This window comes from Sphaerodactylus townsendi, linkage group LG07 (assembly GCF_021028975.2).
Source record: "Sphaerodactylus townsendi isolate TG3544 linkage group LG07, MPM_Stown_v2.3, whole genome shotgun sequence".
NCBI lineage: Eukaryota > Metazoa > Chordata > Lepidosauria > Squamata > Sphaerodactylidae > Sphaerodactylus > Sphaerodactylus townsendi.
In genome coordinates, this window is record NC_059431.1 from 23,662,508 (window position 1) to 23,806,686 (window position 144,179).

The 144,179-nt window shown below is 44.1% G+C and overlaps 6 protein-coding genes and 1 non-coding gene across 7 annotated transcripts in view; 2 read left to right on the forward strand and 5 right to left on the reverse strand.

Annotated features, from left to right (window-relative positions):
* Window positions 1-3,997, forward strand: part of PTGER4 (prostaglandin E receptor 4) — a 16,819-nt gene extending 12,822 nt beyond the window's left edge. Inside the window, exon 2 of the mRNA XM_048504295.1 lies at window positions 783-3,997. Within this exon, the coding sequence (XP_048360252.1) occupies window positions 783-1,379 (597 nt within the window). The 3' untranslated portion in view covers window positions 1,380-3,997. The remainder of the gene's footprint in view (window positions 1-782) is intronic.
* Window positions 3,998-7,798: 3,801 nt separating this feature from the next.
* Window positions 7,799-38,247, reverse strand: TTC33 (tetratricopeptide repeat domain 33). The gene is given in 6 exon segments (XM_048503868.1): window positions 7,799-10,076; window positions 10,078-10,395; window positions 17,179-17,310; window positions 21,720-21,801; window positions 34,620-34,846; window positions 38,109-38,247. Coding segments are annotated over 5 exon segments (789 nt in total). The 5' UTR covers window positions 34,838-34,846; window positions 38,109-38,247; the 3' UTR covers window positions 7,799-10,037.
* A 1,718-nt stretch (window positions 38,248-39,965) lies between these two features.
* On the reverse strand, window positions 39,966-72,221 carry PRKAA1 (protein kinase AMP-activated catalytic subunit alpha 1). The gene is made up of 9 exons (XM_048503573.1): window positions 72,092-72,221; window positions 58,454-58,595; window positions 53,116-53,209; window positions 52,145-52,289; window positions 49,304-49,391; window positions 47,119-47,343; window positions 45,472-45,955; window positions 45,187-45,313; window positions 39,966-44,175 (listed from the first exon to the last, which is right to left on the reverse strand). Exons 1-9 carry the CDS (start codon window positions 72,219-72,221, stop codon window positions 43,931-43,933), a joined length of 1,680 nt encoding a protein of 559 aa, XP_048359530.1. The 3' UTR covers window positions 39,966-43,930.
* A 6,144-nt stretch (window positions 72,222-78,365) lies between these two features.
* On the reverse strand, window positions 78,366-83,329 carry RPL37 (ribosomal protein L37). Its single transcript, XM_048504250.1, has 4 exons — window positions 83,176-83,329; window positions 80,814-80,949; window positions 80,514-80,598; window positions 78,366-78,485 (listed from the first exon to the last, which is right to left on the reverse strand). The coding sequence occupies exons 1-4, from the start codon at window positions 83,176-83,178 to the stop codon at window positions 78,416-78,418; spliced, it is 294 nt and encodes a 97-aa protein (XP_048360207.1). The 5' UTR covers window positions 83,179-83,329; the 3' UTR covers window positions 78,366-78,415.
* Window positions 78,564-78,643, reverse strand: LOC125437355. The gene has a single exon (XR_007245194.1). It is a non-coding gene; the product is annotated as a small nucleolar RNA SNORD72 (small nucleolar RNA).
* Window positions 83,330-92,572: 9,243 nt separating the features above from the next.
* C7 (complement C7) lies at window positions 92,573-130,727 on the forward strand. Its single transcript, XM_048504555.1, has 18 exons — window positions 92,573-92,801; window positions 93,150-93,205; window positions 99,758-99,830; window positions 102,811-102,952; window positions 104,315-104,456; window positions 107,869-108,007; window positions 109,358-109,492; window positions 111,124-111,367; window positions 112,409-112,522; window positions 113,267-113,433; window positions 115,685-115,913; window positions 117,867-118,038; window positions 119,737-119,824; window positions 120,337-120,469; window positions 121,305-121,496; window positions 125,855-125,951; window positions 127,388-127,572; window positions 128,498-130,727. Exons 1-18 carry the CDS (start codon window positions 92,796-92,798, stop codon window positions 128,734-128,736), a joined length of 2,553 nt encoding a protein of 850 aa, XP_048360512.1. The 5' UTR covers window positions 92,573-92,795; the 3' UTR covers window positions 128,737-130,727.
* The window catches only part of LOC125437156 (complement component C6-like), a 39,054-nt gene continuing 25,585 nt past the window's right edge, over window positions 130,711-144,179 (reverse strand). The window contains exons 11-17 of the mRNA XM_048504554.1: window positions 140,220-140,391; window positions 139,349-139,460; window positions 137,872-138,004; window positions 137,155-137,346; window positions 135,973-136,063; window positions 134,098-134,339; window positions 130,711-130,949 (exon numbers count right to left, since the gene is read on the reverse strand). Of these exons, the coding sequence (XP_048360511.1) occupies window positions 130,768-130,949; window positions 134,098-134,339; window positions 135,973-136,063; window positions 137,155-137,346; window positions 137,872-138,004; window positions 139,349-139,460; window positions 140,220-140,391 (1,124 nt within the window). The 3' untranslated portion in view covers window positions 130,711-130,767. The remainder of the gene's footprint in view (window positions 130,950-134,097; window positions 134,340-135,972; window positions 136,064-137,154; window positions 137,347-137,871; window positions 138,005-139,348; window positions 139,461-140,219; window positions 140,392-144,179) is intronic.

Sequence of the window (144,179 nt, forward strand, 5' to 3'; positions counted from 1 at the left end):
CAAGCCAAATTCACATGGAAAGAAGTCAGCGCCTCGTTCTGTGCCATCCGTCTTCCTAAATGATGTGTTATTATCATTACTGTCTTTAAAAAAAGGTTTATTCCAGGAATTCTGTCTTTAAACAAAAGAAGTATTAACAAGCCACAGCAGGTGAAATTTGGAGGGTGTTAAAAATGTTTCCTTGCACATTCAAGTCTTGGAAGATACCAGCAAAAATTAGTTCTAACCTCAAAAAAGCGCACAGTTCCAGGCTTGTTCCGAAAAGAGAGTTTTCCTGTGAGGTGGAAACTGGGGCCCAGTTTTGTTTTGGAACATGTTTACGAGAGGCTGGATGGATGAAAGGATTCCGTGATTGGCTAGATCTTGCAGAATGACTCAAGGCCACATTCTGTACCTATTACACACCCAGAACAGTTAATAGCAGATTTGGTGTATGAGGAGGAGCAAAAGGGGTTGGCTTCTAGAAAACAAAAAAGAATCTGCTTAACTGAAGGCTTTGAAATAATGAACAAGGGCCAAATGCTTGATCCTAGAAAGAGCAAACCTATCTGAAAAAAATCCACCAAAGATTTATTGGCCATAGTTTTAGATAAAAGGGGGGAAAGGCCTTTATCTCTGCCCAAGATCAACTTGTGGGAAATGTTCTCCATTCCAAAAATATCTCCACAACAACATGATGCTAAGCCATTCTCTGTCCGCTGCCCTTCCTGTTGTAACATGCATATGGCTAGCCATTTGGTCGACTTTTATATGGATCTTTATCTGCCTTCTGTTCTCTACAGGTGCGTGTCTTCGTGAACCAGCTCTACCAGCCGCCTGTAGTGATGGCTATCCAGCAAAACCCAGACCTGCAGGCCATCCGCATTGCTTCAGTCAACCCCATCCTTGACCCCTGGGTGTACATTCTGCTTCGTAAGACAGTGCTGAGCAAAGCTATTGAGAAGGTCAAGTGTCTCTTCTGCCGCATCGGAGGGGCCCACCGGCAGCACTCGGGAAGCAACTGCAACTGTACTGAGGGCCGCAGGGTTTCTGCAGCCACGGCCAATCATTCGCCATCCTTCATCTCTCGAGAACTGAGGGAGGTCAGCAGCACCTCGCAGACTCTTCTATATCCCCTCGAGCCAAGTGAAGGCAATGCTGGGGGGCGTATGCTCTTGCCGGGAGCCAGCAGCAGCCTGGCCCAAACAGACACTACATCCATAAGGACATTGAGGAGCTCGGAGACATCAGACTCTTCACAGGGGCAGGAATCTGAGAACATGTTTTTGGTGAACAAACGCCGGCCTGAGAATGAGGTTGGCACCTCTGCCTCCAAAGGCAGCTCTCTGCAAGTAACCTTCCCCTGTGAGACACTGAACTTGTCTGAGAAGTGCATATGAGCAGAGGAATGGTATGAGGGACACATCAGCTGTCAAGCCATCTGTGACCCGCTGTCCTTAGGCACAGCCAGTGCCTGTGAGCCTTTTCACTTTCTCAGTCTGGTGGGGATTGAGTAGCCATTCAGAGCAAGGGGAACTCGGAAGGGGCACTCAAAAGAGACAAAATGGCTGCCACCGGAGGTAGACTCAAGCACCCTAACTGCTTGGCCTGCTATATCTTGACACTCTAGTAGTGCCGTTTACTCCCTAAAGAGAGAAAAGTAAAGATGCAGCTGTGCATAAAGAAGCGTTTTTCCAACTGTGCAGTTGGCACAGCTCTTGCCGGTAACGAAAGATTGCCCAATGGTTTTCAAGCCTTGCCAATATAAAGCCAATGAATGTAGTGGAGTCGGAAGCACAAACTTCTGCTCATTGCCTCGTCTTGCCCTGGGACAAAGGTGTTGTTCCAAAAACCCGGGGTTGGAAAGTTGCCGTTTTCCTTTCCATCCAAATATAGTTGAAGCATACTTATCCCCTATTCCTCTCCCTCTCCTCGTCACATGCTAAGGTTCAGAGTACTAAAACCTAACACAGTTTGCTGGCGGTTATGTAGAACCACTACAGCTGCCCTAGCTAATACAAAATTGGGGAGGAAATACCAGCCCTCCTCTCTGGTGTGAAAAAATGTGAATGTCTCTGGCTGTATATTATATTGTGACTGAATGTATTTTTTTAAAAAAATCTATTCTTCTCTGTGAGAAGGTTATTAATACGAGATATAGAGAAAAATAATATTGTCAACTCCTCTTCACACCTGCTGTTAGATTATTTTTCCCCCCATTCAAGTCTTGTTTTCTAGACCCACAAATTCAAAAGAGCAAAGCAGAGCTAATTCTTAAAATAGGAATTTGGAATTCAATGGGAATATTTTATGATATTGCTGAGTGAAATAAAGGAATTTTTTTTGTGAAAATGTTCATATTGTGGATGCATACCTGTTTATGTTCTGTGAATGTGTTCAGAATAGAGCCACAACCCATGGGACCAGTTCGGTTCTCTATGAGCCCTCCGGGGATAGGGCGGTATAGCAAGTTTAATAAATAATAATAATAATAATAATAATAATATGAACAAGGTGTTTGCCTGTAGCCGGTATTCTTTGAGTGGTGATCCATGTAGTTGCATAATTGGAAAGATTCCAGCCGAGGCTTTATGCATGGTAAGGGCAGCAAACTCTAATCTGGAGAACCAGGTTTGATTCCCTACTTCTCCAGATGAGTGGCAGACTCTAATCTGGTGAACTGGATGTTTCCCCGCTCCTACACATGCAGCCTGCTGGGTGACCTTGGGCTAGTCACAAGTTCTCTCAGAACACTCTCGGCCCCACTTATCTCACAAGGTACCTGTTGTGGGGAGGGGAAGGGAAGGCAATTGTACATCCCTTTGAGACCTCTTAAAGATATAGAAAAACAGGATATAAAAAAATTGATATCATTGGTGGGACTACTGTGCAAATTGCACGGAAAACCAGCAGCCGAAATCCTGGAACAGCACTTGTTTAGTGCTCACTTATGTGAAGTTTCAAGGTGGAACATAGGGGTTGGCCTCTCTTCAGGATAAATATGTCCAAAGTTACAAGGATGTGATCTCCTGTTTGTTATTCTGATATGTTTTCTTTGTCGATCTTCGAAAGCTCTGCCGCTGTGGTGATATTTCTTTCATGTTAGAGGCTTATCTTCCCAGTTCGGTTTTATGCTGTGCCCTTGCTCTGCTAGACAAATGTACTTGCACTAATGCATCTGGATAAGAGGAGTGTGCTGTTCTTTGAAAACATGATTGAGTTTGGGCTGCAGCAAAACAAAACAGCTGCAGCCTCACACAGGTCAAGGGAGGCGTGGCTCAACGCAAGAGTACGTTGCTTTGCATGCGGAAAGAGCCAGGTTCAATGTTGGCATCTTCAGTTACAGTATATCAGGTAGTAGGGCCAAAAGAGCTACTGTCAATTCAGACAAACAGTACAGAGCTGCTACAGGCCCAATGGGGTGTGCGGGTGTGTGTGTATATATGGCACCTTCATATGTTTAGAGACAACTGAAGTTGTATCTTCATTACCAGTAATAATTGATAACATAATATGCAGTTGAATCCAGCCAACTTTTCTGTTGGTAAAAAAGGGAATGGACCTTTTTGCCCACCCAATATGCTTATGTTGGAATTATGGGACCTGCGTGAACAAAAGTAATTTGGGGAAAGCACTGTGGAAAGCAGAAATCAAGGGAGATTGAATGAAAAGTTGTCTGGATCCAACAACCATCAGCCTTAACTTTTCACCTCAGAAATAACAGTAACTGAAAGCCGGAGGGCCTTTGTACTTGTGTTCCATGTTCAAAGGCTTAGAGCTTCGTCCAAGTATTGTTATCTTATAAAGATATTTGGAAAACCTGGCTTTGGTCAAGGAAAATATTAAGCATGAAATGCTGCTTCCTGTGTCTTCATGTGAATTGCTTTCTGCTGGAATTAGAATTCTGAGCCTCAAAGTTGATAATGTTAAAAAAAAAAACCTGTTTGTACTGGCACAAATCACTTTTTTTTGGAAATCAGAATTAAATGCAGACATGCCGCTAGAGTTCAAACGTTAATGCGTGTATGCATCTTGTATTCATTCTGAGACACGACTGTACTAATACCTCATGCAAATAACACTAATGCCACATCGAAGAACATAACTGCATACATTTGAGCACTCCTTTTCTGACAAAATTTTGTAGGAGATATTTTGCTGCATCTAGTCAGTGTCCTCTGAAGAGGAGGAGGAGGAGTAGTTTGGATTTATATCCCCCTTTCTCTCCTGCAGGAGACTCAAGGGGGCTGACAATCTCCTTGCCCTTTCCCCCTCACAACAAACACCCTGTGAGGTAGGTGGGGCTGAGAGAGCTCCGAGAAGCTGTGACTAGCCCAAGGTCACCCAGCTGGCGTGTGTGGGAGCGTACAGGCTAATCTGAATTCCCCAGATAAACCTCCACAGCTCAGGCGGCAGAGCAGGGAATCAAACCCGGTTCCTCCAGATTAGATGCACGAGCTCTTGACCTCCTATGCCACTGCTGCTGAAGAAGAGCTGGTTTTTATACCTCTCCTTTCTCACCTGTAAGGCAGCCTACAATCACCTTCCCTTCCCCTCGTTACTACAGGCACCTTGTAAGGTTGGTGGGGCTGAGAGAGTTCTGAGAGAACTGGGCCTAGCCTAAGGTCACTCAGCAGGCTTCTTGTGGAGCTGCAGGGGAAACAAACCCAATCCACCAGATAAAGTCCACAGCTCAAGTGGAAGAGTGGGAAATCAAACCAGGTTTACCAGAGGCCACCGCTCTTAACCAGTTCACCTCACTGGCTCTGAGCAGCCATCTACCTGATAATCCCCACTGCTTTTTCACCAAAACCAACTGCCGGGTCCAAACAGCAGGGTAAATCAACTGTTTCGAATTATGGGCAGTGCACTTTATTCTAGTAGAGTCTATGCACAGAGTGCTTCTGTTTATCCTTCCCCCTGACAGGAAATTTTGAGCCCTAAGTTGGCCCTCTACTCTAGTTAAGGTGATAACATTTTACATTGTACTTCCGCATCCTGACTCCTTTATCTGCAGCACCCCTCCCACCGTCAACCTGGGTTATATGGACTCAGGGATCTCCATTCCTATCGTATCCGATGAAAGGATCTTTGACTCTCAAAATAGCCTGAAACTCTTGTGGTTTCTGAGGTTCTGCTGGACTCTAAACTAGATAAGCAAGTTCGACAGTCTATAGAGCTGCCTCTGCAGTACAAAGTGGTCTGAGGATTTTTTTTTTTAAAAAAGTAGGTTTAAATCCAGTGCAGAACATATACCTTTTCTCTTGGGTCAACATGAGAATAAAAAACATGATTGTAAAAGGTACTAAAAATATCAGGATGGTGGGCTTTAAATCTCCAAATTATTATAACAAAAACCCTGATTACTACCGTGTTCCCCTGAAAATAAGCCCTATCGTGATTTTTCAGGATTTTTGGAGGATGGTTAAAATATAAGCCCTCCTCCAAAAATAAGTCCTACCAGTAGTTACAGATCACAATTGCGGACAATGCCCTGTGCTCCCTGCCAATGAGGATGCAGCTTGTGTCACACATGATGGGGGTTGCTGAGAGCCCTCCTTAATGAATTGTGACGGTACCGTATTTCCCCAAATATAAGCCCTACCCCGAAAATAAGCCCTAATGCATCTTTTGGTGCAAAAATTAATATAAGACTTATTTTTGGGGAAACATGGTATGTTAGTCTCAAAATGAGAGATCTGTATATCACATTCAAAATGGGTGAAGCATTGTGGTATAGTATGAGTAACCCTAAATAATTACACTTCTCTCAGAAAGTTAAATGTTGGTACAAGTGCCTCAGGTTAACAGTGGAATGTATTTACAGGCTAAATAAAGGATCTGTCATTAGCTTTATAGAAGGCCAGAAGTCAAGCAAAACCACCCACAAAACCCATGATTCCTGAACAGATTTGGTACTCTTCACCTGCTTCAAACAGCTCTTGGAATATTTCCAAGTAGCCCCAAAACTATGCATCTATGGAGAACATAAGCTAGTACGTGAATGTTTATATATGCCAGATGTGTGATCTAATATTTTTAAAACTGTAAATCACTCCTTCCCCTGCCATGCTAGTAATTTTAACTAGGATTATCTCTTAAAGAAATCGTACTCGAATTGGTTAAATCTGCCTGAATCTGCCAGGTTTTTCCTGCAGGGGAGAGAAGCAAACCCCTTTGGCTTCTAAGTGTTGAACACAATGGGCATTGCCTAATGACATGCCCTACTGAAATGGGAAGGCTTCTTTGTAGGACAGATACATGCTTTCCCATTTTCTGTAAGTAACTGCATTAAGCATACAATTTCACCTTTCTGGATTATTAAAGAGGGTTTCAACTGATTTATCAACTGAGCAGAACAGTCCTGTTTGTTTCCCTATTTATTAAAATATTTACATTCCACTTTTCCTCTACGGCTCAATGCAACCTTAGCCCCAAATGAATCATGCACACCGCTGCAACGGTAGAGAGAAAATTGTAAATGATGTGTCACTACAATTACAGCGATTACAGCTCCTTTGAAGAGAAGTACTGTATTGCTACAATCCGAGAGATCGCTATCAGCTGCATCTACCTGCAGCACAACTCACACAAATGTTTCTCCAAGCGCGTGCTGTGACTCACATAGCTGAAGACCTGTGCAAGGAAACTTGAACTTTCAGTTCAAGGTGCAAGAGAAATCGTCATCTGCGGAAAATGAGACGTGCCTATTGACTAATCTGAGGGACAGAATTAGGGCCTGGAGCCTCCATTAGTTATCAAAGTGACTTTCCCAAAAAAGTAGTCACACAGAGATAGCTGCATTAGTTTGTTGCAGTAAAAAATAAAATAAACAGTAGTGTTGAAGGAATACATAAACCCATTCTTGGAAAGGCTGAGACTCAGGGAAGAGCCTCTGGCCCTTTCCGCATGAGCCAATTAAACCAGGATAACAGCAGTAAAAAACCCGGGGGGGGGGGGGGGGGCGACTTCGCTCAGATCTTGATCCTGACGTGGATCCACTCCATGTCTGTCCGCCCCCCCCCCCAAACCCCGGGTTTTGCAACAATCACACTATGTGCGATTCTTTTGTTTTAACTTGCCTTGCAGCCAGGGCTAGGTGAATGGCAGTGGCTGCGAAATTATACAGCTGCGTTTTTTTTCCTTCCCCTCCCGGCTCCCATCTGCGGAGCCACACAGGCACTAATGGCTTCAGTAGGGCTCTGGGGGAGCCTGTGTACCTGCCTCCCTAGCTGCATTCAGAGGAAGGTAAGTTTCTGAGAAAAGTTACCCCCCAAAAAGCGCCTCCGTGCGAAGGCGCACTCCCCAATCGGAACGCTGGCTGTCCATGGGGCTATGCTGGGTTCTGGGGCTATGCCAGATTCATTAATCCCAGCTGTAACCCGCTCATAATTTGCAGAAAGGGCCTCTGCTTGGCTTGCAGAAGGTCCCAGGTTCAAGCCCCGGCATTTCCAGTTAAAAAAGCCAGGCACTAGGTGATGTGAAAGACCTCCACCGGACACTGCCCATCTGAGTAGACAACCCCGATCTTGATGGATCGATTGGATTCAGTATCAGACAACTTCATGTTGGTCTCGTGATACCTTAAAAAAAAAAAGTAGTTGTTGGCCGGAGTTTTTGTCAAAGGTACACAGGGAAAACGAGAGAAAGCATGCCAATCTGCATAAATGGGTTACAAATAAACCTTCTGTGCAGCGGTATCTGAATTACTGCGATGCAGAATTTTGGGAATCCCATTTTCAGATTATCACTCCCAACATTCAAACAGACGGACAGCTCACCGTTTTAAACCTTACGCTTCGCGCACAAATAGATTCAGTTACACGGGAAGAAAACTTTATTTATGCTGTGAAAACACTTGAAAACCATCTAAGTGTGGCTGATATGAGACAGAAGAACAGCAACGCCACCAGTTATTTGAGTAGAGTAGCAATTTGCTGCTACTTCTCAGGGAGGTACCCCATACAACTCAATACTACAGGAAAGAAAGTGTCAGCAATACCTTATCCTGCCATGAATGCCTGTTTCGCGATGAAGCAGGCAGGAAGGACATTGCACGAATGAGGCAGGAAGGACAGTTAAGCCCTCCAACGCTGAGTCAAATTTAAAGTAATTTCACTAGCGATGCTGCCACTTTGTACTCTCCTTGAGTACGCTCAGAAAAATCTGCCCACCATTTGCTAAGCTTTCTCATAGACTGGGGTCCTTATGCAGTATAATCTTGGCACAGGTAGACCCATCTGATCAAAGTGGGCTGTCCTTGTAGTTAAGTGCGAATAAGATCAGATTAAGTAAAATTGTGGGCTAGATATATTAGAAATCTGGTAGTCTTCCAGGAAAAAAGGGGCAATGATTTGAGTCAGAGGTGATGTCTACGGTAATCAGATATAGCCCTGCTCTTCGAGTAATGCTGTCCTATTAAAATAAAAATCTGCTTTATTAAAGCGTGTTCTGTAAACAGGAACCCTGAGCAAAGATGGCTATGAACTAAGTGTGTGCGACTCCAATAGAGTATACCCAAATTTTTGAGCAGACTTATCAGGAATTTACTGGAAAGTAGCACAAGATATTCACAATAGATGTGAATTATTTATTAAAATTCAATCAACCCTGACAAATGATTTGGACACATGATCCTGTGGATCCGTTCCACTCAAGGAGATGTTTTCCTCTGATGCAAAGAGTCTTTAGACAATGGAAACAGCCCCTTGGATCAGCAGAAGGCTCCTTATACTGAAGGGAAAAAAACGCCATTGCGGATGGAACGTAGCTTCACAGCATTCAACCTGCAGAGTTAATATCAGGGCAAACAAAACTGAAGACTGCACATTCTATCCTGTTGGCTCTAAAGCTTGCTTCCGTCTGGTATTAAAATTGAAATTACAAAAGCAGGGAGGAAAAATAATGGTCACCCAGCCATAAGGAAAGGTGAGTAACTTGCTTCGTGTTCCAAGGAATGGTGGAGGCAGACGATAAACTGAGTATGTTCAACTACTAACTTGCGGCCCTCCAGATGTTGTGGACTACAGTTCCCATCATCCCCTGCCAGCATGGCTAATTGCTTGTGCTGGCAGGGGATGATGGGAACTGTAGTCCATAACATCTGGAGGGCCGCGAGTTTGACACCTGTGAACCTAAGCTGACCGATTTGCACACTCCAAATGGCTGACAGTGACAATTCGGCACTCGCTTTGTGATTGTACAAGTTCTCAGGTTTAGATCTCGGGAACTCTCATTTACCCACTGGTTTTTTCCCCCAAAACAATTTATATATTTATTTTAAAGTACTGCTTCTTTGGAAACTGGGTGGAGGGAAAGGAAGATTATACCACCTGCTCCTTCTGTGCACCCAAATAACTGAAAAACGAGGATGTTTTAATAAGTGGATTTCAAAATCATTTTAGTACAAGGGTCGGACAAAATGACCTGTGATTAATGCAATGGAAAGCCAAGGGATGGGTGGAGTGGAGGCAGCGCCCACAATCAACCACGGACACGGGTTGGAGACTTGGGGAGGGGAAGGAAGCAGGGCCACTGGGAGGAGCAACAGATTGGAAGAAAACCTCCTGGCTTTGATCAGAACAAGCCATGTAAGGCAGTCTAGGTTTAAATACTATTGATGGGACCACTGATGACAGTCTTCCCTCAAAAATGACAAGAGTGTCACACAGCACCTGACCTTCAGTTCCCAGCTGAAAGCCACCCTTTCCAGACCAGGAGCAGAACTTGGCTAGGAAAAGCCATCCTGCTTCCATGGGGGTTCTTTTCATTTGCCCAGCGTTACCTATTTCCCTCACACGTGGAGACATTTCATTTGTGGCCATCTTGTACAGCCTCAAGCCATCTTGAAGCACAACCGCTGGCATCTTCCTCTCCTTCCTGTTGACACAGGAAGGTTCGTCGAGGCAAGTGTCACGAAAACCACTTGGCAGGGGAAGCCTTTCCAAAGGACCGGTTCCAATTCTTGATGATCCAGGAGGAGACTTGAAGCACGCAGGGGAAGGTGGACAAGGAAGCCCTCAAAAGGAAGGGTCATTTCCAGAAGCATCGGTGCTGTTTTATCGGGCCTTGATAAAAACAGCACCGTCGGGTTTGCCACGCGCATTCCTCTTTTTCAGTTACGGTCTCCACTGTCCCTGAAGCCGACACGATCACTACAGTTTTTGAGGGAGATGTGTTCTTTTCCTTCTCAGCTATGGCAGCACAGACAGCTAGAATCTCGTCACTTTCAAAATCGTAATCCGGGATCGGCTCTTCTGAAGTCTCCCCCTGGACTGCCGTCCCTTGGGTGGCAGTCTCGGTCTCGGTCGCTTTCTTTTGCTGTTTGTGTAGCTGCCTTGCCCAAGAAAGATCCTCATTCCACAGTTCAGGGTTCACTGGGTAGATGTGTAAGGCAATCTGGAAACTTCGGATCGCCTAAGAAAGAGAAGTATGGAAACAGCAAGGTTAGAATACACCAGTGCAAGTGAAAAACAAGGGGGCACTATATTATTTAGCAGAAGCATAGCTGGGCCAAACTGCGCAGTCTATATTTTCCACCCGCCATGCCCCCCGCTGCGCCCCCCCCTTCCACGGCGCCCCTCTTCCCACACTTACCTTAGTTCCTTTCCTTTTCCTAGAACTTTTTTCAGGCTGAAAAAAACAGCCTATTCGCAGTTCAGGCTTAAAAACGGCCTGATAAGAACTATACTTCCCAAAGAGACCTTGTGGGCCCAAGGTCTCCTGGGGCTGTAGTTCCTCAGACCGCTTTTAGCCTGTACTAAGGTAAGTGTGGGAAGGGAAGGAAGAGGAGGGCGAGGCGTTTTTCCGTGCCCCCCAGGCATGGCAGGTGCACAGCACCCCATTCCTTAGCTCGGGCCACTGTTATTTAGAGTGTTTATGAGAATAATGTAGAGAGAGCAAAATAAAATCAAGATGCACACACAATTGGTCCAATGCTGAGATGTCTTCCATATGCAGCCCTTTGCATTGAAACTGGCCAGAGTAGGTTGGAAACTACAGCGTGGCCTGGAACATTTAAATATCGGCTACAAATTCACTACAATCTAGATTCCCTCTAGCCTCATTTATCAGGTGCTTTCTGACTCCAACCTTTTAAACTGGTTAGCCTCGATTGAAAGAAAAAATAGCTCCATTGGTTCACTCATGGATTCATTATATGAGCATTCTGCTGCTGAGGCCTTTTAAGCAATCAAATTTAGATTCTTGGAACCAGAAGCACGAAATCTTGATACTGTGGCTTTTAAAACCTGTTGAGCGTGGGGATCCCAATTAAACTTGGTCAAATGGCTGATTATCTTTACTTTCTTCAATATCCAAATCGCTACAGGGCCTTTTCCCTGGCCAAATTCAACGCCTTGTCATCTGCTCTCTTCTTTGGAAGATTCCAAAATGTTGCCAACGTAGGAAGACTCTGCCCCTGGAAGCTGAGCTTCCAGCTGTTTGCATCAAGAGGTTGTTTAGACTGTGAGTAAATATAAAACTATCATTGCAAAACAACACACAAGACATCCTTTCTCCCCGTCCCCAAAAAGAAAAAGGTCCTTGGGGTATAGATTTGTCACTAAGTAACACTGTCCGTAAAAGTCTGCTTGCTTTAACGAGGCTGTGAAATTGGATGACTAAGCATCTTTTGTTATAACAGCATCTCTAGATTAATGCCTGCCACTGGACACAAAGACAGTCAGAGAGGAGTCATTCGGGGAAAGAATCAAACAACTATTTGGGTCACTTAAGCTCTGAGACAAGCCAGAATTCCCCTCATAAAACCTAGTTTGGGGAATCCGGTATAACACTGGAATAATAACTTGGACGCAGGCTGATTTGGATGCATTGGATCGAAAAACTAGAAAGTTTATGACACTACACTATGCTTTACACCCACATAGATTATACCTGTCCCGGAGATCTGCTGGCAGAGGGTTACTGCAAGTAAAGCAAACAGTGGAGAAGAGAAACATGCACTGGCTGATAATGTGGATGAAAGTCAAGGACAGGCATTGAAGTGAAGAACAGACACTTACTGAAAAGCACAGCGAACCAAACAGGAATACAGAAAAACCCATTTCCCTAAAACCGTACCCCCATATTAGCAAACCCATTATGTAATTTTTTCACATACCCCCTCCCTCCCCAACATTCTGCCATGCATCCCAGGCTGAGAGTCACTGCTCTAAGGGATGGATAAAAAAAATATGTTCAGTAGAAAAAGTAGAAAATAAACTCAGGGACTTTCATAGAAATAATGTAGAAATAATTGAGACTTTTCAGACAATTATTTTTTAAAGTTTCCATTATAGGAATAAAATGAACAGGAAAGGAAAGACCGACCCTCAGGCAAGAAGTCATTGATTTTGTAATGGATGTTCTGACCTACAGCACAGCTTTCCCGGAATCACAGATCAAGATGTTCACAAAGTTCAGTTACTGGTACTCCCTCTGCCCATTTACCTTCCGTTATGGCCTTTTCACTAGTTTGCACAAGAAAATACAATACAATTGGGGGAAAGTCTCAGTTAACCTCATGGCTTTTGATTTAGGAAACGTATTCCAGGAAAGTAGTCTTAATTCAAACCTAGCACATAAGAGATTCAGGTTTTTAAATTCTGACCCGCATCCCCAGCTGATAGCTTTATAGGTGAGTCAGAGTGGTATTCAAGTAGTGTTCCAGGAAATCATTGTGTTCCTTATAGTTTTTCAACAACGACTTCAATAAGAAGTTGAGTTGTTTGATCCTACAAGTTTCCCTGAGACACTTCTGATCTGTAACTACCTAATCTTTCCCTCATCAAGCAGGGAAGAGTATGGAATATTTTTTTAGGGTCCACCCTTGGTTTTGATTTTATTAATTTCCAGCGGTAGTGCATGAGGAGGTTTAAAGAGTCAAGCATCGTGGTATCTAATCTGGAGGAACTGGGTTTGATTCCCAGCTCTGCTGCCTGAGCTGTGGAGGCTTATCTGGGGAATTCAGATTAGCCTGTACACTCCCACACATGCCAGCTGGGTGACCTTGGGCTAGTCACAGCTTCTCGGAGTTCTCTCAGCCCCACCCACCTCACAGGGTGTTTGTTGTGAGGGGGGAGGGGAAAGGAGATTGTAAGCCCCTTTGAGTCTCCTGCAGGAGAGAAAGAGGGGATATAAATCCAAACTCTTCTTCTTCTTCTTCTTCTGCCCAAAGGGCAGCTTAGAAAAAAATCACTGTTAAACAAACTGATGCAAAGCACAGCATAAAAAATAAACAATAGATGGTTTGGGGTCCACCAAGTTTGTGTGAATGTGACAGGTCAATGTGATGGGAGTCAGTGTGGTGGGTGTGTTGCTTAGCTGGGATCTGGAAAGTAGGATCTGGAAAACGTGGACTGAAGTCTCCACTCTACCACGAAGTTCATTGGGTGACTTGGAGCTAATCGTGTGATTCTCAGCTAAACTTACTGTGATGGATGGTTTCAAGACCTGCCTTCAAAGATTCTCACTAATCACGTTCAATGGTGGACTGGAATGCTGGGAGAGAGAAAAGGAACCGTTGGGCTGTTTAACTGCTGGCCAACTGACAAGAGTTGAACATTTTTGGATTTTCATTTTATTCTTGTCTTTCTGTTCCACATTAAAGAGCTATTATGCTTTATCAACCCCAGATCTCTAGTCCCTTGGTTACCATAATATTGAGAAGGCTGCAGAAAAGAAAGACAAAGAAACAACCAAGTCACGCACACCACTGAAATAAACCTGTTCATCAAGCCTACTGTGTGGTTCTTTCAAACCACTAATCTCTTTGTATTGTCGAAGGCTTTCACGGCCGGAATCACTGGGACACGGCCATACAGCCCGGAAACCACACAGCACCCCACTAATCTCTTGATAACAGGCCAAGTGGACACCAGATGGAATCCTGAGTCCAGGCATTGCCCGCGGGGAGAATTAAAAGACTAAGCCTCAATTATAAAAACAAAAGTACTTAAAAAAAGAAGAAGCTTGCAGGGTTTGAAATTTCCCTAGATCTGAAGACAGGGCATCAATGATCCAACTTTGCAGGATAATTCTGACAATGTAGAGGCAATGCTGGTCTGTAAATCTCATATCTTTTTGCTTCCCACGTTCAATGGGGTTTCGGCAGATCCTCGCGGATCCAGGCTCAAGATCACATTTGACCCAGCATTATTGCTGAATTCTCCCTACTGGGACCTGGACGATCCGGCATATGTGGATCCATGCCATGGTAACTTTAAGGCTAGACTACTGTAATGCACTCTGAATGGTCTGCCGTTGGAAGACAGCTTAGAAACTCCAGCTGCTGCAGAATGCCTCAGTTTGATTATTAAAAGGCACTACCAAACAACATATTACCTCTTTTCTGCAGATGCTTCATTGGTTAATAATTAGCTTGCGGGTTCTGTTCAAGGGACTGGCTATTACCCACAGAGCATTTAATAGCCCAGGACTCACATATCTACAGCAGCGCCTCTCCAGAGATGCCCTGCCTCAGCAACTTCACTCATCTGAGCAAAGCCTTCTGAAGGTATCACCTGGCAAATGGATAAGATCAGCAGCTGCCCATCCCTGAGCATGCTCTGTGTGGCTCCTGTCTGGCAGAATGGCCTGCCTGATGAGGTCAGGAAAGGTCCCACTTCCCCACCATTCTGCAGAATGTGGAAAAGAGGATTGCCCAGGAGGGTATTTTTATAAAGGGAACAAGAGTTGTAGTTTTAACAGCTGTAGCAGTTTTAGGCAATTGTCATTGCATTCTTTATTGCAGGCACAATGCTGTTTTTATTGCATCGTTTTCTAATTCTGCAATCCAGCTTTATTGCATTGTTTATTGTATGCATTACACTCTTTATTGGACTGTCCTCCGACTCTGTAATCCAATTTTCATGCACTGTTTGTAGGTATTGTGTTTTTCTTGTTTCTATTTAATACTGTGTCTTTTGCAGCTAACTCATGTCCTGACTTTAATCAAGCTCCTCAGAATCTTTTTAATGCACATTTCTGCATTTTCTACAGCTGATTCCATTTTCTTCCTATAACTAAAATTTCTGTCCTTTCTCACCATTACTAGCTCTTTAAAGTTACTTTCAGAATAGCTTTCTCTAGACAAGGCTGCACTATGGAACAGCTGTGTATGTTTGCTACTGGCTATTGCTAGGATTTTAAAACGAATACCATAGGACTAAAAGAAAAATATGCACCAAGACACGGCATTAATCCCCCTCTTGATCAACAGAAAGGCTTCTAAAAATCACAGGTTCTTATTGACATGACTTTATTTTTTTCCAGTACACACTTCAACAAAGCAGAAAGCTTTGAACTGGCTTCCCCTGATGACAACTTACAAACAGCACTATGACATTTCCTCCATTATCTAGCATAAACTGACATTGCTAATTATGAGTTTTGATTTTATAACCTCAGGGGTAGAACAGAAGGCCCCAGGTTCAATCCCTGACATCTCCAGTTGAAAGGATCAAGGAGTAGGAGATAGGAAAGACTTCTGATGGAAACCCTGGGAAGACCCTTCTAAACAAAGTGGATAATACTGAACTTGATGGACCAATGGTGTAACTCAGTAGAAAGCAGCATCATATATTTATCAGAGTACATATATTGAGGGGTTGATATTGCTGGTCTCAAGCAGCTCTGAATCCTATTCCCATGCTCAACCCACAATAGAGAGCTCATTTGGCAAGGCTAGGTAATATTCTGCAAGGCCTATCTCCACTAGGTAACATGTTGCTTTGATCAGCCACTTAAAGAACTGTCCTCCAATTGGCCTGCAGAAGGTATTAAACTTAGAATCATAGAATCATAGAGTTGGACGAGACCCCCAAGGGCCATCCAGTCCAATCCCTTGCAATGCAGGAACACACATTCAAAGCACTACCAACATATGGCCATCCAGCCTCTGTTTAAAACCCTCTAAAGAAGAAGACTCCACCACACTCCTAGGTTGTGCATGCCACTATCGAACAGCCCTTGCTGACAGGAAGTTTTTCCTGACGTTTAGATGGAATCTCTTTTCCTTCACCTTGAACCCATTATGTCTCCTGGCAGCAGAAAACAAACTTGCTCCCTCACCAACATGACATCCCTTCAAATATCTAAACATGACTATCATATCACCTCTTAACCTTCTCTTCACCAAACCGAACATACCCAGCTCCCTGAGTCTCCCCTCGTAGGGCATGGATTCTGACCATTTGGGTTGCCGCCCTCTGGACCCATTTCAGCTTGTCAACATCCTTCTTCGGTTCTGCAGAATAGCTTATTCTGAGTAATTTTAGAAATTGCACAGAATTGCTCTACCGGCCTGCATTTCCTCACTTCTTCCTTCAGACAGGTAATTCCAGTCCACAGCAGGGTCAGTGCAAATGGATGCCAAATTTGTCTTGTTTCTGTTTTAAGTAGTTTACCCATAAACAAAAGCACCCCAAGGGGTGGGTCAGTCATGGGAAATGGAATGAAAATATCAAGATGCTGTGGTGATCTCTACCTAAAATCCAGAAAAAAATCAAGAGAGACCTGATGCATTTTTGAATAAGCATCGCGGCTCAGGGTAATTCTCATTTTGCTGAAGTGCAATGAATTTTCTTCGTGCTGCTGTGTGATATCTGAAGCAGATACATGGCAGGAAAAACCCACAGTCATTTCTATCAGCAATATTCAAGCGAGCCTGAAGCAAAACGCTTCCTCAAAGTGTAAATGGATTTTTTTCCTAAGCTGTCTGAAAGAGAGAGAGAGAGAGAGAGAGAATTGGAAGAGCAACAGGAGACTTTTGCTTCCATTACTCTTCCAAGCTTCAAACTGATTTTAAAAAAGGGGGGGGGGGAATCCCACAGTAACTTAAGCTTGCTTATTTTTTTAAAAAATATTGCCCAGCTCTCTTGGGAGTGTACAGCTGCATTCGGGTATTTAATATGTGGATACAAGGAAGTCCAAAGCAATCTCATGCACTACAAGTCACAAGGGGAAGGCATGTGCTGAGTAAATTGGACAAGTGAATAACTCTGGGCCAATTCTGATACGGGTTGTTAGCTAAACAATGTGTGATGCTGAGGAACAACAGAGATCCTTATCTGTATTGCATTTGCTAAAACAAAATTAAATTGCTTTTGATAGCTAGCTGACACTTATATAGTAATGTTGGTGTACAAAGTTCTGAATGAGACAGCAACATTTGTGTGGGGGGATGAGGTTTGCACTCACCAATGTGATTTCTCCCAATCCAAGCTGAGCACGTCCCAAAGTCTGCCAGGCCTCCCAAGAATGGGGATCTCTCTGGACAGCCATTTCTGCCGCATGCACTGCAGGAAACATTTCATGCAGAGACATCAGGACCTAATTGGGGGTGAAGACAATGAACAGCAAATCTTAAACCCACAAACTGTATTGGGAGGGGGGAGTCAAAGGAAAACAGATTTATTTTTGGGTTGGGTGTTTTGTAACACAGGTAATTGTGATAGGCACTTATATTAGAGTGATCTCCAGCAGAATTAATAAAACGCTGATTTAAAAAATCATCCTCAAATAGCCAGATCCATTCAGTTTTTCTTAACGTTTTTGTGTTTTTTTTTAAAGAAATGCACCAAAAGACTGAGTACATTAATTTGAAAATTTGCTTTATTGACTAGTTCAGAAATATACGTGAATGCAAACCTTACCCTTTTCCAGTTCCAGGAAGGACTCAAATGACCAGCAACTCTACAAGTTTTATGCTTGGACCATACCAAGAATTCTCAGGGATTCTCCTTTCTCTGCAGAAGGAGAGGCAGAAACTTGAAGGGGAGACCGTAAAGAAATGGATGTACTGCAAGGAATTGTAGCAAAATGATCCCCAGTGTAGCATCTGTGAGTACCATGACCTCTGCTGATGGATTTCCCAGTGCCTATCTGTTTCTTCCCTGAAGCAATTCTGGCTTTCCTGCACCTCTTTGGAGCCAGAAGGCCCAGAAACAGTAGATATCACAGTAGGGCGATACTTGGATTGCAACTTCCCAACATTTGTGAATGGCCTAGTTACCCATGGAAGCCATTTTCTGATTGTTCCCTCATTCTATGGCAGCCATTTTGTGGTGGTGCTCATTCCCTGTTGAAAATCAAAAAGCAGCAAAAAGGGGCACATCTAACAAAGCTGAAAAGGAAACCTAAAAGGTTAAGGGTAAAGCTATAAAAAGGAATTAAACAAAATATACCTTTAATCCAGTAGCGCGCTAGAAGTTACATTAAAAAACAAAACAGGCTTCTAGGCCATACAAATCACAAACTGTGCAGTATACTTCACACCTATTATAGTTCCTGTAAGTAACCCAGATCAGTCAAGGGACACAATATATACAGACCAAATGCGTTTCAGCATTTGGAGAAGGTCTTCCTCAGAGTGTTCACAGTCTACTATTACATACACTGGATGAAGGATTAAACTGTGTTCTAAACTGTGGGAACTCATGTGATTGCCTGAAAAGTCTGGCAGTGAACCCCCCACATTTTAATCATTCGCTGTGCAAAAAAGTATCCCTTTTTGTCCATCCTGAATCTACTCCCCGTCAGTTTCAATGGAGGTCATTCAACTGAGTTCTCTTTGTCCAGTCTCTCTGTCACGGGCTGGCCACAAAGGAGGCACGAGGCAAAGTGTATTGAACACTTACAGCTTTACTGTATATAAGATAGGTAAAGAAACACACAGAAGCTCACCGCTTCATTGGTGCAGCTGGGTTCACTCAAACTAAGTCCACAAGCCCCAGTGCAGCAAAGTCCACACAGAGCAAGTCCACAAGTTCAGCAAAGGTCATGCAAGGAAGTCCTCAAGGAACCAGTTCAGCAGGTCCATAAACAGGTTGTAATCCAGAAGTCAGAAGTTCAGAGCAGGGCAGCCATCAACGTGAGCTGTTGTCGTCTGCAAAAGCATGAAGCAGCAACCAGCCCTCTTTATCCATGTGGGACTGATTGCCAAGCCTCAGGGAGCCGAGTCTGTGAGCACTCACATCTTGCTTAGGGAGGCGAGTCTGTGAGCACTCACATCTTGCGAGCAGCCAGTCCAGCTGATCACCAGTGTGCTGCTCTAGCGAGATAGGGGAGCTAGGAGGACTGCAAGCTGGGGGCTGGAGGTGAGCTCTGGGCCTGTTCTGGGGGTGCTGGCTGAGCTGGCCCTAGGTCTGTAAGGCCATCAGAGGCCAGTGTGGCTGCAGCTGGGTCCTCATCCTCCAATGAGGTACTGTGGCTAGGTGTTGCTGAGTTAAAAGACAGCATGACAGACTATCACACTCACTGTCAGACCCAGCGGGGGAACAGACCCTGACACTCTCCATGCCATACATAATTTTGTAAACCTCTTATCATGTCCTGCTTTTCTGAACTGAAAAGTCCCAGACTCTTCAGACTTCCATCATAGGTAACGTGCTAAATGATGACCATTTCAGACCCCCACCCCGCCCCGCGCCCGATGTCAATAAATGAGATGTTGATTGTTACTAAGGGAGGGTTTAACCCCCAATTATTTTTACTTTTCACATTTTTGTGGAATCCCAGATTTCCAGAAAAACATACTCTCTAGGCCTTGTGGATTTTTCGATCCTGACTGGAAGGCCAGCTATTGCTATTAAATATACAGTTACGGACATTGTGCAGTGAGCAAATGGTCAGCCCAGGCACTGGAACTCAGTTATTGGTTCTAGGAAGTACCATCCTCTCTCCCACCAGGGCCACCTAATGAACATGTGTGCGTGTCTTCATTACCCCCCACCCACATTTAATTCACATTAATTACATGGGTTCTTCTCTGTGTTCAGATTATTAATACAGTAAAAGCTTTGTTATCGGGCACCTGATCATCCAGAACACTCACTTAACTGGCACTGGCCAGAGGGCAATCTTCTTCCCACCCCAGCCATTATTCTCCTGTGTCTTCAGCCGTGAGTATTTCCCCCTGGCCTCTTCAAGCTGATGCCCCTGGCTTCTGACAGGTCACACTAACATCCTCGGATGCCACCTTCCTCCTCAGCTGTATGAACAGCTGCCAGGCCCCTGGTTCGCTTGTATGCCTGCTACATAGGGCACCTCCATGGCTCAAAGGGAAGGGTCCCTCCAGGTGTAGGGGCTGTCATCAAACCCAACTAGGTGGGGTCTGGTTGCTGCAAACTCCTCTGAAGAGTAATATGATTGCGTATCCCCCACATTTGATCAAATGCCCTTTCCCTCATGAGTGCCAGATAACAAAACCTTTATTGTATATTCAAATTATGGATATCTACCTATTGAATTAACAAGGTCTTTTATTTTTAATCTCATTCAAAAACCGTATAACCACTAGACCTTGCTTCCTGAAAGTTCTGCTGAACCCAATCTTGTACACATTTACCTGATCAGTGGAGATTAATCCCAGACCGGTAAGCATAAAATGGAAGATCTGGGGAAGCTTCAGATAAAATAGGAGCAGACAGCCTAATACATATTCATTTCCACTATAGGATAATTTTATCTGTTCGTCTTGGATTTTGTGTCGGAAAGATATGCCGGCAAAGGTAATTTTGTGCTTCTCTGAGAAAGCACGTAGAAGAGAGGGCAGTGACTTGGCCGATCCAGAGTTTTTCTTCTGAGTCTCTAATGAGATTTCATTTTTCCCTTGTGACATTTGGGGAAATTGGGGCAATTACAGGATACTCCTGGGTTGTAAAAAATTACAATGGGAAGGTCTGGCTTGTACATCATCTCAATCAGAACAATGGACTCAGAAGTTTCTATTCTAAGCAGCCACGCTGCAACCAAACTTTGAAACCATGAGCGCTGATTGCAACAATAAAAAAACTTTGTTGATCTTTCACCTTTAACTTTCAAGTCAAAGTCTCCAGAAACACTGGCAGAACTGTGAACGAACGGAGGGCAACACGGGGACCAGCCCCCCAGGATGTTTGCTAATGCCAAACAAGGATCAGAAAAGAGCACTTGATATTGCTGCTTGGGAGACAGATGTGTTCAGACTCAGCCTTTTACAAGACTTTGCTAATGGGAAGGAAATTAGTACTGCTCCTTTCGTTAGGTGTGTCAGCAACTGGACCGTTTTCGTGCAGGAAAAGTCTTGCTGTGCTGAAGTGGACGCAGTATTGAAGCCTCCCACATATGATACGATTAGTCATCTATGTTGCACTTTTCAGATTAAAAAAAGAACCTTTCTGTTTTTGATGGTGGAAGGAAGCCATCCAGCCTCACAGTCGTAAGAACTAGCTGCTCTGAACTGCGGCTGTATTATTGGACTGTAAAATGAATAAACTCAAAGCAGCTGTGTAGCAGCCGGTTACTATTTCCCTGGGACACAGAATAACAGAATCATAGAGTTGGAAAATACCACAACGGCCATCAAGTCTACCCCCTGCCATGCAGGAATATACAACCAAAGGACTCCTCACAGTTGGCCATTTAGCCTCTGTTTGAAAATCTCCAAAGGAGTTACTCCACCACACTCTGAGTAAGTGTATTCCTGACAGCCCTCACTGTCAGGAAGTTCTTCCTGATGTTTAGGTGGAATTTCTTTCCTGCACCTTGAATCCATTCCTCCTTGGACAGAGCCATATATTCTTTGAAGGGAAATGGTAGGAATAGATCATAACCTAGTGCTTCTTGATCCCCAGAGACGATCCAGAATGTTCTGTGGCTAGGTTGCACATACACAGACCCCAGCGTAGAGGTCAGCTACTGTTGGTACGAATAAAGATTCCCACATTTTTAAGCTACCCAAATATCTTGATGTGTTTTACCTGTGATTTCATTTCATAGAGGGCAGCATCTTCTGGAGTTAACTGAAGGGCTTCATCCCATTTGTGAAGAGCCTCCCGGTATCTGCAAGTTGTTAAAATAACAGAATGGTCTTACTGGGTTTATGGAGGAGTTAAAATAAATGTCAGTATCTGCACCAGTTCATCAAGGGAAGTCACATACTCTGGTCACTACACTCACCAGAAATGGAACAGACATTAGTATGTGACAACCGCCTTAACTAGGGCCTGACAGGAGCTCACGAGAACCATTTGGTCTGGGCCTCAAAGATCAAAGGGGCTTCAAATTTAGATATTTGTTTCGTTTCCTCCATTTGACAGATTGTGCTACTTGTTTTTATCCATGTTTTTATTGGACAAAATGTGATGCATCCTTCCAGTTCAGATTCTAGTCCAGTAGCAACTTATAAACCAATAAGATTTTCAGAGTCTCTAAGGTGGCCCTGGACTTGAATCTAATTGCTCTACTCCAACCCGGTTTAGCCTGGAAGATAGCCCCCAAACTAGACTCAGATGACCTTAGTACTTGAATCCAGGCCACAGTAACATAGAGACTAGACTACTGTAATGTAATCTGCATAGGTCTGCCCTTGAAGTCAACTCAAGAGACTCCTATTAGTATAAAATGCTGCAGCTATTACCAGAAGCTAGATGGAACTTGTTCACTACCCCATTCTGCAGTCACTCCACTGAATTCCAATCAGTTACCAGGCTCAATTCAAGGTACTGGCTGTCACATACAAAGTCCTTCATGGATATAGACCATAGCACCTGCCATCTGATAACAATATCCTGGTGCGGCCTTTACAGTTCGATAAGACAAGCAATATTAACTTCCTATGAGCCAAATGTACTCACTAATTAATACCAATTGCATCTGTATAGATCCGTGGTAGCGAACCTTTGGCACTCCAGATGTTAAGGACTACAATTCCAATCAGCCCCTGCCAGCATGGCCAATTGCTGGCAGGGGCTGATGGGAATTGTAGTCCATAACATCTGGAGTGCCAAAGATTCGCCACCACTGGTATAGATGCATTTTAGTGGTTCCCACAATACATGCTCAACGCTTCCCAGAAGAAGAGTTGGTTTTTATATCCCACTTTTCGTTTAAGGGTCTTAAAGTGGCTTACAATCACCTTTCCTTCCCCTCCTCATAATAAACACTTTGTGAGGTAGGTGGGGCTCAGAGAGTTCAGAGAGAACTTTGACTAGGCCAAGGTCACCCAGCAGACTTCATGAGCGAGGAATCAAATCTGGTTCTCCAGGTTTGAGTCCAGCCCTCTTAACTTCTATGCTACGACTCTATGCTGAGTCAAACTATGTGTCAGTTCGTCAGGGGCAGCAATTTGACTGGAAGGACCCTCTACTGTCTCTTTCACATAATCTACTACTTAATCCACCTAGAGATGAGGGATTGAATTTGAGATCTTCTGCATGCAAAAAAGATGCTCTACCATCAAGCCATGGCTCTCACCTGACATTGCTAACCCTAACCCTAACAAAATCTTTTAAAAAACCAAAACTTAATTTCTCCTGCAAAATAAAACACCTTTTCTTTAACAACCACTGCTCAGGCAACAAATGGAAGATTAATGTCTGTTCTGGAACCTTAACTCTCTCTTTTTTTGAACACCACCACTAAATGTAATCCTGAGAATTACCTAGCCAAGTTTCCTTCTACAAAAGAGTGGCAAGATCACAGGGAGCCAGACAGCAGCTTTTTACACTAACTGAAGATGCTTATCTGTCTAATTGGGCACAGATTGTATAAAGCTCATGAATGGATGGCACTAAAAGCTGAAATTTTTTAAAAAAGCATACACACATTTGGCACCACCAGGAAGATTTAGGATGAGACAGGAAGAGGCTTTGGGGGGGGATTTAGCTGGCTGCACTTTTCCCATTGAATCGCAATTATTTATTACGCTGGTGACAAACTGCCCTTCTGAGAATTTGGCTGGGTTGCAGGCGTCTCTTGGCTGAGATAATAGGCAGCCAAGCCTTGGCACTCTGTATTCCACTGTGAGTAGTTAAAATTCTCTCCAAAGGTGTGCATTCAAGACCACTTAACAACACTGTCATCACCCTTCAGACCTCACAATCTGGACTATTACATGATAAATTTAATCTTTTAACAAAATCTTGGAAAAATGGGGCTTCTAATGTGTGGACTGAATTATGTTGAAAGCAGCCATTTCATTTTCAATTCGTCCAGAACAAGCATGACTTTATACGATGCTCTCAAAATTGGATATGACATCCTGACTTTCTCGTTTTATTTATAAACTACTGGTGACTGCCAAGCTGTGATTAAGAAAAAAAAGGAAAACACATACACATCAGTAACATGCAACAACTGAATTTACTTCCCTAATCAGACTGTGAAAAAGGATACACAACCCACTGTTGAACATAAGCAGAAGAGTCATTCCATTCAGAGAGAAGTCTCAGCGTTTTAGAAATATGCAATGTGTAGAAGGCAATATGATGCAAGAGTGCTAATCTATATAACAGGACGACTTCTAAAACACACTCTTCAGACATCAGGAAATCGAACTCATGAAGTTCAGCTGAAGATGGTGGGTATGCACAAACCACTCACCCATGTAGCAATCCACACACCCAGTGACTAGTACACTAGGGATGGCCCATCAAAGAAGCTGCCATTTGGGTATCAATGCAAGAATGTGAGGGAAAACCATCAAGGCTACGGATACTGGAGAGAGGGAACTCACTTGTCTCACACACAACATCAAACCGGAAGTGGACTTGAATGCTTAAAGGGCACTGCCTGTTAACCACTGCTGACATCTCCCTACTTCAGTGTTTCCCAACCTTTTCTATGTTGCGGTACCCTTGACCTTGCTCTTCATATCTCAGGGTACCCTTGAGGTTCGTTTGATTTTTTTGCATTTTTAAGGGTTTTTTCCCCGTTTTTGGCCTGTAGGTGGGGGGAGTGGCAAGCAGGGGGGGAGGGGAAGCAGCGTTGACAGCCGCGTTGTTTGATTGCCTAAATTTGGCATGGATTGGGGGAATTTAAAGGGAGTGATGCCTTTAAATCTACCCTCCCAATCCACGCCAAATTTAGGCAAATAAAACAGTGCTGTTTTTCAATGTTGTTTAAAGGGAGCCCATGAGGCTTCCAATCCCCCCCTTCAAAATCCATTTGATTCCAGGGGGGTGGGTGGGCGGTAGCATTGTCATGGTACCCCTGGGACATGCTCATGGGCACCCCAGGGTACCACGGAACCCTGGTTGGGAATCACTGCCCTACTTAATGAGATGAACAAGGACCATGAGTAATAGGGTTTTTTCCAAACTGATGAAAGTTTTGATTCTTTAAAGCTTTTACCCTGGAAATTTTGTTAGTTTTTAACAGCCCCATCAGTGGGGGCGGAGGCTGAATCTACTGCTGGGGGTGGTGCAGAACCATGCCAGCAGTGGAGGGGAGGATCTGCTGGTGGGCGGCGGAATACAGTGCTGAACACTGCGCCAGCATCACTGAGCCCCTTTTGTAGTGGGGACAGCCTGGGGGACACTAGTCAGCTTTCACCCGGCCATTGCCCATTACACTGGCGGCTGGGGCTGTGGAATTTATGTTATGTTATTGTTTTTATGGTATTGTTTTTATGGTATTGAATTTTCTTATAAGTTGCCTTGAGAAGATCTCTGGAGAGGCAGCATATCAAGTCTCTAAATAAATAATAATAATCCCTGTGTTTCTTGCACAGAAGTCATGACACATAAGCCCAGCCATGTCTGACGTGGGAGAAAATACATCATGTGCTCTTTGACACTTATGTCTTTAAAATATATGTTTGCTTCCAATGTAAAAGGCAAGCACCAACTGATCTCATTTTCCATTCTGAAGGCCCTTTTGGAAGTTCTTCAATTTAGAGCAGTGCCTATATTTTCCATGTGGCATGTCCTTCTCACTGGAACGACTGAAAACAGTCAAGCCTTGCTTACAGCTGATTTACAGAATGGAGACAGGCAAAGCTCCCTGAACTAGTCCTTGCTAAATCGATCATTCCTCACGTTTAAACATCTCAGTCAACACAACGTTGTATCGTACCAAGCCTTTCCCGTGTTGAAGAAGGGAAGGGGTTCCTTTTGACCATGGAAAAGGAGTGCCGGGGCAAAGCTGGATGAATATAACACAACATCTCTGGACACCTTATTTAGGAAACTATCTTCCTCAATCACAAAGGAGTAAGTCATTGTTCAAGTTTGTCATCATTCAGCTTTTTAGCCCACCTTTATCATTAATATTCATGACAGATGCAAAATGCAATCAGTAGGATGAGACATCTAATAAGCATTATAACGGGACTAGGATTGTACAAATCTGAAACAAAGCATAGTTATTAAACATGACACGTAATGCAGAAAATGGTATAATGGAAGAACTGATACAATGCACTAAAAGCAAGATAATACATATAGTATATTATCCTGCCCTTCTTGTAAACCTGAAGCTAAAACTGAGGCTGTTGCATAGTTTGGTGACATTGTGATAAGACAAGATTCAATCGAAAAAGACAATAATGCTAGCAAAAATTGAAGGCAGCAGGAAAAGGGGAAGATACAACGTGAGTTGGACTGACTCAGGCCCCTTCCACACATGCGGCTGGATTTTACTGTGCAGAATAGTAAAATCCACTTTCAAACAATTGTGAAAGTTGATTGAAAATGAATTATTCTGCATGTGTGGAAGGGGCCTCAGTCAAGGAAGGCAGGGCCCTCAGTTGGCAATATCCCCCAGTTCATATCTCTCCTGTCACAAACACCAGGCAATAAAAGTTTGTTATAAATACTGGAAGATAATGTACAGAAAGGACACTTAGGACTTGAAAGCACAACCCCTGAACTGTGCACCATTTCACCTTGACCAGGGGTAGGGAACCTTTAACACTCAAAGAGCCATTTGGACCCATTTTCCATGGGAAAAGAAAACACTTGGAGCCACAAATAATTTTTGACATTTAAAATAAAGATAACACTATATATATAGGGGTTTTTTTAACCTTTTACTCCGTTCATTCTGAGAAGTGCATGGATGCGCCTGCCCTGCTGCCTGCAGGGCCGGCAAGGATGAAGCCGGCGGGAAAGCGCCCACCCTGCTCCAACGGGGTGGGCGAGAGGGGAAGCCCGCGGTGCGGTGCGGCCGACCGTGGGCAGTTGGTGCGCCCGCCCTGCTACCTGCAGGGCAGGCAAGGATGGGGCCAGCGGCTCAGCTCATGGAGCCACAGTGCAAGGGCAGAAGAGCCGCATGCGGCTCTCGAGACACAGGTTCCCTACCCCTGACCTTGACTATCACTTTTATTTGCAAAAAGAAAATAAAAAATATTGAGGTTCATTCAGTTTAATTTCATTTCTTTTTCTGGAACACTCTTATTTACAACGTCCACTTTAAAGGATTAACTTAGAAATGAAAAGGAGGTATAAATATTGATAATAAACAAAATTAACTTATTATCGTTAATCAAAATGGATCTGTTAAAATATTGTAGAGGCCTGGCTAATGCAGGTGTAGATTCAAGATGTTGTTTCTAAAAATATAATCACTGTTTTCCTTTTTATGCATACCTAACAAAGTCATTTTCGCTTCACTTTTTCATAATTACCCAACTTAATCTAATTTTGTCTCCAAAACTCAATATTCCGACTGAACACTCGGGCTCATAAAGAAAGCTACTGAACCCACAGAGGCCATTAAATGATTATAATAAAACCCTTTACGAGGTCACTAAATCATAGTAAAATTAGATCCAGTCCATAGCCTGCAGATTCTCTGTTGTTCAAACCTCTATGCTTCTAATCTCTTTCATTATCCCACTTGGCTTTCTTATAGTCTACCTATGTTCTTCATTCTTAGCAGGAAGTAGTCTCTATCTACTGCAATATAACATAAAGTCATCAGACAGAATGACTGAAATCACACATTTTGAGAAACACGAAGTCATCGCCCAACAAGAGGACTTTGACAGAGGAAGTAGGTGCAAAAGTCGCATGCAGTAAAATTTCCCCATACCCCTCCCCTCCCTTGCATGCCACCCCTCCCTCCCACCCTCCCCTCCCTTACTCCCCTTCCCTTGCATGCCCTCTCCCCCTCCCTCCCCTCTCCCTCCCTCCGCTAGGGTGGGTGGGTCATGTCCAGATGCCGGGCCCGCTCCCCTTTTTTGCATGCCACCCCTCCCTCCCCTCACTTGCATGCCACCCCTCACTCCCTCCCCCTACCCTCCGCTAGGGTGGGTGGGTCATGTCCAGATGCCAGGCCCCGTCCCTTGCATGTCACACCTCCCGCCCTCCCCTTCCTTACTCCCCTGCCCCAGAAATTCAAGCCAATTATGTGTACTTGTGGGCTGCACAATGTGACAACATCAGAAAACAGGGAAAGTTGTCACATATCACAGAAGGAAAGTGAGCAGAGCATGACATGGGAATGCCAAACTCAGTGGCAGCCCCAGGTTTCTCGGTAGATGAAGTTCCATCCAGCACACAGAAGCACTTAGCACATTTAGGATCTACACCTTTAATGCAAGACTGAGGTTTTCGTAAGTACACAATCTCCCACCAGCCAAATTTTATTTGTTTTTACAAGTGCCTGCCATATACTTCATTTCCTATCCTGTTGCATAATAACAGCGTGTGCTATAAAACAGCTGCCACATTTCCTCCGAGATTATTTGGCTCATTAAAAAATATCACATTTTCATATTGTATTTATACAAGGCACCAACTTCCTCAACTGATTAAACAATCCCAACAGCCTTGTTCTCTGACCCTTCCTCACCTCAAACGGTGACTGCTGCCCAGGGAAGGACCTGGCTGAACCGCTTCCATACCTCCCAGGAGTTGAGTACCTGATGTACTTTTAAGTCAAGAGATAACGTTACTACTGGTTACCTTTAGCGTTATACATCATGTTTTGATCCCAGCCTATAAGGATGTCATGGCAGCATAGCATACACATGGTTTCCTCTTCCCATTCAACATGGTCTGGTAGCTTCAGTTAGCCCAGAATGCAAGAATAAGACAGCCAACTGGCACAGATGACAGAAAGAACGTTGTACCAGTGCTTGAAGATTTTCACTGGCAGGCCTTTTATTTCCAGCACCAATCCATGGTTTTGACCAGGGGTGAACTGGAATACAACAGCAGATCTGGAAAAGGCACGCGCATACACACACACACGTCCGTATGGGGCTAGAGCCATGGGCTTGCAATGGCAGCTCCTACCCATCTTGCATGGGGCAAGGGCTGCTGCTAATTTGGAGCTGGGGGGGCCCATCAAGTAGGGTACTCCCCCCCCCAGCTTTCCACTCACTAGGATCTTCCCTGTTGGTCAAAATGGCCAATATGCTCTTGGTTTTGTCCAAGCAAGCTCTACACAGCTAAGGTTCAGGGGACTGAAAGGACCAGCTGCTCCCACAATGTCCTGTCCAAGCATTCTGTTTTTCATCTCTGGCCTACTTGGCAGTTTCTTGCATTCAAAGGCAAGTGAGGGGAGCGAGGAAATAGGGCCTTTTCCATGGTAAGGACTCCCCCACCATGTAGACTCCCAAAAAACCTTGTGGAATAAACCAACCTCAGAGAGAGAGAGAGAGAGAGAGAGAGAGAGAGAGAGAGAGAGAGAGAGAGAGTGGCCCAAGGTAACTCAGCACACTTCACAGCTAAGTGGAGAGTAGAATCGGGAGTCTACATAATTCCGTCTCCCACGCAAACCAAGAGTATGGAGTCCCCATCTTGTTCAAGCCTGTGGGCACATTTGGAATTCTAACAGGGTGCGATGGGCACAGCAAAAAAAATGGCTGCTGCAGGAGGCAGAGCCAGCCACAGCTTTACTTCAGTAACACATGGAAGATCTGTGAGTCACGGTGGCAGCTGCGACTTGATGGCGCTTTACACACATATGTCATGGTAATGAATGAAGACATGGTAGCTCTCATGCTTAGCACCACAGAACTGAGAAGATGCTGAATGGAACAAAAGTGCATAAAACCATGACACAGCCATTTTCTTCTTAATAATGTTCCACCCCCTTAAGGCAAAGCAAACGTCATTAAAGAGTATGCTAAGAAAATGTTAAGAATACAAGAAGAAGGGCTGCCCCTCCACACACATGTGGGTGAGACAGCTTAATAGCCACAGCTTAATAGCCATTTCCCAGCATAATTCAAGTAGCAAACTGGACTTTCTTTTAGAAGTTTCCTGTGCTTTGTCACACACGCCACAGAGAATGTCTCCTGGGGAAGTCCTCTGAAAGCCCTAATGAAAGTAATGATTGTGCTCAGAAGCACAGCTGAGTGCTTTTGCATCGCCCGTTCTTTTTAAGAACCCAACCTTCTGCAAGAAACATTCCCAATCAATGCCGCCTCGGTACTAAGTGGCTTCAAAAACAGCTTCTGAAAAAAAATAGTGAATGAAGATACATTTCTACGCATCTTCAGTGTCCAGATCGCTGAACAACACAGGAACGAATATTGGAAAAAAAGGAGGAAAAAACCCTCAATCCCAGATATGTTGATAATTCTATAAGGGCCCAGCTAACTCCAATGCTTGTAATCAAAATAAGTATTTAATTATTAGTACAGAAGAAGATCTTAGACCCATTTCTTAAATCTTTATCCATTTCATAACAGACAGGAAAGCAACTCCTGGTTTGGATTTATACACTAACTGCTGAATGTTTGTTTATCAAAATGTTACGTTACTGATCCCTGAGGAAGGCCACAAGGCCAGAAATGTGCATGGTTTTGGTGGTCATTTTGGTGGTATGTTCATCAACTGCAGGTGTAACATCACCCGAGTTGTATATTGAGGGATTTACGTGCAATATATGTTGGGATCTGTTTTCCAGGACCTTTGCTTTTAATTTGTCACCTCTGTTTTGTGTAATTATTTGCTTTGAATAATAATTAAATACTTGATTGTAAAGCGTTGGAGTTAGCTGGATCCTAACAGATTCATCAGCATAGGAATCGAACCAAGCAAGTGAAGGCCTTAACCCTCACTTTAGACAGTGACCTAAAATCAAGCATGTTATCCTAATAGGACACATCCAGTCACATACTAAGACGAACACAGATCTGAAACGACTCTCAATGACAATTCAACAAAGTACTGAGCATAAGCATGGCCTGTAAGTGAAAAATGAGGTTAAATCTCGCCAATATACATCTGGCCTCCTGTGGGTACGAGTAAGGGGGAGGAGTGAGAGTTTTAAATCCATCTATAATGTTTTCTGGTTCTTATTTATTTATTGATGATTGTTAGCTGTTTTTAAATTTTTATAATTCATGTTGGACACCGCCCTGAGCCCTTTGGGGGAGGGCAGTATACAAATCAAATAAATAAATAAATCTCTGCCTGTATTTTGATGACATGTGAACATATCTGAAAGGAACATTGGATCATATAATCCGATCCCTCTCCCTTTTCCTTTGTGCCACAAACCAAATTCCTTACTTCCTCTTTCTACATTTACTGCTATATCACAACCAGCAAACTATGTTTTGAGATGCCAACTGGGACTAAACCAATATGTGCAGACCTGATTTGCAGGGGGAGCACAAGTAAATCATGATCTTTTCTGTTCAGACATGAAAGGCAAACTGCAATTTGCCAGGCAGGATGGCAAAGGAGAACATAAAGACCCCGCAAGTCTCATTTGTTCATCAGTGCCAAGTGACAGCTTGTTAATTCAGCCCAAATCAAGCCACCCTGTTGCGCTAATGCGGCCTCTGCCTCCATCTAGTGGACAGAGTCAAATATAACAACTCTGTTTTCTTGACCACGGATGACAGCCACTTCACATGGTACACATCTAAGACTGAGGCTCTTAACTATTGTCCCCCATCCCCCCCAATCAAAAATGATATGGCATGTTTGTCTTTTTTTAAAAAAAATCTAATTTGGGTTCCCCATTGAAGAGAAACTAGGTGTAAATATCTAAAGAAAGAAAGACATATAAATCACTGAACTAGGTTGTAAAAACCACTCCAGATAAGACAACTTTATAGTATAGATATATTTATGATATCCCTTGTTGGGAACTTTCTCTGTATTCAATTAGAAAAATCACTGATCTAACATGCTGAAGGTGTATACACAAAGTGTGAATGCAACAAATACATTATAGAGGGACATTCTCCGCAGAGCAACACAAAGGTTGTAGTTCCTCTGCTGAGATGAAGCAGCTAAACCTCTAGCCCTCTTGGGTCTAAGATTAAGAAGTCAACCTTGCAAAGTAGGACACATACAAGGTGAGTTCCAGAAAACAGTTATTCAGGTATCTGTAGCCAACATGGGCTAGAGAACTGGATTTAGATTGAAACCTTAAAATCCCAAAACACGTGATATAACTGATTTATTATTACAAGAATGTACAGAAATATACAATATAAGAGCAGGGAACGGTGAGGATAAAATAATAATGCTGAATGAAAAATGTTTCTTTTATGTCCAACAACCTTCGATGGCATGATTCTACCTTACCAATCAAATGAATGGTCAATGACCAGGTGACCCAACAAATCAGATGAGTTGCTCTAATGAGATCATATCCTCTGCAGTTGCACTACTCCCCCTGGATTCTTTGGGCTTGAAACTTATAGGACTTTGATTACATGTTCCTGCATTGCTGGAAGTTGGACTTGATGGCCCTTGGGGTCTCTTCCAACTCTATGATTCTAATGATCTGCCTCTCATACTCCATTTACTTACTCTCTTAAGCTACTGTCAGCTTGACCTCGAGTTCTCAGAGAAATTTTCATAACTTCTGCTAGGCCTCAGCCTGAACCAATATTTCAGAACTGACAAGAGACTAGTAAGCGAGCTAGTCTCATGACCAGCTTTGATTCTTAAAAACTCATAAAGTGAAAATCTTGTTGGTCTCGAAGATGCTACTGGACTTGAAAGGAACAAAACTACTGAACTTCATGGTACCTTATATAGAAGACGGTCAGCATTATCAGTGCTGGAACCATAACCTTTTTGGGATTATTTAGATTAGTAGAGTGCAGTATGTAGCATTACACATCTGAGTCATCTTGCAGGGGGTCAATAGTTTCATGGGTTACACAGCAAATTAATTGCTCCACAGCAAGGTGTAGTGGTTAATAGCAGGTCTCTGATCTGGAGAACCGAGTTTGATTCCCCATTTCTTCCCCTGAGTGGCGGACTTTTATCTGGTGAATTGGATTTGTTTCTCTGCACCTACACATGAAGCCTGCTGAGTGACCTTGGGCTAGTCACAGTTGTTGGGCTAGTCATTCAGAACTCCCAGCCCCACCTACCTCACAAGGTATCTGTTGTGGGGAAAGGAAGGGGAAAGGAGTTTGTAAGCCCCTTTGAAACTCCATACAGGAGAGAAAGGGGAGTATAAATCCAAACTCTTCTTCTTCACATAGAACAAAAGGCAATGCCAACTTTCACTAACCCTGATATAAACTCAGTTTAAGGCTCGCTGCTGTTGGCAGGGCATCATGCTGTCTAGCAACAAACACTGCAAGGATGCAAGAACTCAGATGGCAGCAAGTCATCCCCATGTCTTGTAAAAATTAACAACTCATTTCTTTAGCTCGTTACAATATTGAGTTTTCTGTCTAGGCCGCTTTAGTGCTCCCCACTCCCCCTGATCCTGTTTCTCAGTCCAATATGTGCACAGGGCTTGAAGAATCAGGGGTTGTTTTCATTGCTGTGGGCTACAGCAAAGATAGGAAAGTGTGCAGGGGGTTCCTGTTTATCTTATGCAAACCTCATGAGAAGTTGGGCTGAGAACCAACCTCTCCCTCATGCTCTGCAACTTTGCCAGAGGGAGGAGGTGGGATTCATTTTCACTTGCACTGCAGTTTTTTGGGGAAGGAAAACATGGCAAGAGCCCACCTTTTCCAAACAGCAGAACACAGGAGAACTCAGGGGACAGAATGTCTGCTTCTCAGCATCCTTCTCATCTGATACCCAGGAGTCCTCAGTTTTAGAAAACAGATTGGCTGAAGCTTGGTGGACACACTTCATGAATGCTGCCCAATTGCCCAACCGAGGTTAGGCTATCTTAAGCATCTCTCCACCGTCTGCTCTCCTCCTTGCTGCTTCTTCCTCCTATCCCAAGCACACTTCCACTTGCCTTGTAGTTCCAGAGCTCACACACTGAGGTGGCACTGCAGAAGTTAGAAGGCTGGACTGGGATGGCACAAGTTCAAATCCTCACTTTACCTTAAATCTCGCTGGATGACCACATGCCAATCTCAGTCTATCCTACCCTAGAGGAGTGTCATGAGAACAAGATGGGAGGTCTATGGAAGCAGCCCTGAGGCCCCTGGAGGAAAAATAAGGAACAAAATAAATCTATCGGACTACAGGATAGATACCTTTGCACTGTCCTTTAACGCTAACCATAGGCTTCAGTTAAATAGTCCCTTTCCATTTGGATCTCTGACTCCCACAACTACTCCTTCCATCCACGGCTGTGGTCTTCTTCTAATAGGAGACTCATTCTCTTAATAGAATTGTGAGTTAAGAACTATCTTCAGATTCAACTCAACCCAAAGTACCATTTGTAAGCTTGCTTCTAAATAAGGTTGCAAATTATGGTTTGGTGCTAACCCTGGTTAGCTTGAAGATCAGCGCAGATATAACTAGAAGGGAGTGGGGAGGATACACACGAGCGGAAAGAGGAGTATGTGAACCTGCAAAAACTCCAAAGTACGGGTAGAAGATCAGGGAATATTTTCTCTACACTAGATCTTTGTGAGTTTTACATTTTCAAAACCAGTGTGAATCATATATTTTCTAGGCAAAGTTACCTAGTCTGAAGCACAACGCACACACCTTAAGCAGTCATCACCAAGATAAATTAAAGAATACAGCGTGTACCTTTCATTTTCTGCCAAAACTGCTCCTTCCTCCTTCAGCTGTTTACTTTTTGCCAAACAGTCTTCAAGGAGAAGTCCTTTTTTCTTTTTTGCCTCCGGTAGCCAGTCAGCCTCATCACTACCGAGGCCCTCTTCATCTGCAGCCTGAGCTTCAAACTTCTGTGATGTTACCTTTGATACTTTCTCCCCAATCTTCCTCTTCCACCCAAAGGAAGCCATTTCTCAGAACTGAAAAGGGATCATGTTATGTTTTTTTACTTGCACCTTAAAACTACAACTGAAGTTACAAGACAATCCACTGAAAAAGGACTTAATTTCTACAATCAAATTCTGGCTTGTGGAGAGATACAGAGTTTCTACACACACATGCAGGAATACAACCATCTACCTCAGGGATCTGCAACCTGTGGATCTCCAGATGTTCATGGACTACAAATCCCATCAGCACCTGCTGGCAGGGGATGATGGGAATTGTAGTCCATGAACATCTAGAGAGTCAAAGGTTGCAGACCCCTGATCTAGCTAGTATTTGGCCTCAGCTTGTGAATCTTTCACTTCCTAAGACTTAACTGTTGGATCTATGGAGAAACACCCATGAGTTGCTTTCCCCATTGAGCAATTTAGACTGCAACCTCCTTGGAACAGTGACATAGTATTGCTTACAGGCAAGGTGCCAGATAAGAAAAGAATTATAAAGGTATTAGTACTTCCTGAGCTCTACAGAAGCTAATAATAATTGAACAACAGATATGATTTGTTCTGTCCTGAATGGTCCAAACTAGACTGATTTGTCAGCTCTAGGAAGCTAAGCAGGGTCGGTCCTGGTCAGTATTTGGATGGGAGGCTACTGAGGAAGTCCCATGTTATTATGCAGAGGCAGGCAATGGCAAACCACCCCAAAATGTCTCTTGCCTTGAAAATCCTATGAGGTCACCATAAGTCAACTGTGACTTGGCAGCACTTTCCACCCCTACCATGCTTTCAAAAACAACTTAGGCCAGTGATCTCCAGTGTAACACTTGCCAATGCATTTCCTGGTGCCCTTTTGTTTATTTGATGAAGCATCTGTCCTCTAAAGCCAAAAACCAGTCCTGGCTCTTATTGATTGGCAATCCCAACTTAGGTTTTGCAGGCAAAAAAAAAACAAAATAGTTGCTTCATGAGGTCACTCTTCCACTGAGATATCATCATCTCATTTCAGACTCAATAAATACAATGGATTCCTATCCTACTGCTGGTGTTAAATAACTTATTATGCGAACAATTACTGTGTTACCACATAATACTGCTATGGTAAATGTCCACTGTTCTTAACATAGACAACTGATAGTTGCAGAAAAATAATACAAACTGAACATTTTGCATTTGTGAACATGAACACCTGAAGCTGTCTCATAAACTAGACTAGAGCGTTGGTCTCTTTGGCTCAATATTATCTATTCTAACTAGTGACATCAGTCCTTCAGTGTCTCCATCAGAGAAAAAATATCCTCCAAATGCTGATACTACATCCTTGAGCTAGAGACTGCCCTTCCACCTTTTTGTTTACTTGTAGACCTACTTTGCATATATTTCTCCTCAGGTTTCTCCGCATTTATCTGATCAGCTAGGTTTGATTAATGCATAAAATGCCCATATGACTGTTAAGTCTTTCCAGTCCCTCAAGATTTAGTTCTGGGGTACCACAATAAACCTGGTTCCAGGTAGTCACGTTAGTCTACAGTAGCAGAAGAAAGCCTAAAAACAGTAAAAAGGTAAAGATGGTCCCTTGAGCAAGCACCAGGTCATTACTGACCCATGGGGTGATGTCACATCATGACACTTACTAGGCAGACTATATTTACAAAGTGGTTTGCCATTGTCTTCCCCAGTCATCTACACTTTACCCCCAGCAAACTTGGCACTCAATTTATTGACCTCAGAAAAATGGAAGGCTGAGTCAACCTTGAGCCATCCATCTGAAACCAACTTCCATTGGGACCCAACTCAAGTCATGGGCAGAGCATGGGCTGCAGTACTGCAGCTTATCACTCTGCATCACAGGGCTCCTCTTAAATATTATATTAAAGTTTTAATATAATATTTAAGGTAAAGGTTACTCTGCAAAGCACCAGGTCATTACTGACCTATGAGGTGACATCACATCACAACGTTTATTAGGCAGACTGTTTACAGGATGGTTGGCCATTACCTTCCCCGTTGTCTACACTTTACCCCCAGTAAGTTAGGTACTTATTTTACTTACCTCAGAAGGATGGAAGGCTAGACCAATGGTATAAACTTTCAAGAGTGAAAGCTCATGGAATCATAGAGTTGGAAGAGACCACAAGGGCCATCAAGTGCAATCCCCTACCATGCAGGAACACACAATCAAAGCACTCCTGACATATGATTATCCAGCTTCTGTTTAAAAACCTCCAAAGAAGGAGACTCCACCACTCTCCGAGGCAGTGAATTCCACTGTCAAACAGCCCTGACAGTCGGAAAGTTTTTTTTTTAATGTTTAGGTGGAATCTCTTTTCCTACACCTTGAATCCATTACTCCGTGTCCTAGTCTCTGAGGCAGCAGAAAACAAGTTTGCTCCCTCTTCGATATGACATCCCTTCATCATGTATGAATGAAGGTCCACCAGCCCTTATTTCCAGGTCAGAAGGATTTGTATCTGACAAAGTAAGCTGTGAAAACGTATACCTTGGGAAATGCTGTCACTGTATAAGCCAGTGGTGGCAAACCTATGACACGGGTGCCAAAGGTGGCACTCAGAGCCCTCTCTGTGGGCACGCGCAAACAAAGTGCCCCCCCCCCACACACATCTAGGCTGGCCTGGGCCGCTGGGCTCGATTATTAGCATTAAACCAAGTTTGGGGGAAGCAGTGTAGGTAACCCTGTTAAGCGCTGTTAAACCCCACTGATTTTCATGCGAAAAACTAAAGCGCAATCCTTTACCTGGGGGTAAGCTCGGTTGCTGGCAATGGGGCTTGCTTCTGAGTAAACCCTCCTAGGGTCATGATTCACCCATTGGAAGAGCTGCACGGTTGCTTCAAAGCAAAGCCACCAACTACCACCCAGCTCGCTCCTGAGTAATGCATGCCTTGGAGCCAACCGTTTTTTTCTAACTTAAAACCTCAGTATTCAGGTTAAATGGCCGTGTTGGCACTTTGCTACAAATAAGTGGGTTTTGGGTTGCAGTTTGGGCACTCGGCCTCAAAAAGGTTCGCCATCACTGGTATAAGCTATTACTGGTCTCCAATTTTGTTCTACAATAAATCTCTTAGGCTTGCACCATCTACAGGGCAGTTCTCGCCATCTTCCCTTCAGAAAAGCGCTTGCCACCTCTTCCCAGCGCTTTCGTGCACAACTAGCCCCATTTCTCCAAACAAAACCCAGAATCATAAAAGTAAAAGAGCCTTTGAAGCCCCCAAAGACTCCTTCCCTTAATCTCACGTTAATGAAAACCAAAGTGGGGGAGAAGAAGGAACGAGGCACTACCTGAAGCCTCCTCTCCAGCACTGCCTTTCCAGCCTGGTCACCTCTGGAATATGCCCCGCCTCCTCGGAAGTAGAGCAGAAGGAAACAGCTGCGTTCTGCGAACTTGGTACAAGAGACCACAGAGACGGAGACATTCTTCTAGACGGTCCTCGTAAGCACTTCCGGTTTACCCGTAATAAGGCTGTTGCAAGGCCCAGTATACAAGGGTTATCGTTGTAGAGGTGCCGTACTTTACACTTTTCGCCCACAAAGAGGGTCGACGGTGGGTTTCAAGTTCAACTTTTACCTGAAGGTCAGGTAGAACGACGCTCTAGTTCGGTTCGCTTTTTGTGGGGTCGATACTACAACTCCCAGCATGCTGCGGAATTCCCGACTAGAGGTTATAATGGGGACGTGCCGAAGAGCATGCTGGGTCATGTAGTATGATCGGCTTTGCCTTTTGCAAATCCTCTGACTATTGCTGTTCTTTGTTTCCTGGGCACATGTTAAAATGTTTTACTTTCTTCTTGGCTTTTGCTCCTTGCTTTGAATGAGTTTTGTATGTTTCAGGGCTACTTTGTTTTCATAGCGATAACTGCTGCTTGTCGCCATTAAGACATACAAAGCCTTTTTCTCAGATCCCACAAGGAATGCCAGAGTTTAATAAAGTTGTGGCCCCATGAAGCATGAGTACAAGCAAAAACCTGGGTCTTCCCACATATTAGCGCTGTTAATTTGTGATTGGGCTTTTCTTGTTTTGAACTGTACATAAGTTACATTTCACCCTAGTACTTTCTGCAGTTTGCGATTCCTTGGTCCTGGTATGTGTATTTCTTTTCCCACATCCTAAATAAAATGTCCACATGGTGAAGATCCATTCAGCGTCTGGAGAAATGGGCTGGAATAAACCTTTTTAAAAAGCATGATACTGTCACAATATTCCTTTTGCTGTAGTAGATAGAACTTCTGTTCTTGTATGCTTTTCCTTTTCAAAAAATTTTGTTACAGGATCACCATAAGTCAGCTGAGACTTGGTGGTATTTTCCCCCATTGTCAAATGTTTTTAATGTTGAAGTGTTTGATGTTGCCACCTTGGGAACTTTGGGTAGACAGGTGGCATAGAAATGTTTTAAATAAATACTAGACACAGTGGCTGAAGTGGTTCTGCACCTGCTATGGCAGGGAACAGCGGGTTAGAAGTCAACACAATAAATAAATCACATCCAAAATAATTTTCGTTTGGGTTTGAATTATAAGCAGGGGATTCCTCATTTCTCCTGAAACCAAACCATTTCCTATACAGTGGATCTACTGTCAGTCAAAGGATACAAGAATTAGGTAGATGGCTCGCTGGTATGACTTGACAGTTAAAAGCATTGTATGTTCAAAGAAGCCTCTATGCATTAACCACACAACACCTGAATATTGATACACTATCTTCACAATACAGTGTCATGTCTTTATTGCTGTGTGAATGCAAACAGTCCCCCATGAACCAGAGAGGACCCTGAAATGTATCCAGTCTATCAGTACTAGTGGATAAGCTGTACTCCACGGTAGAACATATGCTTTGGATACACAAGCTCCACTTAAAGATGTTCTGCTAGAAGTTGGCAGGTCCCCCTCCTTCTGTGCCCCAAACTCTGAAGGTTTGCTGCCAGTCACAGCAGATAATACTGACCAAGATAAACCAATAGTTTATGGTAGTTCCATATGTGCAAGAAGCTGTAAGATTTTTAGAAGAATTCCTGTAAACTTCTGATGAGCTTCATTGTTCTAAATCTGATTGAGTTTAGAAACTTCCCTTGAGATTATCTTATTCTATGTACACACGATAAAAAAACAGGGTAGTTTGCACACAAGACCATTACACAGATGTATTTGCATACAATTTTAATGTTCATTAAAAGTAACAAGTCATACAGCTATCACAAGCAGTTTTTCATTCAGTATTGCCAAAAAAAATCTGCAATAGAAGTAGGCACATCTTGTTTGTAAGAGAAGGTGGTCATCAGTTTCTTAAACTATATAATGGTAAATCAATCGACAAAGCTAAGTCTCTCAAAAGCTTGGACTGAAACACTTAATATGTCAGAACACATCAGAAAGTTGGTCTTGAAAATATTGCACCACAAAGATAGACTTCTACCCTTTTACCAGTGTCAAAATACATTGCACATGGACAGATTTACTGCCCTAGTCGGTTATGAATCGTAATGAAACAAATCATTCAAAGGGATTCTCCTCTGGGACAAACTTGAAATACTACTTTTCAAAAGGTACTTGGCTAGTCAAATAATACTCCCTTTGATTTTTTAAAAAGTTTTTGAAGATGCAATTAAGCAAGCCCTTTTTCTTAACAATTCCTACAAAAACTGGCTATGTGACCGTCTACTGCCATGTTCTAACGTAATAACTAAGAAAATTCAATTTTAAGCCTCCACTGCAAGATTTTTTTAAAAATCATTTCAACCTAATATTTATTGTAAGTGTAGAAAAGTTATGAAAAAGTAATATTTTTTGCTTGAACACCACACGTTGGACAGCCCCTGCTATGAAAAAAAAGTATTTTAAAAACTCAATAAAAAAAGGGGAACATTTGATGGATAACAGCTATTTTTTAAAAAAAATGAAAACTGAGTCCATTTGAGAACAGGCACACAGTACCTTTCTGCCATGTATGTTAATCTCTACATACCAAAGTTAAAGCCTGGGTTGCTTTTAAGAACAAAAGGATCAAGCATATATACATCGATAGATTTGTAAGATTAACATCTGTTGCACCATGACGTTTTCCACAGCAACATCACTGGACACAATCCAATAAGTGCTGCTGGCACCCATCTTTCAGTCTTTCCAAGTGAGGTTCAAGGCAATCCCTCCCAGGTTGTATGCAGTTCTCGGCAAGCAGTGAACTCAAGGGGACTTACTTTACAGTAAAAGCCTATAAAATCCAGCAGCAGGCTGCCTGGAAACAGCAAATGTGCAGCAGCAGCATTTACATCTTGTGCCCGGTCATGTGTGCCAAAGATAGCATGTGTCTTAACACTTTCCTAGACAACTACCCAGGAATTTTTTAAAAAGTGTGCGTTTTGTAACATTTGCCAAGTGCATCATTAACAATTTCAAAATTAAAACACAGCAGAACTTTAAAAACAACAATTATTGAACAAGTGTGGCAGAGCTAGACATACCAATGTTTGTTTGTTTTAAAATTAAAAGATACAAGGATGACACGGTCCCATCCACCCACCCCCATTATCAGAGCAGTACTACATACTCAACATTTTCTTTAAAACACAACTCCCTCCCTTTCTTGTCTGTCTCTCTCTCACACGCACAAATACACACACTTTACACATGAAGCACACATTAAAGACTGCTACTCAATCCACATTTTGAAGACACAGTTGCACTCTAGAAAGTAATAATGTGGTTTGAAAAGATGTGAAAAGTGTTAACACAGAATGCATATGAGCAACCAGTGATTCTAAAAGCAACTACAAGATTTGAGATCTGGGCCTAAGCAGCTGCACACCTCTTTCGGCTCAGTGCATCTTTAAGCTGTAGGTGTCAACACACTCAGCAGATCTAGATCACTGGACTTGGATACAACTATAAGCACAGTTTCAAGAGCTGCACATTGCTAGCAGAACCTTGCCCACCACAGACCCCGCCTCTAATATGAGAGATGTACAACAGAACAAGTTTCCAGAAATTTTTTAGCTCCACGTATAAAAATGTCCAATGATCTAAAGACATACTTCAGATTAAATACCCGAAGGACTTATCAATGCTCTTTTTATGAAGATTTTGAAAGTAAAACACTGCCACTTCCAAACCTGATATTAAAAAGTCTGCGCTGTATGGCATCCAGCCTATGCAGATGTAACACTAAACAATGGTTTGCTGTCCTTAACAATGAGGTTGTTTTGACTGTCTTAAGCTCCCAGCCAAGAGGATTAAAGATGGCTATAAGCTAGAACAGGGGTCTGCAAACTTGGCTCTCCAGATGTTCATGGACTACAATTCCCATCAGCCCCTGTCAGCATGGCCATGCTGGAAGGGGCTGATGGGAATTGTAGTCCATGAACATCTGGAGAGCCTAGTTTGCAGACCCCTGAGCTAGAACATGAAGTCATGGTTTGATAAAGATTTGCATCAGTTAGGCACTATAGCTATGTCAAGCAAACCATGGTTAAGCCAGTTTTTCACATATTTCCACCTACAAGGTAAAAGAAGGACTCTGTGATGCCTGTCTTCTGAGTGCAGGGCTCAGCCTGAAATTATAGTTTCACTGTACATTCAGGGATCAACCAAGGTTAAGACGGCAAACCAAGGTTAGCAACGGTCATGGTTACATGTAATGTAAATGAAAGGCCAGACTGGCAGGAAATATTATGTCTTGTCTTCACATTCTTCTCTAATTGTATTTTTTTTTAAAAAAAGCCTTCCCTGGAGTCAACTTGTCAAATTTAAAAATCTCCCAAGTTAATTCTGTCATTTATTTCTATTCAAAGGGCTGTTGCAAATTTCAAAACTAAAACAAGTCTTAACATTCTGTTACTTTAAAAAAAAACTTCAGTAGCAAAAAGTGGTGTAAAAAAGTGATTATGCTCAGGCAAGACCAAAATCACCCACTACATCTGCCAAAAAGCAGTGAGACGCATGAAAAAAGCGGAGGAGTCACTGATAATTCTCAGCGCCAGATTTTAGAACAGCATGCACCAATCTGCCTGGGCATTGGGTTCAGGCATAGCACAGGATCCGCACCCAATCGTAACATGCATGAAGCTGCTTGTTAGTCTACCAGCATAACAAATGGAAACTACACCGTCATGATCCTTATCCAGAATGTCTTTATCTTTATGCAGCTCTTGGATTAAAGCTGGAAAGCGGTTTTCTTTTCCTGCACACTGCTCTCGCCTGAACCCTCTGCTCAAGCTCAAAGGAAGGTCTTGTGCTACTCTCCAAAGACCCTTTTTACTCTCTCCCTGGAACCAATCATTGCTATGCCACCAAGTCCTTCTGAAATGCTATTTCAGTCTCAGAAGTGCTTTGAAACATGGCGGACGTTTAAGGGAAAGCAAGTCTAGAGCTCCAAGCAGGCCCAGTTTTACATTCCCACCTCGCTGCTAAACCCAATACTTTCCGCAGCTGTATTTTAGTTAGGTTTACACAGCTTTCGCGTCTATACACCTTACATAAAATTCAAATGGTGTCTTTGGATTCTGAATTGACTTTGGACTTTCCAGCCTCCTCATTGGTGCAAAGCAAGGCAAGATCTTGCATTAGACTTTTTCCACTCAAGACGGTTGAACCTGCCAAATACTTAGGATGTGCCAGTGGCCACAAGTGCTGTTTGACAAGGAGAACACTTACGCTGATAGAGCAGGATGCTACTGAAGACTGAGATCAAGAGAGTCACCCATGGCATAGACCAAATTACCAGTGGACCAATCTACCAAGTGACCATTTATACTGTAAGAGGCATATATAATCAGCAACATAAAGTACAAAAAAAAAAGATCTTTCTGGTCAGTTATAACACTTCACAAAGTCCCAAATGTGTACACAATGAAAAGATAAACTCCACTCAATATGTTCGCAAAGTTTCTTGTACCTGTATCACACGCGAAGATCTAATCACAAGTTCCATCATCATATTAAGAGGTCTAGACTGCCTTCTGTGTACTCCAATTTCTGTGCAAACTGCATTGTGGCTAGTCGTCTCAACGCCCACGTTAATTGTATTTGATTATAATTGGAAGCATTTGACTATGATTTCTTTTCTTTAGGCATGCTTATTGCTGTAAAAAAAAATTTAAAACCGATCTTACAAATCATTGTGCAAGTATTTTAATTAGATTTGCACACATCTCAAAAAATTCTATCGTGTGGCTCCCTGATCTCGGGGTTAACTCAGCTGCAGAAGAGTCGAGGGAAGAGGTCACCGATGAGGTAAGAGACATATCAGAGGATTTTCCTTGAGCGTCAGTGTCCGAATCCTTCTGACAGGATCTGTAGTTAGTCACAGAGCCCGACCTTTGTGGAGTGGTGGTCCCAGACTTCACTTCAGTAATTTCATCTAGGGCAAAAAGAGAACAGTTTAACAATACTCCGCCACTCCTGATGCCCTATGTATCATCTGTCTTCATCTTTCACAGTCCCCTCCCAGGGCTTAGGACCGGACGCCATCCATCAAATTGTAAGTGGGTTGTATTGTATTGCTGCTACTGATTTTATTGTAATAATTGATTTTAATGGGGTTATTCGATTTGTTTTTTGTATTTGTATTTTATTATCCTGTCTGACTTGTACACCGCTCTGAGCCCTTCGGGGGTAGAGAGGCTTATCAAACCGAATATATAAATAAATAAATACACCAAACAGGATGATAAAAGGATGATAAAATCATAAACAGTTGGACAGAAGCAGTGGTCACAAGCGTTCTTGGCCTTTGGACGAATATCGAGCATGCATTGGTCACCATGCTAAGAACTGTTGGGTTATTATGAGAACCAGATTGACCTCGTTTAGTATGGTGGATAAAATGTGCACATTTTGACCCCAACTTGTCCCCATCTTAGCTGCCAACTAGGTGGCTTTATCTATTATTATGATCAACAAGAATTTCCTTGCCAGATTAGAAAAGTGCATCTAAAGTCAGCTGGGGAATACACAAACTCAACACAATGTTGTGGACCATTTCCTGTTGGCCTCTGACACCCCGGATGCTGCCACCATACAGTTGCTAAACATGAAGGTGCATTTAGACATCAAGCCTTTATTTTTTTAAAGGTAACAGTCACCAGAACATCTGGGCATGGGGGATTTGATACACTGCATGTAGCATTTCATTTTGCCTGACTTGAAATTATTGCCATCAACTTTGCTCAGTCTTGAGGAACTCACTTGAGGTCGAGTGAAGGTCAATTCAGGTTGCACATCTGACCAAACAGTAATTTAACTCACAGGTTTGAGGGATGAATGAATGCCAGGAACACTGTAAAGCTTTTTTAAATTTGTCTGCAAAATTAAAAGGCTAATCTGCCCATAATGAGTCTAAAATTGATGGCTATATTTGTCCTTCCCATACCATCAATGCTGCGAAAGTCCAACAGATACGTCCTACTGTCCACCTGGTATAACTGCAGGCTCATTTTGGAATAAGTACCAGTCACCGGATTCTTCCGTCGAACACGCAAATAGTATGGATTCACAACCTAGGAAACACAGTTGAAAGTTAACATTTGCACTAATCTTCTTTTCTTATATTAAGAGACCCCCTCCCCAAAAAATGCATTAACTTGCAATAGTCTGAGTCAAATGTTCACAGTTTGCATGTTTAAACAGTCTGTTCAAAAAAGAACATAGATCTCACCTTCCACTCATAATCCAACTGCTTGATTGCTCGACAAACTTCCGCCATGATGTCATTGGGTCGACTCTGACTCCGGATTCCCAAATGCCACTTAGCTCTCCTGACCCCTTGGTGTTTGGACTTCTGTGGGTTTAGCTCATCCAGTGTATGGCGCAGCCTTGGTGCTTCGGCTACTAAAAATGGCACTCTTTCCGGATGGGGACGAGAGAAGTGATCGTCGAGAAAAGAATCTGGTGGGCTCGTCGCCAGGTAGAAGTCTTTAGCTTCATTCATTATTCTTCTGTTATCGATGATCAGGTGGTAGGCGACTGCCAAAGGATCCTGGTGATTCCGATTATATAAGCAGCTTAGCACCTCCTCCTCTGTGCATTCAAACTTTTCGCAGACCTCTTTTAAGGCTTCGTCGTCGATCATGGTCGAACTGTAAGATGGATCTTCAGGAAAGAGGTACTTGGGGAGATCTTGCTTAAACCACTCATGTTCCCTGGATAGGAAGCAGGACGCATTTTAAAAGTCAGATATCTAGAAAATCGAACTAGACTAACATAGCAGTTTTGGCTCTTTGTTCTCTCTTTACAAACTGAATTTGACACAGCAAAAATGATGCAATAGCTATTGTAATTGATGCAACACAACTACCACCCCAGGAAATAAATGTACTTCCATTTTTCTTCCTCTTCCAGGCTCAATATAAGACACTCTTTCTTGAGTCTAAAAGATTATTTCACTTTCCCAAGCCTTAAGGGCATTTTACCTCCAATATCAATTCATCCTAACGGCTAAAAGTAAGGTTGGGAATAAGACCACGGTTTAGGTAGCATTCAATATCGACATTCTACTAATGGCAGCATTTTACACCAGTATAAGAAGGACTGTTCCTGCATCAGTGGGTTGGAGTTGCTGGACTGAATGGGTTCTCTTTAACCTCTATTTGTATACTTAAACTATTACTGGTATTAGTTGATTTCCTGCCAAGGAGTATTCAAAACAATAAAATCCAAACAGTGAAAAGTAAAAGTATCCAATACAAATGAACCGAGTCATGCAAATTGATGGCAAGAGATACGTGCCCACAGAGCAGAGCTTTTCCACTTCCCCTTTCCTACTCCAGTCCCATAGCCACGCTGAAACATTATTCCCAAGGATCAAGAGTTCCCAAGTACAACAAGAGAAGGCACGGAAGAGCTGAAGTTGAAAGGGGACAGATTCACAGACACCCCAATCCTCCCTTGCTCATGCAGAAGGACATTCTGTTTGCAAAAGGGAAGGAGAGTTTGGATCCAGTCTGATATTAAGCCTGAACAGGTCACATGAACTTTAAAAAAAACCTAGCAGCAGCTAAAAACCATCAGAAAGCAAGTGAAATATGCAGTTTTAGCAGGAAAGTTATCCAGCCCTCAGAGAAGCTGGAATTATATTTGACCAAGTTACTAATTGCATTATCCCATTCAAAACCCTACATTAGAACATTTAAAATCTGCTTTTCACTGTGCAGGTAAGACACGTTAGGAAGTGATGTATCAATTACCAGTTAACTCATCAATGCAGCGCAGGCTAGGATGTCTGGCCGGTGTTAAGAGTGTAAGATGCAAGTGTAACTATTTAGCATCAGGGTTATGTCCAGTCTGTATTTGAGCCACTGGTTACCTTATATCTCTTATCGTAGCCCTCTTCATGGGATCCACCTGCAGCATGCGTTTCAGAAGGCTAATTACTGCCGGATTCAGGTACTGAGGAGTATAAAATATACCATCGCATATCTTCTTAAAAAGTGTTGGCACATGATCATCATCGAACGGAAGGGTCCCGCATAACAAAGCATAGAGAATAACACCACTGCTCCAGATATCCACTTCTGGGCCTGCGTATAACCTGGAAAAAATTGCATTTACAATCAGTTTTGTTCACAAAATAAGCATTCTACAACAACCATGTCTTAAACTGGTTTCGCAGTCTTTCAGCAGCTAACTAGAAAGGCAATACAAAGCACTTGCATTCTCAGGCTTGGATCCTGTTCCTTCATTCGACTTGAGTTCTGGTTGGTCCACTGTTGGGGTGGCCCAGTATAGAATAACCTCCTCTGGCACTACCAAGAAGTGCCTAGAACAAGAGGAAGACCCTCCACAGCAAACAGAAGGTACAAGATCCAAGCTACAATCCTTCGCATTCTATTTCTTAATATGAAATAAAGCCAGCAAGTATCCATGGGATGGCCTCAAACCAGGGAGACCAGGATGTAAACCGACATTCAGAAATGATGCTTACAGGGGACTCAAGGCAATTCAACACTGACTGATGTCTCAGGCATCAGTATCACATTCAGGATAGTATCAACAGTAGACAATAGATCATGTGCTCCCCTCTTTCTATCTAAAGGCAACTTCCTCCTATCCCAAACGATTTAAGTGATGTCAATCTCAACAGACCCAATCAGGTCCCCAGTTTATTTGCACCAAGTTCTAGTTAGCACCAGCTATGGCTACAGTTACACAATGATTAGCAATGATAGCAGCATAGTTTATATGCGAGAGGGAACAGAACAATCCCAGTTCTCTTAACTATTATCAAAGAGAGAAAGGCACGACATCTGCAAAGATCTTCCCTCTTACCCTATACTCTCTCACATAACTGTATTTATTAAAATACTTATACTGCATCTTTCCTCTAGTCCAGGGGTAGGGAACCTGCGGCTCTCCAGATGTTCAGGAACTGCAATTCCCATCACCCCCTACCAATTGGCCATGCTGACAGAGGCTGATGGGAATTGTAGTTCCTGAACATCTGGAGAGCCGCAGGTTCCCTACCCCTGCTCTAGTCCCAAGGTAAGTAGATAAAATTTGTGAAACTACCACCAGAATAAAAATGAGATAATGCTCATTTACTCAGCAATGAGTTTTTTTTCAGGAAGGGTGCAATCCAACCATGTTAATCAAGTTATGTCCAATGGCATTAGTTTACAGCTGTACTGCACAAAATGGCATTAGTTTACAGCTGTACTGCACAAAAGTACTGAAAACTGGCTCAGAGGGGGGAGCACATATTTTGCGCTCAGAAGATAGCAGGTTCAATCTCCAGTTTGAAGGGATCAGATAAAAAGGTTACTAGAAAGATCTTTCTGTAAGACCCTGGACATCTGCTCCCAGTAAGAGCAGACGACAAACTTGATGGACACATGATTTTTGTATTCGGCAGCTTCATGTGTTTGATATTCTGGGAACACACATATTACATGAGGTGAAAAAAAAATGGAAGGGCACCATCTATAACAGTGGTGGCGAACCTTTGGCACTCCAGATGTTATGGACTACAATTCCCATCAGACCTTGCCAGCATAGCCAATTGGCCATGGTGGCAGGGGCTGATGGGAATTGTAATCCATAACATCTGGAGTGCCAAAGGTTCACCACCACGGATCTATAAGAACCAACATCACATTACAATAAACTTCAATCCAGAAAGCAGATCAAGGGAAAAGAAAGGATCCCAATTGCTTTCACTCCTAAGTGCCTGATGCTGCTCACTAAACAGTTGGAAAGTTTTTTTCCAGCTAAGTCCAAGATAAGAGAGTTTGTATCCATTTAAAGGCCAAGAGCTTGCATTTTTACATCACATATTAATGCCAACAACACTGATTTCTTTCTTTCTTTTTAACCAGGGCAAATCATACATTAAAAGCATTGAGACTAATCAAAGCAGCCAGCCAAGCCAGGAATTTCAAATTTCCAAGTACAAACCTGGAAGTTTAGCAATCTATCTTGCAGCTTTAGCACTGAAGAGCAGGGCTTTTGTTTTTGAGAATACATATATACATTTATCCAATAAGAGAAACTACCTTCCTGAAATTACTTCTGGAGCAGCATAGTTAGGAGACCCGCAGCTTGTTCTTAAAAATTCACCGTCAGACATCATATTTGACAGGCCTGAAAATGCACAGAAGGTTCAGATGAAGACCACCGGTGTCACAAGGTGAACACATAGCAACACGTTTAGTAATGTCTCTACAGGAATGGTAGATTGCTTGCTTACGAACCCATGCCAAAAGGCAAAGATGGAAAGGCTCCACCTGAAACATGCCCCCCAAATAAGTCACCTCAAGGAGCAGCACCATGGCCAAGTTTTAGATCAGGCTATATGATACAAAATTTACTGTTTTAAGGAATCAGTGCAGGAATGGGAGAAGCTCTAAATTCCCTAGAAGGGACTCCTTTCCAACATACACATACACACGCAAGTCAAGCACAACATAGGCAGTCTAAGAATACAAAGTCCTATACATTTTTTTATTGCTAGTATACAAAGTCAGCAAATATATGAGGAATATTCCTCAATATCCATTTTAAAAATCTGTACATTAGCATTCTTAGCAATTTCATTAGTCGCTCACAACAGGCTTACATTACAGAAGCCACATCCTCCGGAGAAAATGTTGCCTCATATATTCTTCAAAAGATAGAAAGTGGAGATTAAAAAATGAAAGGCATGGAGGCTTTTAAAAAAAAATAAGTGAAGCATTTGTGGAAAATTGGAGTCTTTTTCAGGAATATATTGAATATATGCAAAGCAGGTTTCCCTATGAAACCTAAACTACTTTGATTGATTTAGCAGCAAGAACGACATCATTTATAACTTAGCATATAAAATTATACTATTTGGCACATTTGTGGAATTGCAGGAAAAAATGCAAGTATACCCAGTACTTTAGAAAGAGTTGCAAATTGCACCATCCCATGCTACCATAGCCCATGTATCCTTTGGGAAAAAATTGAGAAATCCAAATTTATAGCATGAATAAACTGAAGTGCTTAACACAAGGTTTTCCCCACTCAAAAAGATAAATTTCATTGGGAATTTTTTTCAGTGCTCTCCCAAATTTCCCATTTTTTCCCTCTGGAATTTTCTTTTTAAGTTTTGTTTGAACAAAACCAACGCGTTTGTATGTTTAAATTTCAAATACTTGCCAAATTATACAATTTTACTTTCTAACAAAGTTATGAATGATACAGTTTATGCTCCTGAAGCAATAAAATTAGTTCGTGTTGGATGATAAATGTACAAAACAACCTTTTGTACTTAACACCTTTCCTTTTGTATTTTGGATGATAAAGCTCCATATCTGTTTATATTTCACCACTTCATTCCATTGGCATTTTCCAAGAAAGAGTCTAGGGGGGGAAACCTCCCCCCTCCCCCCCATGGCTTTAAAAGTTTCCAGAACATGTATTTTTTCTAGAAAGACCTCTCCCCAAGACCCTGGAAAGCTACTTCCAGTCAGAGACTGTCCAGCTCTGTATAAAGCAGTTTCATATGTTTATAATGTACTAGATATATTTCAAATTGGAAAATTAAAACTAGATTCAACCTCATCTGCTGCCTTCTAAGAGTCATGACATTTAGATAAATAAATCTTTTGGATAGGGATGTTTGGCAGACAACCCAACCCCCACTTCTACTTGAGTGCCATACCTTTGAAACAATTGAATACTTAGCATTTATAAAGCACTTTTCTTCAGAGATCTCAAAAGGGCAGCTACTATCCACTATGCCTACAAAGGAAATATCAGGATTATGTAGCCATATCTCTGTAATTATATGGACGATCCACACTATTTAGTTTCACTTGGTTAGATGCGGCAAGCAAATGTCACTGTGGTTTCCTTCTCCCACCACAGTCCTCTCTGGGGACTCATGGGGACCACTAACCAAAAGGTTCTGCAGGCAGCACTAAGGTGGAAATGAAATCACCCTTGTTTCCTCTTAAGAGGTGTGTGTAAGTGGAAGAGAGAGGACTCGATGGTTCTGCCCCATTCTCCTTCCTTAATCTAACCTACCTAACCCAAATGGCTATTAGTCCATCTTGTGACCCTGGGCATCAACTTTGCCAGGCTTGGAAAGAACTGCTGGATGAAGACAGACAAGGAAAAAGTCAGTGATCCTTGTGTTCACAGATCACTGTATCTAATCCATCCCATAGCGAAGGATCCAACCCGCTTCAACTGTGAAGCAAAGAAGACTTCAGGTCAATCTTTTGCGCTATTACCTGAAAGTACATCCCACAGGGAAATAGTTCCAAGAAATGTGCCAGGAATAAGACTTAATTAAATCACACTGGTATAAGCTGTCACCCAATATATACAGAAGAGGGAAGCAAGGACTAGCAAAAATCTAGTTTTAGCAGTGTTGCAAAAAATATACTAGATGTATTACAACACTGTATTTTATTCCACCTCCTACTGCAGCATATCATACTACGTAGTTTATGTAAGAAAGTGAGTACTCTATGAGAACAGAAGCAATCTACAAAACACTAACAAATACATAAAAGAGAGAGACAACACTGAAAGTTAAACAACAATGGTAACCATGATAATGCAACATATTTGGGATTGTGATTGTGCTCTTCTTGTTATGTTACTTTATGTTGTACACCACCCAGAGCCCTCTGGGGGTGGGCGGCATGTTAATTAATTAATTAATTAATTAATTAATTAATTAATTAATTAATTAATTAATTAATTAATTAATTAATTAATTAATAACAACAACAACAACAACAACAACAACAGCAGCAGCAGCTACATACTTCTAAATTCTGGCAAAAATACCTCTTGTACAAAAAGGGAGAAGATTCTCTTTAGTTAGGAGGTAAATAAAGGCAAATTTCAAGGAAACCTACCAAAATCAGCAATCTTGGCATTCATGTGAGCATCAAGCAGCACATTTTCAGGTTTCAAATCTCTATGAACTACCATATGCCTGTGGCAATAATCCACACCGGAAAGGATTTGCTGGAAAAGACGTCTACTTTCCTTTTCGTCAAGCTAACAACAGAGGATGAGAACAGAGTGTTAAACATACACTCCCCGTATAGGTACTTCAATATTTCCAACATTAGGGTATTTCTAATACTTTGGAGGTACAGCAAGGTAGCAGTTGCAAAACTCAAACTGAAGCATTAAAAGAAACAACAAGAACAAACCTGCAGCACAATTATGTACGGTTAACTACAACTGGTTGCACAGGGAATGGCTGCTACAATCTTTCTGTCCCATTGCTCACTGGTTTGTATGCATGCATCAGCTTCCAGTGAAATGTGTGAGAAGCAAAAACACAAACCAGTAACGTCATGATAAAAATTAGAACTGCAAGTAATTTACTCAAAATGCTACTCAAAAACAATGACTTAAGGATTCCCTTCCCAGAAAAGAACACTAGCAATATTTGAAGGTGATACATGAGCATATTACTCATCAAAATATTTCTACCTGGTGTTAATGAAAACTGCAATGCTTGTGTATTCACTTGCTCCAGAAAAAAAACAGTATCTCTCATACATGCTTCTGAAAAGACATCAAAAACTGACGCGGAAAACCAGCGCTAATACAAGACACGTAAGCAGCACAATGTGAGAGGGGTGAACTCACACAAGATCGCTTGCTCCTTTTCTTTAAGCAAAAAATTACGAGTGGCAAAGGGCTATGGCTCAGGAGGGTTTGCTGCTCCCACACAACTCTATTATCCTTGAGCATTTTTGCTCAAATCAGCCTTCCCTATTTCATTGTAACTGATACCCAAGCACATGCAAAAAAAAAAAAAAAGCCCATCAAAGGCTATAAAACAGCACTCTCAAAAGCCGGAGAGACTTACCCTTCCATTTTTGCAGATGTAGTCGAACAATTCACCTCCTGAAACATATTCCATCACCATGAAAATGTCAGATGGTGTGCTGATGACCTGGTAGCTGAGAAAGACAATACATTATTTAACTCGAAGTGTACACTGGCACCTCATTTGAAACTAGGAAGCTTTTTAAAATTAAGAACAGTGCATAGACACACAGCCCGATTACACAAATGTCTGTTTCAAAGTCTCATTGAGGGCATATTCCCAAATAAATGTACATGGGATTCTCAGCCCGTGGGCTCAGAATCAGACTCAGCAGCCACGTCTGACCTCTGTTCCATTATAGCTCCAACCAAGTAGGCCTAAATTTATTGTCGAAGGCTTTCACGGTCAGATTCAACTGGTTGTGGTGGGTTTTCCGGGCTGTGTGGCTGTGGTCTGGTGGATCTTGTTCCCAACTTTTCGCCTGCATCTGTTGCTGGCATCTTCAGAGGTGTATCACAGAGGGAAGTTCAAACTGTGATACACCTCTGAAGATAATAATCCTGTTGTAGCCTGGCAGCTACAACAGGAGTTCCACCAGCAGCCCAAGGCAGCCAGCCTGTTCAGCCCTGCCTGGGACAGACCCTCCTGTTGGTCTGCCTGCCTGCCTGCCAAGCAGAAGTCTTGTACTACTTATTGAAGGTCCGTACATCTGGTGGCGGCAATTTTTATCTGCCAACCAATACCTTCTTCTGGCCCACTAATAAATATCAGCTGATCAGTGAAATCTATCTATCCGATCGCTGGCCCTTTTGCCTTTGATACTTGGCCTAGTGGCTAAGTAGCTCTGGCCTTTGTATTAATGCGTTTCAGGATTAGTGGGGATTAGTTGTTTAGTACCGTTTAGGTTCAGCTGATGGTAGAAATTTTCAACCTGTATGTTTGTCCTTGTGGGATTCAAGAAATTAGAATAGTGCTTAGGCTGCCTAGTGGTGGGGCTTTCGGGTCCACTATTGTGGAAGTGGTTGAGGCTATAGGAGTTTGGGTGGGCGGTTGAGCAATGGGGGGCACCTGAATTGGGGCTGGGGATCCCGTGTTGATGGGGACGGGTAGATATAGCTGTAGGCGGGGGTTATATGATAGAAGACCTTAATGAGATATGGCTATGCTCGTCATTCTGACCTCGACCTATCCCTAGGACGGGCGGTGGTGATGGGGTTCAGGGTTACTCTGCTTCGCCTCTGGTGTGCTGGGATCAATGCCAGGCTGGGTCCATTAACATTAAAACCACTCGTGCTTCGTGATTCATTCTCGCTTCTCCAGTAGATGGACCTTGGCTTGTATCATCAAAACTTGCGCGCGCGAGGGTGAGCAGACCGTCGCCTTTGGCTTAAACTGCGCCACCCGGTTTCGCTGGGCTGCGGTGGTTTCCACCGGTCACGCAACACAGGGCCGGGGAGGCGTGGCATTGTTCATCCGGGATTCCATTCCCTTCGGGCTGCCCTCTGTCCCAGAGATCGCTGGCATGTGGAGTGCGTACGGCCTAGAGTGGTTGGTCTTCGCAGAGTGATGGCAGTCCTCTTGGTGTACTGGTCGCCTAGCTACCGAGGGACTGCCTGCCACAGCTGCTGGAGGTGGTGGCGGATCTGGTGATTGCGGTTCCCAGGCTTATTGTCCTGGGGACTCTATCAATGTCCATGCTGATCGCTTCGGGCCTTCATGTACAGCGGCTGTGGGACTCCGGCGGGCTCATCCATGGCGCACATCTGGGCCTCTCCCTGGTAAACTCTGGCCCCACTCATGAGTAGCTTCGCCACACGCTTCGGATTTGGTCTTTGGGTTAGGGTTGATATGGTCGTATTCCTCTACAGATAGAGTGCGCCATGGTCCAACACCATTATGCCCTCTGAAGGTTCGGATGGACTTGTCGCTACTAACCCCGGCCTAGGCGAGGGGCTGATTTATGTCGTTCAGCCTCGCTGGAGACTTATGGATCCACTTGGTTTCCTGAATGCCTCTACGGACCCTGTACCCGCTGGCACACCTCGGATGAGCAGGTGGAGGACTGGAATTCCCCGGCTCTCCTGGATGCCATCGAGATTGTTGTTCCCTCGGCGCCCTTCGCCTCACAGATTCTGGCAGGCTCCCTGGTATATACCGAGGAGCTGCGCCATATGAAACGGGCGCTTAGACGACTCAGGAGCGAAAGTGTGGAGGAAATCTCGTGACGACACGGGCGCTGCAACATCTTATATAGGGACGCTTTATGAAGGCTTCCATGAGATGGCAACGAAGCGAGTGCAAAGAGAGCTTCTTTTCCTCCTCCTCTCTGCGCCTGCTAGCTCCCGGCCTGAACAATTATTTCGTATAATTCGTCTCTTTGACCTCCGTCAGATCAGAGAGGTCCACAAATCAATCGATTGGCTGTTGGCTGTGAGGCTTTTATGAGCTTTTTTTTGCAGATAAAGTCACGCCGCCTCCGCCCCAGGACCTTCCTGCCACACGCTTGTCTACAATTAGTGAACTGGAGGCTCCCTTGCCGGGCTCGGGCCCAAGTTTGGCCTAGTTCTCCCTTGCTCTCCCGATGTCAGCTTGTTGACAGGGTCCTTGGCTGCTGTTAGACTCCTTACTACCTGTCCCTTCCTGGATCCGTGTCTCTCCTGGCTTATGCAAAAGCTTGCCACGGGAGGAGCTACTTGCACCCCATCTGCTGAATATCATCAATGGCTCCCTTGGAGCAAGGAGTCTTTCCTGATGGGTTGAAGGAGGCGCAGTGGTCCTTCCACTCTTAAAAAGATCTCATCGTTAGGGATCCGAGTGATCTGGCCAATTACCTCACTTCCGCCTCGAATCTTTCGCTTCTGGGGAAGGTAATTGAGAGAGTGGTGCTGGAGCAGCTTCAGGGTTTCCTGGATGACACATCGGCTTTCGATCCCCTTCCAGTCCAAGCTTCCGTGGCTGGGCATGGGACGGAGACTGCTCTCGCCGCCATCAATGGGATGCGCTCCGATACAGCTTGATCAGGGCGGATCGGCGCTGCTTGTTTTGTTAGGGATCTTACCAAGAAGTCGTTGGATATGGTCCGATCACTTCACCTTCATCTGACCCACCGCCCTATTTGGTCATCCTCTGGGGTGCGGGGCACATGTCCTTCAGTGGATTGCCTCTGGTCCACCGGAGCCAGTAAGAGGTGCGGGGATGAAGCCTCCCGGTGGTGCCCGCTTCATTGCAGAGTACCTCTGTGGGGTACTCCGTTATCCCCGCTGTTATTTAACATCTATATGCACCACTTGCTCAGCTGGTACCGAGCTTTGGGCTGATTTGTCATCAGCATGCTGGATGACACTCAGCTCATTCTGCCATTGATGGAGGGGGGAGCGCATCACGCCCCTGTGGCTCTGGCAGCATTGTTTGGAGAAGTGCAGCTGGTTGGTTGAAACAGGAGCCAGGCTGTAACCGGAATCCATCGGAAGACGGAGGTGTCCCTCTGGCTGGGCCCACGAGGGAGAGTAGCTGGGATTTCCACGCCGCCGGTGTGAGGAGGGGGGGTCTCATTGGCGCCGACCTTTCCTCCTCGTCCGGTGAGTCTGGGGGTCCACCTGGATTCATCTCTTTCTATGGAGAATTCCAGGTGGCTCCCAGCAACCTGGACTGCGCTTTTTCCATCTTCGCCAGTGTCCCGGCGGCTGGCCCCCTTTCTCTCCCAAATGGACCTTGGCCACTGTGATCCACATGCAACGGTCACCTCCAGGCTAGACTATTGTAACTCGCTTTACGCTGGCCTTCCCTCGGCGCTTGATTCGAAGTTAAAGCTGGTCCAGCATGCGGGCGGCTCTGCCTGCTCACAGGAGGCACCTTTAGAGCACCATATTCAGCTCTGTGTTACGCCAGCTGCACTGGCTTCCTCCAAAGTCAATCTCAATCATCATCTTCAAGGTGTGGGTTTTGACCTTTAAGGCCTTTGGCGCTGCCTGGGACCCTCGGTATTCCTTCTCGGGACCGCAGATCACCCCATATATCCCTACTCGGCCTCTCATGCGATCAAAGGCAGAGGCCAATTTTGTTGGTGATCCCTGGCTCCCTCTATGATGCGGCTGGCCTCCACGCTGGGCCAGGACTTTTTACAGCACTGGCTCCCCGCCTGGTGGAACACCCTTCCTCCAACTGTCCGGGCCCTGCAGGATCCTGGGTGAGTTCCTGCAGGGCTCCTGTGTAAGACTGTGTTGTTCCAACCGGGCCTTTGGAGTGTCTGGCTAGCTGATATGGTGCCCCCTACTGCTCCTTATTGCCCTCTGGTTTTCAGGGCTGTTACATCAGGGTCCCCTCATATTGAGGGGCCTACCGTCCCCCCCTTTTTTCTGGGGGTAGGTTTTAAATTTGAGGTTGGACGCCTGCTTTTATGCTTTTATGTATTAATTTGTTTCCGCTGGTTTTAGGTTATTTTAGTGCTAACATGAGATGGAGCTTATGTCTTTATATTGTATATGTGTTTTGCTCCTGTTGTCTCTGAATCCTTGCTGTTCACCGCCCGGAGCCCTTCGGGGATCGGGCGGTATAAAAGCCGAATTAATAAATAAATAAATAATAAATAAATAAATAAATAAAATAATTTGCAATTTTTTAAAAAAGCCCTGAGAATGAGCTAGAGCAGGGGTCTGCAACCTGCGGCTCTCCAGATGTTCAGGAACTACAATTCCCATCAGCCCCTTGTCAGCGTGGCCAGTTGGCCATGCTGGCAGGGGCTGATGGGAATTGTAGTTCATGAACATCTGGAGAGCAGCAGGTTGCAGACCCCTGAGCTAGAGGAACTTAATTTTGCATCTGCATGACTGAAGACACAAGGCAATGAAGTGTGCGTGCACCCAAAATCTTGCTCTGGTTATGAAAGGGCTTTATGGGCACAGCTGTTGCAGGGCTACATTGTGCCCCCCCCCCCCTCACGTCTGGAAATAAATACAAGACAGCCCTATGCTGTTTGGCTCCTAACAGTTGTAATGGCTGCCAGAAAAGCGGGCAGTCAACTCGCCAGGCAGGAGAAGGCACTGAGTGCAGATGCAGTTCAGCTGTTTGCCATGAGGCAAGGACACTCTTCATGACTTCAGACTTAGTTAAGTCTCCCACGGTTTCCCACAGGCCTCACAAGAGTTATTTCCCATCCTCTGAAGGCTTCTTAGAAGCACAAGCTACATTTTAGCAAAGTGCCTGCCCAATTACATTGGCTCCATGAGAATTAAAGATGGCTGCTTTCCATCATAGCTTTATAGCACAGGGAAGAAACAGAATCAAAACCGCCAGTAATTATTTTACTGTTTGAAAGAGAAAGCTCAGCTTCTCATGCAATAAGAGATTACCGAGGGACAGAAGAATCCCATGTACTTACAGTTTTATTATATGCGGATGCCGAAAAAGCTTCAGATTCTGAATTTCTCGGCGGATTTTCCCCACCACGTCAAGGCTGCGGATCTTCTGCCTGTTCAAGATCTTCACAGCAACTTTATGGCCAGTCAGTTCATGTTTGCCAACTGCAACAAAAGGATTGACAAACTGTTGTTTTAAAAACAGGGGACAAGGACATCTCAGGAAGTCTTTCAGAGGGTTCTCTCACTCATGAAGTGCTTAACCCCAATATTATACACATTACGTCAGGGCAACTTCTCACAAGTAAAGGCAAGTGACATTGGGTCCTACCACAGAAACAGGACACAACGTATGCCCCATCAATAATTAAATGGACATACTAAGTAGGCCCATCCAGATGTTCAAGTAACAAGTCAGCCAGCAGTCAACACTAGTGATGATGCATCAAAAGGAGGTGGGCAAGGATGTTTCTTATGTACAGTTCAGCATGTCTCTGAAGAGATGGGTTTCCATGCTCCTGGCTATCTGGAAAATACTGAGTTGGAAAAATGTATCCTGGAATGTTTTACTCACATTTAGTAAACAACACTTTAAACTAGCATGGAATACTTGTAACGTACTGCATACATCTCAAAAGGTTTTCCAAAACCACAAGTAGATAAACTGAAATGTGTGATGAGAGAAAATAAACAATATGTTTGTTGTGTGTTAAAGAGAGGGTTTGTTATTTAATTCTGGGTTCTGATCTGTAATGTTTTAACTATTACTGTAAGTTGTCATGACCTAAGAGGACAGGCAAGGTATAGATATTTTGACAAATGAACGAAGCATGCACTTCTTAAGGGTGATCATGCGAGAAAAAGTTAATTACGAAAAAAACCTGTCAAATTTGACTGGCACTGTAATCCTTGAATTACATTACTACTTAATGTTCTGGAACATTCTCACACGTGCAATATTTTCCACAAGGGAGAAAAAGCTTCCCAGAAAAATTGCTACAGCTGTATGTTGGATCCCACACAGGACTTCCACTGAGGAGAGATTTTCCCCAGTTCTCCCCTCCCATCACAGATCTTTCTCTCCCTTCACATCCTGTCCTCAAGGGTCTCCTATCCCCCAGAAACAACATTTCATGGTACATTTGGGCCTATAGCAGGAGGGGAGAGGCATCAAAACTGACTATCAGTGGAATCCAGACCTACATTTTTCTAGAAAATGTTCTACCTCACATCATTGGCAACACGGAAGGGTGAAAAATCATTGCCGAAGCACAATGTGTTGGTATAGTGCAGGGGTAGGGAACCTGCGGCTCTCCAGATGTTCAGGAACTACAATTCCCATCAGCCCCTACCAGCATGGCCAATTGGCCATGCTGACAGAGGCTGATGGGAACTGTAGTTCCTGAACATCTGGAGAGCCGCAGGTTCCCTACCCCTGGTATAGTGTTTAGAGTTTCAGACTAGGACTTGGGAAGCCCCTGGAAGCTTACCAGGTGACCCTGACAGTCACACACACTCAGCCCATCCCACCTCACCGTGTTCTTGTGAGGATAAAATTCCCCACTGGGAAAAAAAGGTAGGGTATAAATGAAATGAAATAAATACTTCCACACTGTCTTTTTGCTTGTAACTGGCGGATGATCCTACTTATTCATGCCATGTGGAAACCCCAGGTACACAGCCAACAGTACAGCCATTTTGTATCAGCCGAAGAACTGCCAAACTCCGCTAGCGAACCCAGCTGAGTCACATATAACTTCCCTGGCAATTTGGAAAATTGAGATTACAGAGACAGCCTGAGTTCCTCTATGAACATTCCACACATCTAATCTTGTTTCCATCATTTCTCTGGGCCTCACAACAGTTATTTAATTGCATCGACTATTAAGAAGGCACCGCTTAAGCTCTGAATACTCTTTCGGATTTCACAAGGATATCTGAAGCTATACAAATTGACTTGCCACTACTATATTGTAAAACAAAGAAACAGAATTACACCTAAAAACTTGCCAGCGTTCATTTTATACTGTATATACTCACATATAAGTCGAATTTTTCAGCACATTTTTGTGCTGAAAAAGCCCCCCGACTTATGTGCGAGTGAAGTGTATTTTAAAAAATATTTTAGGGTTTTTACTTTGTTGGTCACCAGGGGATGCAGTTTTTAGACTTGCAACACCAAAATTTCAGGCTATCATCAGGTAACACTCCTGATGATACCACCCAGGTTTGGTGAAGTTTGGTTCAGGTGGTCCAAAGTTATGGACCCCAAAGGGGGTGCCCCATCCCCCATTGTTTCCAATGGGAGCTAATAGTAGATGGGGCTACATTTTGAGGGTCCATAACTTTGGACCTCTCGAACCAAACTTCACCAAACCTGGGTGGTATCATCAGGAGGGTCTCCTAAAGATACTCTGAAATGTTGGTACTACTAACATAAACATTCCTCCCCTGACCAAAAATCCAGTTTTGAAGGATTTTAACTCTTGTGTTTTAGCTTGGTTGTTGATTGAACTAAGGTTTTTGTACTTCTAAAGTTATTGTTGAGACCAGATTGTTTTTGTTGACCCTCTTTTCCACTTACAGAGCTAGTTTACTGTTTTTCTTTGAAATAAATATTCAAAAACATTTAACCTACCGATACCTCAATTAATGTAATTTTATTGTTATCTATTTTGATTTTTGAAATTTACCAGTAGCTGCTGTATTTCCCACCCTCAACTTATACGTCAATCAATAAGTTTTCCCAGTTTTTTGTAGTAAAATTAGGTGCCTCGACTTATATGTGGGTTGACTTATACACGAGTATACACGGTATACAAGTAAAAAGTTCTTCAAGAAGTATCCTGTCCTAAAGCAATTATCGTTCAATAGAAACAGTAGCGGAAAACAACTGAGAAAAAAGAATGCTTTTAACAGTCTTCAGGGAAATGTGGATTTATGAACCCACAAATGCATTATTATACTGGTGGGGGAAAAATATGGAATGAAACTTGGGAGTGGGGGATGGAGACAGCAGCAGAGGCAACTTTAATTTCAAAATGGCAAGGCAAATCAAGGCATAATAAACTGGATCAACCACACAACAGGTTACAGAGCTTTCTCCCCTCAAACTTTTCTTCTTAAAATGTTTTGTATAAGTAGCAGGGGGGGGGGGGGGGGGCGTGGCCACATAACCTCCTAAAGGCATGATCTCATGAGATACTTATTGCTACTTTTTTTTAAGTCTAAAGATTGTCTACAATCAATTCCTGAGAATACATGCAGAAGGTTTTCATTTATGCTGAGGTCATATCTACAGTCGTCGTCTGAATGGGAATTAAAACGTCTCCAAAGCCTTGCAAAGTTGCTCACATTATAGCAGAGCTCTATCTAAGAGACAACCATAATGCTGCAATGGTTAGAAAATCAGACAAGAAACTGGGAGGCCCACTCAATCTCCCACAATCACCATTCAGCTCACTTTGGGTCAGTCACTCTCAGCCTAACCTACCTCACAGGACTGTTGTCATGGTAGAGTAAGGAAGAATGACATACCCCACCTTGAGCCCCCTGGAGGAAGGGAAAGATTAAAATGCACTAAGTAAGTATAACATGCAAAGTGCCATTAAAGAACCACAGGTTTCTATCACATATGGTCACTATTTTTGAAACTGACGTGTGTCACAGAAACTGCTAGATATAGCCAAGGGTAAGGGGTATTACTGGTCAAAAGCCTTCTCCAAGCAGTTCAGAGCTGACTATACAGTTCTCCTCCCTTCACAACACCCCTGTGAGGTAGGTTCAACTGAGAAAGAGTGATCCACCCCAAAGTCATTCAACGAGCATCACGGCTGAGTAGATTTGAACTCAAGACCTCCCCGGAAGATTCAGACCTCTGACTCTTTCAGCCCCCTTGGGATCACCTAAATTGGGACCCTTGGGATCACCTAAATGCTCAACCTAGTGCCCATGGGCACCTCAGAACTCACCAACAGCTTTCCTGGTGTCCACCAGTGTTTCTAGAGGCTGTTGCTCAGCAGATTGGCTCAGATTTTTAAGAAGTTGTTTTGACAGCTGCTGACACCACAGCACAAGGATCTTTATTTTGTGTGACTGAAGGTTAGCTGTGCATAGGCAAAAAAACCATTTTAAAAGTACATGTTAATTTTAAAATGTTAAACAGAGGAAGCTCTCAGAGCAGAGAGAAAGAGAGCTTTAGAGGCTGAATAGCCAGTTTTTGGTGAAGGACTGGTAAAGGCCAGGTAAATTTCCTAGGGAAATATTATCACAAGAGCTTTGCTCTGAAGTGTTTCTATTAGAGTTAAGACTGACCTCACACCCTGACATTTTGTGATTGGCTCCACCTCCTAAGACAGCCATTTGGTGGTTGTACCTGCCACCCAGTGTCAAAGTTTCAAAGACGTCCATAGGTTCAGAACAGCTGGGGACTCCTGATGTAAATTAATTATCTGAATCCCAACCCACAGCAGGTTTAAAACAAAAAACCCAAGAACGTAATCATGCGATAAGTACATGCCAATGGATACTACTGCAGCAAAAGAGTCTTATCAAGGAGCCTACAGAAAGGCAAGAGAGCTTCTTCCAAAAAAGAGCTTCTCCTAAACGAAGGAAATAATAGACGAGAACCAACACCGAGCCGAACGGATGCTGGCAAGTCAAGCGGGCAACTGCAACTTTCCATTCACAGCCCTGTCCCCATCTTCACGCCATGTCTTTCCACACAGGTCCACATTTGCTGCCTGTTATTTCTTCACCACTAGCAACTACAGCAGCCCAAACAGAGTGTGCGTTATGTCATGGGTAAAGATAAAGATCCGCAAGGGTGGTCAGGGCATGTAGTTTGGGTTGCTTCATACGTTCCCGTCTTAGATAAATATGCACGTGGCTTCCGAAAAGCTTTGCTGTTGATACAGTGCAAGGGCATAAACACCCACCCCCCACCCCGGTGCCTGGAGAAAGGGTAAGCTAGCAATGTTAACAGACTGAAAAATAAAGTTGCAACACCAAAGCCACATCTAAATATTCAAATGAGGCAAAAGCAGTTCCCTGTGCAAGCATCCAGTCATTACTGACCCATGGGGCGATGTCACATCATGACATTTGCTAGGCAGACTATGTTTATGGGGTGGTTTGTCACTGCCTTCCTCCCAGTCGTTTACACTTTATTCCCAACAAACTGGGTACTCATTTTACCAACCTCAGAAGGATGGAAGGCTGAGTCAACCCTGAGCCGGCTACCTGAAACCGACTACTGTCGGGATCAAACACAGGGCATAAGCAAAATTTGCGGTGCCATAGGGTTCTTTTTAAATATTTAGACAAAGAAGAGGGAATGCCCCCCCCCCAAAAAAAATGTATAAGCAGGTTCATTTCTCAAGGAATTTACAATGGAACATTTGATTGCATGCAACTCTGGCTTTCAAAGAAAAAACCCCCACCTCTCCCCATCTACTTGGCTTTGTTACCAATGACCTAAATTTCCTCTTCAACCTATGCAGCAGAAGTACTGACATTTTGTCTTAACTGAACAATAGGGCTACACTATTTTTTATTTCTAGGACAGCTCTAAAAACAGCCAATCAAGTTGACTCATCAAGGCACAGCCTTGTAATCTGAAACTTACAAACCACTCCAGGAAGGGTAAAAAAAATCCAGAGTCCTTTACTCTGGCCAACATTCATGGGTGAAAGACTTTAGCTTGGCAACTGGACTGTGAGCTTCAAGCAGGCTTTGAAGGGTTCACACCATCACCTAGGTTTCTGTGGGAAAGCAGAAAGTCGCTTCTCCTCACTTCCTGGTAAGTGGTTTCCAGAGTTTTGCCAGGAGAAAAGGCCAGCTTTTTCAAAACTGATCAGAACTGATTCACATCACATCTGAACTTTTCCTTTCCAAAGAGTGTCAAACTTTCAGAAGTTATCTGCATATTTTTTTTCCAGGATTGCCTGCCTGCTCAAAAAAAAAAATATCTCTTATGGTAATTGTTGGAGGCACATTCGTGGCTTGAAGAAAAAAAAGGAATGGACACTTTATTTATTGGATTGTTATACCATTCTCCCTGCTACCACAGTCTCAGAGTAGTTTCCAATATGGATTCACAATAAAGATATAACATACAATGCCAATATAAATATAATACAAAGACAATATAAATAGCCATGGTGCCTAAAAACAACCCCAGTAAGGAGTGGGCTAATGAATTCAATAGAGATAATTTGGTTTTCAGATCAACCAAAAAGAAATCTTAAGCCAGCGTGGTGTAATGGTTAAGAACAGGTGCACTCTAATCTGGAGAACTGGGCTTGATTCCCTGCTCTGCCACTTGCGCTGTGGAGGCTTATCTGGTGAACCAGATTAGCTTGTGCACTCCAACACATGCCAGCTGGGTGACCTTGGGGTAGTCACAGTTCTTCGGAGTTCTCGCAGCCCCACCCATCTCACAGGGTGTTTGTTGTGAGGGGGGAAGGGAAAGGAGATAGTAAGCCCCTTTGAGTTTCCTTACAGGAGAGAAAGGGGGGGATATAAATCCAAACTCCTCTTCTTCCTAACTCGCTGCTCACTTAGAGACATTTTACTAAGCACAGGAGAGCAGGCAAGACTTCATTGAGTACTCCTAAATAAAGATTTGGGGATTTAATGCTCGCTACCAGTTTTCAGCAATATAGAATGTTTTAAATTTGAAAGGGCAAAGTGATGCCCTTGCATTTCATTCCTGGAACTCCCTGCTAATTCCCTTACTAGAGGACCCTAAGAAAACCAAACTTTTGAAGCTTTCCAGGATAAGTTTTATCTGGCATTTAGCCTGCACAACGCGGTCTTGTTTCAACAAAACTTTAAAAGTTACACAGAATTATTCTAAATGAACACAGTCATGCTGGAGCACAAGTGTTGTTTCCGACAACAAAGTACGAGCTGAACTGGATTCAAGAACCACAACGCTCAGTGGCACCGTCTACTCTTGTTCAATGTACCGGTCCTCCCAAAGCCAGGATTTGCACTTTTGTGGAACAAATACTCCAGCTCAGCAGGCTGTCAACTATGATAGCAAGACCCTGCCGGAAGGGAGGACATGGGTGGATTAGCCAAATGGGATTTACTCCTGGCTACAGTTCATCATCTAAAGTAATAAGGGATTTTTAAAAAAATTACATGCCACTGATGCAACTTCCCAGAGAATCATACTTACTAAAAGTACACACAAAGCAAACCATCAGTTTGCAAGATCTCAGCAAGGCTGTTAACAATAGGATGATTCATGGGGTCAGAAGCAACTTGACAGAACTTAACACACAACAAATAAACACACACACACACAGTTCAACCAATCTCTGACTGAGGGACATGAATCCAATTCCTTTACAAAAAAAAACCAGAGGAAAAGCTAGATTCGAGTCCAGCTGCATCTCCAAGATCAACCAGATTTTCAGAGTATGGCCTGAAAGATCCTCGAATCTAGATCTACTGCAGACCAGCACGGCGACCCTGCAAGCCTACGGTAAGTTGCAGAAAAGATGCCGAGCATTACCAAAGGCTCCTCAGAACAAAACACGGCATAAGGTGCAGCAGCACAGGAAAGGCTGCACATCCTTTCATGGTGATCCTAACAAACAGAGTGCCGCACAGCACATTTTGTAAGATAAAAGAGCAGCTCTGCAGCAGCTACATTTGGCTTACTAAAGTAATTAAAATGCTGAAAGATTAAGCAGGCCAATGATATTATCAGATTTATGTTTTCTGCTCTAATGGAGTCTAAGCTCATTTCAGGGGTTGAAACCTTCAAGGAAGAAAAACAAGGGCCCAGATTTCTGCCCACGGAACACAGCGGGACTGACTTCTAAGCAAGCAAACCTCAGGGTATTGGCTGAACTGCCCTATAGAGGTTGGACTGACCATGAAATCTTCACAATGAAATGCTTACCGAAAAGCTAAATTGAGAAAGTCTGGAAGCAAATAATTGTCTTGCCAAAAAGATGGTTGCAACAAAAAATGGGCCTCACCGCGTCCCATTTGTAACTGCAATTTCCTGTGACGACGCACAGGAAGTTACAAAGAACTGCTTCATTCTCCCCAAGAAGGGAACTGCAATTCTGGCTAACAACCATCCAAACCCAAAATCAAAATGTGCAGGGAGGGAAAGTGTTGAAATGTGCTGTGGGGAACGAGTTCAAGGCTTAGAAGGGGTATAAACATATCACATACCTGAATGATGACATATTGTCATTTGCGTACATGATATAGACCAGTGGTGGGGAACCTTTGGCACTCCAAATGTTATGGACTACAATTCTCATCAGCCCCTGCCAGGATGGCCAATTGGCCATGCTGGCAGGGGCTGATGGGAATTGTAGTCCATAACATCTGGAGTGCCAAAGGTTCGCCACCACAGATATAGATATTTCTTCAGTAAATTGCACAGGCAAGGATGAATCTAAAGTTGCCTTGCACCTCATCAGCAACCTAATTCTACTAGTTCTGTATTACCTATTACTTTGCCTGGCAGCCAGCCTCTTTAACAACCGCCAACCAAGATCCAGCTGCATAAAAGAACTGATCTTAGGATCTTCGGCATTCAAAGCAGTTCTATCACTGAGCCATAGCCTCCCCCACCCCCCACCTCACAAAAAAACACCAGCAATTTGTCTCTAGTTGGGTTACTATCACACCAACACTCAACTTTCCTTATGTCAATTTAGCTTTGCAGGCATTAGTCACAGACAGTAGGAGACTGCTAGAATTTGGCACTTTTGATTCGTACATTTAGTGATTCATCTAATTTCAAATCCTGTCTGAGGCAGCAGCAAGCACAACAACAGACGCTTAACAGATATTTCTTAGACCTGCCCTCGAAGTAGGGGGAAGGTTTCTGCATTAAGATTTGCGTGAACAGCTTTACTGCACTTTATTTAAATCAAAGAAGAAAACCTAAGGAGTCATGTTGCAAATACCAAATTATGTACTTTATTACTGATGTCATGAAGCAATCTTATCAAGGAACATCACCGTCAAATGTCAAGAATATAACTGTATAAACATTTTAACAGCAGGACACTGTCAATATTTTTGTAAATGGCTCAACACAGGTAATCAACAGCTGTTGCCAAACTAGAGAATCCAATGAATACTTTCTGGAGCATAATCTGCATTAGACTCAGTGGAACTTCTGAGTGGTCACAGAACCAGACTACAAGACAGACATTTCCATTTTGTCGGCTAGAGTTACTTTATTACATCATAGTCATGCAGCAACCTGATGTGTACAACACATTCTCAAGTGCTGAATGGGAGAGACATTACTTTGCTCTGTGCTTATCTTTGATAATCAGCCAACCCTTCCACTTTGATAAACACATTACTTGCTTTAAAAGCGGCTGTGAAATAAACATTCATTCACTCTCACTCTTGGTTTCCTGTATATTATATACTACATGCACACATAAGTACATATGCTAGTATTTATAGAAGACCCCACCTTTTAGCATAAGGACCCCAAGTCGCTTTTGTACAGTAAAATGGTTACAGTCTCCTTAATCAACACTGTAACATTCTCAAATATTTCGGTTGAATTTGGCAACACCAGGTTACTTTAAAAGTTGTATGTCTGCAAGAGAGTGAATAGTTTTCCCTTAAGAGGACAGATACGTCTACCTGGGCCAACTAGCTGGATTTTATCTCTAATTGAACATTTAGAACAATAGTCGAGGAAGATCTTCCACCCCATTTCTCTCCACAAATGCAAAGCTTCAGATTAGATAGCTTTATCTCTGATGGACCTTCCATTACCACTATAGTCACAGAACCTGAGAAGAGATTAGCTACAAACAGATTATGGCACCTAGCTAATGCATTCACGAGGCCTGAATGCACTAGACTTCACCAGCACCACCTGGAAAGCTGTCCGCAATACTCCTTTCCAAGCTCACGCTTGATTTGTAGTGTTCTTTATGCAGGGCTACCCCTTGAAAGCCATTCAGAAGTTCAGACAGATACGAAATTCCACTGCATTTGTTAACAGCCACTTGTGACCCAAAGTAAAATCCAAACAATAGGAGCATCACCTCCATAATACCTAGTATGCTGCATTCACCCAAGAGGGCGACAGCCACCATAGATAAATTTTACGCTTTACCGGCATTCTTTACAATACCCCTCCTACCTCCTGATTGGGATGAAAAGACTCAGCTCTCCATTCCTAGTGATGTCTATCAAAGGGAGCTCTGACTCTGGAAAACTTACACACTGAAAATCTTGTTGGTCTCTTAAGGTGCTGCTGGACTTAAATCTAACTGTTCTACTACAGACCAACACAACTATTCTCGAAAACTACCATAAAAACAATACACAAATATTTTTATCATTGTCTGTCTAATAAACATTGAGATGCGATATCACCCCATGGGTCAATAATGACTGGGTGCTTGCACAGGGGGCTGCCTTTACAACTATAAATTGTATGCAAATGTAGGACAATCCCTCTTTTTTTTTACAGCATACCTGAATAAAAACTAGCCTTTCATTTGAGTAAATAGTGTAATACATTTTATTATGTATTCAAATAAAAGGCCCAGACTAGCCAGATCTTGTCAGATCTCATAAACTACACTGAAGTCATCTTAGTTAGTACTTGGATGAGAGATTATCAAGGACATTCAGGCTGCTATGCAGACGCAGGCAACAGCATACCACGTCTACCCATCTCTTGTCTTGAATACCCTACGAGATCACCATATGTCAGCGGTACTTGATGATACTTTCCACCATCACCAATAAATGGTATTATGGAGATTATATATGTTCCCATTTCTGCCTAAATGGAATAACCCCCCCCCCATCACAATTCATGTATACTGGATATCTGTTAATCAGCATCAGCCCCCAAGATGTTACCAACTTCAAAGTCCTAAAATGACCATAGTGCAGCACATCCAAAGTAGATCTTTCCTAACATTCAGCTTTCTAGTTAATATACTGAATCCAAAAACAAATCAGGGAAGTACAGCGTACAACCAGAAACAATACTGATCACCATATTCCCGACTGTTAAGCCATGCACTAGAGCAGGGGTCTTCAAACTATGCCCCTCCAGATGTTCATGGACTACAATTCCCATCAGCCCCTGCCAGCATGGCCAAGTGGCAGGGCTGATGGGAATTGTAGTTCATGAACACCTGGGGGGCCACAGTTTGAAGACCCCTACACTAGAGTATTTGAACCATGAACTAAAGCGTTGATAGTGCCATTTAATGAATTATAAAGTGTAAAAATTGTGAAAAAATGCAAAGGTGAATATGTACATACAAAATTTCTATGTCACGATAATAATCGCAGCACAAATAACATACATATACATTAGTCCACTTAAGGTTTGAACAGAAAAAGTGTCCTTTCAATCAGCGGCTGAGTCATCTCCGCCATACCCACCGCTGCTGTCCTTCAATTCAACCGGTAGAGTTTCCTAAAGCACAATCCTGGTGCATATGTTCTCCTCAATGGAGATTCTTGTGGTGTCTCTCTGGTTGAGAACAGAAGCTACGGAAACGAAGAATTCCAATCCACATCCACAAAAAGTCCAAAACGGGCTGACATTTTCCACTGAAGCCTTCATCAGTGAACTAACACTGTGTCACTACTGAACATGCCTCAGTCTAATCACAGGAACCAGACACAGGAAAAACCTGTCAGACACAATCTCATTGAGGATAAGTCCCACACACTCACGGAGTCCAAATTCACAGACCACTCTTTTTAATTAAAAAAACCCCACTCAAACAGGAAGAGCAGAATGCAATTTCTTTCCTGGACCTTCAGGCAATATTTTTTTGGTGCAGGAATGTTCCACCCCCTCATTATTTTTCTAATTGCAGCCTTTTAGTGACGGAGGCAATAAGCTGCAGTCAACACAATTGCCGTGTGGAGGGTGCTGCAAAATTATCCCCTCCTCCCAAAGAGAGGAATACTGTTTGGGAGTGTCCTGGATTGGCAGAAGCAGGGGAGAAGCCAGGGCACCTCAACTGTGCAATGGGCTCCCAAGAACAGCCTGCCACGCCACACTCCAGCTGCACTTCAGGAAGCAAACAAAACTCTTTCAACAGGATTTTAGCAGTAAAGCTACATTGTCTTTTACCATTTTAGTACTTGAGTGATTTCATTGCGTTAGATTTCAGTCTGTATGTTGTCTTAAGTAATACAGAAAGGCAGCAAAAACATTACGAATGAAATGCGCATACGCAATCCGTTAAACCCCAGTTTCCTGGCTGGTTGACAACAATGCTTTATGTTTCCATTACAAACTTCCAAGTCTTGTTTTGTCACGACCCAAACTACTCCACTGAGCCAGATATACATTAGTTCATATTCCCACTGTGGATTTTAGTGAGACTTGCCCAAGGAATCACAAACAAAGCAAAATCTTCTTTTGCCATTCAATTCAAGTTTTCAGTTGGAAAATAAGGTTTTAAGTACATTATGCCCTTGAGACACACCTACCAATCACCTTGGGTTGCCATTCACAGCCAGCCTGTTCTTTTGCAAGGAAAAAAAAGTTATTTGTCAAAGCTGCAAAGTTTTCCCAGCTAGAGAGCACAAAATACCAGGATTTCTCTATTCATTGTCATTCTTACTACCACACCTCAACACATGGAGTGGATAAGTACAGGCCACCCTGAGTGGTCAAAGCTGGATGGGGCAGGAACATGGAACTAACCTGGGCTGGGATGTCGTTTGGAGGACAAGGGGATGTTGGAAGGTGGCAACAGGAATTTACAGGTCTATATCCTTCCGACAAATCTGAAACAACCCAAGTATTGGCGAGCCAGTGTGGTGTAGCAGTTAAGAACAGGTGGAATTTAATCTGGAGAACCAGGTTTGATTCCTCACTCAACGTGAGCAATGGGCTCTCATCTAGTGAGCTGGATTTGTTTCCACACTCCTACACATGAAGCCTGCTGGGTGACCCTGGGGTAGTCACATTTCTCTCAGAACTCTCTCAGCCCCATCTGCCTCACAATGGGTCTGTTGTGGGGAGAGGAAGGGAAGGAGTTTGCAAACCCATTTGAGCCTCCTTTCAAGAGAGAAAGGTGGGGTGTAAATTCAAACACTTCTTCTGGTCTTCAAACTGCACACCAACATATCCCTCCTTAGACATAATCACTACTGAACGCCATAGGGGCTTTATTCTGAATAAACGTGCATAGGCTCAGGCTAGAAGAATCCAATCTTATGCACTTCCTTGCAAGTAAAAGTCCCGCAGCGCTTGGAGAGACTTATGCAGAACAGCACGCTGAGTTCACTTTTAAAGGAAAACCACAAGAAACGCCAGCTGGCTAGACTTGTTTTTAACCAACTCTTGCAAAGAAACAGGTGCATTAAAACTCTCATTAATCCCTCTTGGATGCAGAACCTCATGAAGTCACTCCTTCCTTCCAGCAAAAGGTAGGCTTTTGCAAAATCTGGGGAAGGGCTGTTAATGCAACCACTGGATAATAAGCACCCCTCTCCTCGCCTTTAGCCCCATTCCCTTGGCTCAGCCCCATTCCCTTTAGCAGAAGAACGCCAGTTCCTCCTCCCCCCACCCCATTGGGAAAAGAGGGATACAGTTTTTACCCCCCCCTCCCAGTTCTCCCCAAGCAGGGAAGTCAGGCCGGGCACCGCCTCCAAGCGCTCACCCTTGACTTTGCCGAAGGTGCCCACGCCCAGCGTGTCCCCCAAGATGTAGTGCCCTATCTTCACCCGCCCGTGCTCATGTTTCTGTTTATCCGCCGCCGCCATCTTGCGCCAATCAGCGAGCATGCGCATCCGCGAGCGAAAACTGAGCCGCTTCCCCGCCCACGGGAGAACCGGGCGAGACCACAGAGGGGTCACAGGGAAGAGAAAAGGAGCGGCTCAGCCACACAAGCGCCCGCCCGCATCAAAACCCCGGAAGCGAACCTGAGCTCGACCGTTTTGCAGCCCGCTCCTCTGAGCCCAGTTGGTGGGAGAAACCATTATCCCAGGCAGTGGGGGGGGGGGGGGGACAAGATTCAGATGTGGGTGCAGTGACGCTTAACGCTTGTGAAATAATAAAAATAGGAAGTTTTAATTTCTTTTTAAAGAACGCTTCTGGGCATGTCTTATCAGATCGCAATGGCAACCATATTCGCGAATATTACTGCTGCCAACTTTTCTGCCTATCAAAAGCTGTCAGGGGCTGGAGATCTCCCAGATTTGCATCTGATCTCGAAATTACAAAGATTTGTCCCACTGGTTTTGAACGTGGGTTCTGTTTCAGCAGGGGCTGATGGGAATTGTAGTCCATGAACATCTGAAGTGCCAAAGTTGGGCACTCCTGTGTTATACCCTAGTGAGGTCTCTTCCTTTTGCAAGCTCTGCCCTCCCTCCCGAGGGTCCACCCCCAAATATACAGAAATTTCCAACCCAGAATTGGCAACCATATCTGCAAGTCATGTTCCATGTGACTGGGGTTGCCAACTTCAGGTGGAGCCTGGAGATCTCCCACGTTTTCATGACTGAGCTCCAGAGTACATTCATGAGCAACCCCTGGAGAAAACAGATGTTGTACAAGGTGAACTGTGGGATATTATACCACATTGAGCCCCACTCCATCTCCTAGTTCTAGCCCCAAATCTCCAGGGGCGTTTTTCAATCCAGAGTTACCAGCCCAGCAAGTTTCATCTTCCTTTTGTGAAATGCAATAACATTAGTATTGTTTTAATCTCATAACTCAAAAGTTGCTGAATGTGCAGATTCCTAAATCTGTTGTTAAAGTCAGAAAGGTTCGGTTTACTCTTGCAGTGACCATCAACTCCAGGGGGCCAAAGCCGTCCTTCCAGAGGTTACATAACAAATTGGAAAAAATCTGTTTTTGCACTGCAGAGAACATCAGAGTTTACTCAAACATTCAGTGCAGCAGTTTTAAAATCTAACGCTTGCACGCTGAAACACTTCAGATTTTTTTAAAAGGAGAAGCCAACCCAATATTTATCAAATGAAGTCAAAGGCACCAATCTTTGCAAGGATACCTCTTTGGCCACTGAAGGACAGCAATACATTCAATTATTTCAGCCATTGCACAAAGTTTTACCATTCACCCTGAAATTCAATTCAATTTGTAGTGGTGGTCAGTAAGTGTTTTTTTATACTGCCAGTCACTGAAGTACTTGGAAAGGTGAAGAAAAAAACACTTAACAGAGTGCTGTAAAGGCCATTAATCACAATGTGCTATGTGGACCTACGGATTGCTTCTTCTCTGACCTTTGGTATGGAATTTTAAAAATAATGTTTGTGTTGGTGTGTAAAGTGCTGTAACATTGCTGCTGTCTCATGGCAACCCCATAGGTTTTTCAAGGCAGGAGAGGTTCTGATAGTAGGAATGGAAAGCCTGGTATGTGAGTCACAAAGAAGTCTGTAGCCTGGGATTAAATCTGTAGCCTGGCCTGCTATCTTCATTGTTACTCCCAGGCTACATACTTCTTTGTGACTCACATACCTATTCAGAGGGCCTCACCTTTTGACCTCACAGTATATATACTCCACTTGCTTTCCATTCCTATCAGATCCTCTGAAGATGCCAGCCACAGATGCAGGCGAAACATCTGGAGAGAATGCTGCTAGAACACGGCCATACAGCCCGGAAACAACACAGCACCCCAACTAGCCCAAGGTCACCCAGCAGGCTTCATGTGGAGGAGTGGGGGATCAAACCAGATTCTCCAGATTAGACTTCGCTGTTCTTAACCACTATGCCACGCTGGCTCAAAGTATTTATATGCTAGTTTATGTTTGCAATCTCAAGGTGGCTAAACATCATACACATCCAGCAAGACCAATTCCTGAATCCAATTCCTTTATTGCTTTAAGACAGAAATGGTTTTCTAGAGGTGAAAACTTGGGGGGAGGGCCATTCCACCTACCCAATTCAATAGATCAACTTGTCTGCTATTCTCATTGGCTTGAAGCAGGGAGGGGATATCTGCCTGCCTTGGACTGAGCATGAGGGATTTGGAAAACTGATTGCAACTCTCACAGGTTAGGAAACCAGAGACGTGATTCTTTTCAAATTTGTGCAAAGCTAGAGATCCTGGCTTTCCTCCCAACTTAGCTGTCGGGCTGAATAGTGCCAGTTCAAAGTATTCAAGCCCCTATATTCTCTGAAGAGAACCACCACACCAATAGCTGGGTCTTCAAGAATGGACCTGGCTATGGTTGCTACCAGGAAAGGGAATGATTAGTTTGGTTTATACTTCTTGTACTGCAAAGCCTCTCAGAACTGGTGGTGTTTAATGACAAATGCTATTGATTTTCAATTCTACCATTTCTATCTGAGCAAGTCATGTGTTGATCTTTTTCTAGCTGATGCTATGGCCAAATGTAATTCACATCAGGGGATCTGTCAAGCACTATTAGTAAGGAGCCTGCTGTTTTTCTCTTTAACAGCATATTGGATTTTCCAGTTCATGTAGCAGCTCGTTTTCTTTTTGGCAGCTTTGTATGGTATGAGGATCCATCTCTTTCTCTTGAGATCAGTTCTTCACCACAAAGCGAAGCCCACCATGTAACCAATGAAACATCTACATTCATGAAGCAAACTATCAGAAATGTTCCGTTTCAGTATTAGTTATCCAATTTAAAATTCCCTTTGTTGTACCATTTCAATTTTAGATCTACCGGTGTAGGCATTATTTTAGTACCTCAATTATATAAATTTAAATCAACGGATTATATTGTGTTCCAGCCCTCAAACCCAGCAGACAAGAATTAATCATTCCAGATTTGGCTATGGATTATCTAATGGTCCACCCACTCTTAAAAAGACCATCGTTAGATCCAGGAGATCTGGCCAATTACCGCCCCGTTTCGAATCTTTCGTTTCTGGGGAAGGTAATTGAGAGAGTGGTGCTGGAGCAGCTTCAAGGTTTTCTGGATGACACATCGGCTTTTGACCCCTTCCAGTCCGGCTTCCGTGCTGGGCATGGGACGGAGACTGTTCTCGTCGCCGTCACAGACACACTCCGCATCCAGCTTGACCAAGGCGGATCGGCGCTGCTGGTGTTGTTAGATCTCACCGCAGCGTTTGATGTGGTCGACCACGATCTTTTGACCCACCGCCTGGCCGCCTCCGGAGTGCGGGGCACTGTCCTTCAGTGGATAACCTCGTTTCTCCGGGGCCGGAATCAGCAAGTGAGGTGCGGGGACCAGGCCTCCCGGAGGTGCCCGCTACAATGCGGTGTGCCTCAGGGGGCATTACTGTCCCCGCTGTTATTTAACATCTACATGCGACCCCTTGCTCAGTTGGTGCGGAGTTTTGGGCTGATCTGCCATCAGTACGCTGATGACACTCAGCTCATTCTGTTGATGGAGGGGGGAGCAGCCACCGCCCCTGCGGCTCTACAGCATTGTTTGGAGGCGGTAGCTGGTTGGTTGCGACAGAGCAGGTTGAAACTGAATCCCTCGAAGACGGAGATCCTTTGGCTGGGCCGTGAGGGGGGGAGGGGCCTTTCCAGCCGCCGGTATGGGAGGGGGTCACACTGGCACCGACCCCCTCCGTTCGCAGCCTGGGGGTCCACCTGGACTTATCTCTCTCAATGGAGACCCAGGTGGCCCATACAACCCGGGCTGCCTTTTTCCACCTCCGTCAGGCCCGGCGACTGGCCCCCTTCCTCTCCAGAGCGGATCTAGCCTCGGTGATCCATGCAACGGTCATCTCCAGACTTGACTATTGTAACTCGGCCCCACGCTGGCCTTCCCTTCGCGTTTGATCCGGGCGATTAAAACTGGTTCACCATGCAGCAGCATCGCCTGCTTTACGGGCAGCACCTTTCGTGGAACAACATCCAGCCTGTGCTGCGGCAGCTGCATTGGCTTCCAGTAGAAGTTCCTCGGGATCATCTTCAAAGGTGCTGGTATTGACCTTTAAAGGCCATTCCACGGCCTGGGGACCATCAGTATCTCTCGAGACCCAAGCATCACCCCATATCAGCCCCTAGGGCGGCCCCTTCGCGATCCGCTGGGAGGCCAATCTACTGGTGGTCCCTGGCCCCTCGGCAATGCGGCTGGCCTCCACGCGGGCCAGGACCTTTACTGCCCTGGCCCCGGCCTGGTGGAACGCCCTTCCTCCAGCTATCCGGGCCCTGCGGGACCTTAAGGAGTTCCGCGGGGCCTGCAAGACGGAGCTGTTCCGCCGGGCCTTTGGAGGACCCAGCCGCCAATAGTGCCCCGTCTTGGCCCTCAACATCTGGGCCACAACTACATCATTGAGACTCGCCATGCCCCCCTCCACCTTGGGGAGGGAGGGTTGTTTTTTTTTTAACACAATATTGGAACGCTGGACGCCACTTTATAACTTTATATCTTTGTATCTTGAATTTTTATTTAAATTTAATCTTGGGCTTTAAACTGAGAATGTATTGGGAGTTTTATCGCTGCTTTTAAATGTTATTTAATTACACTGTTTTAAATACTGTACACCGCCCAGAGCCCCTCGGGGATGGGGCGGTATAAAAATCGAATAAAATAAATAAATAAATAAATAATACACATACCTCAAAATCTTAAAATTCTCTTTACAGGTGGCATCTACAACCATCTGTTCAAGAAGCTCATACATTATATGACATCAGTACCATCAAATTAGAAAATAACCCTATCTGCCACAGCTTTGTAGATATTCTATTTCTTGGGAATGAGCTTTCTCAAAATAAGTCATCATATTAAAAGAAAACTAAACTGTAAAAAGAGTAAAAAAACTAAAAAAAATTCAGGGAGGGGGCTGAATCCACCTCTGGATTCCACGATTTCCACGAGCATAAATGCCCTCGCTGGGGCACTCACGCTGGCAGAAGGGCAAATCTGCTGGCACCTGACTGCTCTGGCACCCTGCAATGCCCAGCTACAACGCCTGGTCGAGCACTAGCGCTTGCACGCTGCCCCCAGCCCCAGGGACATTCTGAAGGAGGGTCATACTTTAGTCAGTCTCCAAACCCCTCTCAGCCCCCGTATGCCAGTGGAGCTGCAGGTGCAGATACTCCTCAATTTTCACGCATATCTCTATTCTTCCATATGTGGGAGTTAGACAATTTTTTAGAAAAACTTTCTCAGGAACAAACTAGTGAGTTTACAGTAGGTGTGGACCAAGTTGGACAGCACCAGATCTGCACACAATTTCCACCTCAGTGGCTTCAAACCACAGAAAAGTAACTGCCACTCCTTACAGGCTTATGTATACTAGTCAGATTTATCCGGCTTTGTGAATTGAGCAGTTTTTTTAACTTCATACATATACTGCCTAGTCTGCAACTACAGCACTAACCACTATAGCACATTGGCTCACTGAATTGAACTGCAGTGCACTCCACACCTAATCTGAATCAGAGTTATTTAATACCGAAAAATGGTTCTTCTGGTCTTTCTGTATCTCTACCTGTGCGCAGTACGTCATAAGTCTAACGAACAAAGCTCTGACTCATGAAAGTTTATGCCACAATACTTTTTAAGATGCTATAAGATTCTCATGGCTGCAGCAGACATTCATGTATACCCCCTCTAGAATTTGCATTAAGAAAACAAAGCTTGAATCCACTTTATCAGACAAATCTTCAGTTATTCCAGAATGCTGCTGGAACAATTGCATTGACTGCAGTAATACTGCATGCAAAACACTTCAATCTGTAACGAGACTAAGTAATTCTATTGCGTATATGACTATAAGGAACACTCCATTAAAAATTAAAGGCCAGACATGATTTGCTCCTTCAGCAAGTTGTTTCATAATATCTGCAAACTCGCCAGCTTACTCAAATGAACCTTTACTCATTTTATAAATATTTGTTCCAATAAAATTTCAGTGTGATCCTTCACCAGGAATAATTTGAATAGTCTAACATAGGGACACATTTCTGAATGATATGGGAGAGCAGAGATTGAGGAATATATAACGAATGATTCTTTTTTCCTCCATAAATGACAACATTTATTTTAAACAGGCATTTGAGTCCTTAAGATGAGCTGGATGCTGCAACAGCAGCTCTCTTAGGTTTTGGTGCTGTTCCTTCACGGAATCCATTCCTGCATATAAAACAGATAAGAGTCACTATACTATGAAAAATTTTGCAACGTTTTAAATACGACTTTATTAATTTGGTCAGCTTATCTCAGCTACAAGATGAAATCACTTATGAACTCATATGTTCAGACATTTTTTGAAATAACATCATGGACAAGCTGCTTAACTTCACTTTTACTTTAGCCAAGTCATGTTCATTATAATTTTGGTGAACACACTGGACGTTAAGAAAGATACTATTATACTTTGTCTCACAGAAAGAAAGAACCTCAATGCTGAAGTAATCTGCAGCCACTTTCTGGATCTTCTTTGCAGTGGGATGCTCCGCTGAGGTCCTAGTGCCTGCCCAATTCCTCCCCCCCACCCTCGCCAGTCCCATTCCTCCAGCTGCATTTAGGAAGCTGTTTTAAGCATCGATTATGTCAAAACCTTTATTCTACATGTTCAGCATGGCACTTTGATAAAAGAGCATTTCTTGTGCACCTAAAGGCTATTAGCAGAATCCTGCGATCATTGCACCCGCCATTTTGTGCCAGCTTCGCACTAAAGCAGACACAAAATGGCAGGTGCAATGATCACTGTCTGGGCTCGGCCATGGCTGCAGGCATGGTGCCCGGACTTGCCGGCTCCTGTGGGGGGCCGAGGGGCGATATGGCGGTGGGCGGTCTCACCGCCTCCTCGGGGGCAACTGACGCGGGAGGCAGCCAGCGGGCAGGCGGCGAGGCTATGACCGCCCTTCCCGTAGTAGCGACAGGGGAGGCCACAGGGCTGGCTGGATGAGTGTCAGCAGCGGGGACAGGGCCTAGTGCACTGCCGGGATGGGTGCAGCACTCCAAAGCTGAGACGGCTGTGGGGAAGGGCTGGAGGCCGCAGCAGGGGCGAGGGAAGGAGATGAGGGGAAAGGGATAATAGGAGGTGTGGCCGGGGGAGAGAGAAGCGGCTGGGGAAAGGAGGGAGGAGGGAGTTGGATGTGGCTGGGAAAACGCTGGCTAGCAGGGGCAGGAAGGGGGCCCAGAGCCAGAGAACAGACAGGGAGGAGAGGGCAATGGGGAAGTCAACCCCTGAGCCTACCGCGACCCTGTGAAGGAACAGGGTAGCAGCCACACCCAAGCTAGCATGCCCCTGTGAAGGAACAGGAGTTGCAGGGTGTGAGGGTGGGTGTGCGGGCGGGTGGAGGAAGCAGGGAGGGCTAAGGGCATCCGCCCAGCCCAGCGCCCTGTGGGCACGGTTGTTTCTTGGCCCATCGGGTCAACTGGAAAATCTAACATCTGGGGCCAACAACCCTCAGGGAAGGTGGGAAGGACCAGCAGCCCACGGGCCCCATGGTGGAGGTGGACCATCACAATCACAAAAGGTAAGTTCTGCTAATAGCCTTAGAGGAACTAAAAATGCTCTTTTATCAAAGTGCCATGCTGAATAGGGCACAGGTTTTGAAATGAGTGGTGCTTACAACAGCTTCCTAAATGCAGCCAGAGCATTGGGACTTCTTTAAACTGCAGAAAGATGTGACTGTCATTCCCGCCACACAACCCAAGACTACATTTCTTTCTTTTTGCTAAGACAAGGTACAGTTAACATATATACAAAGAGTATGTTGACTATTGCTCCATATTATCAGTGATGAGTACTTCATGGATTAGGTAGATACCACCACCAACACCAAAAGATACAAACAAGAAAAACTGCCACAGTATTTCACCCTCAAGGCTCCACTTCCAAGTTAAACAAAAGTAGAAAAAAAGTTCTCTGAGGAGGTTCTGGTATAGCCACACCAATGAGCATTGCAGTTTCTGTTAAACATGATCATCATTTGCATGCAGAAGCATGTTATTTCCTAATTCATATGGACCAAAACCCACACATGCAGCATAATATATAGAGAAATGAACTACATCGCTTTGATGGTACACAAAACAGACCCCGTGCTTGTACAAGGAATTATCTTTAGATGAGGGAATATGTTTAAGGTCTACATCACACTTCAAACAACATGCACATTATACTGATATACTGGAACTTTACTATTGTACCTGAATCTCCTGTAGACCTTTTTCAGATGCCTCATACGTCCAGTCCCAGTAGTATTGCGCCTTTTGGCCTTAGCACTCCAGTTGTCTAGAAGACAAAAAGGAAATTCTACAGCTCATTACACCAAACAAAAAATTAAACAAGCATCTGTAATTCAAAATGGTAGGAAGACTGGGAATGTATCTCACTGCAAAATGCTTCCACATTACCTAATAAGCTCTCTTCCATATATACAACTTTGCTCATTTACAGAAAAATATTTACAGAACGATAGACATGCGTTTGAAAACTCTGGCACTTACACTTTCTCTTGCGTTTAGCAGGATATCCACATTTCCCACAGGTAGATTTCTGAAGATGGTAGGCCTTAGACCCGCATCGTCTACACAAAGTGTGAGTCTTATTTCGGCGCTTGCCAAAGGAGGATGTTCCCTTCGTCTGAAATATTTAGGAAATACGTTTATATAAATGCATTAATTAATAATGTTTTGCTAAGAGTTGAAAGAGCAATAAGGTTTTCAATGCTTCAGATGGGATAAAAGCAACTCTATAAAGTGTTAAGTATTTAGGAAAATGTGTCTTAAACAATCCTGACCTGTGCTGAGAACTCACCGAAAGCAAATTCACAGCTTTATAATTTGCAGACTGGGATTCAACACTAGCCCGCCTTATGGGCCTGCTGAAATGGGGTTGTTTCCAGAATTTCCACAAATGAGGCAAATTTACAAATCTTTATCACCTTCCCCATCCCTCACTAAATTAATCTTTCATCTCCCAAAATCTGTTCCTGCAGGTCAAAAGACCTTCAGGAAAGATAAGGATGCAGGAAGAGAAAGCCACAACAACAGATTCAGCAAATAATCCCTCGGTGCTCTTTTGCAGAGGAATAGACAATTTCTGCTGAGGTGCTCCACTCCACATTCTACACTGTTACTATAGACCAGTGATGGCGAACCTTTTCGAGACCGAGTGCCCAAATTGCAACCCAAAACCCACTTGTTTATCGCAAAGTGCCAACATGGCAATTTAACCTGAATACTGAGGTTTTAGTTTAGAAAAAAACAGTTGGCTCCAAGGCGTGCGTTACTCTGGAGTAAGATTGGTGGTAGTCGGTGGCTTTGCTTTGAAGCAACTCTTCCAACAGGTGAATCATGACCCTAGGAGGGTTTACTCAGAAGCAAGCCCCACTTCCAGCAACTGAGCTTACTCCCAGGTAAAGGATCGCACTGTAGTTCTTTGCATGAAAATCAGTGGGGTTTAACAGCGCTTAACAGGGTTAACTACACTGCTTCCCCATAACTAGGTCTTAGGTTTAATGCTAATAATCGAGCCCAGTGGCCCAGGCCAGCCTAGATGTGTAGGGGCGGGGTGGGGGTGACTCTTTGCGCGTGCCCACAGAGGGGGCTCTGAGTGCCACCTCTGGCACCCGTGCCATAGGTTCGCCATCACTGCTATAGACTGTCTAGACTTCAGGATCACTACTGGGGTGGGGATGATTAAAATCCCTTTGACAAATTGCTCCATCTGCTGAAAGTCTGGACCAACTTTATGAAGCACATACATGAATCTTTCTGTACATCTGTAAAATTATCATAATCATGCTACTTTTACACAGCAGACACCATTATATAATTGCGACCATGACTTATTATTTTTTAAAAATCAGATTTAACTTGAAATTCTATGTACTTTAGGTTACTTTAATTAGTTAGAGCTGCAATGGTGTGCACAACCATTTGAGAAAGTCACATTAGATCAGTAAAGCTTATTTTTTACCAAAAATCTATAGGATCATTCTGTAGCACATTAGTCATCTCAACAGACTTTATTAAGAAATTATTAACTGTTTTAAATTGCAGATTTATTCCACAATTGCAGCATTTTTTAATTCACAAAGAAACAATTTGGAAACGATTACTGGCACCACCTTCCTAGAGTGCTTTCACAAATCTTATTGATAAACACTGCCCCCCAGTCTGTTCACCATTATTTTCCCATCAAAAGTATTCTGTTTCAGTGTACTGGAGGCCCCAACAAACCAAAGAATCCATGCATCCTCCGAAACACTAACGAATTTGTCAGATTCTACTTACAAAAATTATGTCGTTTTTGGAATCTGACAAATTCTACTTACAAAACTAAGACATTAGCTTGCCAGAAGACTATTATATCAGCTGGGGTATATGAAGTGTGCTGTTGCACAATTCACAATGGCACGAAAATTTGCACGATAAACAGAGGTGCACGGCTTGCAGCTCCCCCACCAGCATCACACCCCCAGCCCTTTAAGGCTTGCTCTGAAATGAAGTGAAAAGGCGATGTAGACGCGAGCGGCCCGAAAGATAAAGAAAATGTCCACGCTTTTTATTCGGCTTTATCTCACAGCCGAGCCCCTCTCCCCAGCCAAAGGGGCTGACAGGCCAAGAGGGGAACGAGGCCTCGCTTTCGGACCCTTGCAATAGGGCCCCACGGGCCTGGACTCGGATAAGTGGGAGCTGGACCCTGATCGGCCACGTCGCCCCAAGACAGACGGAAAGGAGGCCATACACGGCTCCCCATCCCCAACGGCCTCCAGGCTGCCTTTTCCTCCAGGTCGGCCGGCCAAAAATATCAAATAGCCGCCGATGGAAACGGATTCCACACCCGCCCCGTCCCCACACTCACCATCTTCCTTCAGCCGCCCGGACCAAAGAGAGCTAAGCCCGCCCCCACTTCCGCAATCCTAGCTACGTTTCCGGTGAAAAGCGGTGCGACCGCTAAAATGGTCCGAGGGAAGGGGAAAAGGGTGACACAAGCCTCGATGGTTCAAGATAAAGCTTTCTGTTTCTATGGTAACAAGGAGCCGGCCTGGACCGGATGATGTCACTGAGCTCGACTAGTCACTGGGCACTGGGCGGGGAGAAGGGAAATTATTACCCGCGAGAAACTTGAGGGAAAGTAGATGACTCCGCCCCTTTCTCCGCCCTTCGCCGTCGCTTGTCATCAGCATGGTTTTCTGCGCTTGGTGCAATTGCAACGGGGGAGTAGGCAGTGTCAGCGTGGCTCACTTTGTAGACTGCGTCTTTTAAAATTTGTTGTTGTGGTTATTAATAATAAGCAATTATCGTGGCATGCCCCATTGCTACTAGCAACTCTGCAATAACAAATGCAGTTCCAAGAGGCCACATGCGAGCACAACAGCTTGAATTTAACAGGAATCACGTGGCACCTTAAAGACATATTTTTATTCCAACATGAACTTCTTGGAAAGCTGATACTGGAATACAACGTTGCTAGTCTTTGAAGTGACACACAGCTGTTTATTTTTCAAGCAAAATAGACAATGTGGCAAAGCCTCATGGCCTAAAATTATACTGATTTTAACGTTTCACAAAGCAATAAAATGTTTTTATTCTTCTACTGCAATGAGTTCTTGTTGATATAAACTGTCTGAGGAGAACAGTTGTAAATATTTTAAAGAAAACCTAATGCAAAACAATACAGAGCGATTTAAATAAAACAGGTTGTTGTGTGCTTTCTGGGCTGTTAGATAAAACAGTTCTTTTTGTATGTGTTTATGCATGGAATTTCCCCCCAAATGAGCAGAATTTTGTAGTTCCCTAACTAGGGTTACCATCTGCTGGTTGGGAATTTCTGGAGATTTTGGGGTGTCTGAGGAGGGAAGAGTTTGGGGAGGGAAGAGGACACAGCTGAATATAATACTATAGAATCCACCCTCCAAAGCCGCCTTTTTGTGCAGGGGGACAGATCTCTGTCATCTAAGAGTTCAGTTGTAATTCTGAAAGATCTCCAGGTCCCACCTGGAGGTTTGCAACGCTGGCCCTGAAAGCAACTTCTGGGTTACTTGATAACACCTGATTTTGTGATAAACGAGAAATGTGTTTTCTACCAGGGATGAGGATGAGTCATAAGGCAGGATGCTTCTGGCAGGACAAGATAAAACTGCTGGATGACTAAGCTGAAGAGCAAGCCTTGTATCAGATTGTACATATTGAGTATGTTTAATAGGCTAATACATATTAATTTCTCCTCCTGCTCTGATGACAAACTGTATTATAAGGAACATATTGGAAGAATATGGGAGGGGGCTGCATATTAAGGAGGAACATGTAAATAAGCGAACCGGAAAGTTGTGAGTGTTAGTACCCTTAGCCAATGGGAGAAAAGAGTGGGTGTGGCGAATTCGGGAGAAGGGAATAAACATGCTGTACCCTGTTTCCCCGAATATAAGACATCCTCAAAAAATCAGACATAGTAGAGGTTTTGCTGAAGTGCAAAATATAAGGCATCCCCCGAAAGTAAGACATAGCAAAGTTTTTGTTTGGAAGTATGCCCGACGAACAGAACATAGAAAAATAAGACATCCCCTGAAAATAAGACGTAGCGCATCTTTGGGAGCAAAAATTAATATAAGACACTGTCTTATATTCGGGGAAACACGGTAGATATACTGTTTCAGTGGAGTCTGCCCATGTGGGGAAGGCTCCCCTTTCTTTGCAACTAAAGCTACTTAAAACTCTCTTCTGTTGGCTTGATATTTGGAATAGAAATATTGGAATTTGCATGACTCAACCAAGGCTGATTCTACACAAGCAACACTGTTTCAGGGAACCCGTTTCTGTAGACTGTGTTGCCGTTTGCACAGTAGCTGCAGGAGCCAGCCAGGATTGTTGGGATCCAGTGGCAGGAGGCAGCATGGTTTGCACAGGAAACGCAGTGTTTCCATGTGAACCACACAGCTGAAAATCCCCCCCCCCACCTGAGAATCCCCCCACCTTCCTACACGGCATGATGACTGCCCATTAGAGTATCCCCTCTAATGGCAGCCGCCTGGAGAATCCACCATAATGGTGGATGGAAGGGGGTGGGGATTGAACGCTTCCTGTTTGTTGTAGGTCGCACAGGCAAGCAGGGAGCATTTGCAACCCGGGTTAAAGGGGAAAAGTCGCTAATTTAGCAATTTTCATTTAATCCAGGTTCTGGCCAATAAAATGGGTTAGCATTTGGGCCATGCAGAATGACTCCAAGTCTGGCTGCTTGTTACCCTTCAACAGCAGCCACCTAACAAAAGCCAGCGTGGTACCCCAGTTAGACTGTGCTTCAGGACTGAGTCCGAGAGACCCAGGTTCAAAATCCCATCCTGCTGTATAAGATCAGGGGTTGATTTTGGACCAGTCGCATACTTTCATTATAACCAACTTCACTGAGTTGTAGTGAGATTAAAAAGGAGACAAGAATATAAGGAGTTTTGATCCCCACTGGTGAGAAAGGCAGGGTATAAATGAAGTGAACAAATAATAAATATTGCTGAAGATAGGAAACAGATGAAAGACAAGCTGTTGAATGGCTGAAAGGATAAGGCTGGGAAAAAGGAGAAGAGAAAAGAATGAGCAGAAGGAGGGGAAGGGGGAAAGTTATGTGTCCCTCCACAAGTCCTTGCGCCTTGTGGGTTCCTGCCTGGTGGGTTCCTTAGCCCGCTGGCTGGCACCACACAAACTGTACCCTAGTTCTCCTAGGCAGATGCCCAGGAAGGGATGAGAGCTGAAGAAACAGAGGCAGATAAAAGCAGAATTGTTGTTTGATGGGGAGAAAGAGACAGGGAAAAACTAGTGGCAATGGGAGCTTTTAGGAAAGGGAAATGAGATATGTGAGCTTATTTATTTTTGCATTTATATCCTGGCAGTCCCCCAGGGGACTCGAGGTGGCTTACAATCAACATATAATAAAACATATTATACTTGTTTTTAAAAGTTCCCACTTGATTTAAAATCTAACCTTGGGAATATCCAAAATAATTTATTTTTGCTGGATAATCTTCACTGAACAGAGATTCAGTGGAATAGAATTTACAGTTTTAAGGAAATGGAGAGCAAACGGGAACAAAACCCAGCGAATTAACTCAGATGGGAATCAACAGCCCCTTAAGTAACAATTTTAATGCTTTGCTAATGGCATTAAATTGCACTTATTTTAATGACAGTTGTTAAGGATTATTGTGTACTTTCACCCTTTAAATGCTAACTTTCTGTTCAGAATTAGTATGCTCTACCATTTTTTTTTGAAAGAAAGAATTGAGAGTCTGGGACTGCATAATGGGCTTGTGGCTAGCTAGTTTTGATTTGTGCAGAGCAGAACCGAACATTTCTGGGTTGCTCTGTTTTTTAAGACTTTAAAATTAGGAGAAAGTGCACTGCAGATTGTTGCAACTTGATTCAATGTGATATATAGTGGTTTCCACTGATCTCTGAAAAAATAGATTTTTCTAAATTGGAATGTATAAATGCTGCTTTGAGACGCCTTATGGTTGAGAAAAAGCAGAGTATAAATCCACACTCTTCTTCTCCTTATAGATCCCTTTCCAACTCATTGGAATGCCTTGGAATCCCATTTCTACCATTAATCAACTATAAGACTAATGCTAATTTGAAAACTCACAGTGTATATCACAAAATAGCAGTGTGATTGACAGCCAAAACTCAAGAGTTTGTGTAAGAATGAGGGATTCCCCCTCAAAAAATGTTTGTTGTGGTCTTTACATTCTGTGGCCCGTTAAACTGAACATGGACCACCAACGTTGTGTGGTGGCCCATTAGGACTTTACAAACTTCCTGTCTTTGCTGCCTCCAGGTGGGACCTGGAGATTTCCCAGGATTACAACTGAGCTCTAGACTACAGAGACCAGTTCTCCTAGAGAAACATGGCTGTTTTGAAGAGTGGACCCTTTGGCACTATTTTCCACTGAGGACCTTCCCCTCCCCAAATCCCACCACCTCCAGGCTGCAGTCCAAATTTCAAAGAATTTGGAACGTGGAGGTGGCAGCACTAATTGGTGGCTCAAACTGTGCAGGTTTAATGCAGTATAGCATATATGTACAATCACAGATTACCACTAGAGGTCAGTGCCTTTTCAGAGTTCCTGTTTGTGCAATATTTCTTTGAAAAATGCACAGATTTTTGGTTTGAAGGTCAGCAGGAGACATTAATATTGCAACAGGGTTACGTTAATTATGAAGTAAGATCCCTCACTTGGGTATTTGTTTAGAAATATTAACAAAAATCAGTCGCTACAAGAAAATAAACATTCTGAAGTATTTATAATATGCATCATGAAAATAAGCTTTGAATATAAAGAATATTGTGGAAATATTTTTTCTACATTAATTAGGTTTTCTGTTCTTATTTCTTAATCATTAAGTTGAGTTTTCCAAACTCCAATAAGTAACCGACTTGATTTTATTTTGATAAATATATATTCTGTGCACTGACATGTATTACATTATCCTGAGAAAAATAAAATACTGGTAGAAAAAAACTTTCCAGAAACATTTTTTTCTGTCTGATTGGATACCATCTGAAATTTTAAAAGAGCTTATCACGTTGCACAAGTGAATTGTAATTAGTTCTGTCCGCTGTTTTGAAGCTTTTGCCATGTTCTCTTTTCTTAAAGTGTTTATTTACAGTTGTTTTATATGATTGTCAGGCATGGGGGAGGGGGGGAGACAGTATTGGTGTGACATTACTTCCAGGGAAAACCCAGAAGTGACATCATGCCTCTTTAGAACTCACTGAAACTCTATGGTAAAACCATAGCATTTCCAGCAATTCCTAGAGTGGATTGACACCACTTCTGGTTTTCCCCAGAAGTGACATCATCACATTGTAGACTTAAAAAAATTCCTTCTTGCTACAGGAGCATTTGTGGGAACTGTGCATAGAGGTGCAAATCCACTCTGTGTTTTTCCTAGATACAACAGACAGCTGATTATACTGTTCACATATGAGAGTCTTCTCTATGAAGCCTCATGGGAAGAAACCATTTGGGAAGCAGATAGTTACCAAACAGAGTTAGCCAACACATTTCCTAGCAGTACCTCCCCAGACATTTTCTATTAGTCGCTAAAATGTGATAAATGCTTTAAGAGCTTTGGAACTAATGTCAGCTAATTAGAAAAAGGCAGATGACATTTGCTAACAGAAACTAGCTCAGAATATAACAACAGGGTGTACTTTCTTCTATGCAAGTATAATTTGATCCTTGCCATCTGCAGAAATAATAGGGGGAAAGAGTTTGCATCTGGTAACCTGACAAAGTGAACAAATTATTGTACATTTAATTATGGAATGTATACAAAAGGATGCGTTAGGTTCTCCATCAGCAGGATTCTTCAGATCAAGATCAAAAAACCTTGTAACATGCATGATTAAAAATAATTTTTCATTATTTCTGTGGCATTGCTGTATTCCAAGGGTGTACGAAATCTAAAAGGAACTTTAAAATGTATCCTACAAAAGGAGGCGAAAGCCAACAAGAAAAAAATGGACTCACTACTTGAAGAAGAGAGTTAATGGTCCATTAAAATGCCTTCTGTTCATAATTCGGGGAAGGCGGTGTACAAATCGAATAATGCAATGCAATAATACAATAATTCACTGTTACATACCAGATGGAAACAGCCCCAAAATACACAAGTATAAATATCTGATTTGTTCATAGTACTGTATATTTGTAAAACATATTTTAAATTAATTATTCTAAAGAACAAAGAAATGCACATGTGAGAAGATGTCATATGTCAATCAGGAACCTTCATTTCAGGGTTCCTAAATGCATAGTGAGAAACCTATGTGCTCTGCTTATACAGATTTTGACCCACATGCGAATCTATAGAACTGGCTAGATTTTAGCGTAGGTCAAGGGCTTTTGAACTTCAGCCCTGCAGAACTACCCACCATCTGACAGCTGACCTTTTTGAGCCTGTGGTGACCTTTTGAATTGTGACACTAAATGGTTGCAGTAAGAGGCAGAACCTGTTGTATTGGTTAAGAGCAGTGGACTCTAATCTGGAGAACTGGATTTGTTTCCCTGCTCCTACACATGAAGCATGCTGGGTGACCTTGGGTTTGTCACAGTTCTTTCAGAACTCTCTTAGCCCCACCTACCTCACAAGGTGCTTGTTGTGGGGGGAAGCGAGCAGTGGTGGGATTCAAATAATGTAACAACCAGTTCCGGTGGTGGGATTCAAATAATTTAACAACTGGTTGTTTACAAGCACCATTTTGACAACCAGTTCTGCCAAATTGGCACGAACCTGCTGAATCCCACCACTGGAGGTGAGGCAATTGTAAACCACTTTGAGACTCCTTGCAGGAGTGAAAAGTGAGGTACAAATCCAAACTCTTCTGATGTTCACACTTGACACTGGTATTCAAGAGTTTACTGCCTCAAAATGTGGGAAGCTCCCTTTAGCTACCATGGCTAGCAGCTAGAGTTGCCAACTTACAGGTGGGGGCTGGAGCTCTCCCACAATCATAGTTGATCTCCAGGCAATAGAGATCAATTCCCCCAAAGAAAATGGCTGCTTTGGACTATATGTCATTGTACCCTGCTGAAGTCCCTTCCTTTCCCAAAGGGAAGGTAATTTTAAGCCACGTTGAGACTCCTTACAGTAGAGAAGAGTGGGGTATAAAAACTAACTCTTCTTCTCCTTCTTCTTATATAATGGCTGCCACAGCTTACCTTCAGTCATATAGTGAAGATCCTCTTTGTATGGTAATAGCTGCTGTCAAAGCAATTTTTAATTTTTTTAAAAAAAATCTGTCCAATCAATCAAAATTCTAATGGCCAATAAGACACCTTGCTGTGTAAAAGCCCCCAGGACAACATGAGACCACATCAGTGGACAGGAAAGGACAAAAGGAGAGCAAAGTGAGGAGTTTATTAGGTCCTCTAGATCCTATCCATTTTGCAATTGATTCATCAGGAGATCTTGTATAGAGATTTCTCAGCTTGAAATGCCCCACTTGGCCCTGGCCACTTTCTAAAAACACTCGGCTGGCACCAGTGGCAGGGACCATGGCACCCACAGGTCCTGTATTGAGGATGCCTGTTGTAGGCCATGCACTGACAACACAAATGTTTTACTTAAACTTTCTTGTAAAATGTTGCTACTGTGATTACTGCTATCTTGTTTTGAGGCTACCAGAGAATGGAGGGCTCCATGTGGCATGCACAGCACAGCTTGCCATTCATATGTTGAACCAGGGATTTATGGTGCGTGGCCGCTGTGGTGAGGAAACAGGGAGGTGCTTGAGGCCCACAAAATAGGTGTACTGAGGTTTCAAGACTTGGAAACCGCTGCTGTACCAGATACTGGTTTTACTTCTAGTAATCTTAAAAGGAAATCTTGTCAATTGACTTTGGTCTTACCAGCTTTCTTTGGGTGATGTCAAATGATGCTATGTTTTGCTTCCACTGGATGTATACTCTCTAAAGGAGTGTCCGAAAGGAGGTGTTGTCACAGTCAGGCTAAAAATCATACAGCTCCTTGCAACTTTTAAAAGGGAAGATCTGTTCACCAATCTCCAGTTGTCTTGACTGTTTTTGATCCTCAGATACATGGTTTTCGTGATTTTTTCATGATTAAATACAGCTGTTTTTTGTTTGAAAGCTGCAGGTTTGTTTTGAGTTGATTTGTGTTGGCATTTCGTGTGCCTTTTTAATGACCAATGCATTTGTTACTTAAATTTCACACAACCAAATCTGTAATCTTAAATTGCTTACTACTTACTCTCGTGCTTTAGGTCTCAGTGCTGTCCTACCCTGCATGATTTACCTTCTATCTTATCTGTTGCCTATTGCCATAAAAGCAGGACAACATTCAAACCAGTCTGGCAATCTTTTTTCAATTTTTTTTGCATATTAATCTGACACAAGTTTTGATCTTTATCAGTTTGTTGTGTCAGTCAGGGACCAATAAATCATTGTCCCTAATTTTGTGGTTTGGGGGTGCCTATGTAAACATTGTTAGTTACAATCATCATATTTCATGTTACACTACAGGTTAGAGTTGTCATACTTCACAAATGTACAATTTGTTTGGCAGAATTTCTAGGTCTACGTTCTCTGGCTGAAAAGAGACAGAACTTGCTTCTAATGCACATCCATGCTCATGAATACTAAACCATGCAATTTGCAACCTAGAACTGCTAGCACTGTCTTAGGAAATGCTGGGTGAATTTAAGGGTGGTGCCTGAGGAAGGTGGAGTCTGAGGCGAATGTGACGTCACTTCCAAGGGACACTCTAGGAATTTCCCCTCTAATTTAGGAATGTAGGAATTTTCCGTCTATAATGTCTAAGTATAGTACAGAGACATGGTTATAGTTCTAGAGCAGTAGTTCTCAACCTTCCTAATGCCGCAACCCTTTAATACAGTTCCTTATGTTGTGGTGACTCCCAACCCTAACATTTATCCATTTTACAGATGGAGAATACTGATGCAGAGAGTCTTACGCAACCCCTGTGAAAGGGTCGTTCAACCCCCAAAGGGGTCCCAACCCACAGGTTGAGAACCACTGTTCTAGAGCATTACAATGGAGTCCATTTCTGGTCATTTTTTTCTTCCACGCTTTAATTTCTTAAAGGGCAGCGGTCTGGAGCCAAGGTGTTACAGGTGTTTACTTGCCACCTTGGGCAAATTGCAAGCCCAGCACAGCCTGCTGTTTCACACACTGCTGCTGCTAAGGTCTATTTTAAACAGTTGATGACATACTGTAGGCTTTATACAGCTTTCACCAAAAGAACATGCCATCTTGCAAAGTACATTTACAGCTGCATACTGCAGGTGGAGTAAAACCTTCAGCAAAACATAAAAACAGTGGCCAAGCGTGAGCAGAGCTTCTTGTGTTTGTATTGAAGATAGGAGCTTTGCAAGTATGGCCCTTTATACTTCTGTGAATAGTTGGAGGGCATCCAGTGGTTAAAAAATGAAAATGCAATCCTATGGAATTGTTCCAGTTTAAACCCAGTGAGATAAATGGGCTTATACTGGTGTAAGTATGCACAGAACAGCGCTGTCTATAGCTGTCATTTTGTGGCCTTTTAACCGTATCCCAGAAAGTGCTGACTGACCCCTCAGCACAGAAAGAAAACAGTTTGCTCTTATTTCTTTTTGTAAGTATTTCCTCATAGTTGAATTCCATTCCTTCACAGTATACAAAGCCAAGCTTCGATTTCGAATCTCGTTTCTAGTCTTTTCAAGACACTGAGAAGTTGAAGGAACAGCCTGTTTGTGTCCCCAGAGGTGATAAGACGGTTTAGTATTAACATTCCTCTGTATTGCTTAAAGCCTGTTAAAGTCAGAAAAAGCAGAACTGCGAAATAGAGTCAGTCTCCAGAAGTTTTGAGACAGACTGACTGACGACTGTTCCCCCTGTCTTCATCTCCCAAAGGAGGAAATTTTCTTTCACTGCTAGTGGCTGTCTAGCTGAGTATATATCTCTGAACATGAAGGTAAGGCAGTCGCTGAACTTGTCTCTACTACGATGAAACAAATGCTAATGAAAGATTAATTTGTTCAGGAGAGTTCTTGGGCGCAAACGCCCAGCATGGTAGCAGAAGTGCAATTAAAAAAAGACAAGGAAGTTTGATGGTGCCAGAGAGCTATATAACCAGAATGGGTATATGTTTAAATCAACAGTATTGACAATGACAACTGCTTGCTGTACGCCTCTGTCTGATTCATACTCTGAAAATAAGAACAAATGTTATCCAAAGATATGCGCATTTTAAATAAAAACAATAAAGCAGAAAGAAATGAACTTTCCTTGTCTCTCTCTCTTTCTCTCTTTTTTAAACCAGGCATTTGAAATTTTCATTCTGGCAGAAATTGTGGCCTCCTTTCGTGCTTTTTCAAGGTGAGTGGTTATTATGTGTAGAGGCTATATTATGTGTAGAAGTACCATCAAGTTGCAGCAAAATTATGGCAATCCCAGCAAGGAGATTTCAAGGCAAGTGAGAAACAGAGGTGGTTCACAATTGCCTTCTTTTGCAAAGCTGTTCTTGGTGGTCTGCCATCCAAGTACCAACCCTGCTTTGCTTCTGCAATCAGATGAGATCAGGCTATACCAGGGGTAGGGAACCTGAGGCTCGAGAGTCGCATGGGCTCTTCTGCCCTTGCACTGTGGCTCCACGAGCCGAGCCACCGGCCCCATCCTTGCCCGCCCTGCAGGCAGCAGGGCGGGCGCACCAACTGTCCACGGTCAGCTGGGCCGTGCCGCGGGCTTCCCCTCTCGTCCACCCCGTTGGAGCAGGGCAAGCGCTTTTCTGGCGGCCGGTGAGGCTGAGCCACCGGCTTCATCCTTGCCCGCCCTGCAGGCAGCAGGGCGGGCGCATCCATGTGCTTCTCAGAATGAGCGAAGTAAAAGGTAAAAAAACCCCCTATATATCTATAGTGTTATCTAAATAAATTAATTAATTAATTAATTAATAAGGACATTTTTTGAGGGATAGTAGGTACAGATAGCTCCAAGGGGCACTGACTAAAAGTTTAATATCTAAATATATAAACAAAAGCAGATATGAAGGCAGGAAGCCAGCAGGGGGATGGGGGCTTCCCAGTGTTTTGCACTGAGTGTCACATGTATGACTATCTGCCACTAGGCCAGAAGTCGTGGGTGTGCCCTCGCTGCAATGAGCTCCTGGCATACAAGGAACGTGTCCGTTCTCTTGAAGCCAAGGTGGCAGACCTGGAGAAGCTGAGAGAGGCAGAGAGGGCAACAAACAAGGCTTTCAGGGACCCAGCAGCCGGGTCCCACTCCCAAGGTGACATCTCTTCAGATGTCATGGAGAATGAGAGTCTGGGTGACAGAGGGTGCCAGTCTGAGGTGGGGGAAGATGTTCCCTTAGATGGGACCCCTTCCTTAGTTGGTGGTCAGATATCCTCTCGCACTGAGGATACCCCTCGGGGAGGTGGGGGGCTCCTTGTAGTGGGTGATTCGATCATCAGGAATATAGAGAGTTGGGTTTGTGACAAGCGTGATGACCGCATGGTGACTTGCCTGCCACAGTGCGAAGGTTGCGGATGTCACGCTACGTCTAGATAGGCTGTTAGACAGTGCTGGGGTGGAGTCAGCAGTTGTGGTCCCACATTGGTACCAATGACATTGGGAAATGTAGCCGGGAGGTTCTGGAAGCTAAATTTAGGCTGCTAGGAAAAAGGTTAAAATCCAGGACCCCCAAGGTGGCATTCTCTGAAATGCTACCTGTTCCACTTGGCACTTAGGCGAGCTAGGCAAGCGGAGATACAGGGTCTCAATGCGTGGATGAGAAGGTGGTGCAAGGCAGAGGGTTTCAGATTTGTCAGGAACTGGGGAACCTTTTGGGATAAGGCAGGCCTGTACAAAAGGGACGGGCTTCATCTTAACCAAAGAGGAACCAGGCTGCTGGCGCGCAACATTAAAAAGGTGGCAGAACAGCTTTTAAACTGATCCCTGGGGGAAAGCCGACAGGAGCTGAGGTGACTTCGGTTCGGAATACAGAGTCCATGGGGATGCAGACAGAGAAGGAGGTTTTTTTTAAATCAACCACATACAAGTGAAGAGCACAGCAATGTGATAAGTGATAGTGTCTACAAAAGGCTAGAGGGCAAAACACATAAATCCCAGGTTAGGGACAGAGACAGAGTATACAAGTGTCTCTATGCTAATAGTAGAAGCATTCGACCTAAAATGGGGGAGCTGGAGTACAGAGTTTTGAAGGAGGACATTGATATAGTGGGCATCACAGAGACATGGTGGAATGAGGAGAACCAGTGGGATGCTGTTATCCCAGGTTACAGGCTCTACAGGAAGGATAGGACAGGGCGTATTGGGGGTGGAGTGGCCCTCTACATCAAAGAGAGCATAGTGTCACATAAAATAGACAATGCAGGGGGAGCTGATTCCTCTACAGAAGCACTGTGGATATCAATACCAGGGGTGAAGCATAGTTTAACATTAGGAATATATTATCGTCCCCCTGACCAAAGTGCACAAGAGGATTCTGAGATGGAAAAAGAAATTAGAGAGGCCAACAAAAGCAAAAATGTGCGTGGTAATGGGCGTTTAACTATCCCCATATAAACTGGAAAATGCATGTTCAGGTCATAGTAAGGAGAGAACATTCCCTGGATATGCTAAATGACTATAGCTTAGAGCAGATGGTTGTGGAACCAACCAGGGGAGAGGTGATCCTAGATCTAATTCTATGTGGGACCCAGGACTGGTATGGGAAGTCAGTGTTGTTGAGCCGAAAGGAACATCGACTACAATGCTGTCAGATGCAGTATCTCTGCATGCGAGCAAGTGATAACTACTAATGTAGTTACATTTGCCTTCAGAAGGGGAAATTTCTCAAAGATAAGGGGGATGGTGCGCAGAAAGCTGAAAGGGAAAATCAAGAGAGTCAAAATTGTCCAAGATGCTTGGAGGTTATTTAAAAACACAGTAATAAAAGCTCAGCTGAAATGTGTTCCATGAGTTAGGAAAGGCAGCCCAGTCCAAAAGAAAGCCACCATGGTTAACAAGGGGCGTTGAGGAAATTATTAGGAAAAAAAAGATGTCTTTTTAGAAAATGGAAGTCCAGGTTAACTGATAAAGGATACCAAAGAGAACACAAAGGGGGGCAAACGAGAAGCAAGTTAGCTGTAGGGGAGGCAAAAAAGGATTATGAGGAACACATGGCTGTGAACATCAAAACCAGCAACAAACAGTTCTTCAAGTACATCAAAAGCAGGAAGCCAGCAAGGGAAGCGGTAGGCCCGTTAGATGACAAAGGAACAAAGGGTGTGCTAAAAGATGACAGGGAGATTGCAGAAAAGCTGAATGAATTCTTTGCATCTGTCTTCACCCAAGAGGAGGTGAGGAAAATTCCTGCACCTGAACCAAGCTTCTTAGGAGGCGAATCCGAGGAACTAACAAAGATAGTGGTAGACAAGGAAGAAGTTCTGGCAGCCATTGATAAACTAAATGTTACCAAATCCCCTGGCCCAGATTGCATTCACCCAAGAGTTCTTAAAGAGCTCAAGCATGAAATTGCTGATCTTCTCACTTTAATATGCAACTTATCCTTGAAATCAGGCTCCATCCCTGAAGACTGGAAGATGGCCAATGTCACACCAATCTTTAAGAAAGGATCTAGGGGGGGGACCCGAGAATTACAGGCCAGTCAGTTTGACATCTGTCCCTGGTAAATTAGTAGAATCTGTCATTAAAGATAAAATTATAAAACATGTAGAAAAGCAAGACCTGCTGAGAAAGAGTCAGCATGGCTTTTGCAGAGGCAAATCCTGTCTTACAAACTTACTAGAGTTCTTTGAGGATGTAAACAGGCATGTGGATAAGGGGGAACCAGTGGACATTGTCTACTTGGATTTCCAAAAGGCTTTTGACAAAGTTCCTCACCAGAGACTATTGAGAAAACTCAGCAATGAAGGAATAAGAGGGGAAGTCCTCCTATGGATTAAAACTGGTTGAGAAACAGGAAGCAAAGAGTGGGTGTAAATGGGAAATTCTCACAATGGAGAGATGTAGGGAGTGGTGTCCCCCAAGGATCCGTATTGGGACCAGTGCTCTTTACCCTATTCATAAATGACCTGGAAGTAGGGGTGGGTAGCGTGGTGGCCAAGTTTGCAGATGATACCAAATTATGTAGGGTGGTGAGAACCACAAAGGATTGCGAGGAGCTCCAAGCGGACCTTGATAAATTAGGTGAGTGGGCTAAGAAATGGCAAATGCAGTTCAATGTAGCAAAATGCAAAGTGATGCACATAGGGGCAAAAAATCCAAACTTCACATACATGCTACAGGGGCCAGTGCTATCAGTCACAGACCAGGAAAGGGATTTGGGCGTCTTAGTTGATAGTTCCATGGGAATGTCAACTCAATGCATGGCAGCTGTGAAAAAGGCAAACTCTATGCTGGGATAATTAGGAAAGGAATTGATAATAAAACTGCAAAGATTGTCATGCCCTTATATAAAGCTGTGGTGCGACAGCACTTGGAGTACTGTGTTCAGTTCTGGTCGCCACATCTCAAAAAGGATATTGAAGAGATAGAAAAAGTGCAGAGAAGGGCGACGAGGATGATTGAGGGACTGCAGCACCTTCCTTATGAGGAAAGGCTGCAGCGTTTGGGACTCTTTAGTTTGGAGAGGAGACGTCTGAGGGGGGGATATGATTGAAGTCTATAAAATTATGCATGGGGTAGAAAATGTTGACAGAGAGAAATTTTTCTCTCTTTCTCACAATACTAGAACCAGGGGCATTCATTGAAAATGCTGGGGAAGAATTAGAACTAATAAAAGGAAACACTTCTTCATAGCGATGTGATTGGTGTTTGGAATATGCTGCCACAGGTGGTGGTGATGGCCACTAACCTGGATAGCTTTAAAAGGGGCTTGGACAGATTTATGGAGGAGAAGTCGATTTATGGCTACCAATCTTGATCCTCTTTGATCTGAGATTGCAAATGCCTTAACAGTCCAGGTGCTCGGGAGCAACAGCCACAGAAGGCCATTGCTTTCACATCCTACATGTGAACTCCCAAAGGCACCTGGTGGGCCACTGCGAGTAGCAGAGAGCTGGACTAGATGGACTCTGGTCTGATCCAGCTGGCTTTTTCTTATGTTCTTATGTTCTTATCTTTATTTTAAATGTCAAAAATTATTTGCGGCTCCAAGTGTTTTCTTTTCCCGTGAAAAACAGGTCCAAATGGCTCTTTGAGTGTTAAAGGTTCCCTACCCCTGGGCTATACCATGCTGCCTTCCCTTCCTGAAGTTGCATTTCTCTACATATTATATATTTTATCTTATTCAGGGACAGGCCCAGGGTAGCTAGTATTTTAAACTCATTGAAGAGATAGACTGAGGATATGTATTGTTACCTCCTTTTTTTCTGGTAAAGCTTGTGGGTTTCTAACAGCCTCATTCCTGGCAGAAATTCAACAGGTGAAATGGCAACTGGATACAAAGATGTCTGAGAAATATTACTGGTTGAATTTCTCCCTCTCTTGTGCAGCTGTTAAAGAAAGAAGAAAAGATAACTGTTTACACTTCATGCCAGGCTTATTTTGTATTAGAATAGCCTGCCTGCCTGCCTGCCTGCCTGCCTGCCTGCCTGCCTGCCTTCCTTCCTTCCTTCCTTCCTTCCTTCCTTCCTTCCTTCCTTCCTTCCTTCCTTCCTTCCTTCCTTCCTTCCTTCCTTCCTTCCTGAAAATGTTTTTAAAATCCCATCATACACTTATCTACAGAACTTTATGCTAGGGTTGCCACCTGCCGTGCTTTCTCCACATTGCTGTGCTTTCAAGCCTGCAACGGTAGGAACTCTTGCAGAACAGTGAATCCTATTAAACTCAGCAGGGCAAATTTCTGAGCTAACATGCCTCTGGCTTATGCCGCATAACTTTTTGGGATAAAAAGAGCAGCTGTAGTTTTTCTCCCTTCCTTTAAAACAATATGAATCAGTACTCTAGACTGCTCCTTTCTTATCATCTTCCCAGAATACCAAGGGTTAAGGTTTTGGCTGGAGGTGGTGGCTGGAGATCTTCTGGTATTACAAGTAGTCTTCAGATGACAACTATGGCTGCTTTGGAAGGTGGGATCTATGGCATTATAGCTCATGTCCCTTCCCTCCCCAAATCCCATGCTGTCCAGGCTTCACCTCCAAAATCTCCAATTATTTCCCAACCCAGAGCTGGCAATTGCTGGTTGGGAAAATAACTAGAGATTATGGGGGTGGAACCTGAGGATGGAGAGGTTTGTGGTGGGGAGGAGCTTCAGTGGGTTATAATGCCATAGATTCCACCCAGAGGCGGAGCAAGGGGAAACTGCGCCCGGGATGCGCGTGCGCCCTGTGCCCCTTCCACGGCTCTGCCTGCCCCGCCCTACCCTGGAAGGCCCTAGCCACGGCTCCATGACAGCTCTGCCCAGGGCGTCAGTTCCCCCCCGCCACCGTCCCGGGGGCACTACACCACTGATTCCACCTTCCAAAGCATTCATTTTCTCCTGTTGCCTAGAGATTGCTTGTAGTAGGTGGAGGTCTCCGGACACCAGTGGTTGTGGGCTTTCCGGGCTGTGTGGCCGTGGTCTGGTAAATTTTGTTCCTAATGTTTCTCCTGCATCTGTGGCTGGCATCTTCAGAGGTGTATCACAGAGAGAAGGGAATTATGTCACTGAGACCCCACCTCTTCTCAAACCCCACCCTTCCCAGACTCCGCCCTGCAAATATCCTGGAATTTCTCAACCTGAAGTTGGCAGCCTAAAGAAGGGAGAGGTGATGTAGTCTTCAGAGACTGTAACTCAGTATTACTACAAGAATGCTACAAGGCTCTCATTGTACTTCACTGTTCCCATATTTATTTCATTGGTCTTCCAACAGTTAAATTGCAATGCTTGACAATGTCTTTTCCCCTTTTCTTTACAAAATCCCACAGACCTGCTCCAGTCCATTGCACCTGGAATCCATATGGTCCTTGGTCAGAATGTGATGGCTGTAGTAAGACCCAGGTATACTTCATACATTGTCCATACCTGTAGTGACTAGGGCCCACCATGTTCCAAAATCAGGATCTCATGTAATGTACTTTTAGACAAACCAAGGTGACATCTCATCCTCCTGGATATTTGATGACATGCCTGAACTGCAAAACCTTTTAATGAGCATGTTCTTTCGTTGCAGCTGTATGAGAATCAAGCACTTAAAAAAGTGACAGCTTTTGGGGTTTTGTAATGTATCCTTAGAAACTGGCTGTTGTGGGTTTTCCCGGCAGTGGGCCGTGGTAAGGTGGTTTTAGCTCAGGGGTAGGGAACCTGCGGCTCAAGAGCCGCATGCGGCTCTTCTGCCCTTGCACTGCGGCTCCATGAGCCGAGCCGCTGGCCCCATCCTTGCCCATGCACCAACTGCCCGCGGCCAGCTGAGCTGCGCCACAGGCTTCCCCTCTCTCCTGCCCCGTTGGAGTGGGGTGGGCGCTTTCCTGGCGGCTGGCAAGGCCGAGCCGCTGACCCCATCCTTGCCCACCCTGCAGGCAGCAGGGCAGTCGCATCCATGCGCTTCTCAGAATGAGCAGAGTAAAAGGGAAAAAACCCAATATATATAGTGTTATCTTTATTTTAAATGTCAAAAATTATTTGCGGCTCCAAGTGTTTTCTTTTCCCATGGAAAACAGGTCCAAATGGCTCTTTGAGTGTTAAAGGTTCCCTACCCCTGTTTTAGCTCCTAATGTTTTGCCCGTATCTGTGGCTGGCATCTTCAGAGGCATGCCATGGTGAAATGTATTTCTCTCCATGGTCATGTCTGTGAAGGTGCCAGCCACGAATGCAGGTGAAATGTTAGGAACCACCAGGCTACAGCCACACTGCCTGGAAAACCCACAATAGCCATTGATTCCAGCCAAGAAACCCTTTGGCAATACAAATCAGAAATTTGGGTATCTGTGCACTTGATTTTAGCATTCTGCTCAGCCAAGTTTGAAACATTCCTCTACTGAAGAAAAGTCATTTAGGTTGCAGGAAGACCCTTCCTAGGTTGAGGAAAGCTTCAAACTTTGCTGGGAGTGCTAAGATAAAAACAATCCAGAGTGTAAAATAGGATATGGGGTACAGGAAACAATTAAAACAGTAACATTGCCTATTTCCAGAACACCAAATACTTTCATAAATATCAATCACTTGCAGCACTAATGGGAAAACATGTACACTTACGTTTGGTCAGACAGGTGGAAGATGACAGTTTCAGAACGGCAATAAATTTGCTTGTCTCTTTTGATTGCTTATTTCCTGAGTTGTCATTTTGAATGGTTTTAGTCCATTCACTGCTGTAAGACACTTCAGCAAATGGCAGACAACATGAAGCAGCAAAAAATGGTGGGTAGCAAGTGGCGGAGAAAGAAAAGCGAGAGGTTCAAAATCATGTGAGAGAAATAAAATGTTTCCTGATCTCCTCAGATCAAGCAGTAAACGTTTTCAAAACATTTCAAGGAAAAAGATTGCTAGTTTAGCCTTTTCAGATAAAACCATTTTGGACTGAAATAAAATGTTTTGAAAACATTGGGGGGGGGGGGGGGAAGCTGTGCAGAACTCCTGAATTCCCCTGTCATAACTCCTTATAGCCAAAAAGTCAGTTCTAAATGCCTTTAAATCCAAAGATCTTATACTATCTGAGCCAGAAGAGTTTGTAATCCATTCCGTAGCGAAGAGCCTGTAAGCAACTCTAGTTCAAAAGACTAAACAAATTTCAAACAATGGGTTATATCAAAAGAGTCTCTCAAGTACTTATAAGTCACTCCAAAAGAAAAGCTTCTCAAAACCAAGAGAAAGTCCACGTACCTCATCAAGGGAGGATAAATCAGCTTAGTAACCGGCCATCCATCTTAAATGTTTTAAGTCTGAGAGTCTTAAAATCCATTTAATAACTTTCCAACTACAGCTTCTCTTTCTTTCTTGGTGGAGATATCTTTTTTTTAAAGAAGCCCTTCAGTGCTCAATGTATTTTTTTTTACTGCAGATCTGAAAGGAAAACTTAAACAGAAGAAAAAACAGTAGGAAACTTGAACGAAAAAAATAGACATGAAATGAGAATTGGCAACAGTGCACAGATTTCAAGTCTCCATAGCTTTGAAGACACGGTGGCACTTTTTTTTTAAAAGGAAAGAACCGTTTTCACCTTTATTTTTCCACGCTATGTGGACAAAAGACCCCAAAACAGTTCTTTTCAAAATGTTTGCAAAACATTTTTCTGTGCGAAAAAAAGCCAAGGTTGAAAAAACAATCACTGGGCTAGGGGCATTCCATGAAACATCTGAAAAGATGGAACTCCTTAGAGAAAAACACAAGTTAAAGGGATGAAAAAAAAACTGTTTTGGCTGGCACCTAAAGAAGAACAAAGTAGTAGCTGCTTACAAGTTCTTTATTGTCTTGGTGCAGTGATTTGTTATGTTCCGAGAAATGTGATGTATTATTACTGTAAGGGTGGCAATCTGGTACCTTTAAATGCAGTAAACACATTGCACAAAATCAGTACCATGCCAGACTCATGAAGTACCGGAGGATATAGCCACATGTTGATTGTTCAGATGACATCATGTACCCCACCTATTGGTAATTCAGGTGGTGGAGACCACCAGCAGACCTCAGAGTAGGTTTTATTAGGGTTAAAGTTGCCAGGTCCCTTCGGCTGCTGGTTGGGGTTGGGGGAGCAGGGTTGCCAGACCCAGGTTGGGAATCTCCTGGAGATCTGTGAATGGAACCTGGGAAGGACAGGGACCTCAGAGGGACATAACACCAAAGCATCCCTTGTCTCCAGGAGAGCTGATCACTGGAGATGAGCTGTAATTCCAGGAGATCCCCAGGCCCTACCTGGTGGCTGGAATCCCTACAGTTATGCTTCAATCTCACTAAGAAGTGGTTTGCTTCCCTGCCCCGCCACTCCGACTTCTCATACGTACGCTCAATGTGCAAGTGCACCTCTAAAGGATTGTTTTGGCTTTAGATTCACAGACGAACAGTAGCAGTATATGGGCAGTTCGGAGGACACCCGTGTTCTGGGAATTCATTTGAATCCCGTGCATGTATTCCTACAAGAGGGTGTCCAACAGAGGACGGCTGCGGAGATCGTTTTAGATGTTCTTCAGGTATGTTCCTTCAAGACTACAGGTTGGAAGAAGGCTCCTTAGGCTGAAGGATAGCTTCAAATTTTGCTGAGCAGAGTGGTGATGCCAAGACTGCAAGTGATTTTGGCTAGCATTTTTAAAGGTAATTTGCAGCCACATTCCCCCCCTACACACACATTTGGATTAAGGCCACGCTGTAGTGAAAAAGAGTATCCCTCTGCAGATATCTTTGAAACCACCCATTCCACAGCATTAGCCCTGGAGGAGAAATAAGACAGGTTCCAACTTTCTGTTCTCTGCCCAATGGCCCTGATACAGATCAGAGGGGGATTCTGCAGAAGCAGCATACATTTTTAAAAAATGCTGGGAACATCTGTTCACAAATATTGCCATAGTACTACCAAGACAGATGCAAGCACAGGAGCTAAGCTGTGGGCCTGGAAAAACCTGGAATGCAAAACAGACTGAGGAGAAGGAGAAGGATTAAAAAGTCTCAGAAATTCAAAACAGGCAGCTGTGACATTGGCAATTAACATGTAGTGTGTGGGGTTTTGTTAACTATATCAAAAGGCTGTTTACGTACCACAAATGCTGTGCTGGTGATAGCAAAGAAGATCAGCCACTATAACTTAACAAAGATTAACTGGTTGCCTTTTTTGCCAGGGGTGAGGTGTGGAAGGTTATTTTATTATATATATATATTATTATATGTATTTTACTATATATAGCTGCTTTTACATTTGCATATTAGGTAAACTGTGACAAACTGAAGTTTTGCTGTTTGAGGCGCTATAGTATGAATGATCAAAGAGTTGTACTACATAAAAAGTTTGATCTTCAGTTTGTACGTATGAAAAATCAAGATAATTCTTTCAAGGAATGCATTTTGATTTGCCACAGCCACAATGCATTTGGTAGTTTTAAACTTAGTGTTTCCTGGCTTCATATCAGCTGGATATTTGTTTGGAAGCAAACTGCCCAGAAATATATTTAACTTCAAAGCCCTGTTTTGTCGCAATGGATTGGATCCTGACTAATGTTTCCACTGGCTTAAGGGTTTCCTCACAGGGAACATGATTTTCCTGCCTTCCCAACAGAAGTTCCCCTTTTCCCACAGAAGTCCCAAATGCCCCCCCCCCCCCCATTCGGTTGCTGGGACACACGAAACCTCCAGAAACAGGAAGCGCAGAGTACTTGTTTGAATCATTGCTTCTGCAACGGATGGAGGAAGGGGAACAACTTTTGGGACAAAATTCCAGAGACTCAGTTTCATGTGATGTTTTGCTGCATACAAAAGATTTAAGGGTGGTGGCCTCATTCTTTGTGGGTCTGTGGTGGTTCTTGGCAGCTGTTTCATTCTGGCTATCTTCTTCGTGTCCGCAGGGCAGTGCATAAGCAGATCACTGGTGTGCAATGGAGATCACGACTGCGAAGAAGATAGTTCGGATGAAGACGGATGTGAGGCAATCAAGGTGGTATGTGACACTGATAAGCCACCACCTAATGTAGAACTGACAGGCACGGGGTAAGGTCCTTGGTAGTTCAGTGTGTTCTTGAAGGCTTTCACATCTATATTATGATGATGATGATGATGATGATGATGATGATGATGATGATGATGATGATGATGATGATGATGATGATGATGATGATGATGGTAGATTTCACAGCTGCCAGATCTTTAGCTGGTTGTTGGCCTTCATTACAATTCGAGCCTCACCCAAAGGAAGTTGTAATGTATCGGCGTAGTATTCGTGCGGATCCTAGCAGGGCTGCCTTCTGAATTTGACCAATGTTAATTTTGTCAATTTGAAGATGTTTCAAGTGCTGCCCTAGTGTTTTTGGGATGGCGCCCAGCGTGCCGATTATCACTGGGACGACCTCAGCTGGTTTGTGCCATAGATGCTGAAGCTCGATTTATTATTATTATTGTTATTATTGTTGTTGGTGTTATTTGTTTGTTTGTTTGGATTTCGTAGTCCGCCTCATCCCTGGAGGGCTCTAGGCAGTTTACAACACAAAACATATCCAACAATAGTTAAAACACAATTACAACCTTTAAAATCAATAGAAGCATACAGACATTCTAAAACAGAGACAGCTTAAATCCCATATGTGTGGCGCCCGGTCCCAAGGCTGGGAGGGGCGACAATGTCAAGAGGTAGCGCCAGTATAAGGCATTTTCCTATGAGGCATTGCCGTATTGCAGTATAAGGCATCTAGAATCAACTGTTGAGGGTTTTCCGGGCTGTGTGGCTGTGGTCTTGTGGTTTTAGCACCTAACTTCTCACCTGCATCTGTGACTGCTATCTTCAGAAACATGTCACAATAACCTAAAAATATGGCTCCCTTCTTGAGGTTGGGGGCAGGTGGGGGGGGGGGAGCTGGACAGAAAATGTTTAAAAGTTGGAGACAGAACTCTTGATAGTATTTTTGTTTTCTCTCCTCTTTGGGAGTTAATGTATTTATTCATTATATTTATTTTCTGCATTTTCATTATAAAGTCCTCAAGCAGCTTGTAACAGTATGTAACTGTTACCTCCCCTCTCCTCACACTTCTAATGTATTAGTCCCCCTTGCAAAGTTAATACAGTAGACTAGTGGTTCCCAACCCCTGGGGTTATGTGCCAGAGCATTTGGGGTGTATGTGAGAAAATTATGTCATGGGTTAGCCGGTATGGGAGTACACTTTTAGGGAAATAGGTTGCCAAGGGTTCATGAGTGAAAAAAGGTTGGGAACTCTTCTTCTCAAGTTGAGAGCTATTCAGTGTCCAGAAAGCCAAGTAGGGAGGAGCCAATTGTTTTTTACTTGACCTCCAGGGGCAGAATAGCTGTCACTTGGAGGATGGGTTCCTAACAGGTCAAGACATCGTTTATGTCCTAAGTACCAGCAATGTCTTCTGAGTGCTTGCCTGCTCTGATTGTCTTGGGGCAATGATTCCAGAACTCTCATTTTGCAAGGAAACTGGGAGCCAAGCTAGATCAAAGTAGATCTCACAATGTTGCAAGAAGTCACCTTCCTTCCCCCTCTCACAACAGACACCTTGTGAGATAGGTGGGGCTGAGTGAGTTCTGATAGAACTTTGACTACCAGGGGTAGGGAACCTGCGGCTCTCCAGATGTTCAGGAACTACAATTCCCATCAGCCTCTGTCAGCATGGCCAATTGGGACTGAGTTGGGACTGAGTTGAAGGGGGACTGAGTTGAAGGGGAAAAGCACTTCTGACCCAGACCTCCATTTGTTCAGTGCTATAGCATGGAAACCCCGGAGGAGGTAAACAAAGAGAAAACCAGCATGGGTGGCTAGGAATGAGAAAGAATGTCAGGAAGTGGGGCAGTGGTGATGGAATCTGCCCTTCTCATGAGTTTCATCTAACTCAGATAAAGCCCTCTAGTCCTTCGTACCACACAGCTGAAGGTGTAAGGCATTTTCACACTGGTCTGGAGGAAGGGTAAAGTCTGGTCAAGCCAAAAGGCAGGTGCAGTATGGCAGCAGCTATGCAGCTTGATCTTGAGTTTCACAACAGCAGGTTGCTCAAACTAAAGAGCCAGGCTCAAGTTTGAGGCTTTATAGGGCCAGGTAGATTACACTAGCTCCTTGTATCAATGATAGCTGCAGGTGTAGTAAGTAGTAACTGCAGCATCACCTTTGTCCCTGAAACACTGTGTGTCATTTAAGCTCCCCTTTCTTTCAACAAGCCCCAAATAGGGTTGAAATAGTGGGCTTGTATCGAATCAGACCATTGGTTCATCATGAGTATTGTCTACTCAGACTGGCAGTAGCTCTCTAGCATCTCAGGTCTCAGTCCCCAGGTTGTTATCCCTGGCCCTTGCAGGTTGTGATATTACATTTATGTGTGGCCAACCCATTTCCTTAACTCTCCATATCTGATCTTATCAACTATCCCAACAGACAATTTCAGAGGGTGGCTGTATTGGTCTGAAGTAGAACCACGAGATTTGAGTCCAGTATCTCAGCAGTGTGACTGGCAGTGCTGGTCATGGACTTCTACTATGCCCTGTCGTAGTGGATTCACTCTTGGTCCATTTGCAAAGGCTTCAGTACAAAGGCTAGATGATTAGTTAAAAGCAAACAAATTATGGGAGGGTTTTACATCCTGGCTGCCTTGTGGCTGACCTCAATTCAGAGGGAACAAAGGAAAACCCAATTGGAGTAGACTGGCCATGATTGCTTTTCATGTTGCATTCACTTTAGGTTGAAACGAAACTTAGCATGGGTAGTTGCCATAGAGATAAAAATGCATTAGAATTAGCAGGTACTTGCTTTTCGCTGTCAACACAGTCTTTTTTGTTATTCTTTAATGTAGCTTGTTGCGTTGGGGAATTGTACTGTGGTACTACCAATCAAGAATTTAATTATTAAAGAATTATACTCTGTGCTGCTAGATTTGTCCAGTAGCACCTTAGAGATCAATAAGATTTTCAAGGTATGAGCTTTTGAAAATCAAAACTCTCTTGTCAGATATCTTGGGGCGGGTATCTAAGAAAGGGAATTTTGATGCTCCAAAGTGCATAACCTCAAAAATCTTGTTGGTCTTGAAGTTACTACTGGACTCGAATTCAGCTGTTCTACTGCACACCAGTCCATCTACCCTCTGAAACTATGCACTGTTCTATGTATTTTTTTTTTGCAGTCTTCAACATAGAGTTTTATGCTGTTGCTGTGTTCTGCTAGCCTTCCTCTGGCAAGAGAAGCCTTCTTTCAGCAGAAGGAGTTCCTCTGCCAGTGGAAGAGACTGTTCACCCAGAGCAAGTCTTGTGATACTTGGAGGAGGCTCTACCTTAGCTTAGAGGGATGGTCAGCCACGGTCTACAACTGTACTGATATTCAGTTGCAATTAGTATTTCTGATCCCCGTGAGCTTTGTAGCCTGTGTGATAACAGTGCGGTGCCTTCTCTCGTTTGCTTCGTTGCAGCTTTGATGCCCTTACAGGAGAGGCCAAAGGAAGAGTCATCTATACAAAAAGTTTTGGTGGCCAGTGCAGAAAGGTATTTAGTGGTGACCAGAGAGAATATTATCGCCTGAGTGATGCTGTTCTTGCTTACACATTCCAGGTACGCTTGTTTTACCTTCAGGATTACCTTCAGGATTCTTTTGAAAAACTATTCATGCAATTGTGTTACAACCGTATCCTAAGGGTTCAGGATGGGTTATAGAGCGCGGGCACGATCCCTGAACAGCTGCTTGCTATATATGGCTAGTTTCTATAATTATCAGAGGCTATTTCTGCACAAGTCACCTGAAACGATTTTTGTTCACACTCATCCCTTCAAAATGATTCCTTCCTGAATATATAAACCTAGGCTGATTCCGCACAGGCCAAAAACAGCAGTGTGAAAACGGTGTGAAAACAGTATAAACCCTTTTACACTGTTTTAAACCCTTTTACACCGTTTTCACACCGTTTTCACACTGCTGTTTTTGGCCCATGCAGAATCAGCCCTAGTGTGTTAAAGAAAGGTCTACACAAAACTCTTATTTCTCTGACATGAAGCTCCCTTAGAGCGAATCAGACCATGGGGTCATCCAGGTCAGTACTGTCTACTCTGGCTGGCAGTAGCTCTCCTCGGTCTTGAGCAGAGGTCTTTCCAACACCTGGCATCTAATTCTTTTGTCTGGAGATGCCAGAGATTGAACCTGGAATCTTCCACATGCAAAGAGTTCTTCCATTGAGCCATAGCACCTCTCTTAGTTATGTTATGTGCAGATATATTTCTGGATTGGGGAAAGCATGAAACATGATACTCTACTTGCAGCCCGAACCACTATAGACTTGGAAAAGCTTCCTTACTTGAATCTGCTCAGTATATAAAGTGACCTGTATGTCTTATTGAAAGCAGAGGAATGGGATTTTGCTATGCATAAGTCCCACTGATGAGTGAAAAGGTTTTCAGACCTCTGGGGGAGAAGGGCTATGAATACCGAATACATTACATAAAATGGTATGTATAGTTATGTCAGATGGTTTCAGTTGGAGTAGCATCACTTAGGTAATGCTACAGATGTTGCATAGACCACATGCTTTGTTTGTTTGTTTATTTAATGCTGGTATACTTTGTAAGACCTGGGTAATCCAGGCTAGTCTGATCTCATCAGATCTCAGAAGTTAAGCAGGGTCAGCCCAGCTTAGTATTTGAATGGGAGTACTGGGAGACCACGAAGGAAGTCCAGAGTTACGATGCAGAAGAAGGCAATGCCAAACGACTGCTGGATATCTCTTGCCCATGAAAACCCTACAGGGTCACCATAAGTCAGTTGCAACTTGACTGCACTTTTCACACACAGATACTCTCTAAGCACGTTTCCATATCTGTGACGAAAAGGACCGCAAAGCAGACTGGGAGATATTTTCTTTCTCTGGAAAAGGGAATGTGATCTATTAATGCTTTTTATTTCTTCTATAGGTGAAGATTCAGAATGATTTCAGCACTGAGTTTTATAACAGCAGCTGGTCTTATAGGAAAGTCACAGAGAATCGTGTAACTTCAAGTTCAGGCCATAGCTTTAGCGACAGCACGGATTCTTCAGGCAGTTCACAGGTAAACACTTCTGAGTCCTCTTTGCTTCTCTACGTGATCAGAGGTTCAACGCAACATTCAGAGACATGCAGTTCTTGAGAACAGTCTCATGATGCTCAAATTAAGATGGCAAACAGAAGCAAGTGTACTGGAAGCAGTTCTATATTCAATGTATTGTCAAAGGCTTTCGCTGCCGGAATCACTGGGGTGCTGTGTGGTTTCCAGGCTGTATGGCTGTGTTCTAGCAGCATTCTCTCCTGACGTTTCACCTGCATTTGTGGCTGTGATCCTCTGAAGATGCCAGCCACAGATGCAGGCAAAACATCAGGAGAGAATGCTACTAGAACACGGCCATACAGTCCGGAAACCACACAGCACCCCAGTTCTATATTCATTGCAGCATCAGGGCATTTTGCAAAATGTAACTTACCCACTTTCCATTCTCCATTCCTGATACTCCAGGGCTCCATCTACAGCTAGGACCTGGAGATCTCCTAAAAATACAACTGTATTTCCAGACTACAGAGATCAGTTCCTCTGTAGAGAACGGCTGTTTTGGAAGGTGAACACTGTGGCATAATACCCTATGAAAGTCACTCCCACAACCCTCCATGGGCTCCACCCCCAAATCAACAGGAATTTCCAAATCCAGAGTTGGCAACCCTTTGTTATTCTTTGTTATTCTAATCTGGAGGAACCGGGTTTGATTCCCACTCTGCCACCTGAGCTGTGGAGGCTTGTCTGGGGAATTCACATTCGCCTGTGCACTCCCACACACACTAGCTGGATGACCTTGGGCTAGTCACAGCTTTTTGGAGCTCTCTCAGCCCCACCCACCTCACAGGGTGTTTGTTGTGAGGGGGGAAGGGCAAGGAGATTGTCAGCCCCTTTGAGTCTCCTACAGGAGAGAAAGGGGGGGATATACATCCAAACTACTACTCCTTTCCTCCTCCTCCTCCTCCTCCTCCTCCTCCTCTTCTTCTTCTTCACAATTATGCAAGACCCTCAGGGATTAATTTGTTCCAAAATGCATGCCAAGGTGGGTTTGCAACAAAATGTTGTATTCAACATTTGTATTCAAATATTATATATCATCAGATGTCAAACCAAGGCCAAGATCCAACAAACTACTCATCAGCTTGGGTATGTGGGATTTTTTTAAAAAAAATAATAGTAGCCCTCTATCCTCAGGCTACCCAGCAAATGGAAGTCAAATAAAATTTCAGAAGCAGTTTGGGATAACAGACATAAAGAGAGAGATGACAGAAAATAGAATAAAACAGTAAAAGAAAAAAAGATGCCTATTCTACCATAAAATTCTAAGCAATAACATATAATCTAACATATAACTATAAGCATTTATATATGAACAATGTTCCCTAAAGTCATAAACACATTCTAATAATCAAATATATTAATACAAAATTAATACAAAATGAACATTAATATATGACAATAATCATTCGTTTCTAACCATGATTGCTACAAGCTGTATATCATAATACCACATTCTCATTTTTTTTACTTATTCTAATAAATTGTACACTTTCCCCTTTATATCAGATATGGAGCCCCTCTTACCGTTGTTTTTTTGCCATTGTGACAACAGTGGCAACAGTGTCTTTATTTGTTCATTTTTCTCCCCTTCCTAGAGTAACCATCTGATGGTTATTGAAAACTTCGTAGAAGTTGCTCAGTTCATCAATAATCGGCCAGAATTTCTAACTCTCGCTGAGCCTTTCTGGAAAGAGCTTGCCAACGTTCCTGCCTTCTATGAATACAGTGCATACCGCAGATTAATCGACCGTTTTGGAACACATTTCTTTCACTCTGGCTCTTTAGGAGGACATTATAAAGTTTTGTTTCACGTGGGTACAGAAAACTTGAAATCACAAGGTAATGTGTTGGGGGGCATTCATTCTAAATAGCCAGATGTCTCATGAGTAACCAGATGCCTTCTAATTTTTTGTTTCTAAAGATGATACAACCTAAAATACTAGTCTCCATTCTTTTTTAAATGCTGCGAAGGGTGGGGGAGGAATATTCAGGTATGCTAGGGGAACAATGCAATGGGACATGCAGTTGAAGAACCTCTTACTCTCAGAGATAGTGTGCTGTGAGACCCAGCATCATATAGAGTTAGACTTAACAGGGATCTCCAACTCTTTCCAGATGCTCACGGAATACAATTCCCATCAGCTCCTGTCAGCATGGCTGTGCTGGCAGGGGCTGATGGGAATCGTAGCCCCTGAGCAACTGGAGGGCCACAGTTGGGCACTTTTGAGTTAGAGTGACATACTAGGATCTGGAAGGCACAGATAACCCCCCCCCCCTTTGTCACAGAAGCTTGCTGAGTGCCCTTGGGTCAGCCACATACTCTAAGGTTCATCTATCTCACAGGACTGTTATGAAGATAAAGTGGAGGCTGAGAGAACAACATAAGATGTTTTGGGTCCTCATTGTGGAGCAAGGCAGTAAATAAATGAAATAAATAAATACATTCAAGTCTGCCTGTCCGTTATAGTCTTCTTCTGAGGCACCTGCCCTCCACATCAGGCAAAAACACTCATATTCTTCTAGAACTCTTGATATTTCTCCCTGTCATTACCTTAATTTTATCTTCTAAAACTAGACTAGAAAGATAAATAAATAAATGTCTTGTCGACGGCTTTCATGGCCGTAATCATAGAATGTTGTGGGTTTTCTGGGTTGTATGGCTGTGTTCCAGTAATATTTTCTCCTGACGTTTTGCCTGCATCTGTGGCTGGCATCAGGAAAAAATACTACTGGAACATGGCATGTGCGGAAGGGGCCATAACTATCCAAGCATCCTAAAACATTCGGGGTCCTATGAAGCAGGAAATTCTCAGGCACCCTGGAAGTAGAGCATCGATCCTTCGTCACAGAGTCAAGAATAATGGATCTTTTTCCTCCTAGCGGTGAGCACGAACGACATGCGTGAATGTACCACCTCAGGCTGGAATTTCTTTTTTGTAAAGAAGAGTAAAACAGAATGCACCAAACTGGATTCACTGTTACAGCAATCATCAGGTAAATGACACCCCCTCCCCCCTCCACACACAATTTCTGGTAATTAATATAACAATACATGATATAAATATTCCACTAAAGTGATAAGATCCTCTTACAAAAGTTGGGCTCTTGTTTAATTGTTGAACAGAAGAGGGATGCTCAGCAGGTGCACAACTTCTTGTATTAGGACCAAGGAGATCAGTTGCAGTCATAGGCAAAGGAGGAAAAAAAGTAATACCCTGACCTCCTGGTTTCAAGTTATCATTGGGTTCTCTATCTGAGCACTGTTCCAGCACAAAACCTCAGGTGCCGTGGGGAGTGACTCTGGGATCAACCAGGTACTGTAATTTAATGGCCCCAGTTCAATCCTAGAATGATTCCACCCGTGGGGAATCGACCTAGGTTAAAGCACCTTCTACTCATGCAGAATAATGCACTGTCAGTCCACTTTCACAATTGTTTGCAAGTGGATTTTGCTGTTCCGCACAGTGGCAAAGTGCGTTGGAAGTGGTTTGAAAGTGCATTATTCTGCATGAGCAGAAGGGGCCTAAGTAACTCTAACTCTGGGGAAGGACATTGGTATTTGCTAGTTGCTATTAATACACTTTATTATAGGTATCATTACCAGGATCTCTGTCCAGGCCAAATCCAAACCCTTGACAGGGATCAGCTGTCCTCGTTGGGCTGTTCGCTCAAGCTCTGTCATCTGTATTTGACAATATAACATGCTTTATTTGTCTGTGCTTTACATGCTCTTCCAAGGTAGCAGCAGCAATCGAATTAAAGCAAATCTCTTTGTGGAGGGAGGAAGTCCAGGAACTGTAGCTGGCCTGAGCTACTTGGACCTCAATGATCCTGCTGCAAACTCTCAACGGTATTCCTTATGGGCCAGATCGGTGTCCACTTATCCCAAAGTCATTAAGCAAAAGGTAAAACTTTGTGTTGTTTCTCTGATTAGATGGGCTTTGGTGCTTGCAGTTCAATGCTGGGATTTCAGAGGACTTTGAAGGCAGCAGTTTAAAGCTGTACCCTGCCAAGCCAAGCTCAGTGTGGTGTAGTGGTTAAGAGCAGGTGGATTCTAATCTGGAGAACTGGGTTTGATTCTTCGCTTGTCCATCTGAGTGGCAGAGGCTTATCTGGTAAACCAGATGTGTTTCCGCACTCCTACATTCCTGTTGGGTGACCCTGGGCCAGTCACAGTTCTTTGGAACTCTCTCAGCCTCACCTACCTCACAAAGTGTCGGTTTTGGGGAGAAGAAAGGAAAGGAGTTTGTAAGCCACCTTGAGTCTCCTTACAGGGGAGAAAGGTGGGATATAAATCCAAACTCTTCTTCTTCTTCTTTTAAAGGTTTGTCCTGGTCAAGTCTAGTTTTATACTGCTGGCTCTACCTCAGAAGGCACATGACTTTAGAGGCAGAGCTTTGAAGGCAGAGCCAGCAAGATAAACTAGAGCCAGCCAGGCTGAACTCGCACTTCAATGCTGGGCTTGGCCAGGCCAAGTCCAGTGTTAAACCATGGGCTCTGCCTCTGAAGTCCATGTGGACTTTGGTGGTGGAGCCTGCAGTTTAAAGCTGGACCTATCCAGGCTGAGCAGCAGAGTTCTTGGCAGGGAGGAGGCCAGGTGGCCGAGGACACCCTCTTCAATTAGCACCCAGGGCATGCATCCTGGCTGTCCCACCCTAGATATACCTCTTCCCAGACCAATCACTAAGGGACTCACTTGATTCAAAGGTTGACATAGCTCCATCCTAAAGGCCAATTTGTTTCCATTTTATTTTGGGTACTTTTCCAATTGTTTAGCCAGCTTTGGGATTCCCCAAAAAATTCTGTTGATCATAGGGATGCTAGATGTCTGCTTCTGGAAGAAGGCTTCTGCTGGCAGCCCTGTTCTCCTGCCATCACCCCCTAGGCCAGCAGGAAAAAGGTCTGGGGTGGAAATGAAATCAGATATGAAATCAGTGCATCGAGGATGCTGCGGCTGTCCCTAAAAAGTTAATGTATTGATCATTTTCTGCCTGGATGTGACATCACGTAATGTGCAATATCATTTCCTCCTCCAGGCCACATCCCTAAAGCTCCCAGCTATGCCATCCACCAGTCTGATATCCCTATGTTGATGCTGAAAGGAACCTGGCACTGAGTTCCAGTCACTTTGCTAAATATGAGCAACTCAGATCCAAGTTTGTCCAACTGTGCAGTTAACATTAACAAATTCTGTTTAGATAGAGCTTAGTTCAGTAACTTAATTTACTGGCTTCAGCACTTGGTTGATTTTGGCCCCTTCTGCACATGCAGAATAATGCACTTTCAATCCACTTTCACAATTGCTGGAAAGTGGATTTTGCTATGCCGCACAGTAAAATCCAGCTGCAAAGTGCATTGAAAGTGGATTGAAAGTGCATCATTCTGCATGTGCGGAAAGGGGCGTTAGTCTGCAGGATGTAGTGGTTAGAGTTTTGTACTAATTTGGTTGGACTAATAAAAGACATCACACAGATTTTTTCCCCCTGGTTTTCCAATCCTTTCTTCCTCCCAATTTGAATTGGCGGCCCACATGGATTTAATGAAGCTTTAAAACCCACTGGGGGATACTGGTTAGAAAGCTGAAATTCAGCCTCAGATCTCACTCTGCCGTGGCAGTTTGCTGGGTGGCCTTGAGCTGGTCACATGCTCACAAGGTTAGAGAAGGGGAGAATGTTGTAAGTCACTGCGGAGAACAGCGGAGTATAAATGAAGTAAATAAATAAAATAATAAATACAACGAACACTTTTTGATGTGAAATAGCTCACACACCAGAATGCATCACAAAACAGTCTTCCTCTAGCTGATGCAAAATATACATCAATTGAAAATACAGCCACAGTCAGTATTTTGCAAGCCAGATTTACTGTTATGTTATTTCAAACTGGGGTTAGTTACTAGGGATTTGAAATAAAAGGAATTTAAAAAGTTCACGGTTGGAAGGCTTTCACAGCTGGAATTACTAGGATATTGTGGGTTTTCCAGGTTCACGGCCATACAACCTGGAAAATCCACAATACCGGAGAACGGAATTTTTTTTAATTTTGACCAAAAAATGCAGTAACCCATAAGCAGTTCTAAGCTCTTAAGGCTAAGTATAACAGGTAAATAATGTTCCAGTCAGAACTATTTGAGCAGACTGCATTTATTTCATACAGATAACTCCACTGTATGAATTGGTAAAGGAAGTCCCTTGTGCCTCAGTCAAACGACACCACCTGAAACAAGCCATTGAAGAGTACATGTCTGAAAATGATCCCTGCAGATGCCGGCCATGTCAAAATGGTGGCCAACCAGCCATTATAGAGACCCAGTGCTTATGTTTCTGCAAACCATATACTTTTGGAGTATCTTGTGAACTGGGAACCCTTGTCCAAGACCAGCCTGGTAAGACATCTCTCTCAAAGTTTTAAAAATTTAAAACAGACTGTGCAATGTGTTATTCTCACATCCCATTATCGAGAAACTGCGAAAATAGAATGTTTGTACAAGGCCCAGCTTCTTTTTTCGCACATTGGTATTCTAAAGTAGTTGGAAGATAACAGTGTATGCACTAGTAATATTTATAGACTGGTCACACTTCAAATAGTGTTGATCAAGCTGTGATACTCAGTTGTCTATCTGTTGGTCTCATCCCAGCTATTTCCATTCTCACAGATAAAAATGGCTGAAGTTATGTTGCATGCAGAGCTACCAACCTCCAAGGGGGGAGGCAAGTTCTCCCAGAATTACAACTGATCTCTGCACTTCAGTGATCTGTTCTCTTTCAGAATTTCACTTTGCAAAAGCAGAGGCGTAGCTATAAAGGGACGGGGGTGTCGTGCACCCCTCACCCCACCCCACCTCACCAGGCTCTGCCCTAACAGCTGGACCCAGAGCAGCCAGGCTGCTTTTCTCTTTTCTCAGCCAGCTGCTTTGCCAGCTGAAAAAGTTGTTTTCAGTTGGCAGAAAAGCTGTTTTCAGCCAGCAGAAAAATATAAGTGGAGGTGGGGCGCAGGGCGGGGCCCATGGGGCACAGAAAACACAGAGTCTGCCCCAGGCAGAGTTTTGCCCAGCTACAGCTCTGCCCCCACCCCCACAAAATCAGTGGAGGCCAGCTGAAATTACCAAAGGGAGCATAGGGCATCACAGTGCAGTGTAACAGAAAATTTACACAGAAAACCTAAGAGAAATGAAAGAGAAATACCAAAAGAGAAAATGGGGAATATGAGGAATTAATGGCTGTAACTAAAAAAGTAACATTTGGCAAAAAAAAAAAAAATTCCACTCCCCATGCTACACTAAAGGTAGAAAGTGTGGCTATTGAATGCATAAGGATAAGCCCCATCAGTTAATGGTTCTCCTAATTCCATTCTGATTTCTATTACTGCAGAAATAACTTGCTGTTTTTAGAAAAAAATGCTGAGGGACATGCTTACTACCCACAACTTTGTTTTCCTTCTGTTCTTTTCCCATTGCTGATGAACTTACAATTTTTTTCAGATTTTAGAAACTGCTAGTTTCATTTCCATTTGCCCCCATGGTCCTCAAATATTAATTTATTTGATTCTCCCCCTCCTTTCCCCCTTGGCAGTGGGTCCAGAGCAACTTATATAAAGGACAATAAAATTTGCAGTGCACAATACAATCGACAATATATAATCTAAAATATATGCACAATGGCGCTTAATCAACCAATGGTGGAACGTCTCTGGACATTTCCCAACCCTCTCCCCGAAACATAAATTGCAGTTCAGCTTGGCTGGGGGAGGGGAAGGTAAGGGAGGCCAGCCAAGATGGAAACCTAACCTGTTGCTGTCCTGAACTATAGACAGACAGCTCTGTCTTGCAGGCCCTGTGAAATTGTGATGAGACCCGCAGGAACCTGGTCTCGTTTGACAGGACATTCCACCAAACCAAGGCCAGGGATGAGAAAGCCCTGACTCTAGTTGAGGACAGCCAGACACTTTTTGGGCTGGGGATCACAAGCAAGTTGTTACCAGCAGAGTGTAATGGTCTCTTGGGGACATGTCAGGAAAGGCGATCTAGCAGGTGCATTGATCCCAGACTTCCTATTGGCTGAGATCCCTTCCATGATGACTCTCCCATGTTCATCAAGTAGCTGAGATGAGGTGTGTGTGGACAGTGAGGAGTGCAGAAGGTTGGACCATTCTACCACTTGAAATATTGAAGGCAAGGGAGAGTTTTAGCTGTCACTGATGGGCTCCAAATTCTTGAAGACCTGCCTTCAACTGGGAGAGACCATTGTGGGCACCTTGGGGCATAAATACATAGTGGTTGCATTGTGTGAAGTGCCTGGCCCACTGTAAGATGATTTCTGCCCACCCTGGCACCATGCAGGAGTCATTGATGGAGGCTGGAGCTGCTGGTCTTCTTGGACCTCCTGTACGGGAGGAAAGAAATCAAGACGCAGAAGCTGTAATAATCCCTCTCCCAGTGGTGGTGGAAAGTCTTGCATTGGAGAAGCAACTGAAACCCGTCAGTGTGAAGATGAGGATCTGCAACATTTTCGGTGAGAGATTGTGCTGGGAGAAAAGACAGAATTGTAGGGGAGGGGCTTGGGCTCAGTGGTAGAACATTTGTTGCGCACACAGAAGGTCCCAGGTTCAATCACTGGTATCTCTGGTTCAAAGCACCATGAAGTAGGTGATGCTTGAGACCCTGGAGAGCAGCTGTCAGTCTGAGTAGAAAAAACTGACTCCATTCATTCATTCATTCACTTATTCACTTATTCACTTATTCATTCATTCATTCATTCATTTATTTATTTGTTTGTTTGTTTATTACATTTCTAGACCGCCCTCCTCATAGGGGCTCAGGGTGATGAACAGTAATAAAAACAGCTTACAAACATAACATAAAACAACTAATTATCAATAATAAAACCAGGAACCATATAGCATCAGATGGCGTTTCATATCCATCTGGGTTCCGCTAGCATTCTTCCCAGACCAGCATGTTGACCTTGGTTGGCAGTTTGATTTAATTGAAACTGAGAAGATTCCATGTTGCCACGAATAAAAATATTATAACTCAGTTTTTAAAAAACCCAAAATTTAAAATGTTTCAAACCAAATTTTGGACCTTGGTCTCTCACACACAACATTTTCTTTGTAAAAAATGTTGACAACTCTAGTTAAAAGAGAAGTGTTGGAAAAATAGGAATTTATTTATTTACTGGACTTGAAGCCTGTTCTCCCCTGTCATGACAAGCTCACCTACCTCACAAGATGTCTGTTCTGGGGGAGAGGAAGGGAAGGAGTTTTTAAGCTGCTTTGAGTATCCTTATGGGAGAGAAAGGCAGACTATAAATCAGTGGTGGGATCCAAAAATTTTAGTAACAGGTTCCCATGGTGGTGGGATTCAAACTGTGGTGTAGTGCCAATAGGGCTGGGCGGGGCACAACGGGGGCATGGCTGGGCATTCCGGGGGCGGGGCATTCCTGGCTGGGGCTGTGGCAAGGACGCAGCCACTGCGCCGGTGCTTGGGCGGGAAACGAATGCACACAGGTGCAGGCTGCCGCGCATGCCGGTGCACCTCCTGCTAGACTGCTTCAAGTTCTGCGTGCTACTGCTGAGAGGAGGGACGTAACTAAGGCAAAATCACGTGGCAAAATCACCAATTAGGGACTCCCTCTCGGCACACACAAATAATCAGTAACCTACTCTCGGGAACCTGTGAGAACCTGATGGATCCCACCTCTGCTATAAATCCAAAGTCCTACTCCACTCCATCAGTGCAGAGAAGGCTTAGACCCTTCGGGGACAGTCAGAGGTATGCTGCAGGAGAGAGAAATCAACCAAAATTGCCCCGTTTCTTTCTGGAAAAAAATTATTTCTGAACTATAAACTTCTAAAACTTCTCCAAGGTTGGGAGCAATTAGGCAGAGAGTGAGACTAAATTCACTTTTTCTCAAGGCCTCTCCAGTAACTAGCTTGGGTGGATCAGATGTCACAGCATATATGAAGATAGACGGGTTTGGGCCTAGTCATAAACCTGCTTCAGAGACTCCCAGGAGCTCCATGTAAGAACAGCCTTGAATTAAAATAAAAAATCTGTTATAAAACTTTAAATTCTTCATAAAGCACCTGACAGAAATTTAATGGCCTTGGAAACAGACATGAGAAGAGAGGTGTTGTGGAATTCAAATCTTTGGAACTTTGGAGGAAAAAAAATAATCATGGTCTTTTAAAATGTTTTTATTTTCTAGTTCTATAGAGCCCCACTGTTTTGATATGTCTGCATTTGGTACAGAATCCTGCCCGCCACCGCCTACCCTGGAAAATGGATATGTTCAAGTAGGTGAAGCACAAATGGATGTTCCCCTTAATTTCTCCTATATGTATAACATGGTTTATTCTAAGAATACTACCAGTATATTACTAGTATTTTCTAAGTAGTGTACAGTTTTTGTATTGATATTGGCTTTGGCTTACCTCGAACTCCCCTGCCCATCTTTTACCTTTTTTGTGTTTCAGATTGTATCTTGCTTTCTCCTCTGCTCCTCCAAAAACACAAACCCAAGGTCACTAACTGGCAAAAAGAGTCACCACGTTAAAAAATCATGTTTTAAAAATAAAATATGGACTTTACATAACATGTGAACATGATACAGATTTTGAGCCCAGGATCCTTTTGTTTGTAATATAACTTCAAATTAAGGAAAAAAGAGAGCATAGCTCAATACTAGGACATTTGCTTTGTAACTCCAGTAAAAAGGCAGTGGTATAATATGCATGAATATTTATCCTATTTTCTGTGGATTGTCTTTTCCATTTGATTCCCAAGTTTGTTTGTTTGTTTCTTCTAGGATGCAGATTCATCTTATCCTGTGGGTAAAAGCATCATCTACACATGCAATGACGGATACGCTCTTGTCGGGAATTCTGTTGCTACATGTGCTGAAGGCCTCAAATGGATCATTGGACAACTGGAATGCCAGAGTATGTTTTCCATAGATCTGACTGTTGAATACAACCCACCATTTATCAGGAAAAGACATGCCTGTTGTGATTTCTGTCTTCCAGAATTCATTTAATTCGTTTATACCCTGCTTTTTTCCTAGTGGGAACCCAGAGCAGCTTACAGCCAGTGGAATGGGGGGAGGGGAATAGTGCCTGGGTCAAAATGGTGGCCAGGCCCCACCCCCAACGAGACCCTGCGCCCCCTGCCCCCACCCACCCACTCCCACCCATCTTAGTTCAGCCGGCTGCAAAAAGCAGTCTGGGCTGGGCCGTGGGGCCTGACTGGTTCTCAGTTGTTAAAGATGTAGGGTCGTTTCCCCACTTACCTCGACCACCCTTTGCTGCACGCTACTCCCAGCGCACATCATTTCTGGTGCGCTCCCGGGCTTCCCCATCAAAAGGCGCCGTTTTGAGGAGTGCCAGGAATGACGCACGCTGAGGGGGCGCGACAGCATCAGCGTCGGGGCGGCTGCATTGTCACCACTCCTGTAGTGGGGAGTGCCGGGGGACCCCGTGCTACTTGGGGAGAGTAGCGCGCAGCAGCAGGTAAGTGGGGAAACGACCTTGGAGTCCTTGCATAATAGAAAGACAGAAACAATGATGGTTGTTAAGGAACGGGGGTATGATGTTCTTCTCTCAGCTCTCAAGGGCTATTGATTCCATTTATGATTCATTTTTTAGCCTTTGGTAGGTAAGGGGCAAGCCCTGCCCTTGAGATAGAAAAACTGAAGCCATCCAGAGGGTGGAGAAAATACCTATTTATATATACAAAGAAAATGTACTCTTTGGCTTGCTTTTCTTTTTTATTTCTTAGAAATAGCTTGCATATTACCTGAATTGGAAGGAGGATTGAGGAGAGACCCGATAAAACGTTTGTATGAAATTGGTGAGAAAGTGAAACTATCATGCCCGGATGACATGCAGCTGGAGGGGGCAAGTCTTCTCTTGTGCCAGTCTAGTCTGAAGTGGTCTCCTGACATTGACAATATCCTGTGCAGGAGAAGAGGTAGATCCCTTTATCTTCCTTCCTTCCTTCCTTCCTTCCTTCCTTCCTTCCTTCCTTCCTTCCTTCCTTCCTTCCTTCCTTCCTTCCTTCCTTCCTTCCTTCCTTCCTTCCTTCCTTCCCATGATATTTATATGCCACTCATACTAGAAGAAGATGAAGAGTTTGCATTTATACCACAGCCTCCAACCATGTAAAGAGTCTAAAGCAGATTACAAGCTTTCTTTCCCTTCCTCTCCCCACAACAAACACCTTGTGAGGTAGGTGAGAGAGTTCCACAGAACTGTGAGTAGCTCAAGGTCACCCAGCAGGATTATAGGAGTGCAGAAACACATCTGGTTCACCAGATAAGTCACCTAGTATTTAGGTAATCTACTCTTGAAAGAGGGAACAGCCTTTCATTGTTTTGGTGCAAAAGTTGCCTCCTTTTATTTGCTTAGCCGAAGCCTCTGGCCATTTTGGCTGCTATTTTTGATGTGGAAAAGGTTTTGAACCCTTGCCTCATCATCCAGGGGACAATAACAACAACAACAAAATACCACCATCTCATAGCTGAGAGTGGTTATTTACTATTGGTGCTGTTCAGTTTACTAATAGTGGGAAACTTACTCAACAAAATACAATCCTCTACTACCAGTTACAAATAATACAAAGCAGTTATTTGTGTTCACAAATCAACAGTTCTTATATAATTGGTTTCTTCAATATCCCTCTAGCCCAGCGGTTCTCAACCTGTGAGTCGCGACCAGAGGTGGGATCCAGCAGGTTCTCACAGGTTCCCGAGAGTAGGATACTAATTATTTGTGTGTGACAAGAGGGGGTTACTAATTGGTGATTTTGCCACGTGATTTTTGCCTTAGTTACGCCCCTCCTCTCAGCAGTAGCGCGCAGAACTTGAAGCAGTCTAGCAGGAGAAGCACCGGTGTGCGTGGCAGCCTGAGCCTGCGTGCATTCGTTTCCCGCCCAAGGACCGGTGCGGTGGCTGCGTCCTTGCCACAGCCCCGCCCAGGAATGCCCGCCCCAGAATGCCCGGCCACGCCCCCGTCGCGCCCCGCCCAGCCCCATTGGCGCTACGCCACAGTTTGAATCCCACCACCATGGGAACCTGTTACTAAAATTTTTGGATCCCACCTCTGGTTGCGACCCTTTTGGGGGTCGAATGACCCCTTCACAGGGGTCGCCTAAGACTCTCTGCATCAGTGTTCTCTAGGATTGGGGGTCACCACAACATGAGGAACTGTATTAAAGGGTCACGGCATTAGGAAGGTTGAGAACCACTGCTCTAGCCCCATGGCTAGTAGCTGTTTTGATTGCCAATTTCCAGGTGGGGCCTGGAGATCTCCCGCTATTGCAATTAATCTCCAAGCAATAGAGATCAGTTCTCCTGAGGAAAACGACTGCCCTAGAGGGTGGACTGGCACAGAAGTTCCTCCCCTTCCCTCACCGCCCCTTCCCAAGGCTCCTTCCCCAAAAATCTCAAGGTATTATCACACAAAGAGCTGACAATCCTAGTAGCTGGCGATAGACTTTCTGCCCATGAATCTGTCTAATCCCTTTTAAAAGCTGTCTGTGACATAAAGATAATACTGGGCGGGTGGAATTAAAAGGGAGATGCACCGAGAAGCTGTGTGCCTTAAAAAACATAAATTACAATGGAAGTGCTAAATTACCTGTCTTTGTGAGAGGTTCTCAACTAAACATAAACAAACTTCTTCTTTTTCAGGCAGGATGTAGTGAAAGAAATCAATAGATTCCACTGCACCTCACTGTAAATTAGAAGGAAGACGGCCCTGTTTTTCCAGGGGAGTACAAAGGGCGAGACAGAAAATTAATTTTGGGCAAAAACAACATTGCCCTTCTACAATTCAGGGGAGACTATTCAGGAGCTGACTTAAAGGCAATAAAGATGCCAGGTATCAAGGTGTGATTATCTCCTGGGAGTCACCTTGAGCCCAAGAGGGGAAGGATGACACAAAAATCTAAGAAAATAAATAAGAAAATAAATTTGAACAAGGCTTCTAAGTGCTAGGAGAGCTGGGCTGCATCAGCCATATTTTGACCCTCCCCCCCGCCCCCAAAAAAAAGTGTACAAGGGATGTTTGGGGGAAAAGGCAACTTTCAAGCTATTCCAAAACACAAATCCAGTTAATGTGGATGATTTAAGGGCTGTCATGCCCACTGATATACTACATCCAACTCCCCTAGTGTAAGAACATGAGAAATGTCCTGCCAGATGAGACTAGAGGTTTATCCAAGCCAGCAATCTGTTTCTCCCAGTTGTCAATTTATGCCTCTGGGAGACTCACAAGCATAGAATAAAGATAGCAACGTTGTACCCTTTAATGCTATTTTCAGAAGTATGGTGCCTTGGAACCTCAAGGTTTCATTTTTGCCATCACTGTTAACATCTGTTGTATACAGCAGTAGAAGAGTTTGGATTTATACCCCGTTTTTCTCAGCCATAAGGAGTCTTAAAGCGGCTTACAAACTCCTTCCCTTCCTCTCCCCATGACAGGTACCTTGTGAGGTATGTGGGGCTGAGAGAGTTCTGAGAGAACTGGGACTACTAGCCCAGTAGGCTTCATGTGTAGGAGAGGGGACACAAATGCAGTTCACCAGATAAGAGTCCATCACTCATGTGGAGGAGTGGGGAATTAAAACCGGTTCTCCAGATTAGAGTCTGCCACTCTTTCCCACTACACCACGTGGGCAGAGTTCCCGAACCTCGTTGACTTCAGTGGATTTTGAAAGTTGCAAACCTGTTTCGAATTGCGCTGCTATCCTCCATGAATGTACCTAGTCTCCTCTTAAAAGCTGTTTAAATGAATTTCAAATAATGTAACTTATATGTAGGGTGCCCAGGACCTTTTATCCAGGGGCTGGCCAGGCCATGACCTCGCTTCACTTCAACAAAGTTGCTGTTGCATGCCTTTAGTGGTGTAGCCTGTACATTCCAACATGCCAGCTGGGGGACCTTGGGCTAGTCACAGTTCTTCTGAGCTCTCTCAGCCCCACCTACTTCATAGCATAAGCATAAGCATAAGCATTTTATTGTCATTGTGCATGCACAATGAAATTTACAGCAGCATTCCTCGATACACACAATTTCAGACTCATACCCCACCCTCACTTTCCCCTTCCTCCACCCATCCCTACACAGCCCCAAACACATCAACACGAAGCCACGGAGTTTAGCATAGCCACAGCTCTAGAGTAGAAGCTGTCTCTAAGCCTCTTTATCCTAGTTTTGATAGACCTGTATCGTCTGCCAGATGGTAACAGTTCAAAAAGAGGGTGTGCTGGATGAGACGGGTCTCTCAGAATATTTTGGGCTTTCTTTAGGCTTCGGGGATTATAGAGTTCTTCCAAGGAGGGGAGAGGGCAGCCGATAATCCTCTGTGCAGTAGTGATCACCCTTTGGAGCGCCTTCCTATCTGCCACTGTGCAACTGGAGAACCATACACAGATGCAGTAGGTTAAGACACTCTCTATAGCACAGCGGTAAAAAGAATAGGGTGTTTGCTGTGAGGGGGGAAAGGGTAAGGAGCTTGAAATCCCCTTTGAGTCTCCTATAGGAGAGAAAGGGGGGATATAAGTCCAACTCTTCTTCTTCTTCTTCTTCTTCTTCTTCTTCTTCTTCTTCTTCTTCTTCTTCTTCTTCTGATGATGATGATGATGATGATGATGATGATGATGATGATGTTGTTGTTGTTGTTGTTGTTGTTGTTGTTGTTGTTGTTGTTGTTGTTGTTGTCCTGGAACCTGTTGTGCAAAATATACTTCGCCAAAATTTTGTGTATTTTATTATTATACGTTTAGTTCATGTATACCCTTTCTCCTCAGTATAGCTTATGTGATTCTTCTCTCCTCCCTCCTCCATGTTATCCTAACAACAACAATGCCGATCGTTAATTTTTCAGAGCACAGTTGCTAGTTTTGCTGTTTTTTAAAATATGTCTTTTCTTTTTTAAAGTCTAGGCAATGCTCGGGCTAAAAATGTAGGACTACATTACAAAGTACACGTTCCTGAAGTGTTAAATGGGTCGTGTAGTTTGTCATTTCCATGCTGTCATTCATCACTTTCGTGTTATTTTCTGTGTCATCCCTGAATAGCAACGAGAAAGTTCTTGGGGATTCAGCAGCAGTTTCCATATAACTTCCCAGACTTGTTTCAGGCCCATCCCTGATTTTAATTTCCATGGCTCAGAAATCCAATACTACTTTGGCCCTTGACAAATGTAGGCCGAAAGTGATGTTGTGAATAGCACTCCTCTGAGATGATTCTGGCAGGCATGGTTGTAGGATCGCTGCCTTGGAGTTCCCATCCCCTTCTAGATCTTGTGCTCCTTGTTTCATCCCAGTGCCCAGTGTGGATACAGAACCAGCACAGCCTGAATGCCAACCCTGGGAGAAAGTTCAGCAGACGAGATGCGTGTGTAAGATCCCCAATGAGTGTGGGTGAGTCAGCTCTTCAGTCCGAATTAACTCACTCGTTTTTTACCCAAGACAAATTAAATTTCCAAGGGCATGACCCCATGGCAGAATAAAGAGCTCTGAAAGAACCATTGAGCTTCATTTACATTATAGTTCACTAAGTCCCCCAATTTGGTTTCATTGTTCTACCTTGGCAGAGCTATCCTTAGGTCTCAGCAGAGATGAAAGTTGAAAGAAGAGCTTCAGGCCCTTTCCGCACACGCAAAATAATGCGTTTTCAAACCACTTTCACAACTGTTTGCAAGTGGATTTTGCCATTCCGCACAGCTTCAAAGAGCACTGAAAGCAGTTTGAAAGTGTGTTATTCTGCATGTGTGGAATGAGCCTCAGTTTTGCTTGATCTGTGAAACATGGAGAGGAAAGGAGGGGGGAAATGTATTCCGGAGATTTGGAAGACTGGTAGCTACTCCCCCTCAGCACCTTAAGTTATCAAACACAAGCGAGCTTATAAAATAAAGTGAAAAGCCTCTCAGAACCAACAGATTTATACCTTGTTGGTGCAGCCTAAAAAGCCCACCTTAGCCTGAGCAAATCAGAGCTTGGAAGCTAAGCATGGTCATTTCTTGGATGGAGGAAGAAAGGCTGGGGTCACTACACAGAGGGAGGTAATGGCAAACTACCTCTGCTTGCCCCTTTCATGGAATGGCTCATAGATGGGGCTGCCATGAGTCAATTGTTATTGTTCTTCTTGTGCAACAATTCAGAGTATCTGCTGGAGCACAAGGACAAGCTGCTCGTTGGGTTTCCTAAAGCAAGCAATATTTCATTGCTTCCAAATTTATAAATAGCGCAGTACTAAGCAGTACTTTTCTAAGTCCACTGACATCAGTGAGCTTAGAAGGGTGTAACTGTGTTCAGGATTTCATTGTCAGTGTTATGAGAATGCACCACAGAGAGAGCAAAGGAGTGTCAGCAGAGGTTGCTGGGATGTCTTTGACTGTTGGAGCCAAGTTGGTTGAAGCGATTGTTCTTATGGAAGCCGAACACTGGGCTGGCCAGAAATTCTGGGCTCCTTTGGGCTAAGGGCCAGACTTGATGCTGTGGTGACCATGGCTACCAATACCATGTAACCAAAGAATCTGGCCATTTAAAAATACTGCAAGAGGAACAGGCAATGATGTCCCCTCCCGTGCCATTTCAAGTGACAAAATGACCCCCTTTTGGTATTTGAAAAGGTTTTGGGGGGAGATGAGGTTGCCTGGTCCTCCTAGAATACACAGCGGTTTTTTAATGGTCAATTTCTTCTGAAAAATGATGTTGCAGTCAGGGGTTCAACCTATTAGGGGCTGAAACATCTAGTTGGGACCTTAGTGAGTCACCAGTTGTGCTGCCTATCTTATAAAGAGAGGAGGGTCCAGCCCCTCCGGTGGAGAGCATAATTCCTTGCTTCTCTTTTTCAGGTCTTCCCTGGATATCTGTGCCAGAGATGCCAGAACCAACCGAGCTATTTTGCTAACTGTTTGTAAGCTACATGCTCTGGAGTGCATGGGCAGGGAGTATACTTTGGTCAGTAAGGAAAACTGCAGAACGCCTGCTGCGGCTGAGAGACCGTGTGGCTCATGCCACTTGTGGGAGACGTGTGATGGTAAGAGATGCCAGCTCTTCCCACTGTCCATTAACAAGACTCATTCAGGGTGTTCTAACTGTAAATACATCAGTCTGTACCAATCACCACATGATGATGCATTTGAACCAGAGCAAATGGACTTGGCGCGCTCATCCTCTGTTTGTGGCTCTTGTTTAGGTAGACTGGCTATTCTGCTTGGGCTGATATTTGGTTTGGCCCGAGCATAGCCAGTGATCTGTTGCAGGCTGTCACTGCTGTCTGAGGCGAAAGCCTTTGCATCAAAATATGGCAGACCTTTGTGCATGCATTGATTAGGGAACACATGGTATGAACTGTCTATCCCCGCCCCGCCTTGCTTGCTGTTTGTCCTGCAGCATGCTATGAAGTCTCCAATGGGACAAAGCTGGTTGGGTCCTTCTGCGTTTGTGATCTTATGATTTAATGAAACTCCCACCCCTAAGTAATGGGTTCAAGGTGAAGGAAAATAAATTCCACCTACACATCAGGAAAAACTTCCTGACAGCAAGGGCTGTTTGACAGTGGAATACACTGCCTCGGAGTGTGGTGGAGTCTCCTTCTTTGGAGGCTTTTAAAGAGAGGCTGGATGGCCATCTGTCAGGAGTGCTTTGACTGTGTGTTCCTGCATTGCAGGGGGTTGGACTGGATGGCCCTTGGGGGTCTCTTCCAACTCTGTGATTCTATTTGCTCTTACAATTAGGAGCTTCTTGTTTAGCTTAAACCACTTGCCTCTGGTCTTGCATTGAATGGATGAGGTAGACTACTGTTTCAGCCTTTCACATATTTGAAGAACCGGCTTAACATGCCCTCCTCTGTCCTTTCAAATGCTTTTCCCTTGTACTTGTTTAGCTTGCACTGTTCTGCCAGTTACTGGTCTGAACAGGCTCTCCATGGGTTAACATGCTGATTTTTGACTATCATTTAGATTCCACCAACAAATGCACATGCAGACAAGATGAACCCTGCAGCAGCGCTGGAATAAGCATTTGTGTGCAACTGGATGGCAGCAATGACCAGCAGACAATGACTGAATGCAAGGCCGGCCTCCTCAGATGTCAGGGGAGTCACTTTACTGTTGCCGGCATAAGACCCTGCAGTGCACAGAGTTCCCAACAGATGCTTTTTGATGCCCCTCAGATAACCAAGCAGCTTGCTGTGCAGTGAAGAGGGCTGGCAAGGGTGGGTGGGTAGGCGGAAATTATTATTGAACTGAACAAAATGCCAATCACAGGTCGATTCCGCACAGGCCAAATATCCTGGGTTGAGCAAGAAAAATATCCCGGTTTGACCAAGAAGTTTGCATGGTTCTTGATCCTAAAGCGGGTTTGTCCCATGATATTTTCCTCATCCCGGGTTTTTCAAAAACCGCTAGAATGTCGATCTTTTTCCAGAATCCCGCTTGAATGGCTTCCGTGTGATGGCCACGAGAGCAAAACTGATTTATTTTTCCCACCCCGCCTCCTGATCTCCCCACCTTACATCATGTCAGTTTCCTCTCTGCTGAGTTGCAGTCTGCCCTTTCCAAAACATTCCCCGAGCAAGTTTTCTGCCCTTCGACAACTCTTCCAGGAGCCAGGCAAGCGAGCCCATGCAGGGAAGCACGAAAGGATAATCTGGTGAAATCAAAACCTGGAGGAAGGAAATTTCCTATCAGGAAATTTGCTTGCCAATATATATTGCTAAGAACATAAGAACGAGCCTGCTGGATCAGACCAGAGTCCATCTAGTCCAGCACTCTGCTACTCGCAGTGGCCCACCAGGTGCCTTTGGGAGCTCACATGCAGGATGTGAAAGCAATGGCCTTCTGCTGCTGCTGCTCCCGAGCACCTGGTCTGCTAAGGCATTTGCAATCTCAGATCAAGGAGGATCAAGATTGGTAGCCATAGTCTTCAGGCCAGCATGTATGTCTTCAAAACTGTTGACCACATTTTGGTCTTCCCAGTTCTCTGCACAACCATGGATAGGTTTTTTTTTCAGTTTTACAATAGTTTCCAACCTTTTTCTCTCTTAAGAATTGATCTTACCAAAGCGAAGCACTTCTGAGTCATGTTGTTTTTAGTGCGAGACCCAGGAATATGCTTAAATGCCTTCCATTGAAATGTAATAGGACTTACATTGGCTAGTGGGGACTATTATTCATGAATTGCTTTCAGAATGGGAGTTCAGCGGCCAGAAGCTTGCAAATGAATAGACAATATGACTCCCATATAGGACAATAAAGGGAAACTAGAAAAATGGGACCGCAAGACTTTCAGATCTGCAGTTACCTGTAACATAAGCTGACGGGATGTATTGTGTTTGCCTCCTTTCAGCCCTCAGTCCTATCGCAGAAATATGTACCGTGTCTCAATAAATAACTTTTTAAAATAACAGTGTAACTCCTGTGCATAAACCTACTTAGATAAATGTTCATGCATGTTTCACAGTGATCTCCATATGTTTTTAAAACACAAAATTCAGTATAAATAATATGTTGGTTAGTGTGTAACAAAACTGAGGAATATTTGATTTTGACCCTGCTTCTCCTCCAACAAAATCTTTTATGGTTCTGCCTTCCCTTTTTACCTCACTGAGCTGGGAGAGGAGGAAACAGAGAGGCCCACACCTGCCTAGTTCAAATTTCATTATTCCTGCATTCCTTGCCAATATGAGATGAGCCTCTTCAGCAGGCATGCATGCCATGGTTCTGATCCAATACTCTTGATACATAGGCAAGGACGGAGCAAGGGGGAAGTGTGCCTGGTGCACATGCGCCCCATGCCCCTCCAAGCCCCCGTCCACCTCTGCAACACCCCACTCCAAGAACGCCCCCGTCACACCTAAGAACATAAGAACAAACCTGCTGGATCAGACCAGAGTCCGCAGGGGGGTGCACCTGGTGTGTCATGCCCCCCTGTCTCCTTGATGTTACACCATTTTACATAGGGAGACCTTATTATGCATGAATCAATAATTTGATTCTATGGCAGTGTAGAGATTTGTACCCAAGTTTCAGAGGGTGCTGATCTCAGCTGCTATCTACTTACTACAACACAGTGGCTCAGGGTTGTTGGAGCACTTTTAGAAAGATCCCATATTTCAATAATTGTTGTAAATATGTTAAAAAAGGTTAACATTAATTAATGTTTATTCTGAAGAGATGTTACTGAAATGTATTTGTCTCCTTCTGTAAGAGTGAATGCATTCAGCCCTGTTTTAAGGTGAACACTTTCCAGGATATAACAGTTCTGTCCTCATCTTGCCACATTTCATCGCCCCCCATGCACAGAGGGTGGATGTCCTCTTCCGATGCCCAGATCCAATCTGGATACAGTAGAAAGGCCCTTGATCCTTTGGGCACTGGTATGGAAGCAGGCAGGTACACGCTGACTGATGTTCTGCTAAAAAAAAATTAAGAGTCAGCTGTGAATTATTTGTCTTGGTTTTCTACAATGTTAGTATTAGGCCACAAGTCCATTATTATTCTTTTATTAAAACAGCTATTAGGTTGAATTCCTACCTCCCAGGTATTAGATTGAATTCCTACTTTTTGATAACTAACAGTAATCTCTTTTATGGTAACCAGCAGCTGGCTTCATCAAGGCTTTCTTAGGGTTACCAACAGATCTGTAGAGAAAAAATGTTTTCCCTCTCATAGAAGTTTAATGTATGGAAATGGACAGATGAAGCTTTTCATCCCATGGACATTGAACATTTCTACAAAGATCCCCCAAAACACTTGCAGAATGTTTGCAAAACCTTTTCTATCTCTCCCCGTTTGTCCACACTCAGCCCCTCAAAACAATTCCTGGCTGCCATTTTGTAATCGTTCCTTTTTTAATAAAAACAAACAGATCTGTAGATTTGATGCCACGAGGCCTCAAAGCCTCATGCCGCAATTCTCTAGGGGTTGTGTCTTCGAAGCTAAGGAGACATGACCCCCCCCCCCACAAATTAAAAAAACCCTGACATGAGATGGCCACCGTGAGCTCAGAAAATAGCGCCAATGAGGAAGTGTGAGGACTGCAGAACAGTGTGGGAAATGGTTTAACGAGATCCATACAGAAAGTGAAAACAATTCTACAAAAGAATCATCCAGAAAACTGTTTCTGGGAAATAATTGCAAAAGAGGATTCATTTAAAATATTTTCAAGCTGAAAATAAAACATTTGGGGGGGGGGGGGGGACCATGCAAAACTCCACAAAGTAAATGTTCCATTTCCTGCTTCAAATATTTTGGTTGTGCAGAAAGGGTCCCTGTCTGGTAAATAACATCCCATTAAGCCTCTGTCAAGGGAAAGGGCATTTTTATCCGGACCTTTTGGCCACCCCAGTCCTTCTACCTATGACTGCTTCATCTTGGAGCAATTGTTTCAGTCAGTGTCTTCCACACTGTATACAGTTTTATTCTCTTTAGTCTCAGCATATCGATCGCTTTTTGAAAATGAATTCTGAATCAGAGTGGATGGTATTTGTGCACAAGTGCCCCTTGAATAGGGGTGTGAGAGAGAGAGATACACAGAGAAATCACATTTTTATTTCAAGTATGAAAATGTTATCTTCCTCTGGCTGAAACATCATCAGGAATGAGGAAGAGGAAAAATTAAAACAGACCATCATATTTTTTCCTGGCAGAAACTTATGTGTGTGTTCTCAGCCAAGGCAATTTATGAGAAAACCCACAATTGTTATCACCCTAGTTGAACCGTACAAAAGGCGCATGTGAATTACCACGAGGCGGAGTTGCTGATCGGGGTGGGGGATTGGGATGAGCCCAGCTGGCACTGCCCAGGCGGGGGGCGGAACTGGAAAGGGAACCACCATGGGAAGGGACAGCGTCACTGGATGAAAGGAGGAGCGAGCCAAGGCTTTAAAGGGACTTGCCCTCCTTTGTTCAGGCCATGTGCTTGCCAGCCGACGATTTGCCTGCCCACCTCACCCTACTTTTATATGTTAATGCATGCTGTTATGTCATAGCCTAGTTTGCGGTGGTTTGGCACATGGGTATTGATCTGGAAGGGCAAGGGGAAGGGGGCTAGGGAGCCGCGCCTTCCTCTTGGGAACGGCAACAGCGACAAGAGGCGACCGCCCTGTCGAACCGGGCCGAAAGGGGGAACATCTCTGGCCAGGAGCGGCCGCCCGGCAGAGCCCCACAATAGATCGATGCTCGGGATCGGGCACCCGCCCTGCTGAGCTGTAGCATGTACCCGCATGACCAGATCCAGACCCATGCTTAGCCTCACGCTTCTACTCAATAAAATGGCTATGGCCAATTTATTACCCAGCAATGGTGGGAGGTGTATCATTGTAGAGGGGCCTCGCACAAGAAGTGATCCACCCTCGGGCAGCAACAACAACTTGCGTAAGGTACGCTGACAAAACCGTTTCGCTTTCTTGGAGACCAAACATTCAGAAGCACGTCTCTTGCTTTCTCTCCTTCACTGAAGCCGTAAATCTGTACGGATCTCACCCAGACTTTTTGTAGTTTTTCATTCATGCTTTAAGCCAAATATACCTGCTCAACTTATCCCAAACATTAATTCTTTGTGTTTCAGTAGTACTTATTTCCAAGCAAAACAGGACTGCAAGCCAAAAGACTCTTTATGAATATATTTCATAAAAGTTATGGTTAGATCATGTTGTAATGGAAAAGCAAAAAGTATTGTTAATTTAGGATGGAATGTGATACAGGTGCAACAGAGGTATGCCTTTATGTGCTTTATAAGCCTGCAAGTGGAGGTTCTGATTTGAAGTGAGAAATGTATACAGGTAAAAAATACAGAATCTTCCACCTGCTCACAGCCTTCTTCCCATGCAACCAAGTACTTTGACCATTCCACCACCATCCCCCACTGCTAGGATATGGGACCAACTGAGCAAGGAGATATGCAAGTTCCCAGAGCTGTTTCTTGCCAGCTATCCCCAGATTCGTTTGGTCAAATTAAAAAACTGCCAAATTTTAAAGCAGAGAGAGGCAACCCAAATTCTACCATCTTGGAGAACCCATCAGCAATTAAAAGCCATGAATCAGAACCTTATTTACCACTACCAAGTGCCAAGTGAAAAAAAAAATTGGGTAGAGCGACATTTTGTAAATAGAAGATCATATATAAAGAACATGTCATTGAGCTACAATTAACTTATAGCAATCCCACAAGGCATTCCAGGCAAGTGACAAGCAGAGGTGATTTGCCAATGCTTTCCTGGGCTTAGCAATCTAGGTCTTCCTTGGTGGTCTCCTATCCAAGTACTAACTGTGGCTGACCCTGCTTAGCATTCAGGTTCTATTCAGGCTCCTACATATGTGTATCAATACATGCAAATAGTTTACTGTGTAGACAGCGCTTAACCTATTGGTGTGTTGGCATGGATTCCCACCACCCTTTGCATGGTGTTGCCAGTCTTCTAGTCATGGGAACACACAATGAGATATGAATGGACTTTGACATCATCTGGAAAAATCCACCACTCAAGCCCCAAAGCCTGCTTATGAACCTCTGAGCAATGGAGATCAAGCTGAGTTGCCCCCTTCCAAACATCTCCTACCTGAACATGTTTCCCAGTCATAGCATTCGTTGTAACCGCAGGGCTCTTTCCTTGTGCTGTTTGCTGAAAGACTTGCCCTCTCAATGGCCCAGTTCAAACTGGTGTCATTGTTGCAGGGTCTGAGATAGAGGAAGTGAAGCCGATCCTCACCCCTGCATTTCTCCGCCAGATACTGACAGCCCGATTTTGTGAAGGCTTCAGCAGATGTGACATTCAGTGAACAGATATCTTCTGAGTTGAGGCTGTCAAAAGGAAAAGATTAGCAGGGAGTGTGGTTCTATTACACAGTCTTCATGGCCAGATGACATATTGGCCACCTCATTGAACTAACATGACTTCCAATATTAAGCAACTGCCTTGTGCTTCACGTGCAATGAAAGCTACGGAGATCACTGAACACTGATCCTTTGTGCTGATGTTACCTTTGGCTGCTCCCACTCTGTAAAGAGACTCTTGCTGCTGCTTTGAATGTAGAGACATTCCCAATGACAGTAGACCATCCACATGGCTACTATGGTAGATTCTGCACAGGCCAAGTAAAACGTCTTCAGGGCATTATAAAAACCGTTTTGGGGGGAGCAGGGGAACTTTGCATAGGTCCCTTTCCCAGAATGAGTTTGGCCCATTTTATTCCACTCAACTTAGGATTTTTGAAGATCACTAAACCAGTGATCCTTATGCACAATCCTCGATTGGAGGCGCTCCTGCGCAAATACAACAGGCAGGAGACACTTTATTTCCCCCATGCAGTTTAGGTTCCATGCCATTCACTACGTCAGGGAGAATCTGCCTGCCCACCATTCTGGGCAGGTCACCTAGCATGTCGTGGGCAGATTCTCTGAGCACCTGACAGTGTACAAAGTCCCCCAAGCATGTTTCCTCCACATGGCAGTGAGTATGACTGCCATATAGATCTATAGCAACACATTCATTATTGCCCAGCCATTGTGGGAAGGTCCCTTTCTCTTTCTTCCTTTTTTTTGTGTTGCACATGTACAGTTACACAGGGACAGCCAATCATATTGTGGGGCAATTGGCATGGATGTAGGAGTTCATTTCTGTATGCCTGTGCAGTTACACATGTGTTGCAGGAAATAAAAAAAATAAGGGTCTCTGTGCGAAGGCACGAAAGCAAACCAGATTGTTTCCATGGGCTCCAATCTCTGCTTGAACGGGTGAAGGGCACATATACGAACAGAAAAAAGGAAAATAGGTTCCTTTATAACCATCGCAACCTATTATACATATTCTGTGTGGAATCGACCTATGATATGTCAAGTATTAATGAAAGAATCCCCACTCCCCCAAAATTCCTCCACTGGAATGGTGAAGATGGTGGCCACAAAGGTCTGGGGCACAGAAAAGACATCATTGTGGGCAGGACTGGGTATGACCAGCACTTTCCTTCCCCCATGGTAACCACCCTGTTTTGACTGCGATCTTTGCAAAATCATTGTAAATCAGGTTTAGGGATGATCACCGCAAACCCATGGAAAGTCGTAAGGTCCTGAATGTACTACAGCACCACGAGGAAGTGTTTTTTAAAGGCATTTGCACATTAAAACACAATCCAGATCAAAACCACCAGTAGGGATGTGACCTTTAGAATCAGCATCTGAACCCTCTGAATGGGAGTCAGAGGTGTGTCCTAGTCTTTCATCTCTAGAAAGACATTAAGGTGACATGAAGGACTAAGAGGAGATGAGTCTTTACGAGTCTAGACTTGGTGCCTGCCAAGACCAAAGCAACCCACCCAACACAGAGGGCTGGATCTCCCTTCTGTATGCTGCTTGTCTGGAATTCCAAAATCAGGAAAGCCATTAAACAGCTGACAGACCACGGGCAGGCAATTGTTGGTGCATCTTTCTTACTTACTCACAGTCTTCCTCAGGAGACATACACACACACTGAGATTCCACCTCTTTCTGTCCAAGCCTGCAGTTGCCTTTGGAACTGATTTGCTGACCTGAAAGAGAATTTGGCAATCATCACACTGTGGCAGTTGGACCTAAACTGAGCTATACACTGTCTTATCTGCAAGCAATGAAAAGGCCTCCTGCTTCCAACAATTGGAAGGGTCGGCAAAGAGGGACAATTATTTTGTCTGATGGGTTGGTGAAGGAGGAGGAGGTGGAGGAGGAGAGAGTTCTGACAGAACTGTGAATGAGTAGCCCAAGGTCACCCAGCATGAGGAGGAGGGGGATACAATATCCCAGATTGTTTAGGGCTTTAAAGGTTAATACCAAAACACTGAAATGGGTCTAGAAGTCAATCTGGAGCCAGTGCAGGTGACAAAGGACCAGTGTTATATGGGATCTCCATGGGGTCATCATGGATGACATTATGTCTGAAGCCAAAAAAGAAGGGGTAGCGTTTACTTGGACATTGCAATTCAATACCACTAATCTACGGTATCTCAAGGTCCACTCCAAGATCACCTCTATTAGGCTTGGCAGGTATCCACTGGTGTCCTAGGCATTTGGTACACCAGCAAAACAGCCAAACTGTCCTTAGTCTGACACCAGACTCACACTATCAGTGCCAGAGATGGAGGTGGAAATTGTTCTGAAGGAGAAAGGCTCACAAAGGAACCCCCTTGTCCTTTGTCCAGGACTGCTGAAGGACCCAAAACAAGATGCAAGAGAACTTTCCACTCATATTTTTAGCTTAAATAACCTTCTCCCCCATTGGGATGACCTTTCTGTCCCAAAGGAAGAGTTTTCTTTCTACCACTTTTTGCCAGCTTTATTACTCTAGGTTTGCTTACTACCAGTTGTAAGACATTGCTGTGTTTCAGGTAGTACCATAAACACAATTAAGATCCTCAGTTCTCTTGGCTGGGAGGCTGATGGCTCCCTTCTTCAAGTCCCTTCTCTCCACCCCTTACTAGTTTGCAACTGTGCTCCTGTATGTGGGCATGCAGGAGTCACAATGATTGAAAAATTGGGGCAGATTCCTAGATGGAAATCATTTCTCCACATCATGTACAAAACAAATTAAATATCACAGATGAGAAGCCATCTCAGGAGTGTAGCAACTAGGACAGGTAGTACATACGTTTCTTGCAAGACAGAGGTTCCAGAATAGCAGGAGTCCAGGACAGGACATTCCCACAGGTGTATTTATTTTGGCCCATGAGAATGAAACCGTCTGGGCAACTCATCTGGATGGTGTCCCCAATCTGGTATTGGAGTTTAAATGGGGAAATCAAGACGGCGTCAGACACCAATGGCCTGGGGCAAGTTGATGCTGTGGGTAAAGAAAGATCAAGTCAAAATTCTTAAATTATATGTGTCATGTATTGTCTAAGGCTTTCACACAGTTGAATAACTCCAGTTTTCCTAGTTAAAAGGAGCCAGAATTTAGTAGTTTTCTCCTGACGCTGCTTCTGCATTGGTGGCTGGCTTCTTCAGAGGATCCTTTGAAGAAGAGAGGTTTTCCCAGTTGTATGGCCGTGTTCCAGTAGCATTTTCTCCTGACGTTTCGCCTGCATTGGTGGCTGGCTTCTTCAGAGGATCCTTTGAAGAAGATGCCAGCCACAGATGCAGGAGAAATGTCAGGAGAAAATGCTACTGGAACATGGCCATACAACCCAGAAAACCCACAACATCCTAAATGTGTCATGTTTCATCTAGTGACGTGCATGAAAAGAAATAAAGTGGGGGAACACCTTGTCTCTTAAACAAGTTATGTGGGCTACAAATTAAAGCTGGGCTACAAATTAAAGGACTTCATTCCTATTCTTCACATCAAAGCTATTATTCTGGTTCTTACATTCACATTCAACAGCCTGTTGATTCCACGTTTTGTCTGGGAGGCACCTAAGGAACGGGTATCCTTTGAGATTATGTCCATCCAGGCAGACGACTTCAGCCTCTTCTCCAACTGAGTAGTAAGGTTTCTCATTCTGAAAGTGAATCAAATAATGAAGTAAATGAATATTCAGTGGTTTGAGCCATTGTGATGTATATAACTGCCATCAACCTACAACTAACTTATGTCAACCCCAGCAAAGAGTTTTCAAGGCAAGTGAGAAGCAAAAGAAGGGTTGTTATTGCCTTCCTCTGCAGATACTTCCTTGGTGGTCTCCCATTCAAGTACTAACACTGCTTAGCTTCTACATTATGATGAGATCAGATTTTCCACCCCCCAGGCATGTGCCCGGTGCAACGCGCACACCCCCGCCCCCTGGTAGCTCTTCCTCTGAGTCACAGATGATTGCAACCCCATAGGGTTTTCAAGGCAAGAGATATCTGGAGGTGGTTTGCCATTGCCTACATACATGTCACAATTCTTGTGTTCCTTGGAACTTGCCCATCTAAATACTAACCACCTAGCTTCTAAGATCTGACAAGATCAGGCTAACTTGGGCCATCCAGGTCAGGGCTTTTCATCCTATTCCTAGAATTAACAAACTTCTGACCAGCTCTGTTGGGAAACTGGGGACCTTTTAAAGAATGGCCATTAATGCTATGGTCATTCTTCACATGTATGAATTACTTGTTGCCTCAAGCAAAAAGACACTTTTCATATGGCTGGCTTGAAGTAATGGCTCCCGCTGATGAGTTTCTTAAGTAACACAAAGATTGAACCTGGACTTTTCAATTTTATCGTCTAGAGGCATAGGAGATTCCCTCCGCTCCCCCATCAAGAACTGAGCCATCAAATCTATGTACCTTTCCGACAATCATATATTCCTATGGAAAGTTTTCCTGGTCTATTTGAATCAGAATTTATCTCTGTCTTTAGGCCTGGCTTGCATTCAAACATTCGTATATAATTGTGCTGCGTCATGGATCCTGTAGTCAATGTAATTAAGAAACTCACAGTGCAGCACAACAGCGAGAGAAGTATACATGTGCACCCAGGTTCTAAAGCAGTGAAACAAATTTAGATATTTAATCTTGCTTCTTGACACATAGGCCGTTGTAAATTCCTGTTGTCCCATTTTTATGACAGCCGTTTAGAAGCAATCCTCCTATATGTGCACTCGAGTGGAAACATAATCAAAATGAAATCCCATTTTGCATGAATGGAGATGTGAGCGTAATGCTACTGAACCCTTTTCTGGAGTGGTTGTGTGGTTCACTGGAATAGTATTTGTACATTCTCACAAAGTTATTTTAAAAAGTGATCCTCAGGTTTACAAAATGGCACTTAAGGATTGCTGCTACGGGTCAAAGACTAACATCTGAAGGTCTGGACACAGGCCTTTCTAAGCCCCTTTTGAATTTTGACAGGTGATTCTGACCCGAATGAATCCATTTTCTGGTGGTACAGGAGTCAGGCATCCAGACTCAGGTTCAGGCTCGAACATTTCTATCTCTCTTCGACCTTCATCATCATTTATGCATGGAGCCCCCCTGAAATGGATGATCTTCCAGTTAGGAACATAATAAAAACACTCTCAAACAACAGCAACACAGAGTCTGAACTTTGAAATCTGTCAGAACCTACAGCAGGACATCCCCGTCTCAATCCTTAAGCACCTAAAAAAGTGAGTGACTGTAGTGCAGAAGTACTTTGCTTGAACAGCCCATCTCGTCCAATTCAAGGGACATCAACGTTGCAGAGCCGGCACAATTTTGGCTGCTTCCACATGGCAATGTTTCGGTGTTGCTTTCACCAACACCATGAATGGAGAGGAATCCATATTTAGTACAGAGAGTTTTCTGTGTACTTTCTCCATCTCCTCCGCACCCAGTTTCTTCATTTACTCACTGTTGAGAGTGATTTTTGTTGCCTCTTAGGAACATGATTCACTAGCCACCCTCATCTTGTTCTTTTCTTTACACATGCGCTGTAGCTCTATAATAGCTCTATCAGCCTTTGAAATAGAGGTGTTAGTGGATTCTTATAGCACTATAGCAATTACTGATTTTTTAAAAAGCCTTCTAGTGGCTCAGAAGGAATAAAAAGCTTGGGGAATGGTGAGAGTAAGAAGATAATGGCCCTTTCCACACAAACCTTTTAAAAAGTTTTGAGACATTATGCTGATTTATGCTAATGTTAACTCATGCATTTTCTTCTTATGTATATTCCCCACATCACAACTAAAAACAGTGACTCAAGGTTATCACTTTTGCTAGGATGTTCTGCACTCCATAAATTACATCTCTTACCTATCTGCAAATAATGAAACATAGCATTCTTCTTCCTGTTCCTCTTCACCTTCACAAGGCTTTCCTCCATTCAGGGGTGAGGGGTTGTTACACTGCCGACTCCTTCGTCTCTTCCAAGAGGCATCGCAGGGACTCCAGGCAGACCAGCAGCTCCAGTAACCGTCTACTGCAACTAGAACCCAAACAAGACTCACTTATGGCCATATTTAAAGATCACTGATATTTCCAGAGGGGTTCTGAGGACTCTTGTATACTGTACTGCATGGATTTGTTTATCTACTCTCTGAGCTGGTGACTATCAATATATCCTGTGTTAGAGGTGAAACTGGAAAAGCCCTCCGCTGGTCCTGGCAGTGTTTCTGAAAATCATGTGTTAAATGAATAGCCCTCCTTGTATCACAAAGAGCCCTTGAATTATTTGGCATTGAGCATTCAAATGGCTTTATTAGATTTGTCAATCAACCGAACAAGTAACAAACAGTGGTAAAGTGCAGACAAGACCAATATACAAGGCAACCAGGCACTAAAACCAAAATTAGGACTGTAGGGATGCACTGCTGACCCAGCAGCACCGTAAGTAGAGCGCTGGCACACCGGCGCTCCTACGGCCTTCTGGTCGCACCGCTCCCCCACCCCTCATCCCCCGATGAGTCACGGGTCATGAACTACCCGGCTCACAGCCACCAGGTGTCCCAGACAAAGGGACAATGGGCCCCTGCCCCCAGGTGAGGATTAGACCCAGGCAGCTGATGTGCTCCCTCTCCGCAAGACGTAGGCAGCCAGGTGAGATCATGCATCACATGATGATCTCACGGGTCTCCCGGCCTCTCCCGCTCTCCCGGAATTCCCCCCGTTCCGCCTCTTCTACACGCCCCCGCTAGAAATCATAATAAGAAGGTGCCAAGAACCAGCCGCAGCGGCAGAGTTAAGCTAGGAACTTAACGGAACACCTCGGCGGCTCCCGCTGCTGGCACTCTCCACCCAGATGTTATCACCTGGCCAGCGTCTGCAGATCTCGTTCTTGCGCTGACCTGCAGCGCCGTACTCACCTAAGCTGGTGCCGAAACCCGGGGGAGAATCCTCGAACCTCCCGCCCTGCTTTACCGTGCAGCCTGGGAAAGGGTCACCGCGGTACACCGGCGATCCCGGCTGGATTCCCAGCGCATCCAGGGACTACCACCTTCGTATCGCCCGTCCGCTGGATCGGGCGCATCCAGGGACCGCGAGTCCTATAGGGAACACTCTCTCGTCCGAGCGGAACACCCGGTAGTATGAAGCGAGCTTGCAAAGCAGGGGCTTATGACAAGCACGTTAACGAGCTAAAGGCGTTAGCGGAACGCGGCAGGGTCCCCGTAAAGAGAGGGGAGCTGCGCAAATTGGTTGAGGAGATTGAAGCTCAATGTCCATGGTACCCGGAGGGGGGGACATTGAATCTTAAGGATTGAGGAAAACATCGGGCGCTTGCTCTTAAACGCGACAGAGCCTCACAAGGCCTTGGTGTCACTGCTACTGACGTGGAGACAATGCTATGTCGCCATCAGCCTGCAGACCTATGGCTCCCTTGCTGTAGGTCAGCCTCCTTCGATCTTTCAACTTCAGTTTCACCCCCGGAATTTTCTCTATCCTCTAAATTGGACGCCTGTCCTCCTTCTGCCCCCCTTGCTCCCCTGCCTCCTTCAAATTCTCCCGCGGCTCGGCCGCCCCCTCCCCTTGCTCCGCCTTCATTTTCTGAAGCCATAGCACCTCCGTCAGCACCACGTAATGGCGCGGGTTTCAAAACCCTCGCAGAGCATATTAGCCACGACCTGCGAAAAAAGGAAACCCTGACGGAAGACGATGCCGATATCCTCGCTCTATGCCCCGTTCACTTCACAGATACCGAGGGGGAGGATGGCATTGTTCGGCGGGTTGTCGAGTACCGCCCTTTAAGTTATAACATCCTCACCGAGCTCCGCAAAGCGATGCGGGACGTAGGAATCACCAGCCCCTATGTGAGAGGCATGCTGGAGGCAGTTGCAAGGAATCACCTAATGGTTCCGGATGACTGGAAGACCACCTTTCGCATGCTTTTGAGCCCTGCACAATATGTGATCTGGGAAAGCGAGTTCCGCCAGCAATGTATCGCTAGGAGTTGCCAGGCGGCGATACACCGCCGCGCAACTCTACGGCTTCGATGCCTTCGCCAACCCCAACGATCAGATTGTCCTGCCAGAGGCCACCCTTACGGTCGCCTCTGAATGCGCCTGCAAGGCGTTTATCAAGGTTCCCAATGCCGGCCAACCAACCCAAAGTTTCTCCGCCATCCGGCAAAAACCCCAAGAGCCCTACGCTGAATTTGTGAACAGGCTCCAGGAGGCTCTCAAGAGGCAGGTAGATAGCGAGGAGGCCCAAAACGAGCTCCTCATGCGCCTCGCCAAGGAGAACGCCTCCACTGAGTGCCGCAGAGCAATCACGGGCCTGGGTAAAGATCCTGAACTGGCCGACATGCTAAAGGCTTGCCAGGACATCGGATCCTCCGCCCACCAAGCTAGCCTCCTTGCCGCAGCACTCTCCACCGCCAGGGGACAGCCCCAGGGTGATTGCTTTAATTGCGGCAGGCCAGGACACTTCCGGAGGGAGTGTAGGCAGCCCAGTGGGGGGGCCTACAACCCCGATGGAGGAGGGTCCTCCCCCAGGAGACGGAGGCCCTCGAGGCCGCCAAAAACCCGATGCCCCCTATGCCAGAAAGGCTTCCATTGGAGAAGCGACTGCCCGTCGGGAAACTCCCGCCCGGGCATCTCCCCAGCCCAGGACCAAGGGGGGGGAGTACTAGAGCAGACCCAAACGCCAAGACCCACACCCAAACCACCCCCCTCTCGTGGCATCTCGCTCACGTGCACCCAGCCCATCTCCTTCAAGTTCCCCCACGAGGTCCTCATCGCCCCAACCCAGTACGGCGACCCCATCCCTACCGGGACTATTGGACTGGTGCTGCCAAAGGCCTCCGCCGCTGAACAGGGATTGTTCATCGTCCCCGGAGTAATCGACTCCACGCACCAGGGACCCATCCATCTCCAAGTCTGGACAAACATCCCGCAGGAGTTGCCCAGCGGAACCAGCTGCGCACAGCTGATCCTCCTGCCCCATGCGCTGCCCACTGTCGACACAATAAAGGCCACGAGCCCCAGCAGCCATCAGGACGCAGCCAGTGCTACCATCGCAGCGGTGGAAACACCCATCGGAAGCTCCCGCCCGTATCTGGAGCTCACCGTGGAGGGGTGTCTGTACAAGGGCCTGGTAGACACCGGCGCTGATGTGACCGTCATCAGAGCAGCCGAGTGGCCTGACCAGTGGCCAACCGAGACCTGTCCACACATCTGGGGGGTGGGGGGAAAACAAACCGCGAGACGGAGCGTCCGCCCGCTCACGGTCCACAGCCCAGGGCTCGAGCGGCAGCTCACAGTCCGCCCCATCGTTCTGGACATCCATGTCAATCTCTGGGGAAGGGACCTCATGAGCCAAGTCAAAACGACCCTAGTCTGGGATGGATAAACCCATCACACAGACCATTGATCATGATTGTGCCTTCCAAACTCATCCTCGAACTTCCGCAAGAAACTACCCCCCCCCCTCTTTTTTCCCTTTTCTCTTCCCTCTATTTTTTCAACCAGCAAAGGCGGGAGGGCCAATTGGCTGACTAGCCCTCCCTGGATTAAAATCTGGGCCCGTCCTGGTACCGCAGTACTGCCAGGACAGGCCCCAACTTAAGGGGTTGCTGCAAACACAGATCCACTCATGATTTGGGTGGGTGGTGTTTGCCAAAGCGCAGGGCAGCTGTATGAATTCAGCTTGCAGGCCCTAGCGCTCGGCCGAAGCCGCCCCTTAAGGAGCGGTCTCGGCGGGCAACATCTCCCCAAGATAATTCGATTACAAATTCAGCACCATTTCCAGCCTCTCGGCGTTAACCACCAAGGTCACGGT

What these genes read in the sequence shown, in the direction of transcription:
- PRKAA1 (XM_048503573.1), bottom strand. Translation starts at nt 72,221, where the DNA reads ATGCGCATGCTCGCTGATTGGCGCAAGATGGCGGCGGCGGATAAACAG. An exon ending in CACCTTCGGCAAAGTCAAGG is followed by an intron (nt 58,596 to 72,091) that starts GTGAGCGCTTGG and finishes CTTTTGTTGCAG; the next exon opens with TTGGCAAACATGAACTGACT. An exon ending in AGTTGGATTATGAGTGGAAG is followed by an intron (nt 45,314 to 45,471) that starts GTGAGATCTATG and finishes TGTGTTTCCTAG; the next exon opens with GTTGTGAATCCATACTATTT.
- RPL37 (XM_048504250.1), bottom strand. An exon ending in TGCTAAACGCAAGAGAAAGT is followed by an intron (nt 80,599 to 80,813) that starts GTAAGTGCCAGA and finishes TTTGTCTTCTAG; the next exon opens with ACAACTGGAGTGCTAAGGCC. An exon ending in AAGGTCTACAGGAGATTCAG is followed by an intron (nt 78,486 to 80,513) that starts GTACAATAGTAA and finishes TTTTATATGCAG; the next exon opens with GAATGGATTCCGTGAAGGAA.
- C7 (XM_048504555.1), top strand. An exon ending in AAGATCCCCAATGAGTGTGG is followed by an intron (nt 125,952 to 127,387) that starts GTGAGTCAGCTC and finishes TCTCTTTTTCAG; the next exon opens with GTCTTCCCTGGATATCTGTG. An exon ending in CTTGTGGGAGACGTGTGATG is followed by an intron (nt 127,573 to 128,497) that starts GTAAGAGATGCC and finishes ACTATCATTTAG; the next exon opens with ATTCCACCAACAAATGCACA.